The sequence below is a fragment of the Pezoporus flaviventris genome, unplaced genomic scaffold (assembly GCF_033815535.1).
Source record: "Pezoporus flaviventris isolate CSIRO_AGI_PZ_B2104156 unplaced genomic scaffold, CSIRO_AGI_Pfla_v1 ptg000005l, whole genome shotgun sequence".
NCBI lineage: Eukaryota > Metazoa > Chordata > Aves > Psittaciformes > Psittacidae > Pezoporus > Pezoporus flaviventris.
The window spans coordinates 20,323,005-20,464,342 of record NW_026892553.1 but is presented as its reverse complement, the minus strand read 5'-3'; the positions used below and the strand labels follow the sequence as shown (position 1 = coordinate 20,464,342).

Sequence of the window (141,338 nt, the reverse complement as noted above, 5' to 3'; positions counted from 1 at the left end):
TGGTTTTTGGTTGTTAATGCGTTGTCCAATTTCAGCTCCTTGATGTGCACTGTGAGCCGCAGCACAGGCAAACTGCAGGAAGATGGTAGTTTAAGACCTGTGGAGAACATGCCTCCCTGCTACTTGAAGCAGATATGCATTAAAATATTTGTGGAATTCAACACTGTGGTTGTTCCTTTCCTGGCTGTGCTTGATGTACAAACTATATCATATCTACTAGCAGTCTGCTAACTCAGCTCAAGCTTTTCTTGCTGAATTTGATTCTTCCATCTTGTGTGTTATGAGTTACCCTGATGACAAAGTGGGGCTCAGTCATGCTTGTGCTGTCTTACTGTTATCAAAGGAGGCTAGAGGAGGCTCTGGAAAGTGTTTGATGCACGGGAGCTGTGTAGGTATCATCACCTGGAATCCAGCAGCTGTTTTTATCAGGCTTAGAAGAAAAAATCCACAGCAGATTTTTGCTGTTGTTTTTTTGTGCAGATTTTACAGTTCTAAGCACAGTGAGTGCACTGACCTGGAATTCAGAGGCAAGTCTGCCAGAGCTGCAGAGAGCACAGAAACCAAACTCCTCTTCTCACCTTAATTTCTTTGCTGTTCTCTGTTATGGTATACTGTCAGGTTTGAGCAGAGGATAATTCGCCCCAGAAGGTAAAAACATTACATCTGAAACGAGACTTTTAACTTCTAGACATATATAATTGTTACTTGTTCTGTTGAATTTAACATTGAAAAGGTTCTCACTGGCTGTTCTTGAACTCCAGCATCTCAGCTTTACACGTCTTGATAAAAGTGTTTTTTTTCCTTTTTCTCAAAAAGGAGACTATACAGCAAGGAGCAGCTCAGGAATATATTGCAATTTGCTGCTTAAAAGAAAAAAGAATCTTTATTTAAATGTCTATTTTGATGGAAGGATTGTTTCTTTATATAGAGCAACTGTGTGGCGCACCATGAAGAGTTTGTATGACTGCGTGTGCCTGTGCAGCAATATTTGTTGTATGAGACCTTATAACATCTTAGTGAAGATAGGCAAGAGTAAACACCTCAGTTCTCATTGTTTGCAGTGTTCTGAAACTTAAGTTTTTGGCCATCCCCAAAAGTGAAAGGACGAATTTTAAGCCTGTTAGTAAAAGTACCACTTGTTTGCTCTGTGGTGATCACCTTCAGGTTTAAGAGAGTCATGAACTCTGGGAAGTGATAAGAGACTATTGTTTTGTCTTTCATTTATCTTGGGGACTGGGGTTAGTAATTGACAGAGGAGTTCAGGGCTGGGTTTTGGGGGGAGGGGGTTGGAGATGGGCATTGCAAAGTTGCTTTTGAAATTCTTCTGTCACAGATAACTTTTTGGATGCTGTAATCAGTGCCTGCTTGGATGTTGTCTTTGAGGAGATGAAGAGGTGGTGAGGTACCTTGTCATTCCAGGAGTTGCTGTTCCAAATCCTGCCGGGTTTTTTCTAACTTAATTGAAAAAATCAAATTCTTTCCTAATGCTGCCTCAGCACTTTTTAAAGAACTGTCATTTTTTCTTAAAGTTTAAACCTGTAGCAGTTCTGGAACAAGTCTGCTCTGATGATTGGTTGAGCATCACTGAGCACACTCCTTAGCTCTGAAGGAGAGGCTTAGATCTCATGGGAAGTGTGCTCATCTAGCAATATTTGGTGAAATCCATTCTGGCACAGGGATTGCTAGCCAAATAAATCTGGCAGAAGGAACTCGGAGAAACTACTAAAAAGGGCCTGACAAGGTAACTGTAGCTTGCTGGGCTCGTTCTTCCTCAGATCTTGTGCCTGTGGTTTTGCAGATAGGCTACATTGATTAGGTCTATGGCTTCAGCTTAGATCTTTCTTAATGAAGAAGGCTTTGAAGAACTGCATAGTTGGCTCTTAGAAGGGTGAAGCCAAGTTTGGCGTGCCAAAATCTGGATTTGAATCGTTTTGATTGAGGCAGCATATCTGGAAAAGCTTTGTGGTGGGATCTGTCTTGAGTCTGCATGAATCCTGTATGCATCAGTGAAGGAGAACAAGGAATGAGAGATGTTAGTTATCTGCAGGTTTCACACTTGAGCTGTGGAAGGGGGAGTCTGAGATCCCAGGGTGGTTTTCATGAACCAGAACTCAAGAACCATGTGTTCTGTCCTGAAGAACTTGTGTTTTTTTTCTCTCTCCCTCTTCTCTGTGATAATTTGCAGGCTTTCCTCTCAATTGGGAGCTGTTATATGTTCTGAATATCTGAATAATCTTGACTAGGGAGGGGAATCAGAGGGTGTCTTATGCTTTCCTGGATGTCAAGTTGCATTTCAATGCAGGCTTCTGTGCTGGGATCTGAAAGCATCATAATAAAAACACTGTACAGCTTGGAAAGACCGTGAGTGTTGTCAAGTGCCTAAATGTAAAACACTGAATGAAAGAAGATTGAATTTCTACTGATGTAAATCGGTTAAAAACGTACCGTGAATTATGAGGGGAGCAAGATGATCTTGCTGGGAATGTCTCACCTACGAAGGTGTCATCTGGCAACCGGTCACAGCAGGAACATTTTTGCATTCCTGCACAGCTTTATTCTAGCCTAGTTGGCGAGAAGAATCTGATTCTTTTATTTCAGGGTGTTTCTCTTCCTCCCTTCCCCCTTCTCCTCGCAGGTTTATGTAATGAGATGCTTTGCCATGCTATGAATGAGCTGCAGAGTAATTGAAAAAGGAGTTTCCTGAAAGGGCAGGTTGGTTCTGGCAGGATAGGTTTCTTGCTTCCTTTGTAGCTCATTTTGGAGTTGTATTTCTGGTTTTTCATTACGTGGTTCTTGTAGCTTCAGGTCTAGTATGATTGATAGGATCAAGAGCCAGTACTCGAGAGAAGAGTAAAGCTTTTCAAGCTTGTGGTCGCCTAGCCTTGGGGAGAGGACAGAAATCTGGGACTCTAGCAGACTGGTGTGTTTGCCTTCCTTTCCAAAGCTTGGGGAATGGCGTGATACCCTCGAACCGTGGGTTCCCACTCGGGTTTCATTGCAGGCAGTGATTATCCCTGGAGACTTACCTGTGGTAAATAAACTTGTGATCTGCTCCTTGAACCCACATTGTGTTTTGGAGCTGTCCTCTTTTTCTCAATTAGTGTTTTTCTGCCTTGCTTTGGTTTTGTTTAGCCTGAAAGTAACTAACGACTACTTCAGCGGGGAGACTTCCCAAAGATACTCGTGTGTGTGTTAAACTTCATGCCTTGTTGCTGCCTTCTAGTTTGTGAACTGGCAAGCTAAAAAGCTGGTTTTTGTTATTTTTCATTCTAGCTGGATTATAGCATGAATTTAATGGTATTTACAGGACAAAAACCTGTATATCAAGTTCTAACCCGCACAGAAAAAGTGCCAAAATGGCTTTTTAAGATAGAGCAGTGAGGAAGCCTGTACAGTGTATGTAGCAGTTGCCATTTAGCTGTAGATCCTGCCCCTCTGAATACTAGCGAAATGGTCCAAATGCCATGATGATACAGTTTATTGCTGGCACAGTTTTGGTGTAGTTTTTCCTTTAAATGGGTGTGGCAAAAGTGAAAAAGCCCTAAGTGTATGTGCACTGATAAGCAGGCTGGTGCTGAGGGGAGAGGCCTATGCTAAAAGTAGGCTGCAGCCCATAAATGGTGATTCTTCCATATTCCTATTAGATGTGGCTTTTGTAATCTCTGTGCAGATGAGGGGTTTTGAAGCAGTTCATAATGGAGAGATTACCAATGATCTTCAGCAGTGAGAGGCTGCAGATGTCTTCTGGCACACAGTTCAGGTGTGCGGGCATTTAATTCACTGAGGTGAGCTGGTTCCCCATTCAGCAGTCCCTTGTCCTGTGCTGCTTAACAAAGGATTAAACTTGTTGTGAAAGATCAGCTTCTTGAAGTCTAACACGTGTAGAACAGAGTTTGAAGACTTTGGGATACCAGAACCTCTTGATTTCTTGACTTCTCTCTCCGTTGAAGGATAGAGGATCCTTCTAGCTATAGAATGTTCAACCGCTTAGGTCTTTACAGATCTTGCAATCAGTGCATGGTTTGGGTTGGAAGGGACTTTAAAGATTATCTAGATCTATCCTCTTGCCATGAGCCAGGCCAAATCATAGTAAAGACCTAGCCGTGTAGTTTGTGTGTGTCCCCGTCCTTAATCCCTCTCTTTTGGTAGGCTGTGCCCCTCGGGGATGTGGGCACACTGAAGGATATGAAGCTCTATGCAGTGCTTTGAGGACCTTTATATGGTTTAAAGGTATTGATATATAGAGTGGAAGTGAAGTGTTGCTCCATTTGACATGTAGGGGTATTCAGTTACAGAGCAGCTCACTGGCAGGAGAAACTTTGTTTTCTGTTTCCTTTCCTCAATGCAGGATACTCTTTGTAAGTAATTGATGTAGATGTTTTTAATTGCCTATATCCAAGAGCTGGTCTTTGGGAGATGTGGTGTTATTCTTCCTTTTTGCTTATTTATGCTGTTTCCTAAGCTGCTTTTCACATTGTGTTACCAAAGTGAAAGAATGGCTAAGAGTAGAGGAAGTGAGTTCAGTGGTTTCCATTTCCAGCACAACATACCATTGACAGCTTGCATCTGCCACAGGCCTGAGATGGTTTGAAGACAGATGAAGGTGATTCTTTCCTTCCAAGTCTGAGAATGGGTGGGTTTGAATGCTGATTTTGAGGTTTTGATAGTCATGAATTTTCAAGCAGCTCACTTTATGGCTGACTTGATGAGAACAAAGCCACGTGAGGTTTTCACTTACCTATTTTTCCTCTTGTTTTTTACTTTGAAGTTCTCCAGCTTCTCACTAAAAATGGCAATGAGTTTTGGCCTTGTCAGATGAGAGGTGTCTCATGAAGGGCATAACAGAGGTCACGTCCCATTTAAGGACAGCAAAACTCAGCTTGTTTTTGCTACCTGCTGAGTAGAAATGCTTCTTCAGTGCGTATCATACAGTTACAGTAAATACAGTAAATATCTACTTCCCTTATATTTGAGTCTTGAGCAGGACCGCGGGGTAGCATCAGAGTTCTGTTCTCCATCACAAGATGGAGAAAAAGACTGACAGGTTCTATCCTTGTTTTAAATGTTTGCAGGTTTCTTTTCTTCTGATTCTTTGTAAGTAATGATAGCTCTGCACCTGTGCCTTCATTAACTTCAAACTGTTTACATGAAGTACATACGCACATGCCTGTGGCACTGCTGGTGTGGGTAACTTTAACTGTAATAGGATTTAAACATAAAAAAAGGGGGATGTGGGGAAGAGCTCCAGGAGTTAAAATCAATGGCTACCTGTGGTGGCTGTGTTGTAAAGAAGTGAAATGTTCCTTATGCAGGTAAAATATGGAAATACATATAATGTATGTGAATATATTCTGTTATATAATAAAATCTGCATGGTGTGTAATTAACGTGTATATATATCCATCTGAAACTACATGCAGATAGCGTATGGAAAGATACCGAAGAAGAAAGTATCTGTTGAGTAAGTGTCGTGGTTTAAACATTAAGAAGTTCAGTAGACCATCAGGTAGACCATCAGGTTCACCAATCTTACTGCCTCTTAATTTTATTTTTTGGGGGGCTCTGAATGGAAGAAAAACTTGGAGGTACTTTATTACCTGAGAACAGATAAATGAATGCACTGATTAGCTGTGATTTCAATGTGTTCAACCCAGATGCTGTATTTGGTAAGAATCGGATAAATGCTGAGAGTAAGTGAAATGTCGTTAACTTTTAATGTCTTTTATTGACTTTCAGGTGTCTTTTTTTACTCGTTGTATTTCAGGTATTCTTTCTCAAGATAATAAAAGGTACCTTGGAGATTTTACAGATAATAAAGTAGGCCTCATAATTGCTCTTTAATTTTATTGTTAGCCATAATTCAGACAGTGCAGACAGTGGAACTTAAGAGAAATGGTGCAGTGCATGCTGGCTTCAGCAACAATGCTGGCATACATTTCTGATCTGGCACTTTAATGCTAATGTAACTGTGAGGCTGCGCAACAGATTAATTACTGGGGTATTTTTTTGATCATGGGTTGTGTTCAGTTTGAATGTCTGGCCATGACATAACCTCCTCTTTCCCTGAACCTTTCTGTAAGGCAGCTCTTTTCATTGTAGTTTACCTCTGAATTCTCCCTTTTTGTGAAGATCAGGCTTTTATTTTAGAGAGCAATTGCTTGAAGTGACAGTCCTTGAAACACCAGGTAATGCTGATAGCTTCCAAGGATACCAGTATGTGGTAGTGGATACTTGAAAAACAGACAAGTAGACACTCTAGTGTCTCTTACCAGCATTGTATAAAGTCTTTTGAGCTCATTATCGCATCTTTATCTAATGTGTATTTGAATAACGGCTCTCAGTGTAAGTTAGCTATTCTGTAGCACTGCTACAGTTTTAAGGAAACTTCTGTCCAAATAAAACCTGGGAGATGCTCGACAATCCAGAGAGTATCCTAGCATTTCTGGGTCAGGATTTAGAAACACTGTTTTAAGACAACAGGAAAGATTTTTTCCGACAGGCTACTTAGAGATCTCCCAAGACTACGTTGAATTATTTGCTTTGGGAGATCTTGAGGATCCTGGGTTTGATTTTGTTAGATACAAGGCATTAGTTCAATCTCTGTCCAAGATTCTTTGAAGCTTTGTGTTTTCATCCAGTTGTACTCAATATCATTAATGAAATTCATTAATGACCCTCCTTAGAAGACTTGTTTTTGTAGAAGAGCTGTCCTGCACTGATAGAGCCTGAAGCAGTCTCACACGCTTTGTTGTGTACCATTACATATCTGTATGCTCTCAGAAGTCAGATATTCAGTGCACTTTAACTCTGCTTCAAAGGAAGAAGACAGACTTTGGAGAACAGGTATGTGAAAGGGTCAGAGGTGAGAAGGTGTCAGTCAGCCAGTCAGGCCTGTATCAGAATGCAGCCCCAGGACATTGCTGCGTAGCTGTGTTTATTGGAATCAAAAGAAAATGCTTGTATAAGCTGTATTGGCAGAATACTTGATACAACTACTGCAGGTATGCTAGCAAAAATGACACTGTAGTGATTTGGGGTTTTTATTTGGGGCTTCTGCAGGTGGTTGGACTGGATGAGCCCATGAGGTCCTTTCTAAGCTGAGTGTGTGGATGTACGTATGTGTGTAACACACATACAGTCATGGCACATGGTTGGATAATAGAGGAGGGCACATTTTGCTGATTACTAGCACAGGCTGTTTAGTGCTGGACTGGTGAAATGGTGGACTTTCTAAACTATGCAGAGGGCTTGTATTGTCACGCTGGTCCTGTTACTCATGCTGGTGAGATTGAAGCTGGCATGTGAATGTGTCTGTGCTTGTCATGCTTGGTGCTGCTTTTGTCTGTGGAAACAGGCATACGGAGGGGAAGAATAGGAGATTTTCTTCCTGATTTGTCCACTTCTAGGTGTTATCTTCAGAGTGGTGATGATGGAGTCCGTACACTGTCTATTGTTTTGTTACTGACAGACATGACTCCCATAGAAACCAGTGTTTATTTAAAACCCTCACCAATTATTCATGCAGGCAGCTTTCAAAGCTTCTAAACCTTTACCCGTTGAATGTAAGATCTGTGAAAGAACAGGGAGTAACAATGGTTGTTTTGCTCAAGAGTGTTGATAGTGTTGGAAATCTTAATTTCTTCCATATTAGCTCAGTTGGCAACTGTGCTGCAAAAATGTATTGGTATATATCCAGGGCGTGTATATACACGCACTTTTACTCGTATAAAGTATGTTTCCATCATTTCCTATACTAGGAGGAGGATGGGCATTACTGGATTATATAAATGTATGTTTGTTTTAAAAGGAGTCTTTCAAAGTTTGGCATTTGGGGGGGGGGGTGGTGTTTTAAATTAGTTGTAGAAAAAGATTCCTGTAGACCAATAGCCTGAAAGACAAGGAATGAAGAAAGGTAAGAGCTGATCTGTTTGAAAATGCAGTCTTTAAGTTATGTAGTGTTCTAAATTTGAAGCCTTTCCAGAGGATGCTGTCTCAGTATTAGCTGTAGTTGGTCAGAAATATTTGCCTTTCTCCTGGAGTGTCCTTCAGTCCCTTGTCAGCCTTGGTGAATAAGAGGAGCTGTAAAGCTGACTTTGCTTGCTGCATAAGGATTTTCTCAGAGTAGAAAGATGTGACTGCTTCCTCCAGCAGTCTCACCCAGGTTGTTCTCTGCTCTCTCTCTCCCTCCCGGGGGATCTGCGGTGTGGGAAGTCCAGCTGTGCTCATCTCTCCCTGTACTCCAGCGCTCCCATGTAGTGGCTTTAGGAGTTGGAAGTTCTGAGCTATCCGGAGTAGCTTGGAGGAGAGTCTGGAGTTCTCTGCTTAAGGTTTCACCCCATGCAAAAAACCCAAGTGTTGCCGTTTGACTCCATCAAACATTTGTGAAGGGTTGTATTAACTGCCTATGCCTGTGATTAAATTACTTTTCTTCTCTCTGTCTGGAGGTGTTTTAATGCATTTCAGCTCAAATGAACAACTATTAGCATGAATGATTGCTGGAATTCTAGGCTCCAGATTGTGTCTTAAAACTTAAGTTTTTATGAAAGCGAGTCTTTTAGGGTTCATGGGAAGTTTTGCCAATCCTGTCTTTTAACTCTGTTATTTCTTGGGGGTGTCTGGTTATCGTAAATAGGGAAATACCATGTAATTATTCCTTATTGCAGCTAATGTAGTTTAGGAACACATTTGGTTGGAAGCTAAATGCCAGTTCAGCAGCTCAGCCAGCAGCAGGGAAAGGCTGGGTGGCACTCACTGCTACTTTTGCTACACTTGTCCCTGCAAGAATTATTTGAAATGCATCTGAAAATGGATTTTAAATTCAGACTTATTAAAAATGATTACTTTTTAATCTTTTCATTTGCTTTATGTATTTGTTCATCTTTGAGATCTTTCACTGCTTCTGTCAGCAGAACATTTTTTGCTTAATTATTTCATTGAAGGTAATTTTTTACTTTGTTTTGTCTTTTTTTTTTTTTTAATGGAGCAGAACAGCACTGAGCTCAGTGTAGACAAAGGAGAAATTCCTCATTCTTCTTGCTGTAATGCAGTGCTCAGGAGCAGCAACGTGCTTGTACGTTCACAGCCTAACTCCACAGCTCAGCATGAATCTGCCATGCTACCTCAAGTCCCCTCCTCTTGTGAGAGCACAGATGACAGCTTGGTAGATGTGAGTGGTGAACGGATTCAGCTGAAAATAAACCTGACAAATCAGATGGTGAACTCTCAGCTAAATCTGTTTTCTGATTCATCCCACCGCATTTTGGAATAAACTCTGATTCTGGTAGAAGGCAAGAAGCGACAATAAGGGCCCAGTAAGGAAACCAGAGTGTCCATTTTGGACCAGCTTTACATAGTGATGCATTTCTTTTATTCCCAGTAAAGATTTTCATATCCATTTGCAACAGCGCCAGTGTAAAGATGTTTGATAACTATTTTGTTGTGTAGAGTAATCTGTGGCTTGGGTTGAGTGTTTGCATTTGCCAAAACTGTTACAACTTTTGCTGGTTCTGAGTTTTGGAGCACGTAAAAGATCTAAAGCAAAGCATCTCCCATATTTTCAGATGTTGCAATTGAATCAGAGGGCTTTTGGAGCAGATATTTTGTGATCAAATACTAATTTGTGCAGTGAGTTGCCTGCTCCTGGCAGCAGTCATGTGTTTAATCCTGTTGGCTGCAAAGCTGGGCTACTCTCTTAGCATGTTCTCCTTACCTCTTTAAAACGCTTTTCATTAAACTCCCTTCCTGTGCTCTGACAATTGGTGTTCTTAAACTGGAGTGAGTTACCTGCATCCTTCAGAAGCCACTGCTGTGGTTTTGGATAGACAGGGTTCTCTAAGCAGCTGTGTGGCATGCTTTATCTTGAAGGGAAAATGAGAACTTGCTTCCTTTTTCTTTCCCTCGTGACTGCTTGAATGGAGCTGAGAAATTTAAAATATTTGTATAATAATCAGTCTGATCTTGAAGAATCATGGAATGGTTTGGGTTGAAGGGACCTCAAAGCTCCTCCAGTTCCAAGCCCTGCCATGGCAGGGACCCCTTCCACTAGAGCAGCTTGCTCCAAGCCCCTGTGTCCAACCTGCCCTTGAACACTGCCAGGGATGGGGCAGCCACAGCTTCTCTGGGCACCCTGTGCCAGCGCCTCAGCACCCTCACAGGGAAGAGCTTCTGCCTAAGAGCTCAGCTCAGTCTCCCCTCGGGCAGGTTAAAGCCATTCCCCTTGGCCTGTCCCTACAGGCCCTGATGAAGAATCAACTAGATTGGAAAAGACCTTTAAGATCATCAAGAGTAGTTAACCAGCAGAGATTCCAACCAGATGTCCTTAGCAGTGCTCTGTGACCTGGTGCTTGGCTCCCATTTTTAAAGCATGTTTGGGTGATCCCAGCCAGTTCAGATCAGTGCCCCTGGGTTCAGTATGCCCCCTGTTTCTGCTCCAGCCTTCTTATTCCCTCTTTGAACAGCTCAGTTCCCTTTGCTGTAATTTCTGTCAGCACTCTCAGCTGCCCCAAAGATGTCTGATCCTACCAGATCTCGGGATCTACCAGTGAGTACTGGGTAGTGCACTGTTCTCACAAGTAGCTTCTCACTGTATCACTGAGTAGGATGCTTTGTCTGCCCCAGGCTTCTGGCCAGGTACAAAGCTCAGCCTTTTCTGCCTGGGTGATGATGGTAGGGCTTCTGTGCCAGTAGCTGCATTCCCAAAGTCTTCTGAATTACTGCACTAATAGGATTAATACTAGGAGCAGCTCTATTCTTTTGTTTTAAGGTGTTGTTGTGCGTGGGGATGTGAAATGAGGTTTGTTCCTGCCTCCCTCCTTGGTGAGGCTCGTTTACCTTTGGCATAATTGCACAATGTATGTTCTGTAACTAAGAGCTGGATTAGAAGATAGTGTGCAGGAAATAAACCTACCTGATGTATGCCTTCGAGTGACGATAAACCCGGGTGATGTGCTGCTTGGGAAGTCGTGAGGGCAAATAACTTGGAAGTAAATAAATAACTTGTGTATCATCCCCCTCCCCTTTTTTTCTTCTCTTTCCTAGAACCACAGAGCAGACCCAGAAGAACTATTCACAAAACTCGAACGCATTGGAAAAGGCTCCTTTGGGGAGGTCTTCAAAGGAATTGATAATCGGACACAGCAGGTGGTAGCTATAAAAATCATAGACCTTGAGGAAGCAGAAGATGAAATAGAAGATATACAGCAAGAGATAACTGTTTTAAGTCAGTGTGATAGTCCTTATGTAACAAAATACTATGGATCATATTTAAAGGTAATGTACTGCACAAAGATTTGTTCTGAATGCCACTAGGAAAGTATACTGGAATTGAGGAAAAGTTATGCCAACTGCCTTTTTTTTCTCGTAGATCCTTGTTTTTCTTTGAACAGAGCTTTTCACCGTCTTTTGCTCCTTTTGCTGCTTGCTCTTTGAGGCTAGAGTTTGCACAAAATGGCTAGAGGAGGAGCAGAGTTGGTAGAGGGCTCCTCTTGCCATTGCTGCTGTTTTTAGACTTTGGTTTTCTGTCCTCCCCCTGCAATCCTTACCACAAACTTGTGGCTTTTGAGGGGGAAGAAAAATTACTTTAGGAGCCATAGAAACAAAACCCCTTGCCTGATATGGAAAGAAGCCCTGCACCATGTAAGAATGTGTTGGTTATTATGCAGGCCTGAGGCAAAGCAAAACCGATGTCAGCAGACTTAAGTGTGAATGTGATCTAAGGCATCATTTAAAAACAAGCAAAAATGAAAACCTGCAGGAGTCCAAAATGTTGACTGAAGTCTTTCCAGCTTGCAGAACTGTCCAGGTGTAGCTGACTTTCAGTAGTATCGTGGCTCTGCATTTTTCTTACGCTAGATTTATCCTTGGTTACTAACACTAGATCTTTTAGCTTGAGGTTCCTCAGGGGGAAAGAGTGCATTAGGTTTGTTAAAGGTGCAAAGTATCTTTTATGCAGCTTTTTAATTTTAGTAATAACAGGTATTTTGAGAGTTGTATGTCTGCTTTTTTTACTTAATTGCTGTATATTTTCTAACTTTTTATTAGTTACTACTCTGAGAATGGCAGACAGCCTGAGTATTTAGCTGTACAGTACAGTTGTGTCCCAAATGACTGTATAATTAAAGGTTAAAGAACATTGAGGTTAAATTAGGAAAATTAAGACATCGTAGTTCTTACAAAGAAAGTCCTAGTGCTGCAGAGATTAATAGCAGTTTGCTGTGGATATCAGTGGTCTGAAGATTGCATTCAAAGTGGTCACATAGGTTTGTCGGTAAATACTTAGTTCTGCATATAAAGATCACTGAAAATACTCCTAGAAGCAACCCTTAAGATAGCAGCTTAAAAGAGCATCAGCACACAGTAAGTAAAAGGTATGTCAAAATATAAGAGTTTTCTTTCCTTTACATCTTCATTTGCAGGAAGACAAAGTCGTTGAGCCTATCTGCCCTCTTTCAGCTCAGGCTTATGGAACAGAAATTGTTTACTACAAAGTATGAATCAGACATGTGGCTTTCTGTGAAGCTCTAGGAATGGTGTTAGAAACGATTGAGTTTTGCACTGTTTAAATCAAGGAGACTTTAAGTCTTTTTCCTGACTATACCAAAGCAAACCCTCAGTGCAGAGGCATTCAGGTGGCCTACAACACTGTTGTTTCTTAGTTGCATAATCTAGATCTGGTTTAAAACTTTCAAGTTGATAGTTTTCACTTTGAAGGAATTGCAGCTGGGACCATGTGTCCTCAGTTCTTCCAGTTGAACTGTATCAGAACATCTTCTGTTGGAACTTATTCTTGGGGGGTTTTATACCAGTTTTAAGTAAGCTTTGAATAAGCAGATGATTCTTGGCATCAGTTTGAGTCAGCTTCAGTTTTCCCTCTGGTAAGAAGGCATATTTAATAATTAAAAGGTCTTTTATGACTACAACACCAAATGAGATATGGACTGTGAGGGGTTTCCAATTAAAAGCATTTCAGGTGAGAGACTTCATTCTTGTACAGTTTGTTCTCCATATTCTGCAGCTTTACAGTTTCCTTGTGCTTGCAGATGCACAGCCAGCCTTATGGGCTCCATCAGATAGAGGGGCCCATGCTCAGGGAGCCTGGGACTTACCAGCCACATGCAGGCTCTGCCCAACGCTCCTGCTGCTGGAAGGGGGAAGGGAGGAGTGGCTTTATTTCAATTACTTGACTTACAAATTTGTAACTTAGCTGATGCCATGTAAGATACTCTCCTATGCTGCAGCCTGGCTGTTCAGTAGCTACATCTTGTGCATCTGACTTGTAAATAGGACTTGAAACGTGTAGACAGTACCATCATGTTTTTACCTAGCATTATTTGGTATTAAAGACCTGCTGCCAGGCATTTTACTCTTTAGAAACCTTATCGTTGGTACAGGAGGGCATGGTCTACTTCCTTGATGTTCTTGGGATAAAGCTAATGCCAGTTTTCTGTTATTGTGATACAGAAGGTGCAAATCTCTCATAGCTGCGTAATTTGGGTTACCTGTATGTCCTGAAATTTGGAGTCTGAATGGGAGTTTCCCATTAAATTAGAGCTTAGGTATTATCTTGTGCCTTTCAAATGTGTGTAGGACTGTACAAGCTTACAGCTGTATTAGTGCAACTTTTGTAGCTGTAAGAGAACTTAAATCCTGACGTAGATGTCTGTAGATGTTCTTATTCGTGGAAGGTTGGGATCTTAAGTATGTCTCCTCATCCTCAAAGTATTGCGCTTTGATTGCAGTTAACATCACATCTGAATAAATAAAACATTGGTTGTGGAGAGCACCCTTGAAAGTGCCAGTGCATAGCAGTGTGAGAGTGTAAGGTATGTTAAAAATGAGTGTTTTCCTCAAGCTTAATGGCTTGTCAGAATGTATTGCTGCCTGATCAGGCAAGGAAGAGATTAAAGGTATTATAGAATCATAGAATAGTCAGGGTTGGAAAGGACCTTAAGATCATCTAGTTCCAGCCCCCCTGCCATGGGCAGGGACACCTCACACTAAACCATCTCACCCAAGGCTTCGTCCAACCTGGTCTTGGACACTACCAGGGATGGAGCATTCACAACCTCCCTGGGCAACCTATTTCAGTGCCTCACCACCCTAACAGTTCCCCAAACTGTGGCATGTTTTGGGTACACAGATTTGTGAAATTTGATAGAATATTTGAGCTGTGCTTTCCACCTGATCCTGTAGGAATAGATCTGTTGCTGACTGCGTTTTCGTGATTGTTTTATTTTTGCCTTTCAGTCAAGGGGTTTAAACATCTATCCTGTAACTAGCATAGCATCTGGCCTTGCTCTGCTCTTCTGCTGTTCAGCAAGCCTGAAGTTATTCCCGGTTTTTCAGATTTGAATGTGGAGAACTCCTGTAGGAGCACCCATAGACTTCTGTCAGAGCTGTACAGCACTTCATGCAGAAAAGCTTGGAGACAATCTAAAGATACTGTTTGTTCTACATTGTCTATTTATACTTGGTTGACTGGAAATAGCTAGGAAAGAGGTGGTTCATGCCTGGCAAGAAAATACCCACACCCCATTACAGCGGATAGGAGCAGTTTCTTTGAGACATTATTTCAGAACACAGTACTTTACTCATTTTCACCCTATACTGTTTGCAAGGAATAGTCAAATCCTCCAAACACGTCTGGTAACCACAATGTTTGCCTTAAACTGGAGCTCCTTGCAGGTCTTCTCAGCTGACAAAGTTGGGCTTTATAAAAAGTGCTAAAATTAGCCAGCCCTTCCCTGCTGATCTCATAATGCTGGAATAGACTCTCAGAAATGGTGTGGGCTTAAAAAAACCCAGGATAAATCTAATAGAGCACACTTTGTTAAGAGAATTGGATGTGAGCCTTTAAGGAACTGCACCTTTATTTGCCTGCTGAGTTTTCTTTAGAGTTCTGTCACTAGTCAGGCAGTAGGGTGGCAAAGCATAAAATGCAAGAGGCTTTTCACAGAGTATTTCTGCCATATGCTTGTGCTCTGTTACAAGATCCTAACACAAGTAAATATTTGCTGGAGGCTGCTGGGTGTGTGGTAGTGCACTAGGTCTGGCTCAGTTGAGTATTTTTAACAACTGGGTTTTCTTTTAATAAATACATGGTTTTGTTTGCAGAATTTTTTAGAGCAGTAGCCCATAGATTGATCTTTGGGGTTCTGAAATGGGGGGGGAATTGTGGCAAACAAATAGCCAAAGATCCCAGTTTTGAAACAACAGTCTGTATATCTGATACCAAATCTTTCTTCTTTCGTTAGTGTGAACCAGCCACCTTTTTTGTAGGTACATACCAAGGGCAAAGTCAGCATCTAGAAAGCAGTGTTGCAAGAATTCTTCAGTTCTAGTATTCTAGTGGTTGAGATCTCCACAAAGAAAGCAGAGAAACCCACCTCTTCACAGGGGCTGAGATTCAGGTAGCAGATAGTGACGGAGTACATGAGCTTTGTGATATTAATAATAATAAAAATATATATCTTAAGATAGGTGCTTCAAGTCATACTTCCTATTTTACTGCATTGCTCTTATCTTTGACCTTTTAACAGCTGATTTTGAACCTCTGATATGAGAACTTGGGAATCCTGAACCTTTCTGTAGGGTTCCAAGTCTGGCAGTGCAGTTTCTCCTGGCCGATGGTAGGAGTGGTGCTTTGTCTCTCAGAATCAGAGCTGCTCCTGTGGTAGCAAGCACGTTCTGTAGTAGGATGCAAGTCCTTGGGTACAAGCATATTCAAGGGCTGCCAGTTCTTGCTTTTTGCTGACAACTGACAACTTCACTTTGAGCCTGTGGGCATGTTAGATATAATGCTTGTAGTTGCCACATAGGCCAAGGGGCAGGTAGCAGCTCCCTGTGTTAGACTTTTGATTTCTGGTGTCTTTGAAGTGTGTTCACATTTACTGTCTTCTGTCTTGCTCAAAGTCAATGGAAGGTCTGAGTGTTTGCCTCAAATGAGAGGTGTGATGTTACAAGCAGGTTTCCTATCAAGATAGTCATGCTTCTCTATCACAAATGACTGGAATTAATAACTGATGCAAAGACAGTCTTTTGTAAGAACTACACCTTGTATTAAACCACTTAGTTGCAACTTAAACCACCACCAAATCACTTCTGTCTCAAAGTTCTATTCCTTTAGGTAGGCTCAGTTCAGATGCCATTAGCAGAAGATTATTTTTGGTGGGGTTTTATGGTTGCTTTTCAAAATAATAAAGTCAAACTGTGATTGCTCCTTTGCCCTCTTGCTTAGGAGCTATGTGACCATTCTACGAGAAGCAGTTACATGGAACTTAGAGATTAATGGGACTCTGCATTTGCATTCTCCTAAGAGTATGCTGCTAGTCTGTTGAAGTGCAGGTCTGTTTAATGGCAGCCTTGGACTTTTAACAACTCACGCCTTCCTTTACACAGGGCACAAAACTATGGATAATAATGGAATACTTGGGTGGAGGGTCAGCTTTGGATCTTGTAAGTATATGACTTTTTTTTCATTATAAATACTAGTGAATCCTATTTCATTGTGCTTTCCAATTTCATTATAAAGTTAGTTCCTGGAGGCAGCTGATGTTACACCACTGCTGGATTGTAGTGCTCCAAAAAGTGGGAATTTGAATGGTAGCTCTGTTACGTTGAATTGATATTTAATTTTGGCTTCACTGTTTGTCTCTAAGCATTAGGAAATGTCTCAGTCAAATGTAAGGCATTCTTTAATTTTTGGTTTTAGTAGGGTGAGAAGTACTTGTGGTTGCCATATGTGCTGCGGTTTCAGGTTCTGGGTTGTCTGTCCACTCCCCCCCCAGTAGAATTCGTTACACTTGAACAACAAAAGTTTCCTTTGGGATTCAGGGATGATCGGTGTGCCCACAGGGTGCAGTTAATTTTAACTGGTTAAAAGATGTTGGGTTTTCCATTTTCAGGTATTTTCAGCCAAGTATAAAAGTGCCTTTTAGTTAAGATAGTGTCGCATTTATGAAGGATGCAGCTTACAGAGTACAGGAGCAGAGTCCACTGTATGGGGATGTGGTTTCCCCATGGTTTCAGGACGGCTCTGCCTCAGCTGTGAAGCTCAGACCCACCCTTTCCTGTAAGATCATAAAATCAGTCTTTGTGTCACTCTGAAGGAAAAATACCATATCTTCAGTATGAAATGGATGTTCATTATATATTTGCCAGCAGTGGTCCTGTCTGCAAGAGCTGAAGTGTGTGCATCACTTCACAAGTCAATTTACACTACTTTATGAAATTACATCACATCAACTCTGCTATGGGAAAGCACCAGCATAGTAGTTCTCTGTAGCATGTAGTAGTAGCTTGCAGCTCTGGAACTCGGTCTTTTTGAGTAATTGAGAAGTCTTCTGTGGAGTGTCAGAAATGGTGAAATAGCTTTTACCAGGGACAGCTGAAACCACTGAACCTTTAGAAGAATAAAGCTTTTAAGTTTTGTCTCATTTGCCTCACATTGCCATACCATAATTTCATGGTACTCTGTGTTTCAGTGCTGCTGTTTGGTATTTTTTTTATGGCAGAATCACCCACCTTAATTGTTTTATTTACATAGCTTTCCAATGTGCAAAGTTTACACTCCATACTAGCAGCTTTATAGTAGTGCATTATGTTGATGCAAAAGCAAGCTTGGAATCAAAAAAGCTGGAACCAGACAAAAAGCATCATTAAATTTAAAACCCAATAGTCAATAGACTGATTGGAAATAAACCAAGTTTCATAATTCATTAAAATGCAAGATTGAATCTGATTTGCTGTCTGTAGGAAACTATAACTTTGTGCAAAGTTAGTTCTAGCTTTTCCTGTGAGGGGAGTGCACAGTGTGTGTTAGAAAGGTAACAGCATCTTCAGAGTATTGTCAGTAGAGGAGATGTGAAGATGATCGTTCCAATGGTACCTGTTTCTGGTAGAATGTTGACATACTTTGAATATTGCATGAATTCTGTTAGTTCTTTTAAAAGGAAATCTTTGAAGTTTAAGGTTTAGTTAAATCAATAACAAGGCAAAAAATGAGATACAAGACTCAAATGAATGTCTTTTCTCCTAGCTGCGTGCTGGCCCATTTGATGAGTTCCAGATTGCTACCATGCTAAAGGAGATCTTGAAAGGTCTTGACTACCTACACTCGGAGAAGAAAATCCACAGGGATATAAAAGGTGCATAATGTTTCAAATGGTACTTTTTTAAAGCCTTTAAAATGCCTAAGAGCAGTATTCTCATTTAGATGTTATTTCTCCTTGGCAGCTGCCAATGTCTTGTTATCAGAGCAAGGTGACGTTAAGCTTGCTGATTTTGGAGTTGCTGGGCAGCTGACAGACACACAGATTAAGAGGAATACCTTTGTTGGAACTCCTTTTTGGATGGCCCCTGAAGTTATTCAGCAGTCAGCGTATGATTCAAAGGTAAGTATGAGAGTAGAATACCTTTTCCTTGTATCTGCAGATGCAACAGAAGTGACTTGGAGTTTTGTGGGTTTAGTTCTACCAATATGGAGAAAAAAAGAGATTTTAAATTACAGGGTTTCAAATAACAACATTAAAAGTAGGATCAAATTGATTTTATACAGCAGTTACAGCTACCTGTGCTCACATGCAAGACCTATGCAAAGTCACCAAGGAAACTGATGTTTTCACGTTAAGATTCCTTCAGAGAAGCTCCCTGAATGCTTCTGGTGTTGAGAGTTGGTTGGGTTTTAATTTTAATTCTGTGTTTCACATGTAATTCAAACATTGATAAGACACTCACAAATTAGAATGTACCTTATTTAAAGCCAGTATGGTGGCTGCAGTTTTACTCTCTGCTCAGATTGTAATGAGCACCTCTGGATATAATTTCTTTAATGGTATTCTTGAGCCCCTGTATAATGCTGAAGATTTTTAGCACAGGTGGCTGATCTTGGAAAGGGAAAAAGTAACTTGAACTACAGGATGTGTAGCTGTGGTAGTGTGATGGTACCTTGTACATCTCTTTGTCCTGGGAGCTGTTGATGGATGACTAATTGCAAAGGAGAGTTTCCCAAGGGAACTAGCAGTAGAAAAGCAGACCTCTGTGTCTCTCTGAGGGATGGGTCCTGCTGCTAGAATGACAGTAAGAAGGGCACAGTCCCTCTTCTCCCATGTGTACACCCACAGGACAACCTAGAGCGTGTGATTAATGAAATGACAGTGTACTCACTGCTGGCCCTGGGCTTTCTGCTCTCTGTAGATGCAAATATAGAAGCAAGAAATCTAAAAATCTTGGCATATGTCAAGTAATAATTTCAGACTGATTTTCTCTAACAGCAACCATGTAATTGTATTTGTGATGTGCACATAAAGAAAAGACTGTTGAATATGGGAGATCTCCTCAAGATAGTCACACTTCAGGAGACTTTCCCAGAGTCGTTCGGACTGGAGGGTATTTGCGTACATGTCACAAGGGTTCTTGCTGATAAGAAAGAGTATGTTGTAGTTGTCATCTTCAGGGTTTCATGGTGCAGCGGTAATGTGCTCCCAAGGGCATTTTGGAAAAGCACTCTACTCTCATTTAACAGTGTGTGTTGTCCAGTGGAATGGAGAGTAATTCCTCTTACGCTTGTCCTTGTATGAATCGGCTCTGCCACCCCTTCAGTTCCAGTCTGACAGTAACCTCATCTTTTGCCTTATCTCCTCAACATAGAATGGTTAGGGTTGGAAAGGATAAGAGCAATGCCCTCTCCCTTTTCTTTTTGTTCCAAATGTGTGGTGTGAAAGCGCAGAAGGTGCAAGCCTTTGGTAAGGAGAGATGTAGGGCCTTGGACAGGATACACTTCAGTTTCTGGAGTAATACTGATGAATATTTTGGCATCTGGACTCAATTTTAACCTTTCTCCTTCTGTCCCTACTTCGAATTGATGGAAAAGCAAACAAATTCATACCTTTCTGTAGTGGCAGAGATTGACAAACGCCATCTATTCTTTCAAACCATATTGCTCTGATACACGATTGTTAAGATATTTCAGTAATAAACAGTAAGCTACTTAAATTCTTCAATATTAAGTGTAACCCTTATTTACTCTATGGACAACTTCTGTTTGTGACTTCCGTGCCAAGTGTAGTCAGCCATTGCCAGCCACTTTTTAATGAGAGTGACCTTAATAGCTGTTGTAGCTCATCTAAAAACATGTGAACAATGTTTTTTTCACTTGGGGGAAAAAATCTCTAAATTGGAAAAGAATTTTTATAGTTCATAAGTTATTTTGATACAAAGAATGTGTTCATAATGCTTACCTTCAGCGAAAACATACACCACTTCTTCCTTCCTCACAGACTTAACAGTGCCCTGGTTGCTTCAGGTCTAACTAGTTGTTCATTTTATAACTAAATCAAGCAGTCCGATAGGAAGGAAGCTGTGATCACTGGCTGGATTTGATTCACCTCTGCCTTGTTCCTTTTAGAGGGAGGTGTCAAACAAGACTGGATACCTTAGTGCATCTGCAGTTTAAAAAGTAACATCAGCAGTTCTGCCATCTAAACAAAACCTGAATTAGATGTGGGGCATCTTTGGCAATTTGGAGACCATTATATAGAAAAATAGATTAATGTTTCTGAAGCTTTTACCAAAAACGTATGTTTAGGTGCACACTTAACTTACTGACAGTGTTACAACAGTGACAGTGTGCAACAGAAGTGATGTTGCAGGCATCTGTCATTAAAAACTGATTCAGTCAGCCAGGATTTATAGCCTTCAAGTATTAGAAAGAGATCTTTGTTCATTATCTACTTAGACCAATGTTAATTTTACTGGATAGATGTAGATGTGAAAATTTTAGTTAATAAATAGTCACTATAGCTCTTGATTTTTATTTTTGTACTGAAAGTAACTTCTCCCTTTCTCAGGCTGACATCTGGTCCTTGGGAATCACTGCTATTGAACTAGCCAAAGGGGAGCCTCCCAACTCCGATATGCACCCGATGAGAGTTCTCTTTCTTATTCCAAAAAACAATCCTCCGACTTTATTAGGAGAATTCAGTAAACCTTTTAAAGAATTCATTGATGCGTGTCTGAATAAGGACCCAACATTTGTGAGTAGATGTGTGTGTGTGTATGTAGATGTTTTGGGTTTGATTTCAGCTTGCTAGAGCTTGCGAAGTGTTTTGGTGGTGTGGTGCATCACAGCTGATTGAAATAATCAGAGAGACTACACTTGCTACTGTAAATGGTAGTGGTGATTTTTAATATATCTCCATCCTAGTCTCTCATTCAAAATACTGAAAGGAGAAGGAGAATGCTGAAACAAATGATGGTGGCAGAGGCAGCCTCCTAGAATGTACTCAGACTCGGGCTATCATCAGAAGAGAATCTTTAACAGAGGAGAGAATCTTAAATCTACTCCAGCAGAACTTCAGCTGCCTCAATTCTGCTTACAAGGAAATGTTGCATTGGAGCATTCTGATTAGTCATTTTCCTGGGTGTGTACCTCCTAGCACACACGGATAAGCAGTGTAGGCTTTGTGTGACTCTGATCATAGTTTTAGAGTGCTTGTAAACGTGGATTACTGGCTTTTCTTGACTTCCTGTTGCACTAATTTCCTGATACTGTATGAGTTAGCTCTAGAAGTCAGTTGTCTTTCTAAATCTTCCCTATTAACATTTAAAATCGAGACATGTTAGCATAACATTAAATATTTAAAGTGTTTCTTACAGCGCCCCACTGCAAAAGAACTTCTGAAGCACAAGTTCATTATGAAAAATGCCAAGAAGACTTCATATCTGACAGAGCTGATTGATAGGTTTAAGAGGTGGAAAGCAGAGGGACATAGTAGTGATGAAAGTGATTCCGATGGTTCAGATTCGTAAGTTTATTTTCAGTTTACTCTCTTTTGGGCTTGTTTTTAATGTCACTGAAGTAGGTTTGCTGCAGTTTCTCTGTAATTAACTCCTTTTGTATATCTGGTTTTGTTCCATACATTTTTCATTGGCTTCTTTCAAGAAAACCCCTTGTATGAACCTAAAGACTAATGCAGAAGTCAAGCTATCCACTCATTATCTCTTTAAACTTTCTCTCTCTGAACTTAATCTCAGTTCTGTTTAATTGCTGAGTATTTCCTCAGTCTGAGGCTAGTGGTTATACCAAACCCAATGAATCACAATTAGAAATACTTCAGAGCAAGGTTGAGGTGTATGAAGAAGTTTGCACAATGCCTCTGGAACAACTAAAGTTCTGTGAGTCTTGCTTTCCTGGATATCAGATAACTGTTTTAAATGGGATGCCATGGGAGAAGGTAAGCTTTATGGGTAGATAACATCTTCACTTTGCTTTGATCATATTTCAATTTATTCAGACTGTGAAGTTGTTTGGGTTTGTGTTTAAGTTCAGTTAATGCTTCAATACAAGTTTTTCTTCGTATTTTCAGGAATGTGGAACTAATCCATATAGATGTATGATGTGTTTGGGTTATCTATGCTTGCGTAGTGTTATGTTGTGGCTAGGATTATATACATGGTATCCTTTTTCTTCAGGGAGTCCAGTAACAAAGAAAATAACTCTCATCCTGAGTGGAGCTTTACTACAGTTCGAAAGAAGCCAGATGCAAAGAAGCTGCAGAATGGGACGGTATGTACAGTCTGAAGAGGAGTTTTAAAAGGATGAATTGCTTTTGAAGCCAGTTTAAAGAAGATAGTGATAAAATTCAGTAGTTACTCACTTTTCATAAGACCTTTTTGTAGTTCAAGAGATGATGCTTGTGATTATTTCCTAAGCTCTTGTCAGCTTTAGAAGCGAAAGATACCAGATACTAATAGATTAGTATCAGTTCACAGAGGTGGGAAAAACTGGTTTTCTGACAATATATGATATCGTTTCATGTGTGTCATCAGGCATCTGTTTCCACATCACATTTGTTGATGTACTGGGGCCTTCGTTGTTTTTGTGATGTATTTCAGTAGCTTTGCTGAATTGAGGTGAGCTTTCAGAATCACGTGTGCATTAAATAGAGCATCTATGGCATATAGGAGTATGCTCATGTAATCCTTATTTGTTAACTTTTAGGATCAGGATCTTGTTAAAACCCTGAGTTGTTTAACTATGATAATCACCCCTGTGTTTGCTGAGGTAAGTCTCGATGTAAAAAAAAACTTCTTTGACAGTATTACCCAAGTGCCTGATAACTTGTATAGATTTATCTGCCTTTGTTTTGCTACTCAGCTCAAGCAGCAGGACACAAATAACGCTAGCAGAAAGAAAGCAATTGAGGAACTTGAGAAAAGCATCAATATGGCAGAAGCAACATGTCCAGGGATCACAGATAAGATGGTGAAGAAACTTATGGAGAAATTTCAGAAGTAAGTTAAGGAATATTATATAAAAAGTATTATTGTTTCAAAAGAAGTATCACTCAAGTCCTTATGCACAGGAAAGGTTGGTTGACAGTGAACTTCATATGTTGCGTGAATTTGAGTAGTTTAGTGGCAAGTGGAAAGATGTGCTATAAACTTTCAGCTTTGGTATTTATAGGTAATGTTTCTGTTTGAGACTAAACTTAATAAGAACAATTAACTGTATGTGTTCAGTCTTCTGCTGCTGCAGTTTCACTATAGTTGTTATCCCTTGCTTCCTTGAATTTAGCCTGCAGTTTTGTTGTAAGCCTGTCAATAAACAGGAAGAGAATGAGAGAATCTTTATCTTTTTAGAGTATATTTTCTTAAGAATATCTGGTGGGGTTTTCCTATAAACTGTTGAGGTGAAGCCATGTACTAGTGTAGTGATGCAAAAATAGTTATGTGCTGTTTGCCAGGCTGACACAACGTCATTAACAAAGTTCTTCCTTCCATTTTTTCATCTGTAGATTTTCTGTTAATGACTCATCCTAAGAAACTTCACACAATTGACTGCTGTTTCGTATGGACCCAGTGAAACCCACCAAAACTACTTCAAGCTTGGCAGTGCTTAGCTCATGAGCTCCTTGTGCCTTTTGGATCTTTGCAACATATTGATGGTGATTGAGGATTTGAAAGAACCTACTCAACTATTTTGTGGCAGTGCACATGGTTTTATATTTTCAGGAAATTATTTTGTAAAGAACAACTTTTAATATTGTAGTTTCACCTGTTTAATCTGATAAATGTTGAGGTGCAGTTTTGCTTTTAGAAATAATCATTACTTTAGTTGATAGAAAGTGCAAGTACGGTATGTTTTGATGCTGTTTTGTGCCTGTACATGGGGATGTACAGGTCTTTTGTATTCATGAGTTAAACTTTTGTAAATCACTAACAAGCTTCAGAGAAAATAGCTTTTTCACAAGCGTATTCAGAACATGTAACGTAGTGGCAAGGGTATTGCTGTAGCACCTGCTTCAACCAGCATATAGTTATTGTGCCCTGAAAAATAAACCTGCAACAGTATCTATTCTGATTCTCAATTGGTACAGTATTTTAGGCAGCTCTATGATTAAATATATTTGAGAGCAATATGTCAATAGTTTGCAGGTGATATGTAGCAACAGGTCTATCCTGATGTACAGTATCTGTGTTACCTTTTAGACCAGGTTTTGAAGTAGTCACTCAATCTTAGGTCATCATGGTAGGAAAATTTAGAGCAATACAGTCGAGGGGGTGGGGGCTTTTGGCAATAATGGACAAAACCTGAAGTCCAGTTTAACTTAATTTCTTTCCTCTGAGTATACATGCCTGGGTGGAAGGGAGCCAGAGAAGCCGAGCGTCGCATGATACATACCTCACAAGCAGGTATCCGTGTAACACCAGCGTCTGTGTGGTGGTGTTGTTTCTCCTGTAAGATATTTATACACAGGGTTGGTTTTTTTGTTCTTAAATACATTAAAGACAGTACATCACCATCACTTGTTTATAATTTTTCTGAAAGTGTATTTTAAAGATGTATTTACCAGTTAATATGCAAATAACTGAGTTATAGATATTCTTTCACCTAAAAAAAGGTAGTACTGTGCAGTACAGAGTGAGGTTTTTAATATTTTTTTTTTCCATAAAAACTAGGTTAAGACTATAAAGTTGCTTTCAGTTATATATTTATGGTACTGCTTAGATGGGTAATATCTTCTCTTCTGTTTTTTTTTTGTTGTTGTTTTTTTCCCTTTTTTGACCCAGTATGTATATTATGCTGAAGTTTTGAACTGGGATTGTTTTTCAGTACTTTAGATGTGGAGCTGTTGGTGTAAATTTATTTTTGATAAAGGCTGGGGGTGTTTATTTTATGGTTCAGACCTGCACATTTTGTTTTTGCACAAAAGGCATTTTAAAGAATCTGAAATATTATCTGCCAAATACTGAGGAAAAAAGTAATGGTGTGTGCAAGTAAATACTGCATTTTTAGTCCAAACGTTGCCATTACATTGTTTTTATATAAAGGACACTTGTGAGAGGTGGTGGTTGGATATGCCAAGGACAATTACTTTCAATGGTGCCTACACTGTAAAGAAAAAAAAACATAAATAAAAAGAAATTACTTTTAACTCCTTGTTTTAATTTTAAGAAGATGTTTCTGTTGAAAACTTTCATCTGCTATAGAACTGAAATTCCATTAGAATTTATATCTGAGAAAAAAGTCTGGAAATAGTTTTTGAAAACGATAATGTTATGGATTAAATAAATATTTTTATAAATGTAAAAGCAGCAAAAGTTGTAAATACAGTTGATCTGAAGCTTTACAGAATAACTGCATCACAGAAACAAATTGTAGTGCTCCTCTAGCTTCTGTAGTTGGTAGTCTTGTAAATCTGTTTATAGATGAAGCTTATTTCAATGTTTTGGGGGGTTTTAAATGGTTTAAAAATAAATATTTAAGTTCTGTAAACTTTCATGGGCTTGTTCTGTTGTGGATTTCATTCTGGATTTTAGCAACACTTGTGTTCTAGTGCGAGAAAGGCATTCCTGGCACAGAGCTACATGGTTGCTTTGGAAAGGTTTGGGTCCCCCATGCTGTTCTTGTCCAGAGGACACCTCCCAGCAGCTATGCCACGGGGAACGGATGGAGCAGCCCCAGGGCTCACTGTGGTTCTGTTCCTAAAGAGGAGTCTTCAGGATGGGGGTGCTCAGCTGAACATGGTAGAGATGTCAGAGTGCTCTGACTCCACTGGGGTCTCAGCATTGTGGAGTGAAGGTACAGACAGGCCTGGGCCACAGGTTCACTTCAGCAAGCTGAAGCCACAACTCGCTTTAAGGAGCTCCATACCCATTTCTCAGAGTTAAAAATGTCGTTTTCTCTTCCATGTCACTTCACCCTTTAAGGTCTCCTATGTGAGAGACTGAGGGGAGAGGTGATGGGAATTCCTCCTGGATTTTGAAACTGGTGGCTCTTCCCTGTTGACACAGTCTTCCCTCTATGTGAGTTCACCATTCTGGAGAGGTGGAGGTAGTAAATTCCTTGGGAAGCTGGGACCTGTCCTGTGTGTGATACAACTTTAACAAGCTGCTGGACTATGGTGCCTCTTCCTTTCATGTGAAATGGGTGGGATGAACACTTGCCTCATAGGGCAGTGTGAGGGAAACCTCATCCATGTGTGTATGATGCAGCCTTGCTCTTGTAGCACAGTCCATTCCAGAAGCTGTCACTGTACTGCACATGGCACATCTGTCCTTGAAGTTTCTGTGCATCATAAGACTAACTCCTAAGAATGGATGTTCCTGGTTTCCAGAGAACAGTTGTCTCTTTCCCCACTGTGTGTTAGTTATTGATGAAGCCTGTAACTTAATCAGCAGTATTCTGTTGCTGGCAGGTAGCTAATGGAATGATAGAGCAAAATATTCCTGCAGGAAAACCATCTTCTAGCTTGATTTGCTGGACTTCCCATGGTAAACGGAGGAGAATTGACACTGGAGTAGTCTGGATCGGAGTAGAAACATGTTCTTGGATAGATGAGTCCTTTATCAGTGTGACCATTCTGAAACGCTTCGGTTTGACTCCTCATGTTCCACTTCTGTGCATGTAGAAACCTAACTGCCTGCTCTTGCATTTGATCCAATGCCTATACACGAATAGGGAAGTGTGTAGGTCCTGGATGTGTTTGCACAAAGTTTAGCAGTTGTTAAAGGTCTGATTTTATCATGCTGTTCTATGACTGAACACTGGAATAAAATGTGTTTTCCTCTGCAGAGATTTAGTGGTATGTGTGTTGGCTTGTCTCAGGATATTCCAGTAAATGAAGTAACCCTTGCTGCAGAGATGAGGTAAACGGACTGAAAACCTGTCTTGTCCTTCTCCAAAGTGAAGTTCTCTGTATACTGTGCACACTTTGCTGCTTTTTCTGTCCTAACATACATAAAATACAGTCCCTGTAGTTCACAGCATTGGCACAGGAGAGCCAGGAGCAAAAGCAAACTTTACTTTGTGCTCTCCTGTTGATCTAATGTGTTCCATAGGGCAACCAACCAAGGTGGTTGCTCTCAGCAGCACTGAGGGATCGCAGTGGCTCTCCTCAGTCGCTGGGACCGTGAAGGCACAGAGGGAGCCAGCAGCAGCGGCAGGAGGGGGAAACCAGCCCAGCAGTTCCATGGGGCAATAAGGGCAGTGGGGAGGTGCAGGATAACGTGGCCTCATGGCAGAAGAAGGAACCCAACGCTCTGTTGTGAACACCTCATTTTTATTGTCCAGCTCTTACCAAGCACAGTGATGCACGGGGTGCGCAGTACCCACAGCCCAGTTCTTTTCCTGTTTCAGCCTATTTCTGACCTCCCCTGAGCATCCTGCTCGTGGCAACATCCACTTGAGAGCAGCCCTGAGAAGGACTTGGGGTGCTGGGAGGGGGGAGAAGCTCCCCATCTCCCAGCTTCAGTGTGCGCTTGAGCCCAGAACCCCCCTGTGTGCTGGGCTGCACCCGCAGAGCGTGAGCAGCAGCTCGGGGAGCGGATCCTGCCCCTCTGCTGTGCCCTGGGGTGTAGGGGTTGGGTACTTCTGACCCCTCCCCTGCTGTCCATTAACACATCCTCTGCACCTAACCCCCCTCCCAGGGCAGCCCATCACTGTTCCACAGCAGGAGCCTCACCCTCCTGCGGCTGCCAGGCCCCTAAGTGAAATACCTGGACCTGCACGTCCTGTCCCCCGCAGCGCGGGCGGCGAAGGGCACCTCCTCCTCCTCCTCTTCATCCAGCTGCAGGCTGCCGGAGCTCAGCCTCACGCGGGCCATGGGCGCCCGCAGCACGCGGCCGTACAGGGAGCAGTGCTCGGAGGGCAGGAGGTCGGGGTCGGAGTCGCTGGACTCGGTGCTGCTGCCCAGGTACCGCTCCGTGGAGCGCCTCGGCCCCGGCCCCCGCGGCGCAGGCACGGGCCAAAAGGCTCCCCCTTTCCTGCTGCTCAGCGCAGGGCATGGCCCCAGCGGCCGGAACTCGGAGCCGAAGGGGAAGCGGATGGTTTTCATGTCCGACTGGCTCCAGGAGCGCTTGGGGGGCTGCTCCTGGAGGCCGTAATCGAAGGAGTGAGCCAGAGACCTGCTCTGCCCTGTTCTCCCCATGCACGCAGCCTCGCGATGCAGCTCCCTGCCCCGGGGCCCGATCGGGCTTTGCCTGGGGGGCTTTGCTGCGTCCTCACTGGGTGCCAGCGCATGCCATGGGGGCTGTGGGGCCACGTCCATGTAGAAGAGGACCTGCGGGGCCGGGGCGGGCGCGGGCGGTGGACACGGCACATCCAGGTACACCAGCGGCCGGGCGCTCACCTCCCGCATGTTGCCCACTGAGGTGCTTTTGTTGTTCCCAGCGAACTGCTGGTGGGGCCGAAAGGACGTCAGGGGGGTCCTGGCACCGAAGAGGTCCGGGGGCTCCCATGCCCGCTCCTGCTCCAGCTCTGCGTAGAGCAGGGGGAAGGCGAACGAGCTCTTGGAGTGGGGCAGGAAGGATGCGGACGCCTCGGGCTTGGAGCGCTCCAGCTCGGCGGCAAACGTCACCTCCACGGCGGAGCTGCGGCGCTGGGTGTCCAGCGTGGGCTCCGAGGCGTGCGCCCCATTGGCATGGTAGGAGGCACGGCTGCCGTAGGCCAGGCGCAGCTCCTCCACCTGAGCAGGGACAGAGCAGAGGGGCAGAGCGGGGCTGGCAGCGAGGCCCAGAGCTTCCAGGGGATCCCCGGGGCACGGCTCTGCCCACCGCTGCCACCGTGGGCACGCACCTGCTTGGAGACGTCGGTCAGGAGGTCCGGGGAGGAGCGGCACTGCCTCTCGTCGTAGCGGGATGCGTAGTGCTTCCTGCAAGACCCAGAGCATGGGGGGGGGGTGCGTGGCCACGAGGGTCCCGTCCCCCCCAAACAGCACCCAAGCGCTGCCCCTCTCCGTGCCCCCCGGTACCTCTCGAAGGGCAGGCTCTTCTTTGCCTTCCTCCCGTGCTCCAGGAGCTGCCGCTGCGTCCTGCCGCTGCAGCATCGAGAGGCGTGAGCAGCACCATCAGCCCCAGCCCTGGGTTCACCCGCTTCCAGCCAGCCAGGGCTGTGCTCCGGTTGTTCCCTTGGGACTTTACCTGTAGCGGAAGCTGGAGCCCTTGCTGCACAGAAGGGCTTTGGGCTTTGACTTGGGCTCCTCGGACAGCCTGAAGAAGGCATGGTACTCCACACACGTCTTCCAGAACGCCTTGCAGGCATCGCGGCTCGCCATCGTGAACTCCAGCGTGTCCTTGCACAGTGCCTGTATCAACAGAGACAGCGCAACCCACGTCAGGGCATGGGGCTGGGCTCTGCTCTTCCCCCTCCTGAGCCAGCAAGGATCCCCGCGGCTCCAGGCAGTGCAGTGTCACCCCGTGGGGACGCGGGAGCAGCGCCCACAAGCAGCAGGGCTGGAGGCTGTTCACAGCTGGGGACTGCAGCTCCGAGCCTGGTACTCACTGCGATGTTGGCGTGGAGCTTGATCAGGAAGTGCTTCCTCTTGAAGCTCAGCTTGCGGATTTTGGACCAGTTGAAGGTGTTGATCTTTGTGTTGCCCTGCAAGGACACACACGGCCGGTACAGACGGGGCAAGCTGGGAATACACAGTACGATGGGCCAAGTCCTGAGCTCGCAGGACACTGCGTGAGATTGATGCAGCTCAGTGCTGCTGGGGTCTGGGAAGGGATGCTGGGATTTGACCCTCCTCTCTATCACTTAGACCTAAAAGAGGAACTTGAGGTTCAGGGCTTAACAACGCCTCCTGACGCTGTTTGTAAAACTCCAGGGTCCCAAGAAAAGCCTCATAGAGATCAAGGCAGAGTCCTACCTGTCCCAGCTCCAACACCACATGAGTTAATAGAGGATCAGCCCTCCAAGAGGGCTAAGACCCTCCTCTCCTTTGCTGGGAAGTGCAGCAGAGCTCAGTTCACTCCCATGCCTTTAGATGCAGCTTAAGGAGGCTGCAGGCATCCCTTGCCCCTCATTCTCATCGCGCATCAGTCCAGGCAAAGCCACACAGCGCTGGTGTCACAGCAGGACCACCTAAACCTGCATTAGCCTGTGCTGAGCCACCGAGACCCTCCCAGCTTTCTGGGGGAGCCCAGAGCTGAAGGGGCTCACAGGTGTTCTGGTTATGGATGATTCTGGCTCTGGCAGCATGAATCATGGCACTGAGCTCCGGGTGCTGCTGGGGACGGTGACACTGAGCCCCACAACCGTCACCTCCACACCCAAGGACCGGTGAGGTGTAGGATTTGGGAGGGTTTGGAGCATGCAGAGGGAAAAGGGTGCCCCCCCTCCCCAACTGGAGGGGATGTCCTTGGGGAGAAGCTGGGTGCCCACCCGAGCCCCAGGCTCACCCGCAGGACCAGCACCCCCATGTGTGTCACGGCCAGGTTGATGTGCAGCCCCTCGCCGTCGCTGGCGGGGTGCGGACGGATCCCGTACATCTCCAGCTTCCTGGCCACGTCCAGCAGCTGAGCATCCGACTCGGCCGGCGTCTTCCCGCTGCAGACACAAACGTGCCAGGAAGCAACAAGAGAAGGCAGCTGCTGAAAACGGGCTGCAAAGATGCCGTTTGGGATGCGCACACACGGGCGTCACACCCGCACTGCTGCTGATGGGAGCTGTCCCAGCTACAGGCGCCCACCGGATGCTCCAAGTAGGTGGCTGTGGTCGGAGCAGCTCTTACCTGTGTCTCCGGTGGTAGTGCATGATTTTGTGGTCCAGGTACTCCTGGTTGGGCAGGTACCTGTGGGATGCCAGATGCTCCTGGTCCGTCTCCTCGTGGAAGTCACCCAGCTCGGCTGCAGGGGACATGGGGAGAGTGTGGGTCAGGCTGTGAGGGGTCACAGAGCCAAACCCTGTCCCTGGGGAAGGGGCAGCATCCCCTGCCCTTACACTGCAGCAGGTGGGACACGAGCAGCGCCGCGCTCTTGTCGCTGCAGGGCAGCCGCCCCTGCGCCAGGTCCTTCTTGATCTGGAGGGTGAAGAGGTACCTGCGGAAGGGACAGGAGCGTGCCCTGGGCAGGAGCCGGGCTCAGCACTGATGTGAGCACTGGAATGAGCAGTGAGGGTTCTGCTGCCAGCCCCACATCTCCCCCTGCCCTCGCCCATGCTTCAGCCCAAGGGATGCAGGTCTGTGGGGCCACGGAGGAGCACAGAGGCCCTGGAGAAGGCTGCAGCAGGGCACCACCACAACCAGAACACCCTTGCCACTGAAGTGCCCATCAGTAGGTTTCAGAGTTAACATTCCTCTATGCTTAGGAGGATGTTTGCATCACTCTCTGGGCTAATGTTCTGCAGAAGCACTGTCTTAGTCTTATTCTTAGCTCCTGTTTGTATAAACATAGGAGCTAACAATGTCATTTTAAGTAGTAAAATTAAAGTTACTTCTTCCAGAACAGAGCTTGAGGCGGGAGCCAGACTGAGCAAAGTCGGAGCTGGGGCCCAGCTGCTAAAGGCTTTGGCAGGAGCCACATTGCAGCCTCTTCAGAGAGCTGGCCCCACAAGTGGGCTTGGTTTGAAAACAGAGCATCCAGAAAAGGTTATCCCTGGGGTTCTGCGTTGTGAAACACATTGCTCCTGATACTTGGGACAAGGGACCGCCCACAGACAGGTTTGGGGGGATGAAGATGAGGAATGAAATGCGTGCATTGCAATTGTGGATGTACAGGGCTGGGTGGTAAGAAAGCGACAGAACAAGTGGGTACCTGGTGAGCTCTTCTCTCAGGTGGCCGGGGTCCACTGGGAAAAATTTCACCATAAATTTGAAAAGAACCTCCTTAGGATCTTAAAACACAACACCTTCATCAGTCCTGGGTTACGGGTCTGCAGAGCACCCACAGCCCTCTTCACACACCCTCCTCACACAGTACATTACCCTGGACCCTGACCAGCAGGGGCTCCAGCCTGCCCCCATCCCCAGTGGTAGCAGGGAGCTGGGCACTTTGATACCACCAAAGAGAAAACGCTGGAACCAGAGCCCCTGTTCCCCAGCAGTAACACTGCACCAATGCGTCAGCACTAGCATGCTGCACTTCGAATAACAGTGTTCTTTAAATACTTACTTTTGACCTGCTTTGTTATGGGCTTCAGTGCTTCCAACCAGACCTGCAACGATAAGGCAATGAAGAACTGGGTGAATTAACAGCACAAGAGGAAGGGAATAACAGCAGCATCATGCTAGAGCTCAATACAAAACCATTGTCCAGCTCAGGGGCTGCGGTGAGCATCCTGCAGGAGCAGCTATGGATAAACCCCGTGGACCATGGCTATCACTGGGACTGTGTCAACCAGTGGCTCCCCTCCTAAGTCCCATTTTCGGGGGGGGGTTGGCATCACTTCCCATTGAAATCTCCCCTTGGGTGTTTCAGGGGGGTGTTGGCACAGCCCCGCCGTGTGAGGATGCAGCACGGAGCAGCATCACAGCGAGCTGCACTCACCTGGTTCCCAGCCTGGCTGCGAAACTCCAGCCCAAAGTACTCCTTCTCGGTGAGGCTGAGGTGGCTGCAGGTGAGGTTGAACAGCCCTTTCCCGCAGGACTTTTGCTGGCAAACAAGCAGAATGGAAGCAGCGGGTTAGGCAATGGGGACAGCAGCGGCAGTGGGATTTCAGCTGGAAAGGGGGAGAAGTTCTAGCTCCTGCCTTCACCCCGGGAGCTGTTGGGCTTTTCCTGACCCTGCTGCAGCAAAACCTTACTGCATCAGCGCCGTTGGCTCCAGTGCGTGTGAGACAGGGAGATTGTGAGCCCTGTGCCCCTTACCTCGCGCTTGGAAATCAGGCTCTTTCTCACCGCTTCTCTCCTCTATTAACGTGAAGCAGAAAGGGGAGGGCAGGAACGAACTGCTGCTTTGGGCTCACCTTTTGCAGCTCTCACGGTCTGGGCAGCCCTATCCCTGCGATGAGCCCGGCAAACGGGAGCACACCTCAAACCTGCGCAGGGAGCCCGCGCGCCCCGGCAGCCGGCCCCGGCACTGCTGCTATTACGGTTAATGGTGATGAGCAGCAATAGCACCCTGCAGAGATGCTGGGCCCTGGGGGCAGCGCTGGGCTCTGACAACAGCGATGAAGTGGCACTACGTGCGGATAAGGGGGGCCAGGCTGCGGTTCTTCCCAGTAAACAGAGGCACTCGGAGCGCGTTTTGCTTGACTTGCTGTGGGACGCAGCTGGGAACAGCCCACACTGCGCAAAACACCCGAGGGAGCACCAGAAGCGAACCTGGCAGCTTCCCACCCCAGCCAAAGCCCTGCTGCTCCTCGCCCAGAGCACAGCTGAGCGTGGCTCAGTGCGGGGAGGCCGGGTTCTGCAGCTCCTCAATCACAGCGCTTTGGGTGGGAAAGGTTGCAGCTCCCCATGGCAGCGGTGGGAGGGACCCTGCTGCTGGGGGTGATGCACATAATCACCACCTGTCCTGGCTTCTCCTGCGATGAAATTGCTGGCTCCGTGCTGAAAGGCTGCTGGAAAGCGATAGCGTAATAACAGCATCGGCTCCGCAGCCCTCCCGGTTCTCCTCCAAGTGAAGGATCACCAGGGTAATTAAAACCATTGTAAGTGATTATTTCCAAGCTGGAATCCTCCAGCATGAAAGGCCTTGGCCTTTGTCAGGCAGCCAGGAAAGACAAGGGTTTCTTACCGGGTTATTACCCACCACGTGTGTGCTGGGAGCCACCCGCTCTCCTCCCCGCCTGGCCCCGGGGAGCCCTGCTGATGGGGACACCAACAAAAGCTGGTGCAGGGCTGGTTTCAGAGCCTGTCCCCCTCAGAGAGCTGCTCACACGTGTCCCATCCTGGCTTGGGGGGTACCTCTCATCCCGGTGCAAGAAACCAGTTAAACCCATGAGAAGCCACCTGTGGCTGTGTCCCTGGGGAGGGGGCAGGGGATCTCTGTGCCCTCCCAGTGCAGGGCCCCCTGCCATGGGACAAATATTATTGAGAAGCAGTGCCCAGAGAAGCTGTGGCTGCCCCATCCCTGGCCCTGGCCCCTGCCCCATCCCACCTCCAGCCCCCAGCCCAAGGAAACCCTGGGAGCTCAGTGGCCATGGAGAGGTGCCAGGTCCCGGCTGTCAGTGAGGATGTGGATGGAAGCAGCTTTCCCAGAGCAGCATCCGGAAAACAACTCATTCCCATGCAAATCCAGGCTGGAAATGAGACCTCACGCACGTGCTGGCAGCTGTGATACCCATGTGAGGCAGGTAGAGAGGCACACGCCGGGTGCAAGGGGGAATCAGGCCGCTGTGGCATCTCTCTTTTGTCCTTTTCCCTCCCATTACACTGAAGTACTGCACATTCAAAGGAGCTTTCCAAAGTCAGGATGGGTTTAGGAAGAGCTGCTTGAAATATCTGCTCAAACCTTAGCCCAAAGCGGTCCTTTTGTAATGGAGAAGTCACTAATTCAGCCTCTCATTTACCGTGCACAGAGAGCATCAAATGCATGAAATGCCTAAAAGGGGTTTCCAATACCGTTCCATGCTAAAAAAGGAAATGACCAGGAGTTCCTCTAATGGAAGCTCTTTGCTGCAATAAAGCATCCAGCAGCACTGGAGTGCTGTGAGTTTGGGCACCTAAGAAAGCAGAGATGGAAAACAAGGCAACAACACTGTACCAGCATCAGCTTTTAAAGGCTCTGACTGTGCCTTGATCTAATCAATGTGAAAAACCGACACAAAAAAGACATTTAAAGATGACTGATCTCATTTTTAAGCTGACTCCAGGCCTAGGATACATGAATTAAACTGAATCCAACCACTTCCACACTGCACCAAGGGATGGAATTGCTTTACAATCCTCTGCTGTTGCAGAGAAACAGAGCAGTTCTCCGACTGTGCTGGGAACCTGGAGAACAGGGAAGGCTGGGAAATGGAATAGGACTTGGGGAAAACAAGCTCAGATTGAGCCCTCTGGCCCCACAGGAGCTGCAGGTGAGTGCTAGGGCAGGTCTACTGGGCTCAGCTAAGTCACTTAGCTACCATGATGCTCAAATCCTAACCAACAGCAGATGCTCAATCAGACTTGCGCAGAGATGTTTCTAACACACAGTCAAGCCATACCCAGTTCCAGTTACCTGTGTGCATACACGTATCTCTCTCTCACAGCACACATATTAATACTTCACATTTCAAACCTATTTCAAAGCTGTGGGACACTGTCCTGCAGACAATAAGGTAGAGCGAGGTTTTTCCCTCAGCTGCTCACAAACCCGCCCGGTTTCTGTCTCAGCTGGCTGCCCAGGGAGAGCCGCATGCAGGTGTTTCTCACCAGGGGTAATTTGCCTAAACGTGCTGTTTTTATTCTGTTCTCAGCTTTCTCTTCCTTGTTGAACGCTCAGACTGGCAGCAGGACAAAGGAGAGAAGGACTCGGCACTTGTCAAGAGCATCACTTCGTATTAGCTCATTTCCAAAGGATAAGTAAAAGCCGTTTCTCCTCCTTTATAAATAATGCCCGTAGTAGGGGAGAGCAGGAGCGTGCTGGTGCTGAAAGCACTTGGCAATCAGCACCATCATCTCTTGGTTTGGATTCAGCTGAAACCCAGAAGCCATCAGAAACCACACAACCCTTCAGAGCAGCAATGACCTCAATAACCAGTATAACCCTCCCCCCCCAATACGGATACGATGCCCACTTACATCAACCACAAAGATCTTCTGGGAGTCATCCAGAAACTGGACTTTGAGGTGCAGCATCCTGGGGGCCGTGGCTGCGCGTGCGGTGGTCCCAGCGATGTGAGCAGCGCGCCGGGCAGGCAGCCCCGACTCCTCTTGCACACATAATGTCCCTCGCAGCTGCATGGGGAAGTCACGGATGCAGAGCGGAGGCTGGAGCGAGGGGACTGACAGCTTCAGAACAGAAACCCGGCCACCTCCCCTGGTTTAATGTCACCACTGCACCGCAGGATGCTTTCTGGGTGTGTTAACAGGGGAAACGCTGTGCGAGAGGGGCACCAGTGGGGGTTGGATAAACACTGAGCTTCTGCAGGGGGCGAGGAGCAAAGCGAGCCCATGCTTCGTACCATGGGGTCAGGGGGATGAGGTGAGTGCCTGCTGTCAGAGGCAGGGAGCACCAGGCAGCGCCTTGTCCCTAGCCTGGGGCAGGTGCACTGAAAGCCCATCCTACTGCTGGCTCCGTGAGGCGGGCAGGTAAGGACAGAGCAGGCGGATGCACTGATGGGCTTCACTGGGACGTGTTTGCAGCTGAACGTGGAACCAGGTGAGAGTCCTTCCTATGGAGGCACAGCAGGAACTCCCAGCTCCCACCCCGCTTTGGCAGCGCAGTGAAGTCCTATGAGCCCTCGATGAACCTGGTTCCCATTCCACACCTGAAAACTCATGTCCCCACACCCGCAAAGATGCCAAAAGGCAGCACGGGGCTGTCACAGAGGGTTGTTATTGCTGCTGCTGCTGCTGCTGCTGCTGGAAAAAGTCACAACCACACAGGACCCCATGGGACCCGAAGCGACAGAAACGTGTCTCAGCAAACAGAAGATGCCCCATGAAGTGCTATGGAGATTGTGCTTCTTGCTGTCTTCCCTATTTCCACCAAGGCATCTGCTGAAGTCACCCCAGGCCGTTTGCTGTGGTCCCTCTTCCACTTCCCGAATACTCCTGGGGATGTTAGGACAGAGCTGGTCAGGACACACAGAGCTCATCGTCACCTGGGGTAGAAAGGAAAAGCGTGGAGCTTTTCAGCTGCACAAAACCTCACGAGTCTTCTGATAACCAGGACAAAAAAGCAGCCTTAAAGTCAAAGCCAACGTGCTTTATGGTGAGACTCAAAGCAGAGGGGCCGCAAGGGGCTGGCTGTACCCAGTGTGCAGGAATAGACTCCCAGCACTGCCCTTGGCCCCGAGGTCGGGGCTCTGTGTGTGGCAGCACAAGGGCAGTGCCACGTACAAAGCTCTGGGGATGCTGAGGGCGCTTCCCCCGCTGCAGTTCTAAGTGCTCCTGGTGTCAGATGTTGATGGCGCTGGGAAGAGCAGCTCCCGCATCGCAGGCATGGCAGGGTCCAGGTCTGGATCCATCAGGGCCTCCGGCCACCCTACAGAGCCATCCTACAGCCAGGGTGGAGCCAGCGGCAGCAAACAAGGTAAATGAAGACTTCAATTGGAATAGAGTAACAGAATGATTTGGGTTGAAAGGGACCTTAAAGCTCAGTGGGGACAAGGGGAATGGCTTTAACCTGCCCGAGGGGAGACTGAGCTGAGCTCTTAGGCAGAAGCTCTTCCCTGTGAGGGTGCTGAGGCGCTGGCACAGGGTGCCCAGGGAAGCTGTGGCTGCCCCATCCCTGGCGGTGCCTGTGGCTCTATGCTGCTGCTCCCGCTCTTTGCTTCCAAGCTCCCTCTCGTGGTGATTGAGCCCAGCCACAAAGAGCCCACCATGGGGTTTGCCGGGGCGAGCAGCGCCGCGCAGCACCAGGGCAGCCTGCGTGCACCCGTGTGTATTCGCTGTGCTTCCTTTCCCAGCCCTGATTTGCTATGCAGCAACCACTCCCAGGCACCGAGGAGGGCAGCTTGCTGCAAGCCAATGCGGGTAACAGCACAAGCTCTACAAGAAGCTACTGAAGAGCCTGGCTCTGGTGCTCTCCAGAGCACAGTAGCTCATTTTTAATACCCCAGTTGCACTCGGTTGGCACAGCTCTATAAAGGGCACTCTGCGATGTTTAATTCAAACAGATCACTGCGAGGACACGAGAAAGCCATTTCTGCAAGCCTCATGGATGCATCCAGCCGAAGGAGCGCTGATGCCTCCAAAGCCATCTGTTAGCCATACCTCACTACATCTGTGTAGCAGCACAAAGCACAGGACTGGTATTGCTGTCCGCAAGTTGTTCCAGGCATGACCCATTCCCGGTGCACCCACACATCCCCACAGCGACAGCCAGAAGTGTTGGGAGCTCACCTGGAACGCAGCGGTCCCGCAACAGGGTCTCCAATGGCCAAGCTCTGTCCTCAGGAACGCCGTCAGGGAGTCAAACCAACCACCCCTCCCTAAGGCTCTCCATGAGCCATGTGCAGCTCTTCCCTAGGTTGTTCCCCAAGGGAAAGCCCACAGACCCCATGCACCGCCCTGCAGAAACCTGGATGGGAGTTGGGAAGCGTCTGCTCCGCTGCTCGTGCGGCTCTGGCTGTTACAAGACTGGAAGCAGCAGCAGCTCCTCAGCAGGGAATTAAGGGCCCTGATGATGAAAACCTTTGCTAAGCTTCCTCAGCGAGTATTCTACCGCCGAAGGCTTCATCTGAGGAAGCTGCCAAGGTGAATCTGCAAGGCTGAATCTTAGTGGAAAGGATGGAATTCCAAGGAATTACACTGCTGGTTTTCATGACAGATGCGGTTTCCCTCTTGCCTCAAGACAATCGGCTCTGGTTGAGAAAGCCTTGATTACACCTATGCAAAGAAACATCCTCCGGGTACCGCCGGGCCACGGGTCAAACCCATCTCCCCGTATGGATCTTGACGCCCAGTTTGTGAGCCTGTTTTCCTCCCATGCAGCCTCTCTTCCCCCACTCCCTTCTCTTCCCTTCACTCTTTCTCAACACACAAGGCAGGGCCCATAGGCGCTGGTTGTCCCACGCTGCCTTTGGGAATTCTCCACCACCTCCAGCTGGCTCCAGCCGCGCTCCGGGAGCCGCCTCCTCCCTTTTCCAACGTCAGCTTTCCTAAAATCCAGTGTATTTCTTCCTGTCTTCCCATAGCAGCCACGCTGCTGCTCATTACACAGCCATTATGAATCTGCTTACAGGAGAAAGGATGAACCCCAAGCTGAGGATTAATCAGCCTATCTGCCACTTCCCAAATCAGACAAGTGGCCCTTAAGCGATGTCTCAAACTCCAAACCTATTTTCTCTTTTCTGGCTGGCCAGATCATTTACATCTAATGGCAAGGCAGCTCTTCCAAGGACACCAAACTGCGGATCTGGTGAGCCTGGAGGTGGGGGGAAAGGAAAAGAGGAGCCAGAAACTGCGCAGGAAGCCGATGGTCTGTTTGGTTCACAGTGCAGTCAGCTGGAGAACCATAGAACCACAGAATGGTTTGGGATGGAAAGGACCTTAAGATCATCCTAAGATCATCCGGTTTCAACCCTCTTGCCACAGGCAGGGACTCCTCACGTCAGGCTATGTCGCCCAAATCAATTATAGCCTTTAGTACGCAGCTCAAGAAGCCTGAGTCTGAGCCAGCTACACCGTAGTGCCACAGAGGGGTGGCAGACACGGATGCTGTCATAAATCTCAGCACATTCTTAACTTCGCTCTTTCTTTACTTACCTCTTTGCATGCCAGCAGCTCAAAGTGATTCTGCAGCGCTGCTGCATGTGGAAGCCGGAAGGTGAGTCCAAGCACTGCCCAGCTTTAGCACGGCTTTCCCCATTGTGCCCCCAGGAGGGATGAGCCACAGCTACCACTTGGTCTTCCAAGGCAAGAACCAGTAACCCCACTCCAGCCTTAGCACCGGGAATGGGGTTCGGGGGAAGCCAGGCACTGTTGGGAAGCTGTCGCCGCACTCTCAGACAGAACACCAAGCATGGACACACCACAACCAAGCAAGCAGCAAAGCCTCCTGGAGGTGGACAGTGAGCAGGGTCCTGCAACATGAGGGACTTCCTCCTCAGTCCTTGCAGTCACTGCTGCCATCAGTGTTGCTCAAGACGTTCTGGAAGGACTTGAAGAGAACCCCAGCTTTGAAAGAGAGCTCCAGAGGAAAGTGAGTTGATTCCGTACTAAATGCAGTTTCCATGGAGAACAACAAACTTCATCCCCTACAATCTTGTAATTGAACTGTCTCATTGCTGCCAGCCAAGCTACCATAAGCTCAATGCTGCCCTCAGCAGAGCCAGGAAACTACTACAGGTAGGATCTGACCTTTGAATTGAACGCTGCTGCTGATTTACAGCTGAGTCTTTGCTCCTCGCAGCTGCATTGACCAGGCAGAGATAAAAAGCCCCAAAAGCCAGGTTATTTCCCTTTCAGAGAGCACAGAGCACCTCACCTCTGCACATAGCCTGCCTCCAGCTACGTGTGCAGCACACTGTACATCACCTCCTCCAGCTGCCAAGGAAGTGACTCACAAACTGAAGCACCCACTAGCAAACCAAGCACCAGGATTGCTGGCTTCTCAGCAGGGGTAACTCCAACAGGCTGACACGGACGGGTTTAGAACCCGTATCTCATTTTAATGAAGACCAGACACTTCCACCTAGCTCCCAGCTGTAATTACAGCCAAGCCCATTAGCGCAGATAACAGCTCCACCGAGGCGCGGTCACCCTCCACCCATGCCGGTATCTGCTGCACTTCCTCCTCGGGCTGTCCTGCTGCAGGGCTCCAGCGGCTGGCACCGCCCGTGTCAGTGCCACCTCATCACCATCACCATCACCATCTGTGTCACCTCCTGTACCTGTCACCCGTGCGAGGTGGGAGCCTGCTCCAGTCTCTGCTCTCTATAGCCATGCTGCCAGACACTTGTCCTCTGCCTGCATGGGGGAGTGAGGCGCTGGGGAGGCTTCTGCAGGGGCTCTGCACTGCTACAGGAGGAGCTGCTAAACCAGAGAAAAAGATGCTTATGGAGCTCCCCGAAACAGCCAGCCTGGATTTAGACTGCATTGAGAGGGCAGAAGCTCTTCCCTGTGAGGGTGCTGAGGCGCTGGCACAGGGTGCCCAGGGAAGCTGTGGCTGCCCCGTCCCTGGCAGGGGTTGGAACTGAATGAGCTTTAAGGTCCCTTCAACAGAACCCAGTCTAGGATTCTATGGTTCTATGGCTGGCAGCATCACAGCAAGATCCCATCATCACTGTGGCTCAACCCTGTTACAACGGGCTCCTGCCTCCCACCACCCACAGAGACTTGTTTCAATAAAGGCCTCATCACCCTGGCCTGCGAGGAGAGGGACCATCACTGCTCTGAACAGGCTCCCAGAGTAACAATGTAAAGCCCAGCACCTGCTCCCCTCCTCTCTACTCAGAGCACCTGAGACCGTGAGCTTTGCACCCAGCCTGAGCACAGCTGCACACCCCGTTTCCTGCAGTGGAAGCAGTCACTCATGACAATTCAGATGTGGTTACTATGCTTTGAATAACCAGAACCCCCCAAAACACCTTGCTTTGTGAGTTCAGCCCCTTGGGAAGGATGGAACACAGAGCAGTGAGCCCAGCTTGGTAATACAGGTATCTATTTTATTAAAAAAGTTACAAACAGGTGGACTGTAGGGTTGTCTTACAAAATGACAAGAATGAATCTACTGGAAAAATCCTTTTTTACAAAGCATTATAGGTAATTGTTCTGGTTTTGCACTTGTTATTCCAGATTTCACCTATCACTGATAAAGATACAGTACATTAGATAGATGATGGTAGGTTACATTTGTCTTTGTAGAGCCCTACTGCAGTGATTTGAACAACTCCTAAACAGATGCCATAGTAAAGACAATACATATTGCATTTATTATTAGCCTCTTACTCTAATAAGCAACTTCACATGCAATCTATTGAGGAAGCCTAAAATAACTTTTGGTCCCTTTTTCCCCCCAAAGTGTGCTGAAGAAACCATCTCTTGTTTTCCCAGTCCTGTCACTCTAAACTAGTTCAAGTTTTAAAGTCCTTTTTTTAATTCTTTTTCCATTTTTTTTTTGTGCTGAGGTCCATGACAATGAACACTGGTTTGATAACTACCCATAGGAATGAACCACTGCTTCATAGCAACCAACTCCTTCCCCCTTAGACAAAACTAAGATCTTGATGCATTACTTTTATTTCCTAGTACTTCCTTACAACCTACAAAAAAGATCAACGAGCATCACTTCAACAAAAGAAACCTACTGTGAAGACAAGGTTTGGTTTAATTCTGGTATTAAAGTGCAAACCTAAGCATTAGCCTCAGCCTCTCCATCAGGTTTGTACAATAGGGGAAAAAAGAATAATTCAAGTAACCCCACAGGAAAACTAAAAGCGGGTGTTTCGCTACCCAAGCAGGAAACCTGCTGTTCCCTCCTCCTCCTCCTCTGCTCAGGATCCCAATTCAACACTGAACGTAGACTCAGAACCTTTATTTCTGCTACCACTGGCAAGTCAGCCTGCATTATTAGCAATAAAACACATTAGTGTGAGATACTGTACCGGTCAGCTTTTACTGTTTGAAATGCCATCATCCACAACACAATTGGTGAGTTTCCAACTGCCTGACCTCATCTATCCATCACTACTTTTGCTGGAGCTTTTCTCCAAGTTCTTTAGCTATTACAGGGAGAGAATGGACATTTCTAGAAGCATGTTCAAATGACTAAAGCTGGGCTCCTAAAAACCTAGGACTTTGGTGCAGTAGGTGAGCTGCAGTTATTATACTTCTGCAAAACAAAAAGTACACATTTGAAACCACTGCTAGAAAACAGCTCTCATGTATGCAACATGTTAAACTGAACAAAAGAATCCCATCTGGTCTTTGCACATGTTCATTCTGCTCTTTATACCTGTGTTATTGTTAAAATCTTCAAGTATTCAGAGAATATGTTGCTCAGGTAAACAATAAGGAAGGCAATGGCTGTTTAAAGCACGCTCGCAGTTAGTATCACTGAAACCTGGTGCTTTTCCACTTCTCACACCAACTTGTCTCTAATGTTAAACTGGTTTCTTGGGAAATCAAACCAAACCAAACCAAACCAACTAAAAAAGCAATCTGTGACAGTGCAAGAAAAACTTTAACAAATATTGCTTTAAAATATTATTCAGAAAGACAAATATTAGGAACTATAAAATGTAAAGTGATCTTATTTGCATTAGATTTACATGTGCAGAGGTCTAGTAGATGTCTCGATGTGCCAGGCAAAGCTGAGCTGACCAATCAGGCATAAAGCCCATCCTGAAGGATACATTATCCCTTTTCCAAGGCATAAAGAAGCTATTTGTAAACAAGCAAGTTTAGAAACTCAGCCGAAGGAAAAGTGTGCTGCCGTTTTTCAATGCTACAATTGTCATTTTTGATTAAATGAGTTTAGGAGACCCATGACTGCAAGAAAAGAAACATCAGCAGGAGACTTTACCTCCCAAGCCAAGCAATCCCTACTGTCAAATTGGACCAGACACTGTGCCCCAGTGCATTCACCGAGGAAAGGGATACTACATCCATACAACAGAGGTGCCTTCAGTATCTCCTCCTGACACTGTCACACGTAAACAAAAAGTCTCAAAGAATGACCCAGTACACTGTAGAAGAAAACTTTGCCAACAGAATAAGCACTGATGCGAGGTAATATACAGAAGTAACCATTTGTTTAAGGCTCAATTTATTCTCCATTAAAACTCTCTTCTTTTAAAAGGCATTGAGTAGGTAATACTGAGTTTAAGTATTTAATAAATACAAGTTCAGAAATTGATTAAAGAAATCAATTAAAATATTAAAAATGAACTCTTGCATATTAGCCATTATATGAACTTAGAAAGCTATAAAAGGACTGATAGAGAAAGAACAGATCTTTAAACTTATGGTAAACATGCTAAGCATTCTGATTAAGGTGTGTGGATCCTGCAGGCCACCAACCTTATGCACTTAGATGTATGGCAATGTGCTGTAATAGAGACAGGTTTACCAAGGCTCAGCTCTGCAACCTGGGCTGAAAGTTCTCCAAAGCAGCATCTGTGCAAGTTTCCTCTGAGTTTTATCTGCAATTTAAACAAAATAACTAATGAAAGCCACATTCAACACACATTCAAAGTGAACCCAGCTTCTCCCACAGGGCAGAAGCTCTGGTTTGCCACAGAGCTTCCAAAGCACTGCTTTACACAGCAGCATTCTTGAGGTTCTCCTCCTCTAACTCCAGTAACTTAAGAGGCAAGCAGGTTAACAACGTACTGCTATGAACTTTGTAACTGCTGCCCCTGTGGGATATTAAATTGCTTCTAAAGATATGAAAGAGGTAGGAGGCACTACAGCACCCAGCAACATGAAGCAATGGCAGAAGTTCTAGAAGCAGGTAGATGAGCTAAACTAATTCAGTATCAGCATCTGAGTTCTCAGCATTCAGGTCTTCTAAATTACTACTAAACCACCACATGTACACAGCCTCAGCAGGGACACACCGTGTGCCACTGTTCTCCATCAAGCACCCAAATGTAAGTGGTGTGACCAACCCACTGTATTTCTGACAACTTGCTTGCACTTCACAAGATTTATCTGCAATGGTACCCTGAAAGCCTGAGCTGAAGCTTGAAGTCTGCAGAAACCTGCCCTTCATGTGCACATGCCAGGACTTCAGTGCAGCTCCAACCTTGGCTTTTCAGGGGTTTTGGTGACTCTTCTCTACTCCTGAAGTAATTTCTTCATAGGAGTCATGTCCTTAGAAATCACCAACCAGCATCAGTCTTTCACCTCAGTGTTAAAGTGTTCCCAACCCTATTAGTATCTCTACAGAAAACCTTTAACACACCAGCACTGTAAGAGGTGCTGCATTTTAAAGAGGAGTTAAAACATGAAACACTAATACTGACAGTTCAAGAGAAATCCTACAGCAAGGAAGAGAGCAGCCCCTGGAAACCTCACACCTCCGACTGCAGCAATCACACAACAGCAGACCACTGCAGAAGCAAGAAAGGGGAGGGGGGGGACAGGATGCAAGAACAATGCATGTTTCTAAAAGGAACTATGGCTTATCCTGATGATGTGGCTTTGGTCCATCCTTCATTTCACCTAAAGCAGCTGACTGAACAGCAATTTCAGCACATGCTACTCATACTGTGGAAGAACCTATGCAACATCATACCCGACAGATGGGCTGAGGTATCAGCACCAGAGAGGTCAGTGGTACCTGACACTGAAACAGCCTTAGATAAAACCAAGTCCACCATATAATTCACCCCCTCAACTGTTTTCTCCAGAAGAACTGCAGAGACACAGACTGGTTTTATGTACTTGATTCTGAACTAACTAATCCAGACCTAAGACTCCTCCTGGATGCAGACAGGTCACAGAACACAGAGATGATGCTGATGATCATGCTAGGACAGCGCTAGAGTTCAAGCCTGCCTCTGACACACGGGTTTTTTAGACCCCTGGTTCCACTTTCTCAGTTACACTTTACCTGGGAGAGGTCACTGCTGAAGCAGATGTTTGAGAAGCAGCATTTGTTCCCTGGATCACAGATGAGCAGAAGAACTACAGAGCTGATTACAGCTATCACAAGACACCATCAGCAGCAATCCTACACTAGAGCACATCAGACGGGAATTATCAGGCAGCAAAGGCTTATCATTAAGTCAATGAGATCCTACACCTAGTCAAAGAACAAGGACAGAGTGGGAGCCAGGAAGAAGGAAATAGCCCAAAAATGTGAGGTTGAAATGAAAGATGTGGAGCATGAGTCTGCGAGGAGCCAGGGTAACAGAGGTCTGAGACATGGTGAGAGCTGGACTGACCAGGAAGCTGTCCAAGGACAGACTTACTTGTTTGGCACAGGTGATGAGACTACACTGGGCAGAAGCAGCCCCTCCTAGAAGCAAGGAAGCATTCTGCTGCTAGAAGCCTGACCTATGAGCTAGGCAGAATGAAAGAGAGGAAATCTGTATTACACAAGCTTAGAGCATCCTCTGTCTCAAGAGGTCACAAAGACTTAAGAATACAGCTGTTTCTTCTGAAGGAAGAGCACGCTTAGGAAACTCATCAAATCTAAGCATTCAAGGAATAACACATGGCCCTGCCCCCTCCCTCAATTTCACCTTTAAGATTAAACTTGATATTTAATACTAAATCTAGAAGCCTCCCTCAAAGTAACCAAATGTGCAAGTACAAATTTCATGGATAAAAGGCCTGACTGTGTCAGAGTTGAGGACTGCAACCTGCACGGGATGAACCACCAGTAACCCAAGGACTGCCAGAACCTTTGGCATACTTCAAGTCCACACACTCTCATTTGTGAAGCTGCCTTAGAAATAGCTGCAACATCGCATTACTACATGCAATTCAAGACATTAACCCTGCAGCACTCTTAAAGGAGTGATTTCATTGATTTACTCCTTCCTATATCCCTGAAAGGCTCTGCAGGAGTTAGGGATTAGTGGACAAGGAAAGACTTTGTGGTTTAACCTGCTCCAATACAAGCAGTGTGCTCACTTTCAGCAAGAAAAGCTGGAACTTACACACACGGCTTAGGTGGAGACAGCAGCCCTTTTTAATTTCACAGAACCGCAGATAAAACCATCACGTATTATCTTGAGTCTGACAGTGCCTGGGTCAGGAGTATCTAGAATTTTACATTCACAAAGCACTTGATACCTATCTCAAAGACAAGCTTTGAGTCTGCGCTCAAGATTAAAGAGGATACATGGTCCAAAGCTTCCAGTAACAACCTATTTTCTCTCTGGTCACTCAGATGCAGAAAGCTCCTTGGACTCAAGCAAGTTCCTAACGTGGCAGTTGGAGCCTGAGCCTCAAGGACAGCAGCACTCACGAGTGGCAGTGTCTTTTCATGTCCTCCCTCATCCCTGCACTTGCCTTCAGAGAACACACCGAGCTGCTTGCCAAGACAGGCCCTGCAGACCCCTGAAGGTCTGATGGACCAGCTGGCTGCAGAGCGTACCAGTGATGTAGAAGAGCCCTTTTCAGTAACATGGATTCAAGCCAGTGGTGAAACCAGACTTAAAACCACCATACAGAGACAGAACAAGAGCAGTGGGATGCCCAGAACCACCCTGCACAGGAGTGACAGCTCTGCTGTGTGCAGAAGGAACAGATCCAGCCACACTATCAGGTGAAAGAGGTACTGAGAAAGACCACCACATGCATGAGGGGCCAAGAGCAGCTACCCTTGGGAAGAAGGATGAAACCAAAGCAATACCCGAGACAGGGGAAGCTGCAGAGGCCCCTCCGAGCGCTGCACTCTTGCCACACCTCTCATGAGTCACAGGAAGGAGCTGTGCAGTGAGAAGCCATTTTATAGCGTGTTCTCTGCTCTGGGGATTTTAGATGAAGAGCACTTTGCACACGTCCTTGCCTACTTCATGTGGGCTCCAGGCCACTCCTCACAGCTCAGGGTGGATCTCTCTTAAACTTATCCCACTGATAAGGCAGAAACGTGCTCCAAGTACATTCGGTTTCTGTACAATTTACTTCTTATTCTTTAAATAAGTTCAAAGTCTTTTCAGCAAACCTACTGGGAAAGGTGATCACAACAATAATCCCACTGAACTCCAAGGTAATTCCCATTATTTGCAATAATTCGGGTACCAACTACAACCAATGAAGAAAGCCACTGTAACGTCACAGACCATTAGGGATAACATAACGTCAAACACACTGACAGTCAAATAGGTGCAATGAGATCACACACTTTGTTTTACTGTACAATTCCTGCAGGTAAATGCAGCGTTCCCTGACTAACCCTGATGAAGTAGCACAAGAATCTGCTTGATTCGAGTCATCACGTGCAACTGAATGCACAAGCTTCCACCTCTTTTGGAGGAAGGCTCCTTCCAGTTTAGACTGCTTAACTTCAGACTCCCTGGCACACTGTATCTGCTTACTCAGACAGCACGGTTATGCACCTCAGGTAGTTATGAGTGTTCCACCAACCTGCTCTGTATGGCCATGATTGAGGTTTTTCTTGATTTCTCTCACTGGACGATGCAAGTTGTACAACACTGATCTTGTTTCTCAGGCAGGGAGGCATAGTTCATTTGCCTGACGATCTCAGCAAACAGTTCATCCACCATCGTTTTGCTCTTGGCTGAAGTCTCCATGAAGGGGCAGCCCCACTCCTGAGCCAGGGCTCTGCCTTCTGCAGATAACACCTCCCTCTCCGACTCCAGATCCACTTTATTCCCCACTAGGATCAGAGGAACTTTTTCATATCTCTTCACCCGGACAATCTGGTCCCTCATCGGCTTGATGTCCTGGTCAAACAACCCAGCTGGTTAGTAAGTGCCGGTAACCACATGGAATTGCTCTAGAGCCACCACAGAAGCATGTTTTAACAACTCTCCCATGCAACTGAAGATTCAGAACACATCAGGGCCATCTTAAATTCAGATTCATGAGGATCTAGAGCACAGAGAAGGTTAACACCCACCTTTAATAAAAGAAGGGGTTTAGTTTTATATAAATGCATGCACACTTTATAAAGTGTATCTGTCTATATAAGCAGAAACTGCACTGAGAGCAATTCTCAGCTCATCTAGAGGAAGATGGAGCAGAGCTGCTTTCAGCTGTCTGAAGAAGTGGTCTCCAGCCCAACAACCTGCACCACTCGCAGCAGATGCCATTACACAGTCGTTTAGGAAGCTCGTGTTTAGTCTACAGCTGGAGAAAGCTGGTGGTCATTTACATAAAGCCTTCTCATTCTTGCAATGCTTAGAATAATTCATTGTGAACACAGTTAATCACACGTAAGCAACCAAATTAGATGCTGTAAAGAGATTTTATTACCTAGAGATGCATTTATTCAAGTCTGAGCTAACACTGGGAGTTCACACTTGAAAGGCTGAGTCAACCTCCTCTGCCCCCTGAGTGGTGGAAGTTACTATCAGTACTAAGTTCTACAAGTTCTTGCATAGCTCCAAACCAAAGCAACTTAAACACCTGAAGTTACCACTGTGTGAAAGAACTACAGAAAGGGGTTTGCACCTACAGGCTTCAGGGTACACATGCTATGGACAGACAAGAATAACTCAATATTAACAGGGTGGATTACTAACTTCCTTGAATAATGGGGACTCGCTGGTCCCAAATAAAGGGAAAACAAGGGCAGAAGCATCCCAATGTCACTGCTGTTGTTTTGTATAGAAATAAGTCTCCAGCGAGTTCAAGGCCTCTGCTAAGATAAAGTAGAGTCTCCAGCAAACACAAACACACTGCTTCAGTAGGGGGGGTTTGCCAAGCAGCTGGAATACACCCAACTCTTCAACAGAAGGCAAAGCAGTGGCTGCAAATTCCTGTGCTGCATCTAGTGCTGCTAAACCCACTGACTGCCCACAAACGAAGCCCCATCTCGAGAGGCAGCTATTTCCACTTTGCGAGTCGTGATAGTAGAAATGAAATCTGGACCCACAAATCCTCACATATGGCTCGCTTCTTCTCTCCAATACTCCACCTACGCTGGGAAAGCATCGAGCTTATATTAGACACACATATTTTGGGAGAGGGGGCGGAAAATAGCAGCTTATTTAAAAGCTCCCAATTGCAGCACAGAGACTCTGCAAGACCCCGTGCAGAAACGTTCCTTTTGGGAAGGAGGAGAGGGGGAAAAAGGGGAAGTCTCTATTTTAATACCAAGGGATTTCTTCATGGTAGGGGATTGCCAAAAGCTTCTGGTGGGGAAGCGGGAGCGGCTCATTGTGCTGCAGCCCCGGTGGGGGATTTAACAATGGTGGCACCCCGGGAAGGCCCTGCAAAGCCAAGAGCCCTGCAGCAGGAAGCGGGGCTGCTGAACGCGGGGCATCCCCGCTTGTGCCCCTCCAGCGAGAGGGCGCTTACACGTGGCCAACCCCAACACTTCCTCCTCGCCCCAGCGCCGGCCCTGGGGCAGGAACGGCCGCGTCCGCAGGGCGGACAGCGGGGGCCAGCCCCCCGCGGCCGGGCGCGGTTACCTGGAAGGACTGCTGGTTGACCAGGCTGTAGACGAGGATGAATCCCTGTCCGTTCTTGATGTAGAGATCGCGCATGGAGGCGAACTGCTCGGTGCCCGCCGTGTCGAGGATCTCCAGCACCGACGGGGACGAGTCCACCTCGATCTCCTTGCGGTAGAAGTCCTCGATGGTGGGGTCGTACTTCTCGATGAAGGTCCCGGTGACGAACTGCACGGTCAGGGCGGACTTCCCCACCCCGCCGCTGCCCAGCACCACCACCTTGTACTCCCGCATCGGGCCCCGCGGCCGCTCCCCCGCCAGGCCCGGGCCTAGGGCAGGCGGCAGCGCGGCCCTCGCATAGCCCCGGCCCGCCTCAGGAGAAGGGCGAGGCCCCGCTGCTCCCGCGCCGTCCTGAGGGGAAACAGAAACCGCGGTTATTGCTCGGCCTGCCCCGGCCGGGCCCCGCCGCTCCTCCCCGCTCCGCTCCTCACCGCCGCTCCTCTCAGTCCATCCCGCCGCGCCTCGGCCGCGGGGCCCGCCCGGAACGGTTACGCTGCGGCACCCGGCGGCGCGCGCCCCTCCCCGCCGCCTACCTCTGGGCACTTCCGGCGCGGGGGCGGGGCGGACGTGCTGCGTCACTGCGCGCCGGAACCTCCGGGGCGGAGGAGGGGGACGGGTTTGAGTGTGACACCGACAGGCCCCGCCCGGCGCAGGGGGACGGGTTTCAGTGTGACACCGGGGTGTGTCCGCTGCCCGGCGCCGGGGGGGGGAACACGCACCCCAACATGGCGGCCGCCGGCGGCCGCCAGCGGGGCCCGGTCCGGGGGGCAGCCCCACACGGGCGGGCCCGGTGCCCCGGGAGGCCCCGCGGGGTGAGGTGAGCGCAAGCCCCCGCGGCCCGTCCTGCCCAGCCCCGCTCCGCCGCTGCTGTGGGACGAGCTGCTCCGGGCTCTGCGGTTCCCCCGGGCTCCCTCCGCCCAGGCCCGGCGGTGACCCCGCAGCCCCGGCGCTTCCCAGCGATGGTTCCCGTTAGGAGGAAACGGGAGGGAACAAAGGGCGGGTGTCTGCCTAAAAAGCACAGAACGCGGCCCGGTTTGTGCTGGAAGGGACCTTAAAGCTCCTCCAGCTCCAACCCCTGCCACGGGCAGGGACACCTTCCACTGGAGCAGCTTGCTCCAAGCCCCTGTGTCCAGCCTGGCCTTGAACACTGCCAGGGATGGGGCAGAGTCCTTTGGTCGCTCAGACCTGAGCCCATCACTGCTTACCTAAACCTCAGTTAGGCGAACCTGAGCCCCTGCTCTCTGTAAGCAATGAGCCCTCTGCCGCTGCCGTTGCCTCGGAGATGGACCTGTCAAGTGAATTGCTGCGTGAGGCAGGGATGGTGAATCACGGAGTGAGGTGAGCGTTAAGGCAGGCTGCCTCCTACTTCAACCCATTATAAGTCATGAGTAGATGCAAGGTGCCTGAAGCACCCAGGCTCAGACGTGAGCAGAGCTTCCCATCTAGATTTAACCGTGACACGATCAGCGACAGTGACAAAGGGGGCGGGAGGAAAGGGGCACGGGAGGATGAGGGTGACAATAATGGGATTACACAGTCACTTAGCTCCATTGTGTGCCTGCCTTTGGAGGGCTGCTGGTCCATTGTGTTTGCCATGGGTGGAGGAATGACTCAGGGAGAGGAAGGGGGCAAAGAGCACAGCGATGGCGCGAGGGGAAGGCAAACAAACAGGGGGTTGAGTTAACTCTGCGCTGAGACACAGCACAAGCAGCGGGTGCAGGGTTGGGAACCCGGATGCTTTCCCTCCATGTGCATATCAGCGTCGTTCCCTATTGCTGGAGACCCATTTCCTAGCACTTTATCCCTGGCCACACGTGTCTACAGCTGAACAAACCCCCAAAGGCCCATCTCAAAGTGCACCCGACTTCATTGATCACCCTTCAGCTGGGTCCTTCCCTTCGCTGAGCACTGCACAGCTCCTACACGGGGCCACAACCTGGAGCCGCAGCAGGAGCTGGGGATGGAAGAGGCTCGGAAGCTCCGGATGGGAATCGGTGCTCCTGCCATAAATGGCCCAGCGCTGAGCCTGGCACCTCCTGCCAGCACCGCCCCGGTGCCGCTCCCTTGTCCCCACCATGAGGTGCAGCCCGACCAAGGGCAGAGCCTGGCTCATCTCTGCTGCACTGAGCTCCTGCCAGGCTGAGCTTCAAGGTCCCTTCAGCCCAAACCAGGCTGTGGTTCTGTGCTAAACGAGCATCTGGGCAGGACCTGATTACTGCAGAGCAGCTCTGCGCTGTGCACGGGCTCAGCCGCTCCGTGCCATGCCCACAGCAGCAACAATAAAGAACGCTCTTATTAAACGAACCTGCTAAGGCACAGCTCCCGCGGGGATGTTCGGGAATGGGCAGGTGGCACGAGCAAGGGCCAGGAATAACCACGACCCCCATCTCATCAGTTCGGGACGTGGATCCTGCCTGCTGCTGTGTCCAGCAGGGGGGATGGCCGGCAGAGGAGCATCCCCAAGCTCTGGATGGAGTGAGGAGTCCTGGAGCATCGCCTGCAGATGCCAGTGGGGGACCGCACCCGAGCCAAAGCCTCCCAGCCCAGCCAGGCCTGGGGCTGCCTGGTGCAGGCTGCCCATCGCTGTGTCACCAGTGACCTGCTCCCTGCTGTGATTCCGTGCTCACCCCGGCTATAAAGCAGGCCCTGCTGTGCCAGGAAGCCTGCAGCAGGCTGCTGGGCCTGGTTTTACCTCAGTTACCATCCAGCTGGGACATCACTTGGGTAAACACAAGCAAAACCGGCTCAAAAGCGAGAGTCCTTTCTCCTTCTCCTCTCCAGTGGTGCTGCCGATCCACCCTTTGTGCCTTAGGGAGTTCTGGGTGGCAGGGCAGGGTTGGGACTGGCTCCCTGGGGCTCTTTGTGTTGAAGAGACCTCAAAGCTCCTCCAGCTCCAACCCCTGCCACGGGCAGGGACCCCTTCCAGTGGAGCAGCTTGCTCCAAGCCCCTGTGTCCAACCTGGCCTTGAACACTGCCAGGGATGGGGCTCCCATGCAGCTCCTTCGAGGAGGATCCATCATTCCCATCCTGGAAGTGCAATGACAGCTCTCGATCTCAGCTCCATGTGACACTGAGATGCGTTGTAGGGGCTGGATGTGTTCACCTGGCCCAGGGGCCCAGTCCTGGTGCTGGTTCGGGCACTGTGACCCTCACAGAGACTTCTCCTCTTTGCCACCTTTTCCTGCCGGGACAGAGATGACTCAGAGGCAAATTCTGGGGACCTTTCCCAGAAACCTCTTTCCTGTTTCTTCCCTAAGAGCCACCCTTTAGCTTTCAGCCTTTATTTCAGTAGCAACAGGAGGCCTCCTGGCACTCCAGAGCAATTCCTGACTCTGGGACAGAAGGGGGGGGGGGGGCTGCACTGCATTGTCATTGATCCAACAAGCAGTTTGGTGGCATTTCTGGGAGCAGAAGCAGCGGGGTTTTGGTGACGTCCCCAAGCACGGCACCAACCATTGGGAAAAGCTTATCCCAGGAGCTGGTTGTGGCTGCTGAGCAGCACTGCGGGGGAGCTGCTGCCGTGCCACCCTGCCATGCTCACTGCCTGTGGCCTGGTTGTCCCCTCCCTGCTGCTCTCGTGCTGCAGGATGAGTGCCCCGTGCCGGGGAGCAGCTCACTGCTCTGTGTGAGGTTGCTGCTGTCGCTCCTCTTCCGTTGTTCTCCATGCACTGAGCCATCTCCTCGTTGCTCCCCACGCTCCGAGCTGAGGTACCCCGTGCCACATGGAAGCACCTCCTGCTCCCGCTCCCCACACCAGCATTGGGCTCCCAATAACACAACATCCCCCCCCAGCACGAGGTGATGCCAGCACAGCACCCCCTCCTCAGGTACCACCTTCTAGGGCTTCCTGGAGCTGAGGGGCCGGGGCTGGCCTCAGAGCTGACCCTGTTCATCATCCTCCGGGATGTGACAGCCTCTCCCTGGGAGCAGGCACTCCACAGGGGTAGAGTAAGCCTGGAAATGCAGCTCCTTCAAGCCAGAAGCAGCAGTGATCACAGGAAGGCTGGACTTGATGATCTTAAAGGGCTTTTCCAACCTTGCTGATTCTATGATTCCATAAACCAGACCTGTTGCTTTAAATCCCACATGGAAAGAAAGGCAGGGAAAACTAAATACACTGCCAAGACAGCTTTTGAGGGTTTCTGGAGATAAAGCCATTTCAAACTGGTGTCTGACAGGAGAGTTCCCATTCACTGTTACCATTCCATGGGGTTTCCTTTTCTCCTCTGCACTTTGGCCTCTCAGAGAATTCCCTCATTCTGGAGACATCAACCCAATGACTGGGAAAGCAAACGTGGCTCTGCCAGGGCCGTGCTGCCCTGAGCTCACGTCAGGGTGCTGCTCCTCATGCATGGCCATGGGAATGGTGGCACCAGCAGCTCTGCCACTGCTGGGCAGAGGATGCTGCTGCCCCTGCCCTGTGCCCAGGGCAGCTCCAGTGTGGGGATGCGGAGCTATGAGAGCCCCGGGCTCATCCCAAGCTGGCAGCTCCCCTTGATCCAGTCCATCTGCCTCATCCCTCAGGCTTTGCTCATCTGCTTTTTGCTTTTCTAATCTTCGCTCCAGTGTTTAATCCCACGTCAAATTCTTGCCCATCCTCTCACAATCCTCCAAGTCTCTCATTCGTTCTTTTCTTTTTAGCCTGGCTCTGTAATTGCCAAGCATCTCAAATCCTTCCGTTTCCTCTTCATCCCTTGTGCCACCACGATGCTCCAAACAGGAGCTCTTCCCATGTTCTACCTGTGGACACCGCTCTTTGCATGGTCTCTAGAAAGGAAATGATCCTCCATTAGCCAGTGCTTTGGGAAGGGATGGCACAGCTGGAACAGAGGCAGAGGCTGAGGGTCCTCACCCTGTGCTCGACATTGGTGCTGAGCTGAGGTTTCTCTCCCAGCAATATTTCATTGCTGGTCAATGGCCACAAGGGAAAAGCATCGACACTGCATTAGCACTGCACTAGGCTGGGACATGAGGTTCTGAGAGGCAGCTCCCACCACTGGTGTGAGGGGAGAAACCCCATTGTTACTTCACAGAACCCCAGCCTGGTTTGGGTTGAAGGGACCTTAAAGCTCCTCCAGCTCCAACCCCTGCCACAGGCAGGGACCCCTTCCACTGGAGCAGCTTGCTCCAAGCCCCTGTGTCCAACCTGGCCTTGAACACCGCCAGGGATGGGGCAGCCACAGCTTCTCTGGGCACCCTGTGCCAGCGCCTCAGCACCCTCACAGGGAAGAGCTTCTGCCTAAGAGCTCAGCTCAGTCTCCCCTCGGGCAGGTTAAAGCCATTCCCCTTGGCCTGTCCCTCCATCCCTTGTCCCAAGCCCCTCTCCAGGTTTCCTGCAGCCCCTTCAGGCACTGGAGCTGCTCTCAGGTCTCCCCTTCAGGACCCTTCTCTTCTCCAGGCTGCCCCAGCCCAGCTCTCTCAGCCTGGCTCCAGGGCAGAGCTGCTCCAGCCCTCGCAGCAGCTCCGTGGTCCCGCTCCCCCTCCTGCCTGTGCTGCAGCCCTGAGCCAGGTCTGGCAGTGAGAGCTCGCTGGCTCCTGGTGCCCTTCCTGACTCATTATCCCCATCTCCACCTGATGACCCAGCCTCTGCCAGCAGGATGGGACCCTGCCAGCCCCGTGCCCGTGCAGAGGGGCCGGTGGTGCTCTGGATGCACAGCCCCGGGTGCGGGGCTATGGGGCAGCCCCATCCCTGTGTCCCGGGTCAGGGTGGCTGCAGGCAGGGGACAGGCAGGGCTGGGCCCTGGCAGGCTGAGGAGCCAGCCCAGCACCCTTCCCTCCACAGCACCCCCCTGCCCATGGAGCCAGGCCCATGGGGACAAACGCCTTTAGAGCACCCTTTATTAAGTGAGAACTGAGGCTGTGCTCCACGCCGAGCCCTAATACAGCACAGACCTAAATACAGCGCTAATGCGCAAGCTTAAAGGATTTCCCATCATTGAAGCTGGCAGAGGGGCAGGGGCCAAGGGGGGAACTGCAGCTCACCTGCCCCCCCCAAGCATGGGCTGCCTGTCCCCAGCCGAAAGCCGCCCATAGCCCGCACCCTGTGTGCTGTGGGGAGTTAAAGTCTTCCAGGGCCTCATCCTGCCCAGCCCAGAGCCCCGGTTTGTTCCTGTCAACCCCTCCAAAATCCCCTTGATTTATGCTGCGGTGCTGAGTGACGGAGCTGAACATGAGCAGCTTGTGCCCAGGCAGCCAGGAAGCCCCCAGCATCCTGGCCTGGCTCAGCACCAGTGCGGCAGCAGGGCCAGGGCAGGGATTGTGCCCCCGCACTGGGAACTGGTGAGGCCACACCTCAAATCCTGTGTTCAGCTCTGGGGACCTCACTGCAAGAGAGACCTTGAGGTTCTGGAGCGGGGCCAGAGAAGGGCACGGAGCTGGTGCAGGGCCTGGAGCATAGGGGTGATGGGGAAGGGCTGAGGGACCTGGGGGGTTCAGTGTGGAGAAGAGAAGGCTCGGGGGGGACCTGATGGCTCCCTACAAGTGCCTGACAGGAGGATGGAGCCAGGAGGGGCTGGGCTCTGCTCCCAAGGAACAAGGGATGGGACAAGAGGAACCGGCCTCAAGCTGCACCAGGGCAGGTTTAGATGGAGCTGAGGAACAATTCCTGCCCCAGAGGGTGCTCAGGCATTGGAACAGGCTGCCCAGGGCAGGGCTGCAGTCACCGGCCCTGCAAGTGTTCACTCACCGTGGAGACGAGGCCTCAGTGCCATGGGTTAGGGGTGGCCTTGGCAGGGCTGGGAACGGTTGGACTGGAGGAGCCGAAAGGGCTTTTCCAACCCATTTGATTCCATGGTTCTTCGCAGTAGCAGCAGTACATGGCCCGGTGTGAATTCCCACCTCCCCGTCTCCTCACCCCCCGCACACACAGGGATTTGCCTTCCCCTGTCCCCACCGCAGCGCTGCCGCTGCTCCGGGAGTGGCGATGGTTTCATGGGCAATGCCCTGTGCCCCCATCCCCGCCGCAGAGCAGGGTGCCGTGGTCGGTGCCTTCCCTTCAGGCCGTGTTCCTGCAGGGGAAACAAACAGCGTTTGACTTCAACCGGAGCTTTCCAGAGGCTTCGCCAAGGATTTGCCCTTGCTTTGGTACAGGCAAAACAGCCGCCAGTGCCCCCTGACACGGCGGTGCTAGCACCAGCAGGTGGTACCCAGGCAGCCTGGTGCCAGTGAACCGCATCCATTGCACACACAAGCTGAGCGTGCGATGGCTGCGGAGGGGAGGCAGCAGCTCCCTTGGGAAGGCACAGAGAACGTTTACAAGCAAACAGTTCCGTGGAGAACACCCCTGGGAAAGGCGGCAGCAGCCGTGCGGGGACCAGCGGTGCAGCAGCAGCACACCGTGGCTCCTGCGGGAGCCGCTGTCTCGGTGCCATCGCCTCGGCGCTGGATCCACAGCTCCGGATCCAGGGCAAGGGCAGTGGGAACTGGCAGGGAGGACGGAGCAGGCGGCTGCGAGCAGACTTGGCAGAGCCACCCTGACACGGGCGGAGTGAGGAGCGAAGAGCAAAGGCATCTGCAGCATCTCCTGCCTGAGCCCAGCCTGGCTGGGACCCACCAGCGCTGCCTTGCTGGCTGCATGGGGCTCCTCTAAGCCCATCCCCGTGGCCTTGAGGCTGCGGCTTTATCTGTCTCTGTGAAGGTTCTCCTGTCCACAGACAGCCCAGAGCCTTCCCAGGCCATTCCCAGGGATCCATTTCTGGGATGTGCTGCTGTGTTGGAGGCAGGGGCTGGAAGGGGCACATTGGTCCATCATCTGCAGCCACGGCTCAGAGCATGGGCTGTTACTCATGCTGCCCTGTGCTCTGGTGCAGCCCCTTCTGGGAAGGGTTAACGGGCTGCTTGTGTTGGGGAGGGTGCTGGAGATCCAGGAGTCACCCGGGATTAGGCAAACACTTCTCCATTCTCCTTTGTCTCGTAATAAATAGATCAAAGTGATCTGTTCATCCAGCACGGAGTCCACATTGAATGAAAACTGGCTTTGGACCACAGAGGCTCAGCTGAATATGGAGCAAGCCTTCAAAAAGAGCTGGTTTCCTCCTGTGTTTCCCACTGAAGCTTCAACAGCCAAAGAGCTAAATGAGGGTTTTTGATCCAACTTGGGTTTCCTCCACAAACGTGTCCCAGTGGAGAGGAAGAGAGGTTGGATCCTGTGACGATTCCATGGGACGCATGCCACAAATACAGCAGCAGAGCCTTTAATCCAACTCCATCACAAGGGTTTGCAGCAGCTACTCCTGTGTCGTCTGCAAACAGATCCCAGGTAACATCCCCCATCCCTGGCCCAAGGATGCCATTTGGCCTTGAAACCCAGTTTAACGTCTCTTGCTAAAGGGCTACCCATGAATCTGGGGGCTGCTGTGGGCCTCCCGCCCCTGACCCTGTGGGGATGCTTCTGAGTGGAGCTGGTGTGTCTGAGCCCACCCTGCAAGTCCCCATCCCCTTCCACAGAGAACATGGACCAGAAGGCAGCTGGTGATGAAACGTCATGAGGAAGCACTGGGAAGGATCCCATCCTTCCATGCAGCCATTGCCTGGAAAGGTTTCAGTTCCCCCTGGGGTTTTTGAGTTCAGGAACTCTTCAGACATTTAATTGTGCCATCAGGAGGCATTTCTAGGACAAAGCTCTCAGTGGCCTTGACACACAAACGGAGTCAGTTACCCTGCAGGAGAAGCCAGGGCGGCACAAGGATGGGAAAGGAGCAGTTAGGGAACGTTCTCAAAGTCAAAGCCTTGTCCTGCTAAGGATGGAGGGGAGGAGCGGTACCTGCACAGCCTCCTCCTGTGCCTCAACACAGCACCAACACACCCTGGCTGCCCCCCGCAGCTCCAGTGGGCAGCATACCCCCAAATAATCACTTCCCAACTCCGAATGCCCCCCCTCAACTCTGGAACTCCTTTGGGAAAATGGCCCAGGATCCCTCCTGCGCCGCGCTCACCCTGCACTGGGATCAGCCCCCTCCTGATGCTCTGAGCTCCCCCATCACCCTGTGTCCCCGCACAGGCCATGTGCAGAGGTTTGTGGAGCTGGTTACTCACATCTCCAGGGGTTCCTGGTGTCTTCTGTTGCTGGTGAGCGGAGCGATGCTGCAGCCTGGCACCGCTGCCTGCAGCTGGACCCCGTGTTGAGAGTGGCTGGTAACAGCTTTTAGGGAGCCGGTGATGATGTCAAGCCAGTCCAAGGTTAAAGCCCCTTTACAGCAGGTGGTGACCGAGGTGGCAGTGTCTTGCCTCTAACCTATGCATCACTACAGAAGGAACAAACCAACCCGGCAAGAAGCACTCTTCTCTTCCAGGAGCCTGGCCCAAGCTTAGCCACGGATGGCAAGAAGCATCCCCAGCCCAAGAGCGCAGCCTGGGGCTGAGCCGTGCCCTTGGAGGAGAGCTGGGGAATTCCAGTCGGGATCTGCCTACGGGATTACTGCACTGGGACGTTCAGAACGTGTCTGACACGAACGCTGCACGAGCTGATCCACACATCACTGCCCTGCAGCCGCTGCCGGCCTTGGGACGATGCTCAGGTTACCTCCTCTCCCGGGCAGCGCGGGGAAGGCCGCCCTGCCCACCCAAAGCCAGCGCATCACAGCAGGCCTGAGGCACGAGAGGGACCGAAGGGCAGCTCCTGGGAAGTTTTCCTTTCTATTTGGCTACAATGCAAACGTCTCGCCCGGGTTAGGAACCTCCCAGGAGAGGCCGCGTGCGCCCGGCACCGGCCACAGAATCCCAACCACCGAGGGTGCGTTTCTGGCAAGAGATTTATTCCGTTGCTCTACACTTTGATAGAACATTGACTCCATCCGTTACCCATTACTCCTCCTTTACATCAGAACCTTTGAAGTTTGGGACTCGTAAACTGGGAACGTTTCTGGAAGTGAACTCCTATTAATGCGTAGATCTGGATCCATAAAAAACATAACCAAGGATTTTATACACTTTATTAAAAGATCCAAAAATAAACCAATAACAATAGAGAAGTAACATACTAAAATGAGTAGCATTATGCACAGTTCTAAAGCACGTACAAGCACTACAGCAATATAACGTGGCCGAAAGAAAAAGAAACTCAAAGCGTACACCCTGTTGTAGCAGTTGAGGGAATGAACTATGGTGTTATGGAACTGGAACACTGCATTAGCCTACGCCTGGGTCTGAGGAGACTTTAACTTCTGACAATTCCACAGGGCTAACGGTAGTATTTGGATATATTCTCTAAACTATACCATTAAATTGATATCTAATGTTTCCCTTACTTGGTTTTACCAGAAATGCCTATGAAAAGAAGGTACTTCAAGATCTACTTTACACAGTATAAATGCTTTTATATATTGCGATTCAAACCGGACAATTTAGGAGAACATTCTCTCTTTGAGTCTAGTGATTGCCTAAAATACAGTTCTCTAGAAGAAAAGAACCAGTGATCTGTTGTCAGGTGATAGAATAAAGAGCGGGGAGTCTCGGTTCATTTGAATGGTTTAAAATGAAGACAGAATTAAAGCAAAGCTAATTGGAAAGAAAAAACAAAATCCCAGAATCCAATCTATGAATGGTCTTATCATCCCCTCATCTGCTAGGATACAAAAGCCATGGCAACAAAATCATTTGGCTTCCACCACTATCAAATAGCATCTGTGTACAGTAATAAAGAACTGGAACCTTGTAATTCGGTGTCAGGTAATTCTCTCTGTTGTGTGTTTGGAAAAATAACTTCCTTTTATTTAATAGTTGTGTTATTTCTGCATGTTTAAATAGCTCATTTGAGAGGCAAATAGAGTTATTTCTGATGATACAGGATGTCAGTAAAGATCACTAGCAAAGATTTTAGAGGTGTTTTTGTCATGATCATGCTCATCCCCAATGCAAAGGTTTGACCACCTACGATTCATTTCACATAGTGCAAAGGATTTTTCTCTCACAATCCTGGAAACGAGAAAGAACTTGGTTATGGAAATCGATTACAGCAAAGTGAAGCCCTGATAGCATGGAGGTTAGAATTAGCTGGTTATTTTGCATTAAAACCTAGGTTATTGTAACACCCATGAAGAAAAGCAACATCCGATTTCCCACCTTCAAGACGCTGGGACCATACGATGCTACGGCTCCCATTCAGCAGCCCCCACCTTAACCAGCCCCCTGGGGCCACGCGGGCTGGTTGGGCACTTGCTGACATCGCGAGGAGTTGGAACCTCTGAGATGCCGGCAGTGGTGGCCAAAGAGCAGCTCCTGGCAGGGACACCTCAGCCCCAACCTGCAACAGGGCTTGGGTTTGCCAGAAAAGATCAGAGAACCTCAGACCAGTTTGGGCCGAAGGGACCTTAAAGCTCCTCCAGCTCCAACCCAAGCCCCTGTGTCCAACCTGCCCTTGAGCACTGCCAGGGATGGGGCAGCCACAGCTTCTCTGGGCACCCTGTGCCAGCGCCTCAGCACCCTCACAGGGAAGAGCTTCTGCCTAAGAGCTCAGCTCAATCTCCCCTCTGGCAGGTTAAAGCCATTCCCCTTGGCCTGTCCCTACAGGCCCTTGTGCAAAGCCCCTCTCCATGTTTCCTGCAGCCCCTTCAGGCACTGGAGCTGCTCTCAGGTCTCCCCTTCAGGAGCCTTCTCTTCTCCAGGCTGACCCAGCCCAGCTCTCTCAGCCTGGCTCCAGAGCAGAGCTGCTCCAGCCTGCTGGAGCATACTTATTCCAATGAAAAGAAATGGGTCAACACAGGCACTTCAGCTCCTCCACAATCCCCCGGTACTGCAGAGCCCCGGCAGTACCACAACACAGTGGAAAGGGAACCAAGAGGCTGCTCAGCAAAGCTGGGGGACCACAGCTGTGCTTTCCTTTGGTGGCCAACACAACGGGGCTTGTCAACCTCCAAGCGTGAAGCTGGCCACGATGCCGCCATCAGCCTCCACCTCCCTGCCCCAACGCCCATCTGGCAGCACCGAGCAGCACAGCCACGTCGTGCTCCCAGACAAACACCATCGCTGTTGGACAGCAGAGGAAAGTGGCCCAAGGCCATCCACAGCCACCCCTGTCCATCCACTGCTCATCAGCCCCTTCCATTTGTGACCTTGCCCCATAAAGTTAAATAAAAAGAACCAAATGAGTAAGTTGTGACATTTCAAACTCCCTCTGGGATTTAAAACACTCTCTGCGGTGACAGTCACCTCTAACAAACACTTCCACTAGAAACGGGATCAGGCGCTAGGAAAAAAGGCTTGTGTGCCACCACGGACCTACGAGTCCTAATAGGATTCACCCATCACAACCCATCAGAAGCATGCCCTGGGGTGTGTTTGGGAATGCAGGCTGATGAAAAGAGGAATTCAAATCTTTGCTAGTGACCTTACTATTTAATTAAGCACTGTTCCCCATTTCTCTGTGCTGCAGGTTGGAGCTGACCTGGTAGCAGTCTGCTGTATAATAAGCTATGGCAAACTACAAAGCTTTTACAACAGCAAAGCAACATCATGCTTTCAGATAAGTTTTATAGCAAAAAACTCCTCCTTTTCAAAGCCTTAGTAATACCTATCTCTTTTACAAACTTTTCCTGTATTATTACAGACTTTTTTTTATATTCAAAATAAGTTCCAAGGATTTCTTTCGTGGACTATGTACATAAGTGCAAAAAAGGTGTGTCTCACACATTCGTACACGAACTGAATCAGTTTAACTGCAGCATATTGGTATCTTCAACACTGTTACGGGGTCATTCCACAATATTTTGGTTCTCTTATGTACAGTTTTTGCTAGTATAAATTAGTATTAAAATAGTCATATGCTTAATTCTTTAGCCCTGATCGTAACGCATCGTGTGAGTGCTCAGATTTGGGAGAGAGGAAGATTGCAGGCGGAGCTACAGTACTGAAACGGATTAACTCGGAGTTGCCACCGTGCGAATGGAGCTGAAATGAAAGCAAAGACCGGTCCCTACGTGGTAAATCCAGGCTTGTGGTGGTTTTGGAAGTGAAAATACTGTGGAATAACCCTTGCCACACAACAATTTCTACAAGCTATAAAACCTGACTCTAAATCCATGTGTTGTAAACTTCTGGACTGAAAGAGTGACCCTCGGAGCCACGGATTCAGCGTTCACATGGGACTTTGGGATTTTAAAAATACTCAATCATCTCTTTCTCCGACAGTATCGAACTGTACCTTGAACAAGCTCATACTGTTACACATCACTTCTCATTTACATGTGAAAATCTCACAAATAATGTATACAAAGGTAGCCATGTTGTAGTTTTGTTGCCATAGCAACAACAACTTAATATAATTAGTTAACAATGAATCTATCATTGTAGGAGTTACATACAAAGTTAATTTTGTTCTTAAACTGTAAACTATACAAACTAGTTATGGACTGTATTCTATACCTTACCATGCTTCGGTGTGGGGTTAGGATAGAACTAAATGGGCTGAATACATGTCTTAAAAATCTTAAACTTTCTCTACCCCTCCTTCAAAATTAAATTCATTAGTTAGTAAAGATATCAAAAAAAAAAAGAGCAATAATGAAAACCTTAAAAACTAATGGCAGAGAAACGAAGAGAGATGACATGAAGGAATGAATGGATGCATTGTAGCCTAGTAACAACGTGGTGTAGCTCTATTTACATTTGGATTAGGCTATCAACTATTTTTCTTTAAAGTTATTACAGTCTTTAACATACAGTATATACTCTAAGGCCTTCAACAGGCACATGGTAAAATCAGGTCAATATCAAACTAAATCCATTCAACAGGAATGGGAAATTCCATTTTCCTCATAAATTTCACCTTTTTCAATTTCCATGTCTGTGAAATGTACAAGGGAGAAAGCAAACGAGGACTCCAGTTTCCCAACGACCCTAGAGCTGCTCTCCCACCCCAGGGAGGAGAGGCCATCTCACCGGGCACACGCGCCTCCTCCTCCTCCTCCTCCGGCCAGCTGCATCCACCAGACACACACCCACATCCAGCGCCGGCCATCGGCATCCGGGAGGGCTGCTTCCACTGGGAGACACTCCGAGCGCAGTGGGAGACGGCGAGGATGGGCTGGCAAGAGAGGACCCGGTGCTGCGGAGTGCTCGGGGAAGGGGCCTGGCTTCTAGACCGTTGTTGCGATGCAAAAATACACAGTCCAAACATCATCAGCTCGAAACCTCCGACTCAAAAACACCCCCCAGGGCTGATTGTGAAACCATGTTCCAAATTACTAAAAGCACTGTATTTAACAAAAATAATCTTAATAGTTTTATGAATCCATTTTATTTTAAATCCCTCTTTTATTGTCTGCTTATGTTACAGTTTAGTAGTAGTACTTTGTATTGAAACTACTAACAACCTTTTCCCGTGAAAATGATCCATCTCAGCTTTCATTTTCCCTCTGCATGACCCGTTTTATCCAAGTTTCAGCATTTCTTGCATATTGTTTGCATAAGGCTGAGAGAAATGGACAAAGAGAAATCACTTTGGATAAATAAAAAATATAGGTTCATGGAAAGTGGGAAGCTTATAAAAATGTCACTAAAATTATATCGATTTAAACAAACTTACATACATCTCTCGTCAAATAAAGGATGATATTCATGCTTTTATGACATTTGTTTAGAGTCACTAACTAGCTCGGTGACTTTGTAATAGTCTATTTAGGAAATTTATAGTCTGGCGACTGGTTTTTTTCTTTTCTTTCTTGAACAAAGAAAATTAGAGCAAGTTCATTGCACAACTAGTTTAAATAGTGCTACCTCAAAGCGGCATCGTTGCCGAGATTGTTTTGAATTTGGTGAAGTTTAGTGCTTCAAGCTTTTCTTTCCTTAAACTCATTTACAAATTAACTCTAAATTTGCCAGCAATATAAAAACTGTTGTGGCACCTAATAACTACCCTGAACATCCCTCATTGGACCTCTTTAATAAAAAATAATCCTTAAACACTTTTCTTTCTCTTCTTCTTCTTCTCTTTTTTTCAGTGCTTTAAATGTGACAGGGAAACAGCTGTATTCTAGGTTTACATTCTATGCACATCTATGCCAGATGTTGAAGTCGATAAATAAAAGAGGAGGTTACATCAAAGTGTCAAGATATACAAAAATCCTTTTAGCACTGAAAAAATTCCAACCTCCTTGAACTCATAAAGCCATACAAGCTTGAATGCATCCTTTCTGGCTTAAGAAGATCAGTTCTGTTCTTTGTTGAGGCACTGGCACAGGTTGTGCAAAACCCATTTGTTTGATACACAAATAATTTCAAACAGGAAGTACTCAAATCCACTTTTTCCACTAACAATGTTATGGTTGTTGGGAAACAGAAACTCAGTGGTGAAAAGAACAGGGATGTGGTCGCCAACACAAAGGGGAGTCACTGATTTCAGACAACGCTGCTGCCTGGGGATGCTGATGGCAGGGGAACTGCTACGGACAAGTGACTGTCCAGATGTGGGGTTCATAAAGGAGATCTTGGGGTGGGGATGGATAGTTTTTTCCCCTCTCTTAGGGTTTGCTTCAAAGCCTGCTGAAGGCCTTTTCGAGCTGGGCTCTTCAAAGTTCTTGCTATGAATGGCTTTCCATGGGCAGATGGTCAGGGCCTGCTCTGGGTCACACTGGCTGTGCCCTACATGCCCCTCCATCACTTGCAATCCACGGAGACACACATCTAGCAAACTATCTGTGCTCACACTGGATAAGAGGGGGCAAGGAAAGTCTCTAACCAAGGCCAAGGAGCTTGGAAAAGAAAAGAGAACCTGTTTGACAGAATTTGGCACCCCACAGGACCACCACGAGCCTGGGCTGGCCAGCCCCCCAGAGGCCGGGAGCTGGCCTCTTGCTTGGTTTCAATCACCATTTTCTTTCTCCTCCTAGGGAGTTTGTGGATTTACAGCAGCAAACCCATCTCTTCCATAATGCCAATGATACGGTAGAGCTATGACAGGGATGAATTTGGTTGTATCCTCAGCCAAAATGCATTCTGCAGCCAGATTGTTCAGCAATACAGCGTAACAGGCTGGGCTGTCCAGGGTGCACGGGCTGGAAATCAGTTTATTCATGTGTCAGAAAAGGAGGTATTGAGAACTAGCCCTTGTTGTGAGGCAAACATTGCTCTTGATCAAGTAGAAGGTGCCAAAATAAATCCACTGACCTACAGGAGCTCCATTAAGATGAATATTTATCGACGGTAGGAAGCTTATGCTGAGCTTTTTCCTGCCTTGTCACTGCTGTGTTTGCTTTAGAGGGCCAGAGATCACAGGGGAAAAAAAAAATCACCCACTTACGGAAAATGGAGATGAAAGAACTGGTGCACGCTGACAGCATTTCAAGGAGAGCCACCTCAGTTTTCAGGCTGAGATGTTTCAGCATGCTCAGTGAAGACAAGCCACTGGGCACGGCATCACCCAGCTCGGGCTAAGTCATGGCTATGGCCCACTCCAGCTCCTCCCCAACACAACGAGTCCTTGCCCAACTGAAGCTGTCTCACCTCACACCTTTCGCTTTTGTTTTGACTGCACCGTGAGAGATTGTGCGCAGTTTGCAGCTGAGAATGCACTTCCATGGACAACAGAACTGCAGAAATCCCTTGATGCTTACCACCGGCTGAGCCAATCGTTCCCGAACCTGGGATTTTACACGTGGGTTTCCCCAAAAGGTTTCTAGAATCAGCTCACTGTACTGAAAGAAATACCCTGAGCTGCACTAAAATGACAACTGTCCTTTTGCATCCCTTGTACTACAAGTTTGGACACTCTATCTGAAGGCAAATTTTAAATGCTTAGAAGGAGCATTTAACATGAGCATCTGTAGCTGACGCTAACAGCAAACTCCAGCAAAGGGCAGAACATTCCTGTGTCGTGTTTTTCCAGCACGTAATTCCTGTTTCCCACAATAACATTTTTAGTAAAAAAAAAAAAAACAACCAACCAAACAAAACCCCATAAAACCTACAGAATATGAAAACTTAAGACATAACAATAATGAAAAGTTGGTACTGAGTATACTTGATAATGATGTACACTTCCAAACAAATCAATAGACTATGATGTAAACAAAACAGGAAGATAACACTTTAAAAACAAGACAAACATTTATCCATCGATAGTATACAGTAAACCAACAGTCCGCTGTGCAGCTGCACTTCTCAGGATGGTAGTCAGAAAATGATTAAGTGTGTTAAAGTTATGTGTTACAAAAGTCTATTATAATTTCCTACTGGTATATCTCGTATATCAGAGCGCTGTTTGTTAAGTGTTTCTATAGTGCTTTTTTTTTTTTTTTTTGTCTTTTCATTTTTTTTTTGACATTCCCATTGCTCAGTTTTTGGTTAACATGTAGGCTGCAACAGGCTTACTGTAGAGGTGGTAGAGAACGAGAGAGGGAAGAGGGGATATATACAGAAAGGCCATGCGCAGCTTCCCACCAAGAAGTCCTGGTGCTCCATAATTTTACTGTTCAGAATTTCAACATGATCTGCTGCAAGGGGAAGAAAAAACAACAGAGAAAGAGTGAGAAGTTAGGGACACACATCTGTATTTTAATAAAAGCCGCTCTAAGATACATTCACATCCAAGGGGTTGCCATTAGTATGTTGCAGAGAGAAAACATGTTATGGCCTTAGTTTGCTGATGTGGGGTGAAATGGCTGATAACATTCTTGGCATCCTCTCTAATCTGCACTTAGGGCTTTCCATTTCCAGCACGCCCCACACACACTGACAAGGCAATTAGTGACAGAGGGAGGTGGGTGAATAATAAGGCTTATTTTTGGAGAGGGTGGTAGGAGGGACTAAGGAGGGGGCCACAGGCATCCCCGGCCCGTTAGCTCCTGTTCCCTCCAGAGAGCATCACAGATTGTAACAAGAAAATCTGATCCTAAAGAGCCAGGACCCAGAGGCCTCGACACACATCACAGACACAGAAACCTCGTGCTCAGGGAATCCTCCTCTGGGAGCAAATGGCCTCTCTTGGGATGTACTTGTGAAAAGCCTCCCCTGAGGGACCCAGTGCTTGTCTCCTGCAGCTTGGCTGGCCAGCCTGGCTACCAGGGCCTCCTTAGCCCTGGTCATTCAGAACATCTTTGCTAATGGGGAGAGCTTGGTGTTCACCCCTACGTGGACAGGGGTCCGTGGCCAAAGTTAGCATACATATGGTGCTTTATTTAGGTCAGCAGAAGGAAAGGTCCGCTATCAAGATGAGTAACTTCTGCTGACTGTTAAAGATACCATTAGTAAGCCGCTTACCAAATTAACTGCCATCATGTAAGTACTTGCCTGTTATACGTGACTTAAGGAAGAAATGGGTTGTAGCTCTGTGTATACTAAGTGGCCTGCACTGGGCAATTCTGGTGACCTCTTGTTGAATTGTCTGAACTGCTCTTTACCCTCTTGGAGTAAAAAAATAATCCAGTGATGAACTGAAACCCTCAAGGGATTTTCTCTCATGAACATCAGCAAACGCTCACAAAGAAGAGCAGAGGAAAAATGACACTGCTGCTACGGCTGTGAAACAATACTCCGTAAGTCAAAGGAAAGGACAAACTCCTCCACCATTCCCTCTCAGAGAAAACCAGCAGACGAGGCAAGCCCAGGATCTGCAGGTAGGGTGAAGGTTATGCTGCTTGTGGCATTCACCCTGGTCTTAAACGCACACAAGGACCTCTGAAGAAACCCACCGCGAGCCAGGCCCCCAGTGCAGCTGAGCTGTGCAGCAGGTCTCTGCTCGGACCGAGCCAGCCTTGCAGGTGCACAGCAGCTGCTGCTGACCCAATCCTGCTTACCCCAGGAAAGGAAATATGCCACCAACAGCAGGAGAGAAGTTACACCTTTTCAGCTGACTCATTACCACAGCAGTTTGCCACCAACAGCACAAATCCCTGAGGCATCTGCAGGCAGCTGGGAGCCATGCAGAGCAAGAGTAACCTGTAAACACAGCTTCAGACTCAGGGGGATGCAAGAAGGGAAGCTGCCAACACCTCAAACCAGGTATTTTAGACGCAAGGAAACACTGCTTGTTATAACCCATTGGGCTGGTCCATGCCTGTGCTGCAGCAGCTCAGTTTCTGTTGAGCTGGCAGTGTGTGAAGGCACTGGGGTCCCTCTGCCCCAGCCAGCCCCCTGCTTGGGGATGCCCTCGGACAAAGCAATCCACCATAAAGAGAAATACCAAAAAGGAACTTACTGTTCTATCGGGAACTTCTACATCTGTGAAACAAACATGCTGCTACTCAGTTCATCTACTGATAACTGGGATATCTACAGCAGAGAAAAAACAAAGAACACAACACATTAAAACATTGTCATGAGATCCAGCTGCTCATTCTGTCTTCAGTATCAGGTTAGCAAGTACATCAGTGTCTTACAAAACAGGATCCACTCCCAAGATGCCTTTACTTTGCCTCACATTAAGTACAACATAGCTGCACCACTACTGATGCCTCGTGCAGTAGGCAGTGATTGTACCCAGATTTTAACTCCGTAGACTACACCTAAGACAGAAATGCCCTGAAACCATCTGGCTGAACCAGGACTCATACAGCCACAGAGCAACACTGCGCAGGAATTTCTGCTCTCTTCTCACCACCAGTACGAGTAGGAGTAAGACCTGCTCTACCTGAACATAACAACAAAGCACAGAAAAAGACCAGTGAGCTGTACTACGAGCAGTAAAACACTGCCTAGGACTTATGCAAGGCCAAACTGACTGCAAGCCTGATGCCCTTGCACTAGCAGAAGTCTAGAGGATGCCCCCTGAGATACTGCTGAGGTTTGGCACAGCTAACAGCCCCTACAGAACAAAGTGACACCCCGTTTTCTTTGCAATCGCTCTAAACCTGAGAGCATGACAAATCAAAAAGCTAAGATTAGCACTGGGGGGAGGTGGGGAATAAAACACCCCAAGTGTTTGAAATGCCTCTGGTCTAACTGGGAGGAGCTGTGGCACACCAAATTGTCAGGAAGCATCACTAGGACGGGTTGTGCATATACAGTTCAGGACTGGTGCGGAAGCAGCCATCACAACTCAATATCCTCAGAGGAAAGTTTTGGAGAGAATCATGGCTCGGCAGACATGCATGGAATCCTGAACACTTATGACAGTGCTACAACAGCACGTACTGCACATCCACAGGCAGTTCTGCAGGGATGGGTGATGTGCTGCTGGGGTAATTGAGCTTCAGATTTGAGAGCCTCAGCCCCAACGGTGGGGGGGTTTGGGGTAGGTTTTAGAGTCCAATCTTGCGCTGAGGGGGAGGCCACTTTGTGTTTCCACTTCCACTTTCCAGCCGGGACAGGACATGCCAGAATACCACTGGGAAGGATGCTCAGGGTGGTATTTCTGCTTGAGACTGAAAGCAGAAGCGCTGCAGCTCTTGTGCGACCGCGCTGGGGGGTTTGCAGCCTGGTTTCCAGGACCCGGGGTGAGGTGTGTGCTCCGTTTTGGAGAAGCATCTCCAACCCTGCCCATCGCCCATCCCTGCTGCGGCCCATGGCAGGCCCGGCCGGTGCCCCCTCACCAATCCCCTCTCTCACACACACACACGCACACGCTCACACGCACACGCACGCCCGAGCCTGCGCCGAGCCGGGCGCTCCGGACCCCGCACAGGATCCGGCCCTCGCCCGGTCCTCGAGATCTGAACACGTGAAAGAAAGCCATTGAAAGGGCCAAACCTGATTGGCGGTAGCTGTTGCAGCGAAGGGGACGCTGGTGGCAGGAGTTGTTGCTGCAGACACAGTGGTGGGCGTAGCACCGTGCATCATGGGCACTTTCGGAGGGGAACCATGGAAGCGACATACGGGAGGGTGGAGCGCGTATATATAGGTATATATTTTTGTTTGTTTGTTTGTTTTGGTTGGTTTAGGTAACCATGGCAACATGTGGTGGATTTGGGGGCGTGGCAGGAATCACAGCAACAAGCCATGTGACATCGTCATGAAGGACACATCGGGGCGCAGCATGCAATCACAGTGCAAAGCAAGACAGCGTTGGGAAAAAAAATAAACAAGAGAGAAGGGGAAAAGCCAATTACAATTATAATTAAGGAAAAAACCAAAACATTCTCAACACTTAGTACATTTATAAGCAGAACAATGATGTATTAGACTCCGAGGGGACACATTTCCAAAGGGGGGAGAGGGCGGGTGTGCTAGCAAAAGCCCACGTCAGCTCGCACCCGTGGGGAGTTAGACGCAGCCAGTGCGCGGTCCTCTGGCTGGGGACGTTTTGGCAAGCGCACCCCCCCGCCCGCCTGGGAAAGCTCGTCCCCTTCCCTCCCCTCCCCGTCCCCGCCAGCCACCGCGGGTACACGATGCACTTGGCAGCAGCCCCCTCCCCGGGTTTGCTGCCCCGCTCTAGCGGTGACGATGTTCCGGGCCGGGACAGAGCTGGAGCGCGGCACGTGAGCGGCGGGCGGCCTGAGGGTGCTCTCCTCGGACACAGCGTGCTTCCCTCCCACCCTAACCCTAGGGGATTTGGCAAAACGCCCCTCTTGCCGGGAAGGGGAGGGGGGGATGGATGGAGAGGGGAAGGGACCAAGAGGGAAAAATACACAAAATGCATCTGAACAGCTACGATTTGCAGAAGGAGCATCCAAAGGACAACGTGGCAGCAGGGAGCTTGGCAGCCTCCTGAAGCTGCTTGTGCCGCAGAGCACGGGGCTGAAGTGATGCTCTGGGGCTCTGGGGTACACACGGGCATCCCCCCAAACCCAGGGGGAATCTGTGGGGCTGGGGAGCTCGTGGGAAGGCCCGTCCATCCCCTCGGCCATGCGGCAGGGAAGCAGACCGGCCTTCCCCTCCGCTCCAGCAGCCACGGCCCCGGGGTGTTTGAGGGGCTCAGCTCCCTGCCATGCAAGCGGTGCGTCCTCCCTGCACTACAGGGTTCAAGAGCAGAGTGCTTAGCCATTCCTGCCAAAGCTTTCAGACCTGCTCCCCAAAAGCCCTGCACCCTTCCCAGGCCTCCTGCTCATGCCCCTATCCCTCTGGCTGAAGCAGGCACGCCTGGATGCTGGTACTCTTGTATAACCTTGGTTGGAGGATGAAAGCTCAGCTTTCACCCACTCTGCTCTGCCCAGCAGCTGCAGAGGGGAAGGCCCCTCAAAGACCTGCACGAGTTCCCAGTAAGACCTAGATGCTGAGCCTGAACACAGTGGATCCCTGCAGCACCCATGAGCACGTACTCAGCCCTGCCACCTCACTGCATCCTATGTGCACCAGCAGCAGCACCTCCTTACAGTCCCTTGCGCTTGCACACCTGACACTGCACTAGAGGAGTCTTCAGCCAATCCATGGTCTAAGCCCTGCTCTGGCAGAGGGGCTGACCCCCAGATGTGTTCCTCCTTAGCACCTTTATTAAGCCACTCTCCTAAAATAGCCTCACAAAGACAATCACGATTCCAAGCTCTAATCCACCTTATGCCCAATACAAAACCTAAACCAACAGGATTCTCCCTTCGCCATTTCCTTTTGCTGGATGACTCAATGGCTTGTAAAGACATTTAAGTGACAAGTTTTTGTCTCTGCAGTAGAACTATACAGGGGTGGGAACACATCACCTTGGATTCTCTTATTAGTCACACGAAACACTGCACTGCACAGAAATTAAAAGGGATACAACCATTTAAGCCTCCAAGAAGACAGTGGATAGCCAGTCACACCACTCAGGCACCCAGGTTCTCACTGACACATACTAACTCGCAGTCTCTTTCAGATTAGGAAAAGTGGAGAAGTTTGTGTAGAGAAACCTACCAACGCTTGCAGTGGGTGTCATGCACAGAACTGACCCTGCACACCATGCATTGAAGCGTGGAAAGATGAACAAAAGGGATATTTCATTAGTGAAGCTTCAGTGTTAGATATCACTTTAACTAAAAAGCAGGTATTCTCTTTGCAGCATTCAGTATTTAAGCACATGCAAACAGATTCTGCATATTGGTACAGAAGTAGTTTAAACTCGGTTTTAAGAGATCATAGCAAACCAAATTAATTCTTGCATTTCTGGGGAAAATATCTTTCTCCTCCCAGCCTGGTATTAAAATTGATTCATCTAGCCTACAAAGCAGGGCTCTTTGGGGTATTTTTGGTATCAGGTATGTCCATTTCTTTCCGATCATGTCAGCAGAAAACAAATTGCCCTTAGAGGAACGTCACACTCATGTTAAAACCGACTTTCCAAAAGCAATTCACTCCTGCAAGCAAGCAGGCACTGGGGTTTCAAAGTCTCCAGTTGAAGCTGAAAGAGGCAGTTGTGGTCTGGAAACAATTGTAGTGACGATGCCATTTTCAATAGACACCCTGACTCCCCCTCTCCCTCCATGGGACTGATCTCTCAATAACTGAGCAGGAGACACGAGGAAAAGCAGCAGCTCACTTTGCTTCCCCTCCCTGCTTCATTTGCCAGAGCCCTGCAAAGGCTGAGACCACATCTGCAGTGTGATGCATAAGGGAAAATGGGGATGCGTAACATCAATTCATCAGAGATCCATGCTCTGATTGGAAATGTGCTGCTCTGCCCAGCACTCGCGTCCCCAGACAGCACACAGACCTGTACGCATCAGCCCTGCATTAATTTCATTGCCATGAGACAAGAGCAGGGGGAGTGCTGGTGCGTGTCCTTATGACAATTGTGACCTCGAGGAAGAGGAGCGTGCAGCCAGCAAGGGACTCGGCATTCCCAAAGGTGTCAGTGTTTCCCGGAGAAGCATCTCATTTGGCACCTAACAGATCTGCCAAAGGTCAGCTCAGCCCATCCCCTCCAAGAGCACTTTGCAGGGAACAAGGAGGGAGGCTACTGCTTGCATCCCTCTGTTGCTCCATGTAAGGCTCCACTTTCTTGGAAGAACACCCTGGCAGCTGCTGAGTTCTGAGCGTCCCCAGGTGCTCTTGTAACAGAAAGGCCACATGAGCACAGGACTCTCTGAACTCACCAGACACAATTTGGTCTCACCAGAGGACTATGTCTAAGGCTTTTCCCCTGACCCCCAGAAGCAGCAAGGACAAGGTGCAGGTCCACTCCATGCTCAGCCTGAGGGGCAGCCCAGGCAAACACTCTGGGTACTTCTTAAAATACAATCTGCCAAGTGAATACAGCATTAACCATTAAACGCATGGGCTGTGCATCGTCTTATGATGCTCTGCAAGGATCATAATGATACTAAAGAATGAGCTATCAACTCTGGAATATTCCTCATTCAGCCACTTATACTAGTTCCTACCCTACGCAGGTTTTGTCTGCCACTTGGCTGCAGTGAGGTTAACTGGCTAGTCAGCAGTCACACTGCCATCTCCACATTTCCACTCCTGTATGAATGACTGAACTGCATCTTTCAATTTTACTCTGAGACCTTAAAGGTACAATGAGAGCTGGGAGTTAAATTGCTTTTAAAAAGCTCAGGCTATCATACTGCTCAAAAGCCAAGCACGAGGGAAATATACGCCTTTAAAGAGGATTATGTCATTTGTATTGACTAAAGAGGAACTGTTCCCTCTATAAGCACCATGGCTGCTGGCATACGGAGGTCACTGAGACAGAAGCTCAGAAAGATACCTGCAGCTTCAAGTGAGCAGGCATAGAGGCCCACAAGACATTTTAACATGAGTCCGTAAGGGTGCTAGGCAGGAGTCAAAGAATTAATTTGGGATTAACCAGCTGAACCGTAAGGAGGAGAAACAGAAAGTATGAATTCCAGAAACATGCAGACATTTCTCTTAGTTGAAAAAAAACCCCAAACCATAACCAAAAGGGCTAAGAAGGGCTCTTTAAAGTAAAAAGCTCTAAACTGCAGTAGGTGAGGGGGGGGGGGGGAAGGAAAAGTCAAACAACAAACATGAACTTTTCATCCATTTTTAACATGAAAACTACACACCGATACTCTTGTGCTAAGGACTCTTACAAATCTACTTATGAGCTCAATGCCTAGGTCATCAAAACGACAACTATGATGCTGGGAGCCACTTACCTGTAGGGATGAATGCAGGCTGTTGCAACTGCATGTTGGCTAGAGCCTGTTGGTAGTGGAAAACGCTTGGGTTAAAGACTGTGGTGGCACCATTGTTTTTTTCAAGTGCTGGCCTCTTTGGTAAAGGTTGAAGTGCACCAGGCGGCAGGGCCTGTGGATAAGGGAGTCAGTAAACACAAGTGGAGTGAAACGAGGGGCCCAGATGTAGATCAAACATGCATTAAATCATCAGGAGGCCTGGCTGCAAATCACCTGCAACTGTGTCAACTTAGTGAGATGGGAAAGAGAAGAGCAGCTAAGTCACAGTGGAAGTGGTAGGTGGAATCTGTTCACTAGGTAAGCAGTTAGCAAACGCACCAAGAGGGGCAGAGGCCAGGAGGAGGGGTGCTAAAGGAGCTCTTCAGCACGACTGACTTGGGAACACAGGGAGCAAAAGGGTGAGGAAAAGGCAGGGGAGAGGTGATCAACTGGACAGGATACTATGAGGAGCAGTTGCAGGCAACAAGCATTTAAAAATGTACCAGGTAAGAGAAGTACAATAGATTTAAACCCAAGAAGGTCAGCATGAGCAACAAATGCCATGGAAAAAGGGATGCTTGTCTTTTTCTGCTTACATGTATGTGTGCACGTGTGGAAGCGTGCAGCCAACCCTGTGTCCAGGTGGTAAAGCACTAGGTGCTGCCGGTTACACATGTAATGTTACATTCATAGTAAAACGCATTTCCACTTGTTAGAGAGGCCGAGCAACATGGTCAAGAACAGGCCTGATCCTCCACTGCTCACACCAGTGGCACAGTTCAGCATCAGCTCATTTGGACCCGCTCCCACCTCCTAGAAGGTGGCCTCCGCCAGTTCAGTGCTGCTTGCTTGCTCCTAACAGTGCAAAAGCCACGGACAGCTCTCCTCTTTTTGCTCTATCACACCACCGAGCTCCTTCCAGCCTGTCAAACCTGTTCAGAGCTGGTAAAAAAAGCACTAACCCAACTCAGGAACTTTTCTCAGTTACTCATCATTCACCCAAGCATGTCTCAACAGCAAAGCAGTATGTCAGGTTCTCAGGAGACAGGAATGCTTCTAATGATTTACAGCTTTTCATTGTACCCGAGTAGAAAGCATGGGTTTTTCTGCACATTGTGACAGAAAAGGGGCCTTTTTAATTCTGCCCTGCAGCCCTTGGGCACATAACGCTCCCACTGACGTCAGGGAGCCTTATGCACGTGGAAGTCATGCACAATCAGGTTACTTCTGCCTACTTGTTCTGTATCATGGAGCAAAGCCATGGCTGAAATAGAGTTATCCTTCCTGTTTTCTGGGTTTTATTAAGAGGTGACAGTGAAGGGCAGGCAGGGAGGAGGTTTAGCTAGTGGAGGTTTGAGGCTGCAAACACACAGTATTCGGATGGAAGGACACAAGCAAAGGGATTTTCAAGTGTTACAAAGCTCAGCACACAACAGAATGTTAAGTGAAAGCTTGCAACAGTTTGTCACCATCTAGAAACAGGCTGCACTTCAATTTGCTATAGGAGACTGCTCATCTGAGGAATGTTAAGCAAGAGACTTCCAGGCAAAACGCTACTCCATCCTATCTCCATTGACATGGTGAGTTTGGGATAGGTTTAATATTTAATAGAAGAAAAAGAGGAAGAAACTGCATTTGCAAAACTGCCCTCAGACATGCACACATCCTCTGCTAATGCTGCTAGGCATCAGTGCCAGCAGCAGGGCTTCATCTTCCCAGATTTCTTCTGGCTAGTACCAATGACACCACTCAAACATGGGATAACATCAGATTGAGACACCAAAGTCTTTTGCTTAAGATCCCCGTTTCAGGATGAGGTCTTTTAGGTACAGATCTAAGAGTTCCCATTTTTAGGTAAGCCCTCACTGACAACTATGTTAACTCTGACTCTATCTACATCTCGTCTATTTAATGGCGGCTACACGAGTGTTCCTTCAGGCACGGGGCAGAATTGCAGCTTGCAGAGCCTGGAGTAGCTCCACATACATCAGAGGTGTTTTACAGGTTTACAGTGAGTGAAGAACTTGCTGCTTAAATCCACGCTCTGTACGGTGCCCGATTGCTAAGCATTCCTTTTCAGATGCTTCCAAAACCTGCCCCAGAAAAAACCCTGCTAATTATAGCGAAGTAACTGTGCCAGGCAGGCACATAATGACTTCTGAGTCCTTGCTGCTTGGCCAAAGGCTGTCAGCCACCCCAAAAACCCCATTATCCCTTAATGGCAGTGCCAAAAGCAGAACAACTGAAGGCTTTGAGACCTTACTGGGATGTACTGGCTCTCTACAGGACAATCCTGAGCCCAGCACTGCAGTCAGAGGGAGCACACAAATAAGCACCTGGCCATAGGGACATCAAGGCACAACAGACTACTTACTCCATCATCGTCATGAAATCACAGCCTGGTTTGTCTTGGAAGGGAGCTTAAAGCCCATCCAGTTCCAACCCCCTGCAATGGGCAGGGACACCTTCCACTAGAGCAGCTTGCTCCAAGCCCGTGTCCAACCTGGCCTTGAACACTGCCAGGGATGGAAGTCAGAACCGCCCCCATGCTGGTTACCAACCCTCTCTTGTTACTCTTTTGCAAGACAAGGCCTGGATTACAAGTTTGCAACAAACAATTCAATAACCTCAGAGCTATCCTCCCATCGCTCTCTCCGGGGAGCGGATCCCACTTCCACCCCTTTGCACGTGGGGAAGAGGGGCTGGGTCTGCATCTGGCTGCTTCAGCCCAAGGCACAACAATACAAAATGACCTGTGAGAGGGCAGAGGCAGCCCCCGCTCCCTGGCATGCAGCAGAAGCAAGCTGAGCAGCTTCCTCTGAAGATTATACACGGCTCTTATCGCCGCTGCGGGTCCTTCTCTGGCGCAGCCTTCCTGAAGGGTTCAGAGGTGACAGACTCCAGCAAGGCAGTGGCAAACCTTCAGATGCTTCAGGACAGGAAGACTAGTAAAAGTAACTTATCTGATGGGCTTTTGTTCAGTGGGAAGGTCAGCAGGGGAAGGGAGCTAAAGGGCTTTCCCAGTCTGCTCAGAGACACGGCTCTTGAGGAGGGCAGAGACAAGACCCAGGTCACTGCCTGTGCCGGCTTTGGGGCTGCCTCTGTGCCAGCTATAAGCAGTGAGGAGTGAGAGGCTCTTATGTCATCTACAGCTTTAATTCCACAGCTGCTGATGTGACAGTTGGCTGAGGGTTAATTAGCAGGCAGAGAGCACAGGGCGGCAAAGAGCTGGAGAGGGAGACAAGCACAGGGACCAAACCAGCAAGCAGAGGTGTCAAGAGAGAGCAACGTTTGGGGAGGCAAAGAGAAAACAAACAAACAAACAAGTGAATGCATTATACAATGTCTTAAGAAGACATGGAACAGGCTCATCACCTGTTTTCATGGAACCCCAGCCTGGTTTGTGTTGGAAGGGACCTTAAAGCTCCTCCAGCTCCAACCCCAGCCACGGGCAGGGACACCTTCCACTAGAGCAGCTTGCTCCAAGCCCCTGTGTCCAACCTGCCCTTGAACACTGCCAGGGATGGGGCAGCCACAGCTTCTCTGTTTCTATTTTTCTCTGTTTTGAGTGAGTTTTAGAAGTGAGGAAATGTCACTGTGGGACACATGCTCCAGAGCTGCTCCACTGCCTGCTGCAGTGGGTCAGGAGCACTCAGGGATCAGCACCTACAAGTGGACTTGCAGCCCTAGTTCTGCAGTCCCACACCATGCAGAGGTCAGCAGGAGTGCTTGTGGCAAGGGCATGACCACCAGTCAGAAAGAAGGTTCAAGCACATGCTTAAGTACCATCCTAAACTGGGGACTGAGCCTGACCCAGTCCATCTGCCTGCACCGCATTGACTTCAGCCAAGCAAGAGCAAAGCTACTATTTGTGCATGTCACGTAATTGCAGGACTGGGATCCTCAGAAATCCCTTCTGACTTTGGATTTGAAGTCATTCCAAATCTATTTCAGAAGGAACACCCATTTTTCTGGCATATGTTTTGTGATCCAAGACACCCAGGCACCATTCTTCCCCTTATTAAAGTCTTACACCTCAACAGGTACAGTAAATGCACCAGACCTTGAAAAGTCAATGAATAATGTAAGCTGTTTTGGTAGCAGGGGTGATGCAACAAGCCATCAATAAATATTTTAAAGGTTCTAGTTAGCAGCATACAAATAAGGTTAATCACATTTTTAACAGAAGCCAGAAGCATGAATAAAACATGTGTTGGCTTTGGTCAAGCAGCACTGCCCTACATAATGAGTGAAGTAAAGATTCAATTGTGAAGAACACAAAGAGTTTCATTTCAGAAGGTTCTTTTTCAACAAGACCTGAGCTCTTGTTTCAACAGTCATAAAAATAGTCAGAAATCTCATAAATAAACTGCAGGACAAATAAATTCTGAGTATAAATGGGCTCTTCAAATTACATTCCAGGTAACACTTATGCTACAAGGAGAGCAGTTGTTTAATTCCTAGAATCATCCTGGGTTTGCAATCTGCTTCACCATGAATGCAGAGCAACCTCCCCTTTTACTGTCTTCAAAAAAGAGGGATTCAGAAGACTTTTAGTGACTTACATCCTAAAGGAGACAAGAACCTTTTTAATAACAGTTGTATATAAAACCATAATGACAGAACAGATGAGGCTGGAAGGGACTCCTAGAGACCATCCAGACCAACCCCTTGTTCAAAGCCAGGTCAACTAGAGCAGCTTGCTCAGGGCTGCAGCCAGGCAGGTTCTGAGGATCTCCAAGGATGGAGCAGCCTGTTGCAGTGTTTGACCACCTTCATGGTAAAGAAGCTAAAATGGAATTTCCTGAATTTCCCTTTGTGCCCATTGCCTCTTGTCCTTTCACTGGGCACTACAGAGAAGAGTCTGTCTTCTTTACCTCCACCATGAGGAATTTATACATGTGGGTAACATCCCCCTGGCCCTCTTCTTCCCTCCCCACGCTGAATATCCCAGCTCTCCCACTGCTGGAATAAATAGGTGCTATTAAACCAAACTCAACACAATGGCAAACACTGGCTCCAGCTGGGAATTTCATCTGGTCAGTCTGCCTTGACTCATTTTCCCAATTGTAGGTGTTAGAGAAGTCCCAGTTCAAATTAAAATGCAGGTGGGACCACCTTTATCAGGTCCCAAGTATCAAACGGGCCAGGAGGTCCCTCTTGTTGGAGCCTTGTAACTTCACTAAGGTCCCTGCACAAATTTGCTAACCTGAAACAACTGACACCTTGTCTGCTTTTAAGTCAGTGGAATTTCTGCTACCGACTTCAACAGGCCAGAATCTCCCTGCGAAAGATGTATTATGGGATGAGCAGTCTTTGATTTCCTTGTGTACTGAAAAAGCTGAACTGACACCTACAACTTAGCCAGGGAAGATGCTGGTTCCAAGTGTTGTGTTCATGTCATGTCATGATGTCATGTCAGGGTTTGTCACCATGTCTCTGACAGGCTGCACTGTGTCACTCCGGGCTTCATGCTATGGTGAGCACACAGAAGGGATGAAGAGAGGGTTTTCATACTGCACATGTTCTCAGTCAGCCATTTACAAAGCACTCTGTTTTCCCCCAAACACCACATGTGACACAACTGAAATCTCTCAGTGATGTTAATACAGCTTGAGCAGAATTCATGCTTACCATTGCAGCTGCAGCTGTCTGGTTCACCTGGTGTTGAGCTGCCTTGATTTTGGCTTGCAGGTGTGCAGGGGGATGAAAGTACTTGCATTTCTCCCTAGAGCATCGACCTTTGATGTAATCCATGCAGACTGTGACAGTGTTTTCATTTGTGTCTATCATTGCGATATCTATGGGGTGAGCGTAGCGGCAATCGTTCTCACCACGCGTGCAATTCCCACGCTGGAACTCCCGACACACCTTCAAAGGAAGTCACAGTGAACATCAACTCACTCCTCAGTCTGTTCAAAACATGGAGTATCAGTTCAGCTGGCTACATTAAACCACGTGTGTGTTCTACACCCATGCTTAGGCAGCACACGGGTCACAGGCACGACTGGTGCTACTCACAACTGGTTCAGGATGAACCCCACAACATTATCAGGGCCTATGACCAAGCACAAGGGAAATACAGAACTTGTACAGAATGGAAAACCACCTCAGGAAGTCAACGTTGTTTCACCAGAACTTCTGGAGCTCAGGATTTCTCCCCTGCCTCTAAAGCTTCAATGTTACAACTCTGCCACTTGTGTTTAACACCTGGGTTATGTGTTTCTTATGCAGCAGGCTCCTGGGTAGACCCTTTCATTCTAAATGTTCCATGCTGCTGTTACCTGCAATGAGTACGTGTTCCTAAATATGAGTAGCCTCTTTCACATAAGTAATCTCACTGCCCTCCACAATAAAACAGCGGCATTAGTGACAGTGCATTTGATCACACTGCAGTGTGCTTGGGAGGTGCTGCCAGAACTGCTGGCTTTATGAATATCCTGAAGATCCTCCTAAGTTATGACCACTGAAGCATCAAAAGCAGAGAAAATGTTTCCTTCTCTGAGGAACTGAGGGGAATTGCTGAGGGCTACAGCTGGTGGTGTAGGTTATGTACTTGTGCACTACAAGACTGAGTGTGGAGAAAGGTGAGCTGTCAGCAAGCTGGCAGAAAGAACACAAACCAACATGCTTTCAAATGATACCCTTCCCTGTGTTATAATTTACACCTGCAGGGATCTCTGAATTCAGGTCCTCAGCCTTTATGTCCTGCAGAGCCTCTGCTTAAGGTCTGAAAGACATTTGCAACTCCTCCAACACCAAGTCCCAGCAAGCCCAGCCAAGCATGGGGAGAGAGAGACATCCTTCCAGTGCCCCATGCTCGCAGCTCCCAACAGTGCAATGCTGAAAGCTTTCTGTATAAGCTCAGTAAAGCCACCTCTACACAAGGGAAGTGTCTGGTACTCCCAAAACGGCTCCCACTCAGCTCAGTGAAAGGGCAAACCCTCCACTTGCATTTTTAAAGCACAGAAAACAACAATCCCAGCCTGCTCCAACACCCACGGCAATCACAAGAGTATTTCCAAATTCCCAGGGACTTTCAAGGATTTGCAATCAGGCCCTGCATGAGAATCTGCTCAAGCACAGAGGAGCAGCCCTGCGTTAGGAAAACTGCTGGTTAAACTCTGCACTGTGCTGCATCAAGTCATTCTAGCAGAGAGCAGTAGCTGGGACCACACGCCCTGTTCATTCCCATCAGCAGCATCGTATCAGACATCCAAATACCTCCAGTTTATCCGTACGCATCAGTTTCTGCCCAGCAGAGCCTCCTGGTACTGTAACAGTAGGATTTCCAGAAACCAGGACAGGAGTATTTGGTAACAGCTCTGCAGGAACCAATCCCATCCCAGGAGAAACATGACTCAGGTAAGGACTAAAAGCCATCGTGGGGCTTGTTGCAAGCGATGGAGTCACAGGAAACGTTGTCTGGGGATGGAAAGAAGAAAAACAGAACATTAGCTAAAAAGCTGTGTCTTGGATTACCCACCAAAGCCTTGCATCAAATCAATCCTTTTAGACAATTTGATTTGCAGTATCAGATGCTGGGCTCTCCAATCTATTCATTTACCACCATTTCCTTGTGATCCATTCGCTCCTCCTGACTCAGATAGTGACTCACAGGAACACAAGGCATCTTTATTTGTCAGATCAAAGCATATTGATGATCTTTACAGTTTAATGACACAATTAAGGATTTCGTGCCAGCAATTACGGCAGGCCCAAATTAAACAGACTTCTCATTCCCAAACAAATGTCTCAGCTTCTGGATGTCTACACTGCAAAGCTGTCCCCATACGGGTGTCCCAACGTAAACTGCAGCTATACAACCTGGAAGGAGATAACCCCATCCACTATTTCACAGAACCCCAGAGTGATTTGTGCTGGAAGGGACCTCAAAGCTCCTCCAGCTCCAACCCCTGCCACAGGCAGGGACCCCTTCCACTAGAGCAGCTTGCTCCAAGCCCCTGTGTCCAACCTGGCCTTGAACACTGCCAGGGATGGGGCAGCCACAGCTTCTCTGGGCACCCTCTGCCAGCGCCTCAGCACCCTCACAGGGAAGAGCTTCTGCCTAAGAGCTCATCTCAGTCTCCCCTTGGGCAGGTTAAAGCCATTCCCCTTGGCCTGTCCCTACAGGCCCTTGTCCAAAGCCCCTCTCCAGGCTTCCTGGAGCCCCTTTAGGCACTGGAGCCGCTCTGAGGTCTCTCTAGCGCCTTCTCTCCTCCAGGCTCCACTGCCAGCTCTGGGTTACAGTTAAAGCTGCTCCTGTTTGCAGGCCCAGGCGATGCTGTCCTTGGTAACTACAGCCTCTACTTGGCAATAAACACAAGTGGGTTTACAAAATGGCCTGGGGTGGGTTTTCTGGCCACACACATCATCCCCTCCTTGCTTTTATTTTGGTACTTTTAGTCCTGGGGGCTTCTAAAAGAAACCGCACATGGACAACGTGTGCATCTTCAACCCTTCCTACCCTGCTTGTTGCGATCTGAAAGCAGCCAGCCCACAGGAACAGCAGCCAAGCTGTTCTGATCTCTCTTTAGCTTAATGATGGCCTCTTCCTAAGGTCAGAGTGACAGCAAACAGCTCCTGAGCTGATGGGAAAGGGGATGACAGGTCATTGCCAGCACATGTCCCTCTTTCTGCCTCAGCGAGGAGACAGCCTCCTGAATCAGCAGTGCTGGGCACTTCAAGTGTAGCAGAATAATCCTCTCCCTGGCAGAGATTCCCAATTTCCCTTCTTTGGAGTCCAAGGTAAAACCTGCTTCAGCTGATGGGAGGTTTTAACCATTAAACCCAGAGATCCTCCAGTTCATGGCCCTTTATGAACTAATTCTCTTCCCTCTTTCAGTTCACTGTGGCTCTCAGACACGTTACACCTTCTGCTGCTGGAAAAGCTCTGCCAGGATCTTCAAACACAGTGACTCCCTCAACACTTCCATCAGACTGGTTTCTTTTGTGCATGTACCAGTAACTACAGTGGCATCTGCTGAGCTTCTGTCACCATTTGCACTGCAAATGCTCTTTTAAGGAGCTCCTCCAGCCCAGCCAGTCTGCACAGGGTTATGCTAGGGCTGACGTCAGCCCTTCTTTTATGCACCCGTAGTAGACCTTGCAGCACATGTGGCTTGCACAAATATGTGGGCAAATCTACCCTGGGTTTTTCCAGCACCTAATACAGAAGGAGCCTGGGTAAGGAGGCAGGAGCCGTAAGGAGGAAAGGGGGATGTTTTAGAGCTCTGCAGCTTGTTGTCCCAAGTACCAAGACAGGCCATGGCACAGCTGATTTTGTTAACAAACCAGAAGCTGCATTCAATTTGCTCAGCAGAAAGCGTGCTAAAGCTGGAGAGCAAACACAGCATGGGTGAGAGGAGAAAGGCTGCTGTGGTGCTCAACGCAAGCACTGCCTCAGCCAGGATGTGTTGATTCCCAGTTACCTCAGACCCTCCAAAGGGAAAGCCTGAAAATGAGAGACCCAGCATAAATGCAAAGGTGTTGATGGCCTGAAGGAGGGCAGACAGGGCGCTGCTAAGCAGCTACACATGGAAAGCACAAAAACACCAGCCCAGTGGCAGCTTTTATTACAGTCTGGTGATAGAAATGTAGAAGATAAAGATCTCACACTGACAAGGATGAAGGCCCCCAGATTGCAAGCACAATTGATGCTGGCCAGTAAAAGAAAGAAACCTGTGTTCCCCAGTGCAACTGCATGGGGCTGGCTGTAAAACCACCCTCTAACACGAAGGCTGAGCATGCCAGAGTGAAACCAACTAGCCAAAGCATCAGCTACCTACTGCCACAGATGCTTGCTTCCTCAACCAGATCACAGACACACTTCCAGCTCTAAAGATTTCTCCTTTATGGGCTGCTGTAAAGTCAGGTGTTAATGCCCCACAGCACTGTCTCTTGGCAGACACCAGCCCCCAGGTGGGCCAGGGCACATGTGTTTGCTCATTCCTAGCATGTCTTTGACTAGAGCCTGAGAGATGGATGGGTTTTCATTGCATGGAACAAATGCATGCCCCAAGCACCTGCTGAAATCTGCTCCAGCACTTGTTCCAAGCATCACTGCCCAAGCAAGTTCTTCACTCTGTGCTTCAACCCCTCCACCGGCACCAAGGGGTGGCAGCAGGGTCCCACTGCCCCACAGGGGACACAGAGCTGTGTTACAGGCTGGGGTATCTGCAGGGACATGGCTGATCACAGCTGTCAAGAGCTTGACAGGAAGAAAAGATCACTGAATCCTAGAATCACCTAGGTTGGAAAAGCCCTTTCAGCTCCTCCAGTCCCACCGTTCCCAGCACTGCCAAGGCCACCCCTAACCCATGGCACTGAGGCCTCGTCTCCATGGGGTGTGAACACCTGCTCCAGCACCTCAGTATCTCCCTTGTAATGAAGATGATGAAGAGCTTGAAGGCAAAGATGGGGGAAACACCACCCCAGGGCAGCAGCAAAGGCAGCTGCAGGCAGAAGTGGAGGCACCATCACTGTGCTGTACCCAACTGCCCGCTCAGGAACAGCTCATGTCAGCACCACACACAGCAGCCACTGCCCTGCTCCACCGGGTCAGGTTGAAGCTTGTGCTGAAGCATCTCCATGGCCAGCTCCAAAGGTCTGTCCCACACTGCCGCAAAGGGATAAAGCAGAACTGAGCGGGTAACAGGCCCAGGGTGCAGCACTTCTGGCGTATCTGAGAAACCAGAGAAAGCACTGACCAAAATGGCTCTTGTATCAATGCCAGTGCCCAGCTCTATCTACCTTCAACCTTTTACAGAGTCAGCAGACAGAGACACAACCATCCCAGAGAGCTTCCAGCACAGCTCAACCAGCAGTCAAGGTGAATTTGGGCTTCCCAAAGTCAAAACTTTACTGGAGTCTTCCTACTTGGCACCATCCTTGTGGCCTCTTCAAGGTCTCTGGCAGACAAATACACCATGCTGAGCAAATACCGTGCCCTTGGCAGCCTGGTTTGGAAGTGCTGGATGAAGCACTCTGCTTAAAACTGCATCTCAGGCACCATCCATGTGACTCTGCACGAACGGTCAGCAGCGACACCAGCGAGCAACCTGAGACCTCAGAGGGATGAGCTCACAGCAGCAAACCCCAGCTCACACCCAGCGGGCTCGGGGTCGGCACCACCTTCACTAAGCCCCATCAGCAGGGTGTGGGCTCCGGCGGCAGCAGCACGATGAGCTCTTGCTGGTGATGTGAGAAGGGCTGGTGGTGGATGCTGAGCTCACAGACACATACGTTCGGTGCCAGCTCAGGAAGGGGGTGACACACTGCTGTGCAGGGTGCTGCTGCGGGGTGTGGGTGATGGCTTGGTTTAACTCAGTAACTTCAGTGGTGAAAATGCCCTCTAAAACATCCAAGCATTCAGCTACTGCTTGGTGCTCTTGAGCACGCTGCTCCCAAGCTCGCTGTTCCCAATCTCTTCCCTGGCACGCGTCCCACTAAAGCAGGCATCCAGTTGATCAGCTTTCTGATCACATGGGATTTGCTCTTCTGCTGCATCTGATACAACACTTCCTGCTTTGAAGGCTCTCCTGCGTAGCCAGGAGGAGGCCCCACCCTGCTCATTTAGAGGGGAAAAACCTTCTCAGAGCCTGTTTCCACCAGCAGCATCTTTGGGAATCAAAGGCAGTTGGAAGAGCAACCTCTTGTTTGTCCTGAAAGTGGTGTGGAGCCAGTTGGGCAGCAGGAGTCAGACCCAGAGCTGGTTTACCCTCAGCCAAGTGTGGGAAAGCAAGAAGGGAGCAGTCCCTGCAGAACAAAGGTTTTACTTCTCTCCTTTGCCCATGTCTCCCTTGTGGCACAGTGCAGAAACCAGGGACCTTTCTCATCAGACAAGTTACCTCTGCAACAAGACCATGAACCAGATTCAGTCTCAGAGGCAATTTAAAAGGCACGAGTGAAACCGCAGGCGTGAACTGGACCTGCAAGGTTGCAAAATGGGAAGATGGGAACTTTCCAAAGAGGAAATCCCAAAGATGTTTTGAACTGCCACAGCCAAAGAGCGTCCACTCGGCATTCCCCACAGAGGAAAACCCCGAACAGGAAGGGTTTGCTTCTGGAACAGGGTAAGGAAATGAGTGCTACCATTCTGTGGGACTTCAGCATTTCTCTCTGACATAAACGTACTTTGGAACTCCAAGAAAGAGGTGCAAAGATCCCAGCAGATAAGAGCTTAAGCAACTGTTGTTGGGACACCCCTAGGAAAGGGCAGGCTGGTGCACAAGCTGTTACGCCTTCAGGCTATTAGTGTCCTCTCAGGAGCCAGCCAGACCTCCTGTGGTGCAGCACAAGGAACCTCACCCAACAACTGCACCTCCAGTGCACACTGCCCCAGGAAAGATACTGAGCCCCAGCTTCAACTGGAGAGCTCCTCCTCAAGCTCTTCGTTCAGAACATGCAGTTATTTATGTCAGCAAGACCTCTGACATTCCTTAAAATACACATCATGGAAGACCCAAACTCAGCTGATAAATGTCACCCCCCCAGATACACCAATCAGCAGAGCCAAGCCACCCTCTCCCTGGTGTAACAGGGCCCTCCAGCCTCAAAACCTGTTCTAACTGATAAGCAAAACCAGGGACAGGCAGCGAACACTTCTCTGAACTACCTGCTTTGCAAACACCCATCTCCCACAGGCTTCTCTCCCAGCCTGAAGAGAAGTAAATCTCTCCTGCTGTTAGTATAGAACAGCATTGGTGTGAAAGACAAGTGCCAGGGCTGTGACATTAGCACAGCTCTCTGCTGGGATGACTGCAGTGAAATAGGTCTCACTTCCAGGCACAGAAAAAAGTATTAAGGTCTGGGTAGGATTCATCTTCCCCAATTTTAGCTCAGCAGTACAATGCATCTAGTCCAAAGGAGTCAGCTGGCCTCTTGGAAGAACTCCAGCATGCTCACCCCAATGTAAAACAGATACCTAAAATAGGATCCACTGGAATTGAGCCACTCAACGACTTCTGGGATGCATGTGAATTAAGTGGTCAAGCATCCTTTCCTTCCACCTGATGCCCTGAACCTCACAGCTCCTGAGTAACCAGAGGAAAGGAGCTGTGAGCAAGAAGATGCCACGGTAACATCAGACATCCCTCTAGAAGATGCTGCGTGACAACTGCCCAGGGCTCGGGCCTCATGAGCAAAAAGGAAGGACACATGGAGCAGTGTGACCTCAACTCACAATGGGCTGTAGCTGGGCACCTGGAAGCATGAACTGCATCTGCTGAGCGAACATGGCTGCGGCTGTCTTCTGCTGGATCAGGTTGTTGCGGCCGTTTATCTCGAGCTGTGTTTTCAAGTGGGGGGGAGGATGAAGATATTTGCAGTTCTCTCGGGTACACCGGCCCTGGAAAACACAAGAAAACAGCATTTCAGTGCATGTGACACACGGGGAAGGCACACAGGTTTAGTTGTGGGTTGTTGGAGTTACTGCACCAACACAAGCACCTGAGCTGAGGCAGTTTGGTGGCTGCTGTTCCTCTTCTGTGATTCTTCCATAGGCTTAAGTGAAGAGCAACATGACTTCTCCTGAAGTAAGACTAACCCAGTGCTATCAAGCTACACCCAGAAGCTGAGCTTCCTGATGTTATTGTTGTAAAATCCCCGGTCTAACACAAATACCAATGTTTTCAGAAACCAGCGGCAACAGTTCCAGAAACAACACCCAAAATTCCATTTCTTGTGTGGGTTGTTTCCCTCCCTCCCAACACCAGACCTGACATCAGACAGTGAGAAACAAACTGCCTCCAGCACTGCCCTGGCTGCATCACCCCACACTTCCTCACATCTGTGTGAAGTGGCACCATGCAGCTGGCAGGTCCTCAGACTCTACTACAAGGTAAAAACCCTGCATTAATCTGGGAGGAGGAGACTCAGCAGCACGGGGCAGGTTTGGGTCATTCTCCTCATGGCAGCTTTTCCAGGTCCCCCTAAAGCCCTTCCCATCTCCTGGGAGCCACCAAGACCCAGCATCCAGGCTCAAAGCATTCCTGCAGCATCCCACCTCCACCACTGCTGCAGTGCAGCGGGGTGGCCATGGCCATGCAGCTGCTCTGTTCTCAGCTCCAGTCTTCAAGGGATTAACACATCAGCCTTAGAAATCCCTCCTGGTTGACCCTGGCACAAATGCTTTGGGTTGGGAAAACTGTAATTTCTACCAAATTTAGAATAAATGCGTGTGGATGTTTGTGCACTGCAGGAAAGGAGATGAAAAAAAGAGCTATTGGTTTTTACAGGCCCTTCTTCAGCTGGAAAAGGACTGCTATTCCAACTGAGATTCCGCATGTCACGGCCACCAGCCACCCCAGCTTGCTGTGAGGCTTTGTTCTACATTTATAATCAAGGCAGAGTTTGTTTAATTCCAACAGGGGGTTCTGCAAACACAACGTGTTTATTACCAACAAGAAGTGCCCATAAAGCACGACCTTGGGGCTGCAGAGCTGCGAGCAGAAACCACTGCTGCTGGTGCTGGAGTGCTACTGGTTTCAGGGAGGAGCTGTGTCTGAGGACCTGAGCCCTGTGCAGATGCTGCTGCAGAGCATGTGAAGTGCAGCACGGCTGTCGTCAGCCTGCCAGGGCTCTAGGAAAGCTGAATCACTCCGATGCAAACCCACACCTTCAGCCCAGCTCCTCCTCACCATCATTTTGATCCTGAGCATCATCGACCACTGTTTCACCAGGACAGGTTAGGAGCCACAGCCGAGCTGGGCTGCTCACCAACACCACAGAAGGCTCTTCATCTCTCAGACAAGGAATTTTAGGAACCGATGATGTGAATGCAGAGTGTTCCCAGTTCACACATCCAGCTACAAAACAGCTTCCAAGAGGTCTCACTCTAAAGCGATGGGCACCTCAGGCATCCTCTGAACTCCAGCACTGGTGGGGTGATCCCTTCTACACTTCCACCCACACTTCTCAGTACTCCTCAGCAACACGTACGCTCCTCAAGACCAGTTTCAGCTCTGTGCAAGCTGCCAGAAGGACAAAGGACTGCCATTATTCGCTTCTCAGTACCAGCTGCAACACAGCAGGGAAACAACAGGGAACGGGTAGCAAATCTGCTGTGTGAATACTGGGCTGGGGACAAATGAGGACAACTCCGTCTTATATCTGGGTGACCTAGGATGCAATATGGGAACATACAGCAGGAATCAGGCCCCTAAACCTCAGATTGAGCATCTTCACGCTAAAAGGCACAGTTTGGCTGCAGTGACTTGCTGTAGCTCCAGCACAGGGCACAGGACCGTCCCAACCCCTGCAGGGATCAAGCAGAGAGTGTGGTACCTAAAAGCATCATCCCAGCACCTAAGTGGGTCTCTGCATGTGTCAGGAAGGGGCACAGTGCTCGGAGCCTGACCTGTGCCAGCACATGGTGTGCTGAGCCTGCTGGGACCAGTGCAGCATCCTGCTGTAAGTAAAGGAGTTTGGTGCTGTTGGTTTAGCCCAAACATTGCCTCCAGGGAAGGCACATTTCCACCCTGCCCCGCGTGGCACGTGAACCTGCAGGCAGGGAATCACCACCCAGCAACAGCCTCTGCTGCTGGCCCTGGTAACACGCTAAATATAGCTGTATTCCTAGCTGCTAGCAAAATGGAAGGAGTCTGAAGGACCATATTCGTCAGCTGCTTTGCCAACTACAGCCAGGAGGGAAAAGCATATGGACAGCGCTTCCCAAGGCTTGAAACATGGCTATTAAAAATAAATCATTAAAGCATTCTATAAGAGTCTCTCGCCCCCATCTTCCCACACACTCCCCACCCTTACAGTAGGCTGCTGGCATGTGATTGACTCTGTGGTGCCAACTCCAGTCATGCTGTGATGGCGCATACTGTAAGTGGCTGGCATCTGACATCAGCTAAGGTGACAGCAGCGCCACAAAGCCAGCTCCTTCAAGTGCAACACTCATGGCACACACTTAAATCCAGTGCATTACACTTAGCTGCTTGGAGTCTGCTGGGTTGCACTGTGTCACCTGCATCCCAACCTGGAGAGATGCGGCTCAGAGCAGGCTGGGTGCTGTGCCAGGCTGGGGTAGCCTGCCCTCAGCACGCTGCACAAGTCCTCTTCTTGCTGCCTGCTGAACAAGGCTCCCAGCACCTACCAAAGTGCACCAGCACTGCTCTTTAATCCTGGACACCCGGAAGAGGTTCCAGAGCAGACATGTTTCTGGTTTCAATGACTGCACTGTGTGTCCTGTCAATCACCAGCAGCTCTCATGTGCAAAGCTTTAAGCTAATGCTGCTTTTCAGACGCTGCAGTAGGCTTGTGCCCCAACTGTGCTGTCTTCTCCACAGCCACTGATGACATGTGCAATGACTGACGGCAAAGAGAATTAGAAGAGACCAGGCAGGAAAGGATTTCCATGTTGTGCACAAAGCCAGGCACCAGAGCACAGCTTGCCAACACAACTTCTCCCTGCGTGAAGCAGCAGATTTCCACCCCCCCCAGAGGAGCTCATGGGGAGGCACATTCAGAGATGCACTGGCTCTGCTTACTCAGGGCCTGGCTCTCTCTCTGCTGCCCATCCCCACTCACAGAGGCTCTTCTTTGAACTTCCCACCTCTGGGTCCAAGGAGCCAACCCCTGAGGCGGTGCAGGCAGATGGGAGCTGCTGGAACCAGCCCTGGCATTACTGCGGCCAAGCTCAGCTCCCTGCAGTCACCAGAGAGCTGCTCTGAGTGATGCTCTGAGCTGCAGCAGCAGCATGTCAGCTCTGACCCAGCGCTGTGCAGGCCATCAGGGACATGTCTCTTGTCAGGGTACAGAGGACAAGAGTCTGACCTGCCTTTACACACAGCTTCAGTGGAAAAACCAGAGCATCCATTGCACGCTCCCAGGGCTACAGTGCTCCAAAGACTGAAAACAGTGACTGGATTTCATGGCTTCAATGAATGTTGGGTCAAACCCTTTCTGAGCAAGCCCAGACTTGATTTTGACTTGAAATGAGGGAACCTTGATGTTACAGAATGGTTTGGGTTGGAAGGCACCTTCAAAGCTCATCCAGTCCATCCCCCTGCAATAAGCAGGGACATCTTCAACCAGACCAGGCTGCCCAGAACCACCTCCAGCCTGGCCTGCAATGTCTCCAGGTTACGCACGATTTCAAATGAAAGCAGGTGACTTTTGGCAGCTACAACAAGAATTTGGGGTCCTTCTGAACCAAGAGCTCAAAGCAAAGCTCAGTGGCACGTGAAGTGGCCGTCCCTAGAGCAAACCATCTGCACAGTCCCAGCCTCCCCAGTTGTCTTCCTGCAGCAGTGGGGCAGAACCCTGGGAGGTCAACCAGCAGGTAACAAGTAACTGTATGGGCTTTAAACACAAGTTATATTCCTCTGCAACCTAAAGAGCAGGCAGGTCAATACAGACACCTCAGTCCGGTAGAGTCTAACTCAGTGTCCACTGAGCTGGATGCAAAAGGAATGGGAAGCAGAGACCAAAATCCCTGGTTCTCGGACACCAGAGCTGCTCCCCAGCCTCCCTGCCTCACGGGGTGACTGCTCTGCAGGGAGCTGGGAGGAAGGACAGGAGGAAGAGAAACGTCAGCATCATTTCGGCTGTGTTCGAGTGCAGCAAGAACTGCCCACGGCGAGCTGAGGGACTGCTGAGCCAACACTGCCCTGCTGAGCCAGCACTGCCCTGCTGAGCCAACACTCGCCTGCACCACCACCTCTGTCAGCCCAGCCAACCCCTCCACGGACACAGACAGGGCTGGAGAGCCTGGCCCCCGTGTGCTGCTGGCTCTGGCTGTGCTGATGCCCTCTCCTCCATCACAGGACTGGAAAGCACCAAGCGGTGTGACACACGGCCACACTGACAGGGCTATGGTCATGTACCTATGCACAGCTGCACAGGTCACCAGCAGCCAGCAGCACAAGCCAGGGACACGCACAGTTTCACCAGCGTATTTAAAGAGCATCCTGAGCACATAACACTGCTTCCCTCACACCAGCAGACGGTTGTGAGCTGCAAGTGCTGGGAACACACAGCTGCACAGTGTGCACAAATCCTGCTGCAGATTCAGGTCCTTTCAAACGGTGTGTATAAACCTGCAAAGCCTTTGGGCAGAGGGCTCTCCAGATCAGATGCACTCTGCTGGCATTCAGAGACGCTTACCTAGGACTCTTTTACAGTCTGCAGCCTCAAATCCTCTCTCCAGCTGGGTTCTGTTACACAGCTCAAGCCAGAGCAGCAGAAAAAACCAAAGCAGAGACAGCAGTGCTCTTACAGCCTCGTACCCCCCTTTGTGGTATCCTCCTTCCATCAGGATTTCCATTCCAAGCTCTGTTAGACCGTAAGGGTCTTACAGACTGGGAGCAGTTATGTTGCTGGGGAAAAGCCCTGTAGCTCCTTCATTATGCTTTTACATCTTGACAGCTCTCTGAAGCTCTGTTCTCCTGCCAAGCTCTCTTCATTCAGGCCAGTGTTATGCTCTGCTATGCTCAATGGAAAACAGGGATTGATTTTTCACATTCTGATTAGTGGAACACATTTTGCTTGCTCCAAGCCCTGGCCAGTCTTTACCAAGTCCAAGAAATACATACTAATAGAGTATGGCACTATCAAAGTATGCTTTTCATGAGCTACAGAGCCACAGAGCAGGAAAACGTGTTTATGTAAGAGATTCCTGCTTGCAATGAGCAGCAATCCCATTCCACAGGAGTGGAACAATGACTTCACCAAGCTCTTTGCTTTTGTACCCACTGATCCATTCTGATCAGGCTGCGTTCTGTGAACCACATCAGTCTGTTACCACCACGGGTTTTGACATGAGGTTAAACCAGCATAGAAATAGCCTCAATTTAGAGCTCTGAACTGATCATTTTCGATGTCTTCCAAGTATTATTCCACTGCTCTCCCAGGTTCAGGAACGTTAAGAGCACAGTAAAACAGGTTTCTTTAATACAGTAACAAATAGAGGCTCTCTCCAAGTGAAATCAGCTTTAGAGACACCCTGGGCATGGCCCTGCTCAAGCAGCTGATCCATAACAGCTCTGAAGGAGGCACCTAGTGCCTGGTAAGGAGCTCACTGCAGAGCATGTCCAGCCCTGGGATCGCTGCCTGCAGCAGAGCAGGACACGGGGCAGGTGGCATCCTGCAGTGTTCATGCTCCTGTGGGTGAATGTTTCAGTGTGGGTCTACCTGTGAGCAAAGGAATGGGTTCTACCTGGAAGACAGAGGAAAAAACCCAATGCCATGCCTGTGTGTGCCAGCCACAAACCCCTCACGTCAAGCTCTGAGCAATACTGCACAAGCACTGTGTTAAAACCACCCCCCCCCCCCCCAAAAACTAACAAAACAAAGCTTGTCATGTCTTCCATCTGCCCCCAGTCCTGCCTCTGCTGTTGGTTGCTGTTACACCAGCCCAGCTCCCACAGACACCGAGCGGAGTTTCTCCTGTGCCTTAAACTCCTTTTTCACTGCAAATCCCCTAATCCAATTCTGCAACTTTCCCTGCCTGCCTGCCGCTGCCAAGGTCAGCTGGGAAGTGGCTGCTTCTGCCCCTCCTCTGCCTGCAGTGTGTGCTGAACAGGACAACAGCAGCAGGCAAACCGCACGTACACAGGACCCAGCAGAGTACATTAAAGCCCAGGAGAATGAATGTTAAAGCACCATGCTTGTGACTACAAACACTGGACGTGTGGCACCTCCACAGCCCCATCCCTGGGGTTCACACAAAGCAGAAGCAAACAGGGAAGTGCAGGCATTGAGAACTGAGCAGCCAACTCAAACCCTCCCTCCTGCCCTGGACAGGGCAAACCAGGCTCTGAAAACATCAACCCAACAAAAGCAAACTGAAAGTGCAACTTGAAAGCTATTTTAGCACTTGGCAGAATGTACCAATTGTGAGGATCAGCCCCAGTTTTGGTTGTGGTGGTGCTTTGCTCAGAAGGCAGCAGCTTCCTGGGCACAAAGAGATTCCTGGTTTTCAAAAAACAATGAAAAAAACCCTTAAGAAATAAATATTAATTCCATCTGGGCTGACAATTCCCTGGGAATCCTCAGTCTGGAAAAAGTAACTGTGCAGGATGTGCTTCAGCCTCAGCTCTGAGGGGCTGCCAGGGGGCAATCAGCCGTGCCCTGAGCAGGGAGGGATGGTGCTGGGCTGTGCTGAGCACCCCATGGCCTCCCACCCTCACCCTGGCAACACTGAGGTGTGTCAGAACAGGACACGATAGCCCCACTCTACGTTACCTTAAGCCACCAAAGGAGGTGAGTGCAGGGGAGGAGGCGGATGCAGCGATACAGGAGAGTGATGCCATCGGTTGCCAGATGTTTATCAAAGCTCATAGTCTGATGCACAGGATGCTCTGGGGGTGCAGCCCAGCACACGGGGGGGTCCTCAGCTCCTATGTCTCCTCTCCATCCCGTTGTTTGACTCTCTTCACTACATCCCATTCATCTCTTCCTCTTGCACACCAAAGCCCACCCCTCCAACCACCTTCTTCCACAGCGGTGCCTCTCGAGTTCACCAAAGACCAAGCTTTGTCCTCGTGCTCCTGTTCCAGGCACACCTGTGGGCAGGTCTGTGCAGAGCATCCCATCTCCCCTTCGCTCCAGCACTGTGGAGATGCTACCAGGGTACCAGGAACAGGGCTGACTGTGTGCCACCAACTCCATGGGCTCACACTCATCTCCAAGCAAGGTCCCTAAATCTTTCTGGTCTGCGCCAGACCTCAGATTTCACATCCTTGGCAATCAAGAACTTGCCGCTGGCCAAAGCATTAAAGATGTAGATACAAAAAGCACCTTCAAGAGAGCTCTAAGCACAGCAGGCAAGGACCACACATCTCACATAGGCTCTGGCTTCCAAAGAGGGCATGCAGGCCAAGCAAGCTGAATCCCAGCCCTCCATCTAGGAGGCTTGAAGAGAAAGGAAGAAAGGAAAATCCCAACAAAAAGCAAAGCCTGCCTTGCCCTAGGCAAACATTCCACCTCAGGCAGCTCCTGCACTGATGTGCTTCAGCACATGGAAGGCCCAGGCACAGAGGGGATTTTCCTTTGAAACAAACCCCTTCAGAAGTGCTCTTCAAGCAGAGCCTGGCTCTACAAAGCGGATCCGTGCTGGTCTTTGCTACCACCTCGAGCGAGAGGCAGGTGACAGCAGTGCAGTGTGGTGCTGCTGAGCCCATGAGCAGCACAGCAAGCTGCAGCAGCCACCGGACAGGCCTGGTGCCATGGGGTAAGCACCGGGGCTCACGGTGTCAGAGCTGAGGCGCTGCCACCGCTGTGGGCAAGAGGAGAAGCCGGCAGTGGCACAGGTCTGGGCTCACACCGCTCACCGAGACACGGGTAACTGCAGTGCATGTGCCCTGCTCACCAGCACCAGGCAGCAGCCAGCTTAAGGGACACGGAGCCAAATTCTGTGCCAGCATCTGAAATCCTGTTAATTTATGATGGATTTACTACAACAGCCTCAGCCAGAGCAAAACTTGTACAAGCTGTAGTTACAACACCCATCACAGACCCCTGTGCTCCACGTCTGTACCCACATCCACACTCCCCAAATCACTCAGCCAAAGAAGATCTGTGCTCTTGTCCTTGAGTACCACCAGAGAATAAACCCTTCCCAGCACTTCGCACTGACCTAGAGACCCCAAATTCAGAGTCACTGCTGTGCTGTTGTGTGTGTCATGTGTGCAGTTCTGGTGTCCCCAGCATAAGAAGGAGATGGAGCTGTTGGAGCAAGTCCAGAGGAGGCCACGAGGATGATCAGGGGCTGGAGCAGCTCCCATATGGAGGCAGGCTGAGAACACTGGGGCTGGGTCAGCCTGGAGAAGAGAAACTGAGTGGAGACCTCAGAGCAGCTTCTAGGGTCTGTAAGGGGCTACAAGAAACCTGGAGAGGGGCTTTGGACAAGGGCCTGTAGGGACAGGCCAAGGGGAATGGCTTTAACCTGCCTGAGGGGAGACTGAGATGAGCTCTTAGGCAGAAGCTCTTCCCTGGGAGGGTGCTGAGGCGCTGGCACAGGGTGCCCAGAGAAGCTGTGGCTGCCCCATCCCTGGCAGTGTTCAAGGGCAGGTTGGACACAGGGGCTTGGAGCAAGCTGCTCCAGTGGAAGGGGTCCCTGCCCGTGAGAGGGGTTGGAGATGGAGGAGCTTTAAGGTGCCTTCCAACCCAAACCAGGCTGGGGTTCTATGTACAGGCCAAACACCCCAAAATCTAGCAAGAATAGTCTGTTTTCCCCATTTAATGCCATCAATGGGGATTCACTGATCCAGCACTCTGCAGAAACCATGATTTTGGACACTGAAAGGTTAATTCCATGTAGCTGCTGATTAGATCTGTTCCTTCTCCTGTACCAAAAGCTGTAGGACAGGACACTGAAAGGCTGTACAGCCTTACTGGGTGCATGCATTCACTTTCTCCTGTGGGATGCAGCTTTTGCCCTGACCTACATTCTCTGTGAGTGGCACTGGTGGAAGTGCCAGAACAGCAAAGAAAGGAATGTGTCATGTGTGTGCATGCATGTGTCCGTCTGCCTGCCCAGCAGAACAACAGGAATGGAACTTGTCAGGGCTTTTCTTTCACTTGCTTGGCTCTGGGGAGTTTTTAATCACTGCCAGATTCACACACTTGGGGTTGAGAGCACAGGAAAAGAGCTGGGAGAGGTAGAAGCAACTAAAGTATATCCATGTGGACACGGTGCCTTAGTTGGGCTTCCGTCACACAAAGCAAACTGATCACGTTCCTGTGGGGTTTTCCTTCCCTTTCCAAACTCCTGCCCTCAGCTTCTGCTCCAAGCTGTTTGTCCTGGTCCCGCTCGCTGGGGCAGCACAGTCTGCCCGATGCTCAGCCTTTGCAGACAGGGAGGAATGCCAGGATTAGCTTTAAAAGGCTGTTTTCCATGAGAAAGCAACCTCAGCAACGACTTCCTGAGACAGGCACCTGCTTCATGCATTTTGCTACTGCCACTGACAGGAGATACCTTCAGACATGGCACAATCCCTTCCTAAAAGGGCAACACCACCACAACCCACCAGATCTTCCACTGCCCTGGTCAGGCACAGCCAGGATACTGCAAACGCTCATCTGCTTTTAGGTGAAACGGGCCCATTCTGGGCAAGGAGAGATTTCCTGCTGCAAGGAAGAGTGACCTTTCCCGAGGACAACTGCAGCCAGAGCTGCAATGAGGCTCCAGTGTCATTAGCAAGTCTGGAATGCAGCAGGATGGGTGCCCAGGGCAGTGAACACGAGGCTGGGCAAAAATGTTCTCACTCCAGCAGAGATGGATGGGCTGGTGGAAATCCCTACACAAGCTTCTGTGCAAGTGCCTCTGACACAAAAAGAGAAGGAAAAGGAAGGGATGCGTTAACCCCTTTCCTGTGGCTGGGCTGAGCTCCAAAAGGATGCTTCAACCTGAGAGTTAGCACCATCAGAACATCAAAAACCGATTCTCAGCGGTGTTTCTGTCCTAGCTAATGGGAGCTCTATTCCCAGTAAAGACCTCTTCAGATTTTACATTAACGTGGACTCTTCAAAAACCCATGCAGGGAAACACAAAACACTCAAAATCCTCTTAATTCAATCTGCGCTTCATCACACAAGGCCACAGCGGGGGATTTGGGGCTGTGGGAATACAAATGCTCAGATTACCACCCAAACACAGAATAGGACGGTCCCAGCCTGAAGAGTTGTGAGCCAAAATACACCAGCCTTGGTGGTCAAACCCCAGCAACCCCAACCTGCACAGCAGCCACCCTGTGCTGCCCTGGCCTTGCTGCTGTGTGCACTCCTGCCTCTGCAGCGCCAGCTATAACCCACCCTGCCCACTTGCCTCTCAGCTCCTAGAGAAGCTTTCCCTGCTCCTCAACACTCCCAAGGGTGGCTCAGGAGCAGTGTGAGTGGGATGTGGTGACAGCATCATGCCACAGAGCTGGCAGGGAGGCTGTGCTGGTGCTGCAGGGTACCCTATGTTGATGAAGCTGACAGCGATGGTGGCAGGGGTCCTTGCTGCATCCCTGAGCTTCAGGGCCCTCCCTGAGGGCTGTCTCTCACGGCTCAGTGAAGGTTTCAGACATCCCTGCCCTGCCTTTACCAACCCTGATGGTTCTGCTCCAAGTGCTTGCCTTGCTCCAGCTCCCAGCCCAGCACGCAGGGAGGCTCTACAGGCTGACACAGCAGGGAGCCAGCGCCTGCAGAGAGGGAACCACGATGAGTACTAACTACTTCATCTGCAAGTGCACCAGATGCTCTGAGAAATAACAATCACTGCTGAAGCAACAGGAGAGGAGGAGGGCAAAGACTTCCCAAGCTGCCGTGTTCAGTCACTGCAGACATCACACCTAGTCAGGGACGGAGAGGACAGGAGCTGCAGGAGGGCTCAGGACAGATAAGCCTGGAGGGGAGGAGGAAACAGAGCAGAAAGGAGAAACATGGCGTTAGGATAAGCTGCAAGTCTTGTGCCACGGGAGCAAGATTTAGGAGGGCTCTTGCAGCAGGAGCATCTTTGATGCCTTACTCTGCAGTGTGTGTTTGGGAAGGAGCAGCATCCTCCAAAGACAACTCTCCGTCTTGGAAATCCGCTGTTCCACGGAACAGGATTCCCTCATGGGGAAGAAAACCCCTCAAACACCATCACCTCTACCCTGTCTGGATGCCTCTCCCAGTGCTTGGAAGTTCACCTACATGCCCAGCTTTCAACCCCCCAATGCCCTGGCTACTCCAGCCCCGCTGCATGGGCTGCAGTGTCCAACCCTGCGAGGCGCTCACCTCCTCCTGGCGCTCGGTACCTGCAGCACCCCAGGGCAGGAACCCCGGGAGCAGAGCCTGAGCATCACACACAGCACAGTGCTGCAGGAGCCAGCAGATGAGCAGAGCAGCTTCACTCGCACGCTGAGCCTCCAGGAGCTGACAGCACAAGGGGAAAGGCCGGTCAGAGGGATTACACACTGAGGTTTTGTTTGCAAACTCAGCCCCTGAGTCGGGGCTCTTTAAGGACCTAATCCCCGTGTGACCGTGCCCAGCACCAGCCGTACCCCTGCGGATAATAGGGACTTAGGGAAGCACCGTCTAATGAGGGCCGTGCTCTCGGGCAGGCTGTAACCACGCTGTGTCAGTGCTGCCCCAGCCTGCTCCTCCAACCCAGGCAGGTACCACACAGCCTCCCTCTGTCTGAGGGCTGGTTTCTCTCCATACACACTCACAGCTGCTCACTCAAAGCAGACGTAAGGAGACAAATAGCATTAAAGCAGCACAGTTTGGGCTGAAGGATTAAATCCTGCTCAGAACCCGGTGAGGGTTCTGCTGGGCAGAGATGTGATCATCCCTAATCAGCAAAACTCAGCTGATCCCAACACTCCAGTCTCTAGTAGTTGTTTTAGGACTTTTTTTGACACCAGGGTAGGAGAGACCAGCTAAAGTAAGCACTGTGTTCATGCAGAGTATGTTCATACGTTTAGAGGCAGATAAAACTCAGTGCACATCACTTACCAGTCATCCGAGTGGCAATGCTGTGGGATACCATACACATCCTAGGAGTGGCTAAGCTGCTCCTAGCTCCATTCCTGGGACTGTTCACTAGAGCAGAATTTGTTTCCACTATCTAATGGTGCTCTATGTACCCACCTCAGCCAGGGCTGGAGCCAGCAGTGTCCCCAGCACCCCGCAGCAGGAGCACCGAGTGTTTCTCTCTCCTGTATGGGGAGGTTAATACAGAGAGCAGCTTGTTTTGCACATCCACATCCCACTGCTGTGAGAGAAGAGCTTCCCCGTCAGAGCACAGGCTGCCACCTTCCAAACGAGGTCAGCCTCTGACCTCCCCCCACCACCACTGACCTTATTAGCACCGATCATGGTCTAATAATACCCTGCACTGTAAGCAGGCCATCTGCTCTCACACTGCACTGCAAACCTGGGTGAGTGCTCGGGCTGAGCACACTTGCATCCCAGCAACCCGACCGTCCCCTCTCAGGAACAGGCACCGCCTCACAGCTTTAAGCTAAATGATGCAGAAAGGCACCTCCAGCTCCCCGCCTGGAGCTCAGGAACACAGAGAGCAGCACAGGGCATTGCTCAGGTGCTGGCACAGGAGGTGAAAATGCAGAGTTAGAGGTTAAAAATCCATTGCTCCAGCATCACAGCCTCTGCTGGTGGGGACACGGAGCAACCATGTCACTGAAACCCAAACCCAAGGCCAAACACTACCCAGAGAAGCAGAAGTAAAGCACCCAGGCTCCTGAGAGCAGCGGTACTTGCGTGCTATATATCCTCTAGTGCAGGGACAGCAGAAAGGTTTTACTGTAAGCTGAATACTTTCATTGCCATTACAGGAGAGGGGCTTCTGTAACAGACAGGTGAGCTTCAGAACTCATCACGGGCTGTGTTAGGTTGAAGAGAGCTTAAAGCTCATCCAGTTCCAACCCCCTGCCATGGACACCTTCCACTAGAGCGGCTTGCTCCAAGCATGGTCCAACCTGGCCATGAACATCATCATCACCATAAATGAATCTAAATTAATTCAGAGGAGCCAGGGTTTGACATGCTTACTCAGTTGGGACATCTGCCTACAACACCCTGAGTCTTGTTACTACAGCAGCTCAGCTTTACTCAGCTTTCAAACACATTCCCTTTGTGCTGCTCCTGCGAGGTCAGAAAGTGCAATTAGGCAGACTGATGTTACACCACTTTGAAGCAGCTTGCATCATCACAGGCTTTGAAAGCTGGTTTCCCAAATCCTTGGCCTTTGCTCTAATCAAAAGGCCACAGTCAGACACGGTGTAAGAGGCTACACGGAACAAGGAAAGGTGTCAGTGCCTGGTTCTCTGCTCTGCTGTTTTATGAACAGCAATAAAACATTAGTAAGTCATAAGTAGAATTGTTCCTGGATGGGGCAACATCCACCCAAGCGCCTCACGGCATTTAATACCAGCAGAGCAACATTTACAGGGGCAGATCTGCAAAGAGCTCAGCTCCTCACTTGGAAACCCACCCCTGTGTCAGTGCTTTGTGGGCGATGGGCTCTCCACAAAGCCTGCTACGTCCTGCTTGTATCTGTTCTGAAGCTTCAAGCAGCTCACCTGCACGAACGCTGTTACTGCACCCTGCTTCAGGCGGGTGACCAAGAGGCAGAAAGCTGCTGTCAGCAAAGGGATTACCTCGAGCTGATGCTACACTGCTGACGAAATCCACCAGCTCCACGAGCCCATTCAGAGTCATCCCCCTTGAAGGCACCTTCCACCGCCTTCCCCTCAGCTGCCTCTGCTAATGCAATCATGAGCAAGAGCAGCGTCTGGAGCAGCTTCACTGCCACAGCAGCACCACAGGGCACCATGGCCAAGTGTGGCTCATGTTTACAAGGATCCTCTTTCCCATGAGCTCTTTCCAGGGATAAGGACTTGTAGGTTATGAGCACCTCTTTGAATCCCAGTGGTAGCCGCTGGTCCAGATCAGGGCTGGAAGATGCTAAGCCTGAACCTCCTTCCCAAGGTGGATCTGGCAGCGCTGAGCTGTCACTGCTCACTGTACAAACATACACCTGCAGTGCTGCCCTGGCCAGCTTCTGACTCAGAGCCACAGGAGGGAAGCGTGAGCACTGCCACAGCTTGTTAGCTGGGCTTCAGCACCCATCCTCCTCCTCCTCCCCTGCAGGGGAACCCCTGGGGCTTGCAGACACCACGCTGCACTCACACTGACCACAGGCACAGCGCCTGCTCTGGCACATCCAAGCTGGGATGCAAAGAAACTCCCCCAAACTGGAGAGACAACAGTGGCAGAAAGGAAACCTCTCCAGGCGTTCCTCCCCTCTGGAGAACGGCCAAGGAGACCATTTCCCTCTCTCTAAACCTCCAGCACGAGGAGCTCTTTGCTGCCCACAGGAATTCTACAGGGCTTAAAATGAGGCTTAAGTATTCTGCCGAGTGGAACCTGGGTCTGGAGGGCTCTGGCCCGGCACAGGGAAGCCAGCCTGGGGAGCAGGAGGTGGCTGCCGCAGCCCTGCAGCGCTGCAATATGCCCATAAAAGGTTTCAGAATGCATCTGCTTAAGCACACGCAGCAGCTCACAAGGGTTTAGAGGCACATCCCCAAAGAATCTCTCTCCTGCTTTTTTAGGCAAGCGTGAGCAGCAGTCAGCACTTTACCATCATCTTCCCAACCAGGAACCCAAGGTTGGTCTTGGCAACTATTAACAACGTAAATGCTGCTGGCTGCAATCAGTGGGGATGGTGGTTTGCTCATGCCACAGACAGAAGGCCGGGGCTGGAGCAGAAGCCCTGCCTGGCCAGAGCTGGCTGGTGAGGAGAGGGGAGGCTGTCAGGAGCCCCAGTGCTGAATTGCTTGGCCTGTCTCCCAGGGAGGCTGCCTCCAACACGCGGCTGCAGCTCTGCTTCCCAACTCGTTCCAGGGAACACGCACACGAGTCTGGGGCCCAAGAGAGAGCTGTAACGAGCTCAGGAGCTGCAGGAAGAAAGCCAAGACCAGTGGTGCTGAACCTGACCCAGGGATCCCAGGCATGAAGCTGGCACCTCAAAACACAGAGTAACAGCAAAGGCATCTGCTCCTGTGGGAGCACTCAGGTGGGGTCAGCTAACCCTGCTGCACAGGCAGTGAGCTACCACAGAGAAGCAGGGCACAGCAACCCGTTAAAGCAGGACAGCAAGATTCACCAGGGCTCAGCTAGCACCGTTCAGCTGTCAAAAAGTCACCAATAAAGCAGAACTACTGGGACATCAGAGAAACCCATGGGTCAGGGCAATCCCCAGCACAATAGAGGCTGGGGGAGACTGGATGGAACAGCCTAAGGAGAAGGACTTGGGGGTACTGGGTGAGGAGAAGCTCCCCATGACCTGGCTTCATTGTGGGCTTGAGCCCAGAACCCCTGTGTGCTGGGCTGCACTCCAAGAGCGTGAGCAGCAGCTCAGGGAGGGGATCCTGCCCCTCTGCTGTGCTCTGGGGAGACCCCCCCTGCAGCCCTGATCCAGCTCTGGGGCAGCAGCACAATTCCCTGGAAAGCTGAACATGCCTGGGGAGGTCACACATCACCTGAGTAACCAAGGGACCTCAGCTGAGAGCATCTGCAGCCCAGACACCAGGCCTCATGGAGATGCTCAGCCCCAGGCACCACCAGGTGTGCTCCTCCATCCCGAGTCTCCATCCCACAGAGCACCACAAACCTTTTGGAGCCGCTGCAGAGCACACACAGCACGCGTGTCAATTAAATGAAGCAGTGACAACATGGAGCTTGGTGTAGACAAGGGATGTGCCTAAACAGGCACATTCTCCTGCCCTCCCTGATGTACCACTCAAACACAAGAGCCACAGTTCTTATAAATAAAACCGAGTCTAAAAACATTTCTCCTGCTTTCAGATGTTTGACTCAGTAGTTATAAAAAGCACTTAGGATGTGCTGTAGGACACACACAAGCACCAGACAAGACCGAAACTGCTGCAAATCCACTTCTCATCACCATGCAGGTGAGCGACCAAAGAAGTGAAGGTGTCTTGCAGGGGTGACCTGGCCCAACACTACCTGGCTGGTGCATTTGCAGCCCCATCACACTGAGCTGAGACGTGCAGTCATAGTGTCTCCAAAAATACCTCTCTGGCTTGGTTTGCTTTCTTCTTCCCCTGTAAAAGCGGAACCGTATGTGAGGTTTGGGGGTGGTTCAGTTGTTTCCGTGCTTGGAGTTTATTTAAATTTAAAAGGGTTGGTTGCAAACCAGCAACAGAAAGAATTCTGGTGAAGTCAGCATAAACCAGGTACAAACCAGCAGGCAAAGTGTAAGGAACAGCCTTAGGTACCCCAGCTTCAAGATCCTATGGTTTCCTATGGAACCTATGGACGTTTACTGTCCAAGCACAGCAAACTTCTTCAATTGCTGTAGGACTGTGAATATCACTACCAGACAATAACACTTCTTTTAGAAGACAGACAATCCAGACAAAACTGGGCTTTTAACTCCTGATTTCACACCTCTTCAGACACTCCACCCTTTTCATATATATATATATATATATATATATATACACACACAGAGAACTTCTCTGAAACATGCAATAGCTTTAGGATGTCTTTTAAATTAAACCTCTCGAGATCAAAATTCAGAGCCCTGAAATGGCCATGATTTTCTGTCTTCCAGAAGGCCCTTCACACCTTTGATCTGCATGTGGAGACACCTACGTTCATAAAGCAAATCGAAGCATAAACCCAAACCCCACCACACCTCACCAAGCTGGGCCTGGACACTTTGTATTTAAGCTGTGAGTCCACAGAGCAATACCCAACCTGTGAGCAGAACAAACCATAAGCCTCTGGGAACACCCAAGCATGCATTACCTACACGCTTTTCTATCATAGTGAGCTATCTCCTAACGCCCCGTCTCTCAGCTCGCTGCTCCATTAGTGCTTCCAGGGACCAAAGAGAATGCTATGTTCCTTCCTGGCAGCTTTAGAAAGAGAAGAACAAAGCTGAGGAGTCAGACAGGGTCACACCATGGCGGCCTCATCCAGCCTGCAAAGGAAGGTTAATGACTTGAGTGCTTGTGCACAGAGCCTTGTACCGAGCGCCATGAGCCAGCAACCAAAAGCTCTGCATGGAAAGGTGCCCACCAAGCCTGGGAAAGCAGCTGATGAATGACCCCAAAGGCCACCACTGCAGAAGGCCTCAGAGGTGCCCTGGGACCTGCCAGGAGCATCACAGAGCATCAGCAGCCCTTGTGGCCACTGCTGGGTGGCTGCCCTGCTCCGAGCAGTGCAGCTTGCCCTGCCATTCACACGGGTTACTGCAGACAGCACTGCTCCTCCAGAGTAACGAGGGGAAGCACGAGTACAGTGAGAGCTCTCCTGGCATCTGACTCCAATCTGTGAACAGCTCCTCACAAGGAACTATTTTTAAGCTTCAATCAATCCGCTTGAGGAAGGTTCCTTCTGCTGCCTACAAATATGCAAGCTCCCCCTTGGAAGAGCCGCAGCTCAGGGCAGAAAGATCCAGCCCCGGACTTCCACCCTTATCAAGATCCAGTATTTCACTGCACAACCACACAGTGCTCCTGCAGAGCACATCCTGGTGACCCCACCTGAGCATCGGTGAAGCCCCACCACCACCTTCAGAGCCTCCGTGTGTTCTTTACAAGCTTACAGGCAGCACACACTCACCCAGCAAACAACCCACACTGCAGCAGCCTGCTCCTGGAAGCATTACTGCTCCCAGCACTGCACCAGAGGCAAAACTGCTCCATGAGACAGACGGAACAGAAGGCAAAAGTAAGATGCAGTAACTACAGAAGCTGTGCGTGACCTGCCCAGGGAGATGAAGCCATTGTGGGCTGGGTTATCAAAAGTTCCTGTAGGAAGGCATTGTTCAGGCTTAAGAGGTCTGTGAGAAAGAAAACAAGCACCAGCACTACACAATGGATGCAGATAAGCAACCTCTGAACAAAGCCCTGGGCACTGCAAGACAACTGGGAAAGGAAAACTTATTAGCTGCAAGCATCCTATATCCTGTCTCCAAGGGAGCAACACAGATGTTCTGCTACTGCAGAGTGTGAGGAGATGAATAGAGCACTGAGCAGCTACCCAGGCTTGCACAGGGAAACACAGAGACACCCACAGCATGGGCAGGAAAAGCCTCTTCTTAACGGGTCTGAGAAAGTAATACAGAATCACAGAACCCCAGCCTGGTTTGTGCTGGAAGGGACCTTAAAGCTCATCCAGTTCCAACCCCTGCACGGGCAGGGACCCCTTCCACTAGAGCAGCTTGCTCCAAGCCCCTGTGTCCAACCTGGCCTTGAACACTGCCAGGGATGGGGCAGCCACAGCTTCTCTGGGCACCCTGTGCCAGCGCCTCAGCACCCTCACAGGGAAGAGCTTCTGCCTTGTATCTAACCTGAACTTCCCCTGTTTCCATCTGAACCCATGAGCCCTTGTCCTATCACTGCATCTCTCTGGTTCCCAGCAAGGGAGGCCACTGTTATGCCCACGAGGCTCTCAATGCCACTGCAAACATGGCTCTGCCAGCCCGGTGCAGCCCAAGGACAGAAAAGCCTTTGTTGGAGAGGTTAGTCACCAGGGTGGTTATCTCCCCTGGGAAACACGGCGAGCACACACACACAGGGGACTGCACTGCTCTGTGGCACAGCATAGCCAGGGCTCTGCCCTGTGGGAGCTACTGGATCCATGGGCCTGAAGGAAGGAGGTGCTCTGAGAGGCACTTTTTGGCTGAGAAGTGGGATGCGGGAACAGCCCCATCATGGGAGGAGAGTCTGAGCTCTCCTCCCAGTGTCCTTCCCTAAGCCAGAGCTGCTGGCTCCCACAAGGCTTTCCTAAGCCTGAAAGAATCCGGAAAATCTGTTCCCTGGAAAATTCAGGCCACTTCAGTAGCACAAACTGGGCATCTGCTGCTGTGTCAAGAGGAAGCTGCTGCCACAAGAACATTACTTAACAGGCAGTTACACAGGAAACACGCTGAGCTGCAGATCAGACCCGACTCCTTGACTGGGTTTTTTTTTCTTTGCTTTCTCAACACTGTATTCCCCATCCCATTCCCCACTGCTGAAGTGGGAAACCTGTTTGCTATGCCAGTGGGTGGGATTTGATCCCAGCTGCCCACCGACTTAGTGCTCCCCAGGATGCTGCAACCATTAGGCACGGGGCAGGGTACCACTCCACACAGCAGGACAGCACTCCTTCCACTTCCCAAAGAAATGCTATCGAATGGAAACGTGTTAATCTCTCCATTCAAACTGTCTGCACTGCCACTCGCTACAATTCAGGAGTTTCAAGGGCACAAAGAACATGACTTTATGTCCCTCCGACAGAAATAGTTTTGCCTCTCGCTGTCAGCAAACAGCAATGCAAATGAACATTTGAAAGTCACACTGTAACTAAGCCTCGCTGCATATAATCAGATTAAAAAGAGCAAAACCAAATGCAAACAGGAAGCGTGAGCTTCTTGGTAAAAGGGAACAGAAGTGAAAATACAAAGAAGCCAAACAGTAATAAAACAGGTAAACCAGTGTTAGACTGGATCAGCCCCAGTCTGAACCTGGGCATATGTAATTCCACCATTTCTGGTACTCGTTATGTGCATGACAATAAACCCAGATCTCTTCAAGCAACAGCTGAAGTTCAAGGGAAAGCTTTGAAGCTTGTAAAACATACTAGATTCCTTCTAGAACCTCAAACAGGTTAATCACTGATCAAAACAGTGAGCACCACAGCAGGAGCTCTCAGAAGCAACTGGTCATCCAGCCATACTGTGCCAGGGGTTTGACCATCCTACTGAAGCATCTTTGATGACCCCCACTTTAGAGGCAAAAAACCCCATCGAAACACCACAAAGTGGATGCTCATTTCCTGAGCACCATGGTGAATGAAGCAGCCCCAGAGATGCCACCTCCCCCTGCGAGCCCCTATCCCCCTGCCCCAACTCAGCCCCCAGGCACTTGGTCGCTTCTGAAAGTCACCCCTGGAGCTCCAACAGTGACAAAGCAACCAGAAGCCATTTACTGCCTGCAAAATCAGCTCCACAGAGATGAGTGCTAGCAAAAGGCTGGGCTGTGACTTGGCCAGGCCTAGCAGAACCACGGCGTTGACATGTCCCTTACAGAAAGCCTTTTGCCAACACCCATTTTTCTGGGAGCTCTGCCCTCCAAATATTTTGGCTGTTTCCCATCCACGGGCCAGTGTCTGAGCGCATCTGCAACTCCATCTCCAGGAAATGCACATGAAGCTGATTCATTATCTTAAAATGCTGCTCTCGTTTCTGCTCATTAAAAGCACATTTCAGAGCCCCGCATCGAACGCGCTGCCCATGTGCTCTAGACATAAATTACAGCACTGAGTCCTCTGCTTCTCCATCTCAGTTTCACTCAATGCCCACAGTCTCCACTTTGGGAACAGCTTCATCAGACGTGAGCTGCCATTGGAAATGGTGGATAAACCCCTCTCTCCCTGCCATGCATCAGGGCACTGACTGTACCCTGGATCTCAGCAGCTACATCCCGCATCGGCAGCATCCTCCCTGCAGGAACAGCAACAAACAGCGGTTGCGCACACCCCACGCCCCAGCACGCCAAGCCATTCCGCAGGGAAGGAAGAGCAAGAGAGCTCAGGTAATGCACGCGGTAGTCCTCACCTTTAGGGAGTCAAAGCAGGCAATAACTCGACCGTTTTCCACATGGCAACTCCGTGAGGGATGGGCGAACTTGCACTCTGCATCAGACCGAGAACAAGTTCCTCTCTGAAACTCCCGACACACTTCTAACGTCAGCCACTTCGTATCCCGCACCAGGGAAACGTTTACAGCCATAGTAAAAACCAAAAGTGACCAAGCAAGCGAGGGCACCCTTCCTCGGGGGCACCAGGTACTGCTGAGCCGCTTGAGTTTCTTCTTGTTTGTTTAAAAAAAGGGTAAAAAAGTGAATTCAAGTTAAACGCGAAGAAATAACTAACTTGTTGCTTTGGTAGAACTCCTATTCATCAGCACTTAGGTTTTCATTTAAGTCAAATCGTGTTTCTCGAAACAAGAATTAAACATAAAGCCAATCATAAAATAGAAATCTTATCAGAACAACTGAAAATCAAATGAGAGGCCAGCTCCTAAAAGTGCAATTGTAGAAGTTAAAATACAAGTGTTAGATTTTGTGCCACTGCCGGAGTTACTTGCAAAGAACTGGCAGACTTTCAAAAGGATTCTGTGCTCTCCAGTTAATGGTTTCAATTATTCTTGCAAAAAGCATATGCTGTTGGCAGCACTTCAGTTTGTGGAATGGTCTCGGTCCTTGGGGAGAAAACTTCGTTTTCTGGGGGTATTTTTTCCTTCTATTTCTTGCTTCTAAAAATCACGGTTCGCGAGCATCAAAACGAGCAAAAGGACGTCTGATTTCTTTCGTTTTGGGGTTGGTTTTTTTTTTCCTCTTTCTTTTCGATATTTGCTACATACTCGGGGGCAGGAGCAAACTAGAACCGAATTAAAATGGCCGAGCGAGCCGCGTGTGAATGTGGAGCAGAACCGAAACCCGCGGGGAGGCTGGAGGCGCTGCCGTCGGGGCACGCAGCGCAAGCGACGCCGGTTACACAGAGCGGGGGGCGCGGGGCAGAGGGCGGCAGCCCGAGGCAGCGATCCAAGCAGCGGCGGCTTCAGGAAAGGCACTTTTCAGCAACCTGCGGGGAAAAGAGAAACAGAATTGAGGCGGGAGCCGCAGCGGCTGATGCCCCCCCCTGCCCGAGGGGCTGCCCGGCCGCCATTGCGCTACCGGGGGGCATCTCCCGCACCCAGCGGCGCCTGCGAGGAGGAAGCGGCCAATGGCGTTTACCGTTGTAGCAGCAGGCACGGGCGGCCGACCAACAGCCGAGGCTGTTTCATAGCGGCGCAGGCTGGCACCGAGAAGCCCCAGCGGCGCGGCGCGGCGCGGCCCCGCAGTCAGCTCTTTAATCTCCTTTAACGAAGGTCCCGTCCTCCCCATGGGCCCCTCCCCTGCTGTCGGAAACGCTCCGGCAGGAAAAGCAGCCGGTGGCTTTCTGGCAGACAAAGCAGGAGCTGCTGCGGCTCAGCCCCATGGCCGCTGAGCTCACCCATCACCGGGGCAGAGCACGGGGCGGGCGGCACATGAAGACTGCGCTCACGGTCGCTCCTCTAGGGATGCGGCGCCTACAGCACTGAAAGCAAACGCACCAGGGACACCTCAGCTACACGCACACACGGAAAACATTAACTCGCTGCTCCTAGCTGTAGTTTTCCACCAGACCAAAGGCAACTCAAATTCCTCTTGACTCCAGCAACTCGCGTTATACAACACACAGCTCCCAACGCATCCCTAGTCAAGGCTTCCTCGGCATCCACTAAAATGTTAAGCTGTCCCTAGAGCTTCCCATTCTAATATTAGCAGTACCAATGCTGCCTGATAGGATTGGGCTGTTTTCCCAACTCCCCAGATCCAGCCCGTTTATCTCCCTAAAGCATGGCCACCCACTTTTGCCAACACTCCACAGGCACAGGATGCTGCTCGTGTGACTGCTATTAAGACCCGAAGCTTTTGCAGGCAAAAAACCTTCAACTACAAGAAAAGGAAGCTTAAATTCCTCCTTTATTATTGGTGTGTTATTGCAATTACACTGATCAGTAACCGAAGATTACTGGAGCTGGAAACAATGGAAACAATGCTCCCGAGGAAGTGTGGGAAGAGGCTGTCAGCAGCAGCAGGGGGTGGGGCACAGAGGCCGTTTGATTCACAGATCGAATTAGTTCACATTAAAACCAACATTCGTTAAAGCCCTGTTGTATTCTCCAGGCTCATTAGAGTCAAGTTCACAACAAAACCTGCCCGGGGCCTTGCAATCCACCCGCAGCATCAGCACAATGGCTGGTGTGACCCGTGCTTCTGGAAAGACCTTTGCGTTTCTGCACATCAGGTGGGGAACAGAGACTGCGAACATCGGATTTGCTGAGTGTGCTTCAAACTTCAAAGGGAAGGGGGAAAAAGCACATCTTGCCATGCTTGTGTCTTCTGGGCTCTGTGAGCAACAGAGATGCTCCAAATCAATTCCAGGCCCGCAACCGGGGCAAATCCTATCCATTGATGTGTGGGCTCCCTGTCCAAGCGAGCTCGGCAAGCAGGAAAAGATGTGTGGAAACCTTCTGCAGGGAGCGAGGGCCTGGCTGGGTGCAGCTCCTCAAAACAAGCTAGAACAGGTCAGCTCTGGGTGGGGATTAGAAAGAATGTTCCCTAGAAGCTGCTCCGAGCAGGCTGAAATACAACCATCTTGTGGATGAAGTGCCTGTTACACAGCTTCAGACTCCCAGGGTCACACACACTTACACCAAGACGCAGTGTAGGAACACCTGCCGCTTCCCAACCTGGAGAAATCCCAGAGACCAGCGTTGGTTCCGCTCTCATTGCAGTAGCTCAGGAGCACACGTGCACACAGACACACAGGTACATGCCTGCTCTAGGCTGCTCAGTCCTCAGGGTGAAAGGAATGGTTTTAATGGAAGATCGATGGAATGAATCCTACAGAACACTGAACTACAAACATTAAGACATTCACATACATGTAACATGGTTGGTTTCTTTTACAGCTCTTAGAAGGGGGAAAACAGAGAGCTCAAGAAAGACTTGCCCCTGTCCTGCTGATGGAAACGGAGCCCCTTGCCCCACATCCTGCAGGACACTGATCAATGGGTAAGAGCGAGACACGAGGAATATCCTGTGCTACGGAAACAACCCACCCTTCTGTAGCAGGACACACTTATCTCAGACCCTGGGACAAGGGCTTTGGTACTGGAGGGAGCCAAATAAATGAGTAAATTCTTACCACCAGGGCCCTCAACCCTGCAGCCTGCCCAGGCAGAGCCCAGCACATGCTGCCCCGTCACCGCTTTGCTGTGTGCTCAGGAGAGCGCTTCAGCACATGCGTAACTCTGAGCATGCGGACAGATCAATGGAAAGAAGAAAGCCTTCATGAAGCATGTACTTAAGTGCTTTGTTGAATCAGGGCCTAAATAAAGGGATCTGCTTCAGAGGTCTGCCAGGGCTGGGAGGGCAGAGAGCACAGGCAGCAGTCACTGCATTTCGGCCCAGAGGAGCACAAGCTGGGCTTTTCTGCAAGTCAACAGAGTGTTTGGACTGCTTCAAATCCCCTCTCATGTGGCTATGAGGAAAGCTGACAAACATGCACCCAGGGCTGCCATCACCCCAAAGCCCTATGCTGCTGCTGCACCACGACAGGGCAACACAAACAGGAATCCACCGACACTGCCAAGCTTCAGTCCTCCACGTTTCAACTCCTGGCAGCAAACAACTGTAGCTATTCCCATCAAGGTGCATCCTCACAATCCTTTTCTAAGGGATGGGGAGGGTAACGGGAATGGGGGAGACGACAGTGGGATGATGGGACACTGGCATTTTCATCACTTTGTCCTCCCACTTACTTCAAACAGGAGGGATGAAAGCATCCATGCCAAACCCAACATACTGCAAGGATAAAAAGTAGCTCCAGAAAACACGGACTTGGTTAGCGTGCAGGAAATACAACAAAGGGTAGGTGCTGCCTTTTGAACCCTCCCCAGCAAGGCAGATCCATCCAGCACAGCTCATCTCTTCCGCTACCAGATGGGCCAACCTCATTTCAATGGCAGCAGCATCAAAGCCAGAGCGAGCAGCACAGCAGAGAGAAAAGCCTGTGGCTTTATCCCTGTAAGGAAATTGTAATATCCCCGAGGCCCTGCTCCAGGGCCACTTGCTGGGCCAGGCTGTAACTGCCCGAGATGCAGGAGCACAGGGCTTGCTCCACATGGCAGAGCCAGCCCCACAGCTAGTGAGGGGCAACACGGGCAGTGTGAGGGGCAAAGGCCACAGCAGGACTGCCTGCAGCGGGCCCGATATGCCCTCACCACCGGAGGTAACATGAGGACAAACTTTCACTCGATGCTTGAATTCCTCCTGCTTGCCACAGAACCAGTCCTCTTCCACTGACACCCCTCATGGATGTCAACTGGTGAGGACGCTTCCTGACAGCCGAGTTCAGAGATGGTAATTTATGTGACAGGGTGGATTCAAGCGGCTCCCAAGTGTAAATGATGCTATTTAAGAGTCCGGGGGTTGAGGAGAAAAGCCTGGCTCAGTAGCAGGGCAGGGGGGATCCTCACTTCTTGTTTCTCAAGGATTTTCCACTCGGATGAGAAGCACCAAGTGCTGCTGCCCTGATTGACAGCCCTGGTGAGTGACATCTGCACCTATTGCCCTTCCTTCACCTGAGGTGAACAGGGACAGTGTGGACAGTAAAGGAACACTGGCGCTTTCCTGCAGTCCAGTTCCAGACGTGCCCTTTCTTCAGCATGCGTGATGCTGTCCATGCTCCCCTCCTCAGTATGAACCAGCAGCACATGGCAGAGGACCTGAGGTCTCCCCGAGTCCAAGCTCAGCCTGGTACTGCTGGGCTGCTGCGTCTCACCCAGTTGCGCAGGTTAGAGCCAGCCAGCCCAGATGGGCAGACAGACAATTCACACCTCAAGTCTTTCACCACTTTGGGCACAATCTGCAGCCCACTCCTGAACTAGAAATGTGTTCTGAGTACCCAGATACTGTCACAGCCCAAAAAGCACCTTTTTTATGGCCCTTCCTTAAACCATTAAACTCAGCTGCAGCACAAGTGACACTCATCAGTCCTTGTAGCTCTGAGGTGATTCTGTAACCTTAGCTCTTCATGGCACCTGAATGGGTACAGAAGAGCTTGGTGTACCCACCACCCCTCCTCGATAACCCAGAATGGGGGACACTCCAACAGCAGTGAGATGCTTCCATTATTAAACAACGTCCCAGATAAATGCTGTGTTCCTGGAAACACTGCATGGCAAAGAGAAACGGGAACAATGTAAATAGCACATTGAACTATTTTGTTCTGAAAGAGAAACAGTCTTTAGGGGAACACCACCACCATCCAACAGCATTTACACATTCCAATGGAAAACCAAGTCTAAGCATCTTCCTCAGTCCTTCCTTTTCCTGAACACATGAGGACACACCTTCATCTAGGACCCACAGAGCCAGGAACACGATGGCAATAGTTCAGCTGGCTGACATCAGAGCAGCTCATTCTGGGCCTTTGAAAAGCCCATGGCAAGTGAAGTGCTGCCACGATGAGATCACAGGGCAGCTTGGAACTGCTTCAGGAGTGCCGTCCAACAGCAAAACGCCCCACATAGAAATACCACCCATAAGGCCCAGGCATCGATCCTGAATTGCTGAGGTCCCATTAGCAAGGCTCTTACCCTGAATCACACAAACCAGCCTGGAGACCCCAGTTCCTCTGGTGCTGGCTTTCCAGCTCCTGCCCTGCCCCATGCGGGCTGTGCACTGGGGACACGGCATCTCCTCCACAGCTCCTCCTCACTTGTGCACTTCATGGGCTGCAGTATCGAGCCCAAAGAAGGTCAATTAATTTTCTGCTGCCTGCAAGAGGTTATTTTTGCTTTCAAATTAGAAATTAATATTCTATTTTTTTGCTCTGGCCCTCATATTTGAAAGGAAACACTTTGGGGACACAGAAGCACTTTAAATATTTCCTTTGTGAACATTCTGTACCTGGACACTTTCTCCCTCAGGGAACAGTTTACCTGAGGTAGATCTTTACAGCCAGAAGAAAATAAACCTCCTTCTGCAGTTACTCAGGAGCAGGTTTCCCCCACCATGGCCATGCATGGCAAGGCTCTGTTCAAGGTCTAACGGGGTCCAGGAATCACCATGACTACACATGGATCACACCATGCGCCACAGTCAACTCAGCCCCAAGCTGACTCTGTTCACAGAGGATGGCAGAAGCCAGCAGCCACCCATGCAGCTAGAACAGCACCCTGGGGCTGCTGCAATGGAGAAGCCTCGCGGCAGGACACAAACCCACTGCAGCAGTGGCACGAGGTTGGGCATGCGAATACCTCACATCTGTGCTGAAGGCGCTACTGATGCTCATCCTTCTTCCCCACCTCACTCATGGAGCAGCTCTGCAGTGTGGGTTCCTGGGGGTGACCTCTATGGAGAGAGCAGCACAGGAAAACCCCTCCTGCTCCTCAGATGGGACACCGTGTCCCACCTCGCAGGGAGCTCACCAGCCTTGGTGGCACCCTAGAAGATGGCTGTGGAGATGCTCTGCAGGGACAGCAGCGATGCTGCCCCCGGGAAGATGGATCCTCCATCACTCACCTCTGGGTGCTCCCCATTGCCCTGGAATGACCAGGGTACCCTTCCTACCCGCAGAGGGGGCAGCTGGGGAATAGTAGAGAGAGGAGTGTGGAAAGGGGAAAAAGAGAAACTGAAGCCCTGTGAGGATGGAAACCCTTGGCTGCAGGGAAACACAAAGTACAAACCAACGAGGGGAACTTTATCCTCCCTTGCGTACATGCCATTCACCACATTTACACCCTGCAGCACAGTCACAGGAAAAATAAATGCCAAGTTTAAGGAAATAGTAGGAAAAAAAAAAACCCTTTCATTATGAAATCAGCCATTCCTCACTGAGGACTGTGATTGCTCCCATCCCCGCAGCTGCCTGAAACCTTTTACAATCTGGTTTCCTTCTTCATCCTTCACATCCCCACCACGTCCTGGCCATCAAAGAACTCCCCTCCCCTCCTGCAGGATGAGCTTCCACAGGCAGAGGGCTGGGAGCTATTTGCCACTGTGTGCTGGGGGGTTCCAAGCCAAAACTGCGCTACAAACCCACTGCAATTCAAGGAGCTTTTTGTTTGCTTGTCTTTGAACACAGCCACCGAAGCTGCTGTGCTGGGCCCACACGTGCCCCAGCAGAACAAATCCCGTTCCAGGGGCTGCATGCGGCGGGTGCTTCAAAGGGAACTCCCCCTGTTTCCCTGAAGAGGTTTGTCAGAACAACCACACACAAACGCTTCTGCTCTTTCGGGCTTTTCAGTTCCTGCCATCAGCTTATTTGGGAGCAGTCAGAGGACAAGACCCCTTTCCAAGAAATCTGGAGAGGGGCTTTGGACGAGGGATGTAGGGACAGACCAAGGGGAATGGCTTTAACCTGCCCGAGGGGAGACTGAGATGAGCTCTTAGGCAGAAGCTCTTCCCTGGGAGGGTGCTGAGGCGCTGGCACAGGGTGCCCAGAGAAGCTGTGGCTGCCCCATCCCTGGCAGTGTTCAAGGCCAGGTTGGACACAGGGGCTTGGAGCAAGCTGCTCCAGTGGAAGGGGTCCCTGCCCGTGGCAGGGGTTGGGGCTGGATGAGCTTTAAGGTCCCTTCCAGCCCAAACCAGGTTGGGATTTTACTGGGACCTGCCTGACACATCCCTTCCAGTTCCCACAGGAGGCAGCTTCCCAGCGCCAAGGCTCAGGGCCTGTGTTGGAGCAGGGCAGCTAGCCTGGAAGCAGCATTCATTGCCTCTGTGGAGCAGAAGCAGCTCCTGTGCTGCTGGGAAGCGGTGCTCAAACCCTCTGCAGTGCCAGCACTGCTGGGAGGGGTGAGGACCGCAATTACACCAGCTGCAAACACAAAGGGAAAGAAACCCCAAATTGGCAGTGATGTCTGGAGGTCAGCTAATCCCATCCCTGCTCAAAGCACAGCCAGCTCCAGAGGTGGATGCTGCCATCCCTGAGCACAAAGGGAGCTGTCTCACACAAAGAGAGCTCAATTGAGTCACACAAATACAGAGGAGACAGGAGAGGCCAAGGCTCACTCATTAAGGCTTGCTCCCCACCATGTAATCGTAAGGAACAGGCTCAAGCAGATGTATCCCCAACCTATCTGATTATCCTGCTCAGTGTTCAAGACACCCTCAAGGTCCCTGCCAATGAGGTAAGTGTGTTTGGGCAGGCTGACGGGAGGGCATGCCTTTACCCAACTGCCCTTCCCAGGATCCTGCTGGCAGGAATGACCTGAGGCTCTCCTGAGCTCCAGGCACAGTGCTAGCCCTCCAGCCAGGCACTGTGCTCCAGCAAGCAAAGAAACCCTGAACAGGAGCCCAGCTCAGCCATTCATGTGCTGCAGAGGAAGCCTGAGGCTTGGCGAGGTGTCAAGCAGAGACCTGCCCAGGTCTGAGCTTCAGAGGTGTCTGCCCATGCACACGTACTCGTGCCTGCAGTCTCCGCTCCGGGATTCTCCATCACAGAGCTCACAGGGACACGTTTTCTCCAACAGGAAGGCAATTCCATTCCAGTCCCATCCTCCATCTCCTTAAAGCACAAATGTGCTCCAAGGCACCCACTGTCATTTATGCACTCACGTGTGAGCTGTCCTACCTGGTGACCACAGCCCTGCAGAAAGAGGACATTCATTTACACAGTGGTTTGAATTCTCAGCTCACAGCAAACAGAAGTGGTTTTTCTTTTAGCACTCTTTGTCCCGAGTGCTGGGATAAGCCATAAGTAAGCTGGCAGCAAACCAGTCTGGTACAAACACAGAGCACCAGAACACAATGCAGACATCACAAAGCCATCAGTCTGGGCCAGACAGGAATTCTCCCCTTTGCGCAGGGCAGGCCTCCAAAGTCCTCGTGCTGCTACGTTCAAATCCATCTGAATTACGTGATGTGTAAACACACTCATCACTTATGGGTACGCAGAAGGGCATCCCACACACAAAGGTACTCAAGAAGCATCTGTGAAACGACTCAGGACTTGGGAAAAGGGAACTGACTTATCCCTCAACTCAGACTCTAACAGCATCCTTAAGCTGCAAATCAAATCTGCAATGACTGCAGGAGACTGAAAGACTTGGAACAAAAGCATCCCATTTACTTAGGATAATTTCTTCCAGCATTAAAGGAAAGGAGTTAAAGCATGCAGGAAAGCAGGAAAAGCAAACACAGCAGCAACTGAGAACATACTGTCCACTTCCATATGCCAGGGAAAACCCAGAGCAGCCTTAGCCCAAGCCCTAAAGGCATTATCCTCATACAGGCATCACCACAGGTCACCATTTGGACAGGAAAGATGCTTTAGTCTGCAAGTGCCAGGCTGGGACTCTCAACTCAAACTCCAATACAGCCATAGGTCCCACAAGTCACAAGCTGCTTAATCCCTCTGCAAACAGGGACTGCTACTTCCCTATCAGTGATAAAACACAGGAGCATCAATCAGGCATTAAGAAACAACTATGGTAAAGGCTGTATAAGCACTAGTGCAGTGCTTGCAGGGGAGCACCCAGCCAAGAGGCTCCTGCAAAGTGTAAAGGCCACTTCTGGCACCACACTTCGGTCACAGTGACCAGGGGCCATGTGTCTGGTGCCCCAGTGGGACACAAAGGGGTTGGGATGCACACTGAGAGGAGCCCACACAGCCAAGCCCTGGGAAAGGCACTGAGGGGGAAGTCAAAGTCACCCTCAAGGTACTTCCCAAGCCGCTCAGAGCTATGTGCTGGCCCCTCCAGCCTTCCACACACCCCAGAATCTGTTACTCACTGCTCTTCATCTCACTGCCAGGCGGATGAATCAGCTTTCCAGGGACTGAACATCCTCTGCTCTCCCTGAGATGCCTGAGTCACGGACACCAACTGACATCCTCAGATCTTCAATTCTCCCCTTGCCTCCCTGCATCTGCAGAGTGCCAGCCTCCAACTCCTCTCTCCCCAGTGGAAGTCTCAGTGTCCTGAATCACTTCCAATTTCCCCACTTAAGGCCTGTGGCGTGCTTTTCTCCAGACAGCATCCAACTCGGCACGAAACTGACCCAAATCAAAGCCAGGAGGCTCGGAAGGTGGGCTGAGCTAGCCAGGGCAGGGGAACAGTGCATTCCACATCCCTGTCCTTCCTGGCACCACCCCGCAGCCCCCAGCTGCTCACGGTCAGGCTGGCTGGGTGCCAATCCAAGCTGGCTTGAAAAAAACCCAGACAGGGATAACATTCCCTCAAGCCTGGAGTGTGCACTCTGAACCCTTCAATGCACTTGTTTAACACCCCCCCAGCCAAGGGCAGGAGCTTGGGAGGTGGCAGGAGGAAGAGGGGATGGATGGCAAGCAGAGTCTGTTTTAACTGGCTGCTGATAAGAACACGAGAAGGGTGCCTGAAGTAGAATGATCAGGAGCAGAGTGCAGGGGAGGCAATCAGAAGTGTCCAAGGAAGAGAATTTACAATGTGGTTTAGCAATCCATCACTGGCTCTCATTCCCACCTACAGGAACATCCACAAGCCTCAAAATACACTTTGCTTGGGGAGGCTGGAAAGGAGCAGCTCTTCTTGCAACACCAGCTACCAGCACAGGAGCACTTCACTCCAAATCAGGAAGGGGAAGCAGTGCACATATAAAGGATAAACTAGTTTGAGTTCTCCTAAGTGTGAAGACAGCTTTTGTTTACCAGATGCATGCGAGGGAACATGTGTGTCCAGCACCAACGCCGCAGTGGAAATTTGGCTCCCTGCAATTCCCCGTGATACAGATGCATTTTTTCCAGAGGAAGTCCAACAGTCTTGTTTGTTTTCACCACTAACACAGGAGAACAGTGAAGTTTTCTACGGGGGAAGTGGAATGAGGTCAGAATAACAGAACAGAGTAACTAGGAAGGAATGTCCTTGCACTGTATTTTTAGAATAAGGATAAAGGTGGGGCCTTGCAAGAAGCAGGGGATGGGCCCGTTCTGGCACACGTGGCCAGGCTGGAACGCTTGGTTCTGGGGGCTTGAGGGGGTTTTGAGCTTATTTGCACAACGAATCCACTGCTGAAATGGGCAATCAGTAGGAGGGTCCATTGGGGAGGAGAGCAGAGCAGTGCCTGGGGCACACACACAGCCTAGGGAAAGGACTGCAGCTTCTCAGCTTCCCTCCCAGCCTGTTCCCCTTTCTCCCCTGGGAAGATAAGCACATTCTATGCCTCCACTGAACTGGAGATATCTCTACCTCTGCACACTAAAGGGAATCGGAGTTACCATGGGGTAAGCGTTGTGAAGGGAATCGGGAGCAAGAAAAGCCTGATGCAGGGCACAGCGGAGAAGGCAGCGGTATTCCAGCAGGGACCTGGATTTACTGTGTTGTTGAGGCTGGATGTGAAACCCCAGCAAGACAGCCTGGGGGAGAGAAGAGCTGGGCCACGGTAAGACTGTGAAAATGAAAAGGAAGGAACAAAGCAAAAGAACAGAACAGAGGCGGAGCAGGAAGCAGCTCGCCTGGGATAAACAGGTAAGGAGGAAAAAGGGTGCATTCAGGAGCAAGCAGGCAGTGGTCTGTTTCCTGGCACCAGCTAATCTGATTGGCACCAAGATACAAGAAACAGAGGCTTAAATAGCTCATGAGAGCAGATCTTCAGCTGGGGAGAGCCATCATCCCTCAGCAGTTAACTCCCTCTGGCTCTGCGCTAAGCCTTGAGGCAGAGCTGACCCTGCGAGCACAGCAGCCTGGAACAAACAAGACAAATTGTCCTTGCAAGGGTTAACAGACAGCAGGGAACAAGCTGTTCCATGCAGCCAGGTCAGGAAAAACAGGACTGGGACCCGACACAGCCATCACGCACACACCAGTGCTCAAGGAGCAGCCAACTCTGCTTGATAGGAAGGAGACTGCAGGGAGCTTCTCTGGCAAATCCACAAGGACACAGTCAACCCCATGGAGTAGCTGGTGAGGATCAGTGTAGGGAGCATCAAGGCATCCAAGACTGGAGACCAGCATCTCTGCTCCTCGATATTCTCTCTAGGAAGGCTAAGTAGGGGGAAGTGTGCAGGCCAGGGTGTACAGCACCTTTCACCCCTCAGTGCTGCCCAGAGCTGCAGGTCTCCTGCTTGCGTTGAAGATGTGGGTGGAAACAATGCAGCAGTCTGGGATCAGGACCAAAGGGATGGATCAGGGAGGGCAAGAAAATCCTCCTTGACAGGCGGTCATGGGAGGCTGGACTGGCCATCTAGCATGGAAGTTGTCAAACACAGTGTTCCACAGTGGTACACAGCCTGCGAGTCCTTCCTCTGCTCCCATCTACAGGCAGGTGAGAGCAGAGAGGACAAGGCCCCTGAGCAGCAGGAGAGGAGGAATGACCTCCCCATTCCAGCTGGAGACAAGGCGCCAGCAGCACCCACAGTTGCCCAAGAGTACCCAAGGCAAACATGCACCATCTCCCATACAAATGCCCTCCACATTCCCACCGTTTAATTCTGGGAGCTTCCTGAGCCTGCCGTGGTTTGCCTGCTCACTATCCATAGAATCCCAGAGTGGTCTGGGTTGGAATGCCACAGTTCCCAACCCTTTCTGGAGCTCGATGCAGCAAGTCTCACCCGCAACCCCGACTGCAACGTAAGCGACCCCCGTTCAGGCTTTGCTAATGGAGCGGCTCTTCTACGGGCTGCAGCACAAAGGCACTTCTCCAAAGCTCAGGTTCCCTCTGCCCATCTGCACCATGGTGGAAACTGCAGAGACCTTTAGATAGAAGGGCCAAGAGTCTCCTGTGCAGAGAGCTCTCTGCAAGAGCCCTGCTCAGCCATGGGTAAGGCAGGGCTTGCAGTAAGCACCCCAGTCACAGGGCACATCCAAGCGGCTGCCAGGAGGGGTTATGTTACCAGCAGCATTGAACCCACACAGCAGAGGCTGCCACGGGGATTATACACCAAAAGGAGAACTTACTCTTCAGACACACACCTTCCGAGGCTCTCGAGAGCCTCACAGCTATGTCTTCCCAGAGAATCCCATCACGGGTACAGGACAAGGTTAGCCCAGAGCTATGAGCCAGTCCATTCATCTCACTTAGCAGAGAAATGCTTCTTACCCTCCACCCCATGGTAATGTAACCTTGACAGGTGGAGTGCCCACAGTAAATACTACGTCTGTCCCATATTCTGAGTTATCCCTTCAGGGATGAGAGCAAAGACACGTGTTTGGGGAATGGATGCTTCCTACAGCCTCCCGCACAGCTCCCAGCATCAGAAAATTAAGCTGACTGGAAGAGCAAAGCCTGGTGCTGCCCTTAGAGCAAACCTTGTTTGGTGTCATTACTCACAGGCCAGTTAAACTGGGGAGCTGCTACTCTGGAGCCTTTTCTGCTCATTTCTTTATGGATTACAGGGCAAGGGAAAACCAGGAACACCAAAGAAATGTCCTGGAAATGCCTTAGGACACCCCACACATCCCACTGGCAGCAGTGCTGAGCCCAACCTTACTTCTCTCCTTAACTGCCACTCTACTTCATAACAAAACAGCAGTTGCATGTCTTGGCTCTTCACTGACTAGCTGGGATATCACTGAAACGTGGTGGCGGTTGGTAAAGAGCAGTTTTAACTCCTGGGAAGTGTTCTCTGTGGCAGTGCTTCCCACTGGTGTCATCTTTAACAGGCCACCATCACCCCTCTGGAAGGCTGACTCGGGGGTAGATGTCTGTGCATGTGGATGGACCAAGGTCCTGGAAGTGCTATCAGACTAAAGGGAGCTATCAGGTCCAAATGGTCTCTTCTCCATCCAGGCAGATGCTCAGCACTGCAGCACGGGTTTTCCCAGTTTTCCCACCATTTCTGTGGTTTCAGCCACTAGTTGGGTACAGCCCCTGAGCTCCACATCATTTCTGCTCAGCCTGCAGACAGGAAGACTCTTCTGTCTGGATCTTTGTTCTTTCAACATCATCTAAATATCACTCCCATAACACCCGATTTCGTATTTCAACCCCTTTAATTACACACAATGGAGATTTTATCGGAAATCTGGTTACTGTCTGAAAGCCTGAGCATTCCATCCCAGCCTTGGAATTGATCCATCGACTGCTTCTACATCTCCCATTTCAATTTAACATTTAACACTTTATACCTGCATTAATTACACTTCCCACAATCAACAGCAACACACGCTGGCCCTGCCCCTCTCCCCACACAGACACCTCATGCTCTAGACAGCTGTGCTCTTGAACACGGGTGTTTATGGGGCTGAGGGGACACCCCACGTAGAGCAGCAGTAGTAAGCAGCAAGGGTTAGCAAGCAGCACCAGTGCAGGGACGCGCAGGCGCAGAGCGGGCCCTGGCCTGGCCCCAGGACGTGGGGAGCTGAGCCTGTAGCCAGCTCCCATCCATCTGTCCCAATTCCCCCTGCCTGGGGGAGGCCATGCACAGGCTGTGCCACAGCTCCGGCCCACGCTGCACAGCGGGTGAGGGGGCTCAGGCTCCCCCGGAGCTGCACGCAGGCACCGGCATGGGTCTGTAGGGCAAGCAGAGCTCTACCAGCATCTAAGCAGTCTGCAGGGCCTCAGCACAGCACAGCATGGGGAGCACAGCACTCCTCTGCGCCCCAAGCTGAGCACACATCCTGTTAGCAGACACAAGCTGCATGGACTAAATAAGAAGACCCCCATTACACTGCCTTTATACCTTGGCACTGCCAGCCCTCACAGGCACCTGCTCTAAGGCACTGCAGGGCCCAGCTTTGCTGTGAGGACAGTACCAGGTTTCCTTCTGCAGGCCACAGCATGGAGAACTGGAAGTGCTTGAGGAGGGTGAGCTGCTCCTCTTACCCTGCCTGCAACGCTTCGTGTTGCAAGTGCAGATGGGAGAAGATGGCATCCCCAGCGCTGCAGCAAACAGGGATATTTGTCCCTGAATAATTTCTCTAGCATATTAAGCACAAGTCATTCTCATGCAGAGGCTGCCCTGTACAGCTGCCAAGGTCAGCAAGACCTTGCTTTATTTGCTGCATAAGGGCTGGCTGTGCAAGTTTTTACCTTGTACATATTTTTTCCACGGGTTCTCATCTTCGATTTCCCTGCTGCCAATGCTGCCAATGCCTCTGCATCTGCTGGCTGCTCGGGTCATGCCTGCTTCTCTGGCTGCTCATAACAACCACCCAACATCCAATCTTCCATAGCAGTCAGAATTCCAGCAAGCCAATTCTTAACGCTATGTTTAATTCAAAAGGAACCAAGGACAGTTATTGAATAACAATTTCCAAGGAAAACATGCTCCCCAGCTTTTGCTAACAACATCAATATGGTTCTATTTTCAGGGGGTCCTGACCCGCTTATCCACTCACACAGCCACCACTGTTCACGTGCTGGTATCTACATACAGATGAGGTTTTGTGCAAGGATTGCATTCAAGCACCCAGCACTGCCTGCACACGCAGCCTCTGGATTACAACAGCAGCCAGTGTGGCTTTCGGGAAGCAGCCTGGATCTGAAGAGATGGCAGGGGCTGAAAATAAGGCCTGATGGTTTTTGAACTGCAGACACTTTCCTACAGGCTATAGCCAATGCTTAGACCCAGACTAAGGACTGTTCTTCTCTCCCATTTACTAACTCCTGTGTCACTGCAGGACAACAGCCAAACTGAGGTATGGCACAGGGAAGAAAAATGCTATTTGAAACTGTCCAACATCATGATGCTGCAAAGGATTCAAGCATCAAGACACTTTAATCCAAGCTGTCCCTCTGCAGAAAACCAGGTGTAAGTGACCTACCTGAGGTCAGCGGCCAGGCAGGGCAGCTTCACAGCATCCTCCCCTGCTCAGGAATCACCCTGCTCTGCACTCACACTGCCTTACCCAAGCCTCTAAACCCAAGCCGATGGAGAGGTGGCAAGCAGCAATGTCCAACACGTCCCCTGACGAGCCAGGGTCAGCCCAGCAGAGTTCTGCAGCAGACTCTGACCTTTGGGGGACCCCACAGCCATTGTCATAACACAAACTGTCATTCAAGCTCAACACACACACTGGTGCCCCAAAGTCTCTCAATTGGAGGAAGGCAGCAGTACCGAGGGGTTAAGCAGCTGAAGAGGGATGCAGACAAGGACTGCAGGCTCTGAGCAAACACACTGCCATGCAGGCAGCTCCAAGGCTTGGCATCACTTGTGAGCAGGGCCTGTCTGCTGAAGGTGCTGCCTTTGTTAGCTCAGTACAGGCACATGATGGAGTGGGGTAATTACCTGCATTTTAGTTTGGAGAACCCAGGCTTCAATCCTGGCTCTTGTCACAGCTGGAGATGAATTTAGGGACTACAATGAAAGCCAAGTTAATCTCTTTTCTACAAAATCACCAAATAATTGCCAGTGTTCTGAAAGAGAGGCCCAGGACTCTATGTAAGGGCACTGGTGCTTATGCTACTATTGCCCTCAGTACAATAGTTAGTAATGGGTTGATGTGAGCAGTCATCACAGCCTTCAGTGCTCCTTCAATGGAGCCAGCACAGGAACATGAAGAACCTCACCCATGCACCACTGGACGTGCTTCATGGTGCAACAGGTCCTACAGGGAGGGAAGCAGCATTGAAACAGCCAAGTTTTCATAAGGATTCACATATACAAGTTCAGAGGGCCAAAGCCCAGCTCCAGTGTAGCTCTGGATGCCTCACTGGAAAGCCACCAGGGCTGATGGTGGACCAGTAGAGCTGAGGGGAATTCCTCTCCTTCCTCGTGGCTGAAGGCTGCCCAAGCAGAGCCAGTAGGGAAATGAGTACTTTCCCCATAAAAGTAATTCTCTATTTTTATCTTGCTAGGAAAATTTTTCATTTAGAAACTGAAACTATTGCTTCAGGGAGAAGCCAAGTGCCCTTCTTCTGTCAGATTTTTACCACAGAAGTTTTCATCTAATCAAATAAACCCTTTTGCCACTAAAAGGAACCATCACGGAAAAATCAGAACAGTTTCTGAAGGACTCTAAGGAAGAGGAACAGGGAAGTTGCACTCCTGACTCCTGCAGCAGCACGCTCCTTCACAGGACTGCTTGCAGTGTCACCTCACCCCTGCGCCTCAGGTCACCCACCACAGATGATCCTCAGTGACAAAGCACTTGGGAGAGCAGCATGCTCAGTGGGGAAGGCAAGCAGCAGCTGGTGTCTGTGAGCCAGCTCTGAACACAACACAGGGCTCTACAGAGCTTCTCAAGTGCCATCATCCTCCTCTCTCAGCAAAGAGAAAGTCTCCAGCACCCTCAGCCACCACCACAGCTGCATTTAGGCAGGAAGACACAAGAGAGGTCAAAATGAGCACAGAAGCATTTTCTGAAGCAGCCTCAAGCACGGAACACTCGGCACCACAGCACAGCACCCTTCATCTGCACCCAGCAAGCGCCCGCACCCTGAACCCTGTCGCACACAAGGTGAAGGGTGGCTGCTGTCCTCATGGTGGGGTTTTCACAGCAGGCCAGAGGTTCATGTGAAGGCTTCCCTTGTGCAGCAGCAGCAGAGAGCTTAAGGGACTGGTCAGAGGACATCCATGAAGTGGGGACGAAGGGAGCAGCAGCCACAGTGCTGCAGGGGCTGGCAAGGAACCTGGGCATCAGGAGGTCCCTGCTGCCAGACAGGGGGAGATTCCCAAGGCCAAACCAAATTCTGCCAAGCTCAGGGCCAGGCATCTCTTCCCACCGTTATCTCTAAATCCTCTTTACTCCGCAGAGCTGTTCTCCACCCTCCTTCCCTTTTAATCAGGCCTGACCTACAGATGTCAGCCTCCTTTCGGCTAAGTCAACACAAGTGCCACATCGAGGATGCTGTTACAGGAAAAACCTCACTTACACTCTTGGCTGGATTCCAGAGCCTGCTCCTTGGTCTAGACCTGACCTCGTTCCTCTTCTGCAAGCTTAATCCTTTACCTTAAGGGCACAGCGAACACACAGACTCCACCATGGGCCTGTCTATGCTCAGCCTCCCCTTCAGCCTGCGGAGCCAGGAGACTTTTGATCACACGGGGCTCATGAGGCTCCCTCTGAACTGCAGGAACTTCAAACACACCCGTATGCTCAAGAGCCACAAAGCAAACATGGAACACACGCTTTATGCTCCGCAAGGTAAACCCTACCCTAGAGCTTACCCAGCAGGACAGGAACCTTCAATCAACAGTCCCCAAAGCTTCCTCGGATGCAGCCCTGGCCTCTCACCAAAGCCACAGCCCCGTCTGATACATCCAGCTTCATCCAGGCATTGGAATAGAACAGTGTCATGGTTTAGCCCAGCTGGTAGCTCAGCATCCTCAGCTGCTCACTCACTCCCTGCTTCCCTCCTCTGGGTGGAATGGGGAGAGAATCAAAGGAATGTAAACCCCACAGGTTGAGATAAAACAGTTTAATAACTAACGCACAGTATAATGCTGCTAATAATAATAACAATAATGATAAGGGAGATAACAAGGAGGGAGAATATAAAACTAAAAAGGAAAACTAACACTGACCAGCAGTGACGCCCAATCCAATTGCTCAGCACCCACTGACCCATGCCCAGCCCAACCCAAACAGTAACTGGTCCCTTCCAGGTAACTCTCCCTAGTTTATATCTGGGCATGACTTGTGGTATGGAACATCCCTTTGGATAGCGTGGGTCAGGTGTCCTGTCCCTGCCCCCTCCCAGCTTCTTGTGCCCCCCTCACTGGCAGAGCATTGAGAGACTGAACAGTCCTGGATCAGGGTAGGTGCTGCTGAGCAACAGCTAAACCATCGGTGCGTTACCAGCATCATTCTCACTGAAGCCAAACACAGCACTGCACACACAGCTACCAGGATGAGAATTAACTCACGCAGACAAAACCAGGACAAATAGTCTGGGTTGGAAGGGACCTCAAAGCTCACAGTGACATGGTTTAGTGGTGGCCCTGGCAGTCCTGGGTAAAGGTTGGACCTGATGATCTTAAAGGTCTTTTCCAACGTGGTTAATTCTATGTTCCAACCCCTGCCACGGGCAGGGACACCTTCCACTAGACCAGGCTGATCCGAGCCCCGTCCAACCCGGCCTTGAGCACTTATTCATTCTTTAGCAGAAACAGAAGACACCAATTGAACATGGAGAGCTTCAACCAGCTACTGCATCACCCTCCCACAGTACCCTAACCAGGCACAGCCCAGAGACTTACTGCAATGGTACACTCCAAATAAGAGCTAGTTTGTGGCTCTTTAGTACACCACACTTGTCCTTGCTGTCCTCATGTGGCCAACATGCAGGAGTCACAGGTTGGAGGCAGATGGGCAACCACTTGTCCTATCTTCCCCAAACACATCATATAAACAGGGTATCAAGACCGAGTGGGATCTGGCTCATGCACTCCACCTTGTGACCCAAAACCCTCACGCCCCAGTCACGTACCAGTAACAGCAGTGGAAATATCAACACACAAGTGAGATATTAGCAACTAATCTGTTACCAGCTTATCCCAAGGCAGTGAGCTGTGAATTCAACCTCTAGGAACCACCACACGGTGTTTCTTGGCTCTCAAAGACATTTCACGGTGCTGTGTTTGTGGGGGATGCTCAAACCCCCATTACCTGTATCTGACAGGATGCTGACCCAACGCTCTCCTGGCGCATGGGAGCTGTACAAACCAACCCCCATCGAGCTGGGAGGAGCCTCTGGATCAAGTGCTTTGAGCTCCACAACAGCCCTTGACTGTGTGCTGCAAGAAACCCTCCGCACAGGCACACCTTTCACATCACGGGAGGAGGGGACAGGAAGGGAAAGAGAGGAAAACTGAGACAGCAGCCAGGTCCTCCGGTAACAGAAACACCAGAGATGCTCCCTCAGTTTACACGACCAAGGATTTGAGCCCAATGTGCTTTTAAAAGTCCTTTTATCATGTATTTTAATGTCTCTCCCTGCTCTGTGAGCGAGCCGGGCTGTGCTTTCCACAGACATTATTTATTCACTTTCACAGCGACTAACCTGAATTTCCAGACTGTTCAAAAGCAAACCTGAAGCACTGCTTTACAAAGACAAGGCCTGCTCCCCCCTTGTTTGCCTTTTCATCTCCACCCCTCAGCTGAAGCATCTCTGCCTCTCATCTACTAAATAAACTGTAGCTTTCCACTAAAAAACTAATGCACTTCCCTTCACCTCCACGCAAAAATGTGCTGACAATTCCCTTTCCTTTGTTCTGGAGCCACCCAAAGTGGAATAAGTTTCTTTTCTTTAATCCAAAACTGATTTTTCATCTTAGCCACCTATTTGGGAAAAAACCCACTTGAACTTGCTGCATCACTTGCTGCAGCCTTACAGCCTGGAATGAAGGGAACACGACGCTGAAAGAGAGGGATTACCACTGGCTTGGGGTTAGGGGGGCACCACAGCCAAAAGCAAGCTCCAAGCTCAGTGAAAGCGGCCGCACTGCTGCACAAGCTGCCTCCTGATTGAGGAGCAGAAAGCAGCAGCACAGAGTCTAAATTAAATCCAACTAAGGCTCTAATCCAAGTCCACCAAATGAAGGAGCAGCTGTAAAAGGCTCAGACTCACCAGGATGTGCTCCTGGCACCCAGGGGAGGTGTCCTGGAGACAGGGAGCTCCAGAAGCACTCACCTATCCTCACCGGGTGCCTGCAGCAAGGGAAGCAGTCACACACAGCAGGTCCAGCACAAAGCAGGTTTAACCCCTTACAACTGTTTCATCACGAGTAAGCTCTAATTCTGGGACAGGGAGGGCAGGTAGACATTTTCTTGTGTGGAGATGCCCTCTACTCAACCCAGCCTAAGAACTTCACTTACGCCAGGCTGTGATTAGGGGATTCAGGTCAGGAGCAAGCAGATCTCATGCTTTAATTCTCTCTCTCGTTTTGGGTGCCTGAATCTCCATGATGAGCAGCATCACATCCGTGCAGGAACCAAAGCAAACTCGTGTGCACAGGCTCTGTCCCTCAGTACAGGGAGATACATGGAGTCAGCTGTGAGAACCTCCCACCCCCACGTGCTGGATGGTGCTGGATGCTGCAGCAGTGCCACTGTACTCCCCCCCCCCCCCCACAGAAGACTCAAAGGAACAGTCCTAAGGCCAGTCTCACCTCTATCTCCACAATCCAGCTAACAATACTGCATCAAGTCCACCCATACCACTGCCTTTTTTATCTCCCCTGCAGTACCCCCCCCCCCCGAAAGATGTATATCTGAACCCACAGCATCCAAACCCTCTCCCAGCTTGCAGGTTTCCTGCTGGGATCACCCCACTGAGAACCACTTAGGCAACACACCGGTTTAAGACCACCCTAAAAACACCCATACACTCAGTAACTGTAGCCCCAGTTTCACTCTCCAATAAGTATCAGGCAGTATTAGAGCCTTGCTGAGTGCCCTGGGACTGCAGTAACATGCCTCCAGCACTGCTATTTACTTGTGGCAGTTTTTCACTACCTGCAAATGCTATCCAGAAATACAGAAGAGAAACTGGTGCTCTTGGGAGCTCAGAGTCTAAACGCAGAGGTCAGAAGAAACACTCTGCTCTTATTAATGCAGTTCTGTGGAGAGAGGGGAAAATGAAAGGCAAGTCTGTATGCTTCTTGGAAGCAGATTACAGCTAATAACACACAGATTACAGACATTACACGAATTTAAATTCACTCTTCTAGTATTCAGCGTATTAAGGATTTTACCTTCCTCCCTGTATCGCTCCCATTTGGAGTCAGCTTCACTTTCTGCCTATCACGAAGTTGTTACATGTGGCCAATAATCCCCGAAATGGACTTCTCTCCCTCAGCAGTCGTGTTGTACCAGATGTCTTTAAAAACAGGTAAAAGCCCATATGTAATGTTAGTTTAACAAGCATGCTGCCTTCCTTTCTTTCCTTTAGGTGGCTGCTGCACAACTCTGAGCAAGTTTCTCCATCCTAATGGCATCCAGCCTGGATGAGCTTTAAGGTTCCTTTCAGCACAAACCAGCCTGGGATTCTACTGCCAAAGAAGTATCTGAGGATGCTCAAAAGAAAACCATGAGTCAAGCAAGGCACCAGCCACATCTCTGTTGCTGAACATCAGGAATGTTCATATTAAAAGCTTCTCATACCTGTTCACATCTACATTTTACTGACAAAAAGCAAACTCCATGGCAAACAAACTGCACATCCCTGCCTGGCAGCCCCGCATCTGGAGTGCTTGGCTGCACCACGGCCCCCAACTCCAGCCTTCCCCATTTGCTCTCCTGGTCCCCACATTGGGAAGGACAATACATCCCCAAACCTGCACAGCAGGAACCAGTGGGCAGTTGTCTGAAGTGTAGTTTGCAGTGAATTACCATTGCACAGGATCAGCTCAACTCAACTCTCCAGTCTTTTAGTTTCAAGAAGGGAGTTACTGCTGGTAAAAAGCATCTGCCTTGCTACATGGCCTTATGCAGTGGCTGGATTAACCATTACTCTTATTATCCAGTACAGAGCTATAGCAGCATTTCACTGAACTAGCTGGTTACTTGGAGAAGCTGTCAGCAACCAGCTCAGTCTCAGCCATGCAGTTGTTCTCCTCAGCCTTGGGCATCCTCCAGCTCCTCTTTTCACCACCATTTCCATCAGCCTGTGGGGCCCAGGCCTCATTCTTGCCCAATCCCTCAGCCCAAGCTGAGCCCAAGCACACAGCAGAGGAATGAGGACAGCGCAGGGAGGACAGAGAGCGCATCTTTCAGCTGCAAAACCCATGTGAAGGGCATGGAACAGCAGGCTCAGCTCCTCGTGATGCCCTCAAGGGCATGTGGCACAGCCTGGGAGCTGGAGCAGCCAATGGCTCTGCCTCAGCAGGGGTTCACCTCACTGCAGGTAAGCAGGAGGGCAGGGGCTCACCATCCATCCCACTCTGGTTGGCTTTATTGACATGACCTGCAGCACAACCAACGTTAGCTCCTTATCAGGCCTGTGCTTAACGAAGGGCACTGAGTGCTTTGCTGAGTACCCAAGACTGAGAACCCAAGGGTTCATGGGGGACTTCGTCACCACCAGGACAGAGGCATCAGTTTGTGGATCCAGAGGTCAAGTGCTATACACCCAGCACCTGGAGGCTACAGAGAAAGGACAGGCCACCTGTATCCCTATGGATGGATCCATGCTACTGTTTCTTTTTGTACCTCAGAAATAACTCCACTACATCTGAAGGTGCAATACAAACCCCCGGGTCAGCACTGCTGATTACTACTTATTTTAAGGCATTCAGACTGTATTTAAAAGGATCCCACTGGTATCTGGTGTGGCTATAGAGATCCATCCATCCTGACCTGCTGGCTGTAGCCGGGGGGGGGGACATCCTGCAACCAAGTGGTTTGATTAAGAGTGAACAGCACTGATCAAGAGGTTTGGCCAGATCTGGAGAAAGAGAAATGTTTCTGCTGCTCCATAGAGCCAGGGAAGAGCCCAGTCCCCTCTTCTCCACTGGGTTTGGATCTCAAAGCCTGCAGTGACAATCTGCAGGCTGTGTTCTGAGTGCTCTGGAGAATAGCTCCAGCAGAAGCCCTGCAGCCAGCCACAGCTCCCAGCAGGCCATGATGCTTCTCTGCGTGAGCTGGGTCTCCTTTACAGGGCAGGCTTCCCCATCAGCAAGGCAGGGACACTCGGCAGCTCACCATTCCAGCCTTTAGGGCCGCTGTAATGACCAGTCCATCAATGCACATGCATTCCCCCCGGCGACACAGCCCTGCACAGCACAACCAGCACCACCCTGCCCTGCAGTCCCAGGACCTTCCACCAAAAGATCACTTCCCAAACGTTAATGAACGAATTCCCAGCATCTCAATGAACTCCTGCAGCATTATCTCCTTGGGACCAAGGAGTGCAGAAGCAGGCTGAGGTGTCCCTGCGTCCCCAGGTCAGACCTGCCAGCTCCCTCCTGCTGAGCTACAGGCCTGTGAGCTATTTCACAGGATCCCAGGGTGGTTTGGGAAGGGACCTTAAAGCTCCTCCAGCTCCAACCCCTACCACGGTCAGGGACCCCTTCCACTAGAGCAGCTTGCTCCAAGCCCCTGTGTCCAACCTGCCCTTGAACACTGCCAGGGATGGGGCAGCCACAGCTTCTCTGGGCACCCTGTGCCAGCGCCTCAGCACCCTCACAGGGAAGAGCTTCTGCCTTGTATCTAACCTGAACTTCTCCTATTGCAGTTTGAACCCATCACCCCCTGTCCTATCACTACAGGCCCTGATGAAGAGTCCCTCTCCAGCATCTGTTCGAAAGTTCTTTCCAAACCAGAAAGACAAAATAAAACCTTTGTTTGCCTTGAAAAGCAGATCTATGCAGCAGAAAGGTACTACTAAAAGTTTCACCATCCAAAGTAAAAGTCAAAGGCAGCCATAAAGAACCTCTGAAACATAAGCAGCGCATTGTGCATGGTGTGACATTTATTGCTGCCTTCAGAAAGAAGCCAAACATCTTAATATGGAAAAACACCGCTACTTCTGACCCAAACAGCTCGGGAACAGGAAGTAAAACCACAGCACCCAGCAGTGGCCTCCCCGCCTCGGGAGCAGCAGCAGAGAAACCAGCATTTCCTGCCCCATCCCTGGCCTCCCGGCTCTGCCCGGGGGCCGATCCCACCTAAACCACTCACAGACGGGTATTAAAGCTCCCGCAGCAACGTCAGGGCTTTATCGCAGGGAATCAGCTGGGGAGAGACAAGGCAATGGGAGTGCAGGACTCACCCACTGCAAACAGCACAGGGCCTCCTGCGAGGGGATTCCACTGCTTTGGGTGGCTTCCTGGGTTTTCAGCAGCCAAATTCCTTGCTCGGGACAGGCGTATTTCAAGAGTTAATTCTGGTTTTACTGCCTCATCACCAGCAAACCCTGGGAAATCAAGTCAAGCCTCAATTGGCTCAAAGCATAATTGCATTTCTCTCAAATAACAGCTTTGCATGACTTCATTTTCTGTTGGGCTGGGTTTTTTTTAAGTTTGTGCATATTACATCCTAATTGTATTCCCGAGCTCTCATTTGCAGCTACAGGAATAACCCAGAAAGACAGAGAGATGAGCTCATTTTCAACTCATCACCTGAGCACGGAGCTGAAGCTTTAAAACAGAAGTGACAGACAGACCAAGGGACCTGCAGGAACAAAGAATCACCCAAAAGTGACAGTCCGGTGTCCTTCTTGGTAACTCAGTGCCAGAGAGAAGGGGGGAAGACCTGAGCAGAGCAAACCCCGAGTCTCGCCCTTGGAATGCAACAGGAAACGCCATTTGCACAAACACTGCACTGAACAGCGGCTCAGAACCAGATATATTGATTAAACCCTGCTTTCAGAAAAGCTCCTAAGCAGCATTTTTAGCAGCTCAAGCAGATTTTTCCTCCAAGAAAAATGGTGCAGAACACTTCAGAAAGCGGAATAAGAGTTCCGACTTGTTTGAGTTTTATTCAAAAGTAACTACCAGGAAATGACAGCTGTTGGTACAGCTTTGTGCCAGCATTGCTGAGGGTGGAACTGCACCGACACCACTGCTGAGGAACACACACAGCTGCAGACCCAAGGGGAGAAAGCACATTAACACGCACATTTTGTCCATTACCACCCAAGACTTCTCCAAGGACAGGGGTTTTGTACCAGAGGAAAGAACCCCGAGCGCGCTCCAGGTGCACCCCCTCACAGAGCAGCCTACAGCCCTACCTCTTGTTCTCTTAAATCCCTTTGCCTCCGTGTTCCTAAGTACTGCTTTGGCAGAGGGGTTGCGCTGCGAGGAAGGAAACTCCCCCCCCCCATTCCCATTATAGCGTTGTGTGAAATCCACCCTCTGCCCCAGCACCCTCCCGGCACACAAGGCAAGGAAAGAACACCAAGTGGGAGTCCAAAAGGCAGTCAGAAGTGCCGCCAAAAAGTGGAGCTCTCTCAGGAAAGGCCCTCCCTTAGGAAGCTGCCAGTCAAAGCCGATCACGAGGCTGTTTTCCAGGGTGAATAGAGTTCTTATTGACACAGCTTATGTCTGCAGCACGCAGCCCTCTGCGAGGCTTTCACGAGCAGATTGGATTACACAGACGCAGTCGCTCTGATTTTATGCATTCAGAAGCCCTCAGACATAAACCGCCCAGCTCAGGAGGCCACCAGGTCTGCAGCTTCGTATCAGTCAATGTGCTTTCACACAAAGTAAGGTCCTGGCACCTTTACTTGGGCTCCAGGGAGGGGACCTCACCCTTGCTGAGTAGAGCCATGTAATTTGGAGGCCAAGCCACAGATTTGCTCCGTGTGAGTAATCCAAGACAGCTCGGTACTTACCACTAGGATGGGAGAAGGGAAAAAGAAAGTATCTGCTGATACCATTTAAAATGGGGGAAGATAACATCACTCTGGGTAGACAATCCTTCCTGGAAGATGGCATGGAAAAAGGGGAGGATACACTCCTTTTTAAACAACACGCAACAGCTTAGCAAGCAAGAGATGCCTGACTGCAAGAGCATCACAAGCACAAGCTCAGGTAGATCATCTGTCACGGAGCAGCAATCTGCACCCACAGAGGAACCTAGAGAAAACAAACCTAAAGGATGTATTTACAGAGTTTCGATGCTTAGGGGGCACCAGGAGGAACTGTTCCAGGAGCAGACACACGCACAAAGTACCTGTGATGCTGCATTAAAGGTGAACAGAATTACAAAGTCTTTTGTTCTAATAAATGCTCCGGCTTAAAGGCTGCGCTTCAGCAAGAGAGACAAGTCCGTGCTTAAACCGTGTGACAGATCAGGCACTGCCCTCGAGAAGGATGTATGTGTACTGCCCACAGCTCTGCACTACACTGATTAAAAAGAAACTCACCCCAAAAAAACCCAACCAGTCAAACAAGCAATCCAGTGCATTACACATGGGCAACTGGTTCCCTATCACCTAAGAAGGAACAACTCCTGCATCGACTTGTCCACACTGAATTGACGCTCCTACCCGAAGCATTGCGTCTGGCAAAGAGCAGATCAAGCAAGCCTGAGCTTCAGAGCTTTGAAGGGATTTTCAGAGCAAACACACACTGTTCAGTGAAGACATCCTTTCCCCACCACTGCCTCCATTCCCCAGCTGAGCATTTCTCTCCTGCTCAAGACTTTCCTCATGGTTTGCCTGCTAGGTGCTGCGAAGCTGGATGTGGGTAACCCAAATGCAGGGTGCCACCACGTCTGCAGTGACAGTTGGACATCCAGCCTCTGCTTTCAGAGCACAGCAGAGGGCCACAGCTCCTGTGACTACCTGTGGAAACAGATCTAGGCAAACTCCGCTTTCAGTGCACAGCCTCCCTCCAAACAAGCAGCCTCGTGTTTCTAGTACTCAGCTTAGTTCCCACACGTGACTTCTAGTATGCTCATGGTCAGGATCGCCTCCTCCTCTGGAGGCTGCACACTTTCCCAACACGCCCGAGTCACACAGTGAGTTGCCAAAGCCAAGCTCTCAGCGCCAGCACGGCAGGAGGGGTGTCCTGCTGAGGCATCAGGCATGACTGCGGCTTCATGATCATCACCTGCACTGGCCACAAAGAACATCTCCCTCTGCTCCCAGGCTCCTGACTAAGCTGCGGGTACTGGGGACTAGGAAAGCCCTGGTTTGACTCGTGCATGAAGAAAGAGCCATTTGCAAGACACAAGCAGTGCGGTTTCGCCACCCGTTTAATTCAGCATAAGCCAGGGCTGCTAATACAAGCAGCAGTCCAGCCTCATCCTGTCCTGCCCCTGCATGCCAGGTCCTTGTGCCAACACAAGTGCTCCTATGGCCATATGGAGAGGTGAACCGAGAAAGCAGTGATGGCTAAAATGAGTAGTGCTGGTTTGTTTTCTGCAAGACTGTTCTTGCTCCACAAGGATGAGGAAGAGACTGAAGGGAAGGGCTAGAAGCAGGACCACATTTTCCACCACAGCACCAGCTTCAGAGCCGATTTGTGAGCTGTGCTGCAAATGAAATCCAACCTCCCCCGCTTCGAGCCACAAGTTTTTAACCCCCACTTTGAGATTCCCTTAAAGGCACAGAACAGCCTCTCAAACTCTCCTCTCTGGTGGCAGCACAAGTACTCATCTTGGGGCAAGCCCAAGGGAAAACTTCTAGGTCAGTAAAAATCTAAGAATATCATTTCAGCCTCCTGCCAGCCATTCCCCAGCAGGGAAGGAGGCAGCAGAGAAGGTCACCACTGCTGGTAAAGTGGAACCGGGCACAAAACCCACTACAAAATCCTCTATGTGGATGTGACACCCCAACACCTCACATGGACAGCTGCCCAGCACCCCCACTGCTCAGTCGCGTTCCTTGGGAGGGCAGCCCCAGATCCACTCCCTCCTTCCCCATGGGGACCCCTCACTCCCATCAGGGGTGGGCAGAATGTAGCACCCTTACTTCTGACCGGGGCAGACGCTGCAGGAGGCTGAGCAGCCCCAAGGTTACAGCAATGAGGGGCTCATTTCCTTACAGACCACCACGGCTTCTTTGGGCCCCTGCCAGCGTATCACAAGCCACCTGGAAGATAGAACCAGGCCTGCCACAGGCACAGAGCTGCATGCAGCCTGAACCAGGAAAACTCAGCTACCTTTTGAGAGGGCTGACTCTATTCTCTCCTGTCGTAAGCACAGCCCATAATACCTAGAAGCTTCTGCACAGTCCATTGTCTTTCAGAGAGAAACACTCTGAAATAGCTCTCAAACTTTTCTGGGCCATCACTACTTTAAAATCACATCATTTAAATATGTACCATGTCTATATATATACACACACACGCACACACCAAGGGAAATTAGCACCCGATGAAGGGCTGGTGCCCACACGCCGTAACTGCACAGCCTCCTGGGTCTGCCTGTGTGTGACTGCCATGCATGAGTACAGCCCCACAGCAAACCAGAGCCCCGCGGGGACCCTGCCCCACTGCAGGAGTGGGGCACAGGACCACCACCACACATCATTTTTGGGGTACAGAGAGCGAGGCGGCAGGGAAGTTTTAAATCCATCAGATCTGCACAAACCTGAACCCCCAAGTCCTTCCTTTAGGAGCTGAGGTGCACGATTTGGACCTTCCTGAGTAAATACAGCTCCAAGGACTGTGCCATGTAAGGCATTTCTCCAACGTGGACAGCAGCACCACTGCAGCTTCCACGTACTACCTTAAAAGCAAAATACCCACAAGGAGGACCCCGAGGGGGAAAACATCTCTGCAACCCCATGGAAGCTGCTGTATGGAAACTTTAACTGCATTACTTCTGCCTCTGCATAATCCCAGAAGTGCCAGCTTAATTCAGCCTGCTCCAGCTCAGACACTCGATAGTTTCAGCACCGTATAGACTACGGCTAATTACAGGATCTCGTTATGTGTCCAACAACTGCTGCAATTTAGTCTTACCTGATACACCCCAGCTCAAAAATGCTCATCCCACCTCTCCCTCCTTTCCCATACGTTTTCAATAAAGGCAGGATACCTGGCAGCACTTCAGCATCCGACCCGAAAAGGTAAAGTCATTATTTCCTTGCAGTAACAAAGGCAATGACTTTCACCAGGACAGCACAAATTAGTTTTAGGCAAACAGCATGGACACAGACACGTATCCCAGGATTACTGCTAAGAGCAAGATGAATTCCCAAGCCGGGTGATCTCGCACGAAGCCCATCCGTGCAAGAGAGGAGTCCTCAGAGGAGCCAAAGCTGCCGGCTCTGGCAGTCGGACTGGAGTTTCACTACCTCAAAGGCAGGGGATGTTCCTTACAGCAGCGCACGTCTCGTCCGTGAGCTCCCAACTGCACCCGCAGCTCCGGCTGCCATGAAAGGGAAAGGTTTCTCCCTGCAAGCGTGCGCCGCGCCTGAGCCGAATGCAAACAGGTCTCTCCTTTGCGCCTCGCCTCGCCACCACCTCATGCTCGAGAGGGGAACATCGCGTTCCCCGAGCGGCGGCCGAGCCGTCCGGCCATGGCTCCGGGATGATTCAGCAAGGGGGTGGCTCCCCGTCGGAAAGCAACACCTCCTGCGAGCTGTCACCCCACGGCGCTGGGGGCCTAGCGAGCATGGCTGCACCTTCCCAAACGCGTAACCCGGGCTGGCAGGGGCGAGGGGGGGGATGGATACTGTGTATGGGGGGTTTCCATCCGCAGCCATTGGGGAATAACGCAAGGAATTATCTCCGCGTTTTAACTATGGCATAAGTCAATGAAAAGGCGGATGGGGTGGGGGGGAAGCCAGACACTTTGGGAGCCAGCATCAACTTCGCCAGGCTGTGTTCTTTGTTTCTAGGCAGACTCCAGTGCGGTGGCAAGACTGAACAAATGCGCATGTCTTCATAAGAGGCAAAAAAAAAAAAAGCAAGAAATAAAAAATAAATAAGGAAGGACCCCCCCGCGCACCCCTTCCAGCGGCACAACTCCGCTTCCACGCTGCTCCGAGCCCGCGGTCCCCTGCGCTGCGAGGCGCAGGCAGCGCCCGGGGCGCGCTCGGCGGCCGGGATTACTTTGGGAGCGGGTTTTCCCTCTCAGTTTTTTTTTCGGGGGGGGTAAGACCGAAGCGACACCCTCGCACCGCGCCGCTCCGGCCGCCCCTCCCGCCGCCGGCGGAGCCGGGCCGCCACCGCCAGACAAAGGAGCGAAGAGCCGCCAAGGAGCCGCGCCGGCAGCCCCGGGACAACCGCCAGCGGCCGCCGAGCCCCCGCCGCCGCCGCCACCAGCACGGACATTCCTGCCCCTGCCCGCCCCACAACCGGCCCCGGCGCCCCGCGGCCGGGCCCGGCCTTACCTCAGCAGCGGCGGCGGCGGCGGCGGCGGCAGCAGCAGCAGCAGGCAGCGGGCGGCCGCACCGTGCCACGCGCGGCGGCACGGGGCGAACCACGGGGGCCGGTTTAGCGCGGGGGCCGGCTGCGCGCCGCCATTTTAACGCCTCCCGCCCGCCCTCCGCCCTCTCCCCCCCCCTTCCCCGCGGCCACGCGCGGCGTGGAAATGCCACTCAGCGACGGTTCCCCCCTCCCGTTTCCCCTTCCCGCCGCTGCCCTTACATTGACGCCGCGGCTCCCGGTCGCCGGTCCCGCCGTGGCGGAGCTAGCAGGGCACCAGCCGCCGCCGTCGTGGCCCCTCCGCCGCCTCCCGCCGCCGGGCGCACATGGTACGCTCCGGGCCCGCGCCGCGCCCCGCCGGCCGCGCGCGCCGCCGCGCCGCCTGGCTGCTGCCATGGCAACGGGCCGGGCCCGACCCGACCCGCCGGGCCCCGCGCACCCGCCGCCGGTGCAGCGCCGCGCACGGGCCCCGCCGGAGGGTCTGCTGGGCCGTGTGGGCCCGCAGCTGGGCGCCGGCCGAGGGACCCAAGGACAGCGTCGCACAGCCTGGCCCCCGATGCCTCCCTGTCCCCAAAGTCACCACCACAGCAAGCACTGTGTCCGCAAAACCACCATCACATGCCCCCGGTGTGTCCCCGCTGTCCCCAAAGCCACCATCGCATCCAAACGCTGCGTCCCCGCTGCCCCTAAAGCTGCCATCACGCCTCTCCCCGGTCTCCAAAGCCACCACCACATCCCCTCACCGCACCTACCTCACCCCCAAAGCCATCACCGCAACCCCTCACCAAGGGGCTGTGTCTCCTCCCTGCCACAAGCGCCCATTGCATCCCCCGAGCCGCATCCAGTGTCCTTAAAGCCACCATCGCACCCACCCCATGGATCCCCTCCGTCCCCAGCGCTCCTGTCAGCGCTGCCTGCGGAGGGGCCATGTCCTGCCGGGCTCGGCCGCCCTTACCTGGGTACTGACCCAGCCCTGCCACGCTGCAGCGCTCATTTTCACTCCTGTTTTGCAGGAGACAATCGCATCCGCCAGGACAGTGGCGAGGGAGAACAGGCGCAATGTGGAGCAGATGAGCGAGTAAATCATGGAGCGCGTACATGTTCTGCATACTGCAAACGAGGAGCTCATTTCCTGGCGGGCCTCTCCGGGAGTCACTCTTTGCCAACGTGGCCTTTAAACCCTTCACGGCCTTTGGCTGCTTGTTGCTGACTTTAGCACCCAGTTCCCACAAATACACACCATTTAACCACGGTTTGGTTGGGGTGAGCTGAAAACAACCAGCAACTACCGGATGACTGAGAAAAACACAGCCAATCGTGCATTTAATATTTGTAAATCAGCGCTTCATGGGGTTCGGTGACATTTGCTACGTTGTGAGCTCAGCCAGAAGCAGGACGCTCGCTGCGCGCAGTGTTCCTCCCCGACAGCAGCGCTAATGGAAACGCCGGTGTCGGTGGTCAGAGCAGCAAAGCAGGGGCCTCATGTCTGCACCCTGTGCTGACAGCCGCAGGAGCACATCACCTCTCTGCCTAGTTACCACCGTGGCTGAGATCAATCCGTTCATGTTTGCAAAGTCAGCTGAACACCAAAAAGCATTGCGTACTGCTAATAAAACCGTAATGATCCCCCTGTTAAACATTAAACACAATGATGTGTTTGAAAGAATATCCCTTTTATGGAAAATTCCTCTTAGCTGCAAGGACAAAGGATTAGCTCCTAAAACAGGAAAGGGTGAGCTCAAATTTGCATCACCAGATTGTGTCTCAGGGGTTTTGC

The 141,338-nt window shown here is 49.9% G+C and overlaps 4 protein-coding genes across 15 annotated transcripts in view; 1 reads left to right on the top strand and 3 right to left on the bottom strand.

Moving 5' to 3' along the window:
* STK26 (serine/threonine kinase 26) overlaps positions 1-25,780 on the top strand; it is a 30,340-nt gene extending 4,560 nt beyond the window's left edge. Inside the window, exons 2-11 of the mRNA XM_061446270.1 lie at positions 11,038-11,268; positions 16,396-16,452; positions 18,035-18,143; positions 18,232-18,389; positions 20,844-21,029; positions 21,652-21,800; positions 22,468-22,561; positions 22,997-23,059; positions 23,153-23,289; positions 23,793-25,780. Coding sequence (XP_061302254.1) covers positions 11,038-11,268; positions 16,396-16,452; positions 18,035-18,143; positions 18,232-18,389; positions 20,844-21,029; positions 21,652-21,800; positions 22,468-22,561; positions 22,997-23,059; positions 23,153-23,289; positions 23,793-23,817 — 1,209 coding nt within the window. The 3' untranslated portion in view covers positions 23,818-25,780. The remainder of the gene's footprint in view (positions 1-11,037; positions 11,269-16,395; positions 16,453-18,034; positions 18,144-18,231; positions 18,390-20,843; positions 21,030-21,651; positions 21,801-22,467; positions 22,562-22,996; positions 23,060-23,152; positions 23,290-23,792) is intronic.
* A 2,181-nt stretch (positions 25,781-27,961) lies between these two features.
* On the bottom strand, positions 27,962-36,345 carry FRMD7 (FERM domain containing 7). Its single transcript, XM_061446232.1, has 12 exons — positions 35,946-36,345; positions 32,764-32,868; positions 32,389-32,431; positions 32,032-32,110; positions 31,220-31,317; positions 31,011-31,125; positions 30,679-30,826; positions 29,780-29,875; positions 29,419-29,582; positions 29,250-29,315; positions 29,075-29,150; positions 27,962-28,964 (listed from the first exon to the last, which is right to left on the bottom strand). The coding sequence occupies exons 1-12, from the start codon at positions 36,105-36,107 to the stop codon at positions 27,984-27,986; spliced, it is 2,133 nt and encodes a 710-aa protein (XP_061302216.1). The 5' UTR covers positions 36,108-36,345; the 3' UTR covers positions 27,962-27,983.
* A 5,113-nt stretch (positions 36,346-41,458) lies between these two features.
* Positions 41,459-50,468, bottom strand: RAP2C (RAP2C, member of RAS oncogene family). The gene is made up of 4 exons (XM_061446289.1): positions 50,341-50,468; positions 49,871-50,260; positions 47,859-48,178; positions 41,459-43,957 (listed from the first exon to the last, which is right to left on the bottom strand). The coding sequence occupies exons 2-3, from the start codon at positions 50,141-50,143 to the stop codon at positions 47,900-47,902; spliced, it is 552 nt and encodes a 183-aa protein (XP_061302273.1). The 5' UTR covers positions 50,144-50,260; positions 50,341-50,468; the 3' UTR covers positions 41,459-43,957; positions 47,859-47,899.
* Positions 50,469-64,121: 13,653 nt separating this feature from the next.
* On the bottom strand, positions 64,122-139,915 carry MBNL3 (muscleblind like splicing regulator 3). 12 transcript variants are annotated; one of them, XM_061446274.1, is made up of 10 exons: positions 139,784-139,915; positions 108,903-109,930; positions 88,014-88,178; positions 82,055-82,255; positions 80,465-80,701; positions 74,813-74,963; positions 72,603-72,638; positions 70,527-70,621; positions 69,037-69,110; positions 64,122-67,333 (listed from the first exon to the last, which is right to left on the bottom strand). In XM_061446274.1, the coding sequence occupies exons 2-9, from the start codon at positions 109,074-109,076 to the stop codon at positions 69,054-69,056; spliced, it is 1,116 nt and encodes a 371-aa protein (XP_061302258.1). In that variant the 5' UTR covers positions 109,077-109,930; positions 139,784-139,915; the 3' UTR covers positions 64,122-67,333; positions 69,037-69,053. The 12 variants fall into 12 exon arrangements, 8 of the variants coding, with proteins under 8 accessions (XP_061302258.1, XP_061302262.1, XP_061302257.1 ...); XM_061446278.1 differs by lacking the exon at positions 139,784-139,915 and adding an exon at positions 139,528-139,639 and having other exon boundaries at positions 74,813-74,858; XM_061446273.1 differs by lacking the exon at positions 139,784-139,915 and adding an exon at positions 139,528-139,638.
* Positions 139,916-141,338: the final 1,423 nt, after the last annotated feature.

Excerpts from the sequence above, each read along its gene's own strand:
- MBNL3 (XM_061446274.1), bottom strand. The coding sequence starts at position 109,076 with ATGGCTGTAAACGTTTCCCTGGTGCGGGATACGAAGTGGCTGACGTTA. Across the intron at positions 80,702-82,054 it reads TGCGTACGGATAAACTGGAG|GTGTGTCGGGAGTTCCAGCG; the intron begins GTATTTGGATGT and ends CTTCCTTTGAAG. Across the intron at positions 70,622-72,602 it reads GACACCCACTGCAAGCGTTG|TGCCCATGATGCACGGTGCT; the intron begins GTAGGTTTCTCT and ends CCCCTCCGAAAG.
- FRMD7 (XM_061446232.1), bottom strand. The coding sequence starts at position 36,107 with ATGCAGCTGCGAGGGACATTATGTGTGCAAGAGGAGTCGGGGCTGCCT. Across the intron at positions 29,583-29,779 it reads AGCTCCACGCCAACATCGCA|GCACTGTGCAAGGACACGCT; the intron begins GTGAGTACCAGG and ends CTGTTGATACAG. Across the intron at positions 29,151-29,249 it reads AAGAGCCTGCCCTTCGAGAG|GAAGCACTACGCATCCCGCT; the intron begins GTACCGGGGGGC and ends TGGGTCTTGCAG.
- RAP2C (XM_061446289.1), bottom strand. The coding sequence starts at position 50,143 with ATGCGGGAGTACAAGGTGGTGGTGCTGGGCAGCGGCGGGGTGGGGAAG. Across the intron at positions 48,179-49,870 it reads TCAACCAGCAGTCCTTCCAG|GACATCAAGCCGATGAGGGA; the intron begins GTAACCGCGCCC and ends TTGTTTGACCAG.